Raw genomic sequence first — 144,179 nt, 5'->3', positions numbered from 1 at the left:
CATTAAGGTCAGGATATACTTCTGAGGACCAGGTGGATGCCCAAAGGCCTTAAAAGCTGTCAAAACAATATTGAAAATAATGATAGAGTAAAATCCTACAATCATGTGAATTAGGACATTGTGCAGTTGGGGACTGGCTTTCATTCTCTGCCCAGCTTGCATTCTCAAATTGGGATAGAAAAAGCAGACAACTCAATCTTAGTAAATGACAGAAAAAAAGAAGAGCCCCATAACTCCAATTTCTTTCTTGTGTCATCTTCCAAATCATATAAATGAATGGGGCATCAGCCATTGGGGAAATTCTTGGAGTGATGCTTGAGTCCTCAAAGTCCCAGGCAGCCCAAGGAGCAACACTGTTTTCATCGATATTTAAGCCGGAAGTGGCACAAAAGCATAGCTGGAACCAGAATATTGTTGATTCATGTAGCCAGAGCCCCACGACTCGAATGGGCTATGTGGGCAGGTTTGCCCTTGGAATAAAGCAACTCTGCATTTTACTAAATGTGAACTTTTGGATTCTTCTTGTCATTTGATGTTTAGCAAAACTCATCCATTTATTAAAAGCCTTGAATAGATATTTACAGTATTAATCACTTTATCAAATGAGTGTTTGGAAATACCTCACGTGAATCATTTAGCTGCTAACTTTCTATTTTGAAACAGAAACCAATTATGCAGCTCAGGGATGTGAATACCTGTATGTGCACAGCTCTTTTCTTTAAATATCAACATGCATATTGCACTCAAAATTAGAAAGACTGACATAGGATTTTTTTCCCCAAGGAAAATGAAATGCAAATAAATGGTCTATTAGCACGCAGATTAGTGCTTCTGATTCATGCAGTGTTCCCACCTGTTTAGATATTGTGCTCTCTGACATGAATCATCCAGAGACTTGGTAGATTTCCTTCCCCTCCCCCAACTCATCAGGATATTTGGACATAACATGGACCTTGGCTTAAAGGGAGATGTTTGACTTGGAACTTAATTTTCAAGGAACAAATTAGCCAAATTATATGTTGTTAAAATAACACAAATTAAGAGTGACTTAGATTTTCGCTCAAGTGGCAGAATTAGAGGAGGAATAAATAAGTGACCAGGCTATTCTAGTTCTATGAAGCAGCAACCATAAATTATTAGAGGAAGACTATCTAAACAGTAAAGAGGTCTCTAGTCTCCCTCCTAATGATCTTGGATTCTTTTTTATTTTTTAGAGTTATGGCAAATAAAGGCACACAGCAAATATTTAGGAGTTCTAATTTTAGGGATTGGTATTAGAATCCTGAAGACTGAGAGTCTGTGCTCAAATGGTTGACAAATTGAAAGGGTCAGTAAAATAAATCACTAACAACTGAAAACATGTGTAAGTGAGGGCCTGGAAACTCATTGACAGTGTTCCTCATAGAAGACTCAATGTGTTGAACTTCACACTATTGGATTCTACTAACATATCAAGTGGTGTGCAAATTACATTTCACAGTAATACCAAGGGCTTGATCCTTCCCTTTGATATGCTATGAGCAAAAGCACATTCTCCAAGATTCACTGAAACATAAATGAGAGAGGGCAAGGCTTAGCCCTGGTGGGTCTGTTACTTCCAGAGTGCCAGATGTGGAGGATTATTTTGTGTCTTGATACTTCACTGGACTTTTCATGCATTACTGGAATGAGTCTGCATTAGGGCAAGACAATGATACATTCTTTTAACAGGAAATACATCTACACATGCATAGTTCCAAGAGCACATGTGGTTCTTGACAAAGCCCAGAGCCTAAGATGTTCCGGTTGACATGGTCTTTACACAAAGGGGACACCTGGTCATCTCTACATAATGTGGGCAATATCTTAGCTCAGATATTCTAAAATTCCATGGTCTGAAGAAAGCAAGTGATGTTTGAACCATGTGAACTTGCTGGTTTCAAGTGTGTTTGGCTTAAAAAATGGTAATATGTATGATTCAACCTAATATTGTTCAAAGTTTGGGAGAAGCAAGGGAGAGAGGGGAGTTCATTTGCTTCTTTTTTTTTTTTCCCCCTTAGTCTTTGAGACCATGTTAACAAATTGAATGAAATGTTCAGTTTGGTTCAGAATCACACTATTCATTCTAAACATGAAGATATTTACTCTTTCTACCTCAATTAAAATTTCTGACAAACAGGGGCATCTGGCTGACTTAGTCGGTGGAGCATGTGACTCGATGTCGGGGTCATGAGTTCAAGCCCCACGTTGGGAGAAGAGATCATTACTTTAAAAAAATTCTTTTTTCTTACAAACCTTATTCTGTTTTGGGTGTATTTCTAATTCCTACCTAAAAAAACAAACCATAAAGCTGCTTTATAATACTTGTATTTTCAATCTTAGAATTGGTCATCTTTGTTTGACAGACTCTAAATCCACTAAACAAAGGAATACCAATATGTCTGAAAACAAATAAATACTTCACTTTCATATGCATAATAAAACTGTTAACCCAATCATAGATTAAAAAGATAAAAAAACAAGATAAGTGTGTTTTCTTTCCTCTCTGTACAGAATAGAATATTTTGCCACTACAGAATATAGAAATTTCTCTCTCATCTCTTTTAACTCAGCAAATGCCCTGTGGACCAGCTCTGGAAAAAAAAAGTCAGGCTTCTCTGAGTGTCACCTTGTTAAAAAAAATTGCAGAGTTCTTTGAGGAGATGACATGCATTGGGTCCCTTCACACTTACATTAATAATAAAACATGGTATCTGCTATGTTAAGGACTCCTGTTAAGGACACATTTCTGGATTAAAAATTAAATTCCATCTAATCTTTTAGGTAGCTCCATTCTCCCCAGAGACTGTCTCCAATAAAAAGTATTTGATTTGCTAAAGCCATGGATCTTTTTTGCTGCCAGCTAAAATTAGGATTTTCTGAGGGGAGTGAGGGCAAGCAAACATGAGAGAAAAAGAAGATAAAATTTCAGATACCCTTTTGGAAGGTGTTCCAATTGGTGGTAATCTATCAAATTTTTTTCTTTTACCTTTTCTTTCTTTAAAAAAATCAACTGGACTCAGAATTGGCAATTTTTATATATTGTTGCTTTAAACTAACTTTCATTCATCTCTTCTTGCCAAAATGGTGGCCCTGTTTATGGGAATGGTAACTTTGGGATATGCAATTGGAGCTCTAGAAAAAACAAAACCAAAAGTTTAACCGGTTTGAGACATTTATCTTCTATGTAATTTTAAAAAATTTGACTCATGTTTTTTATTGCTTACTTCATGACTTTTTCTTTTCAATGTGTACCCTAATGACCATCCTTTATAGCACATTATGGTACTGAGTATGATTTAGACATGTGAAGGACACTAGACATTAGTTATAGTAGTAACCATTTTCTACTTATACAGTATTAGTTCAAGGATCTTAAAGCACATTCTAGTTATTTTGTTTTCAAGTTTGCCTTTATTTTAATGATGACAGAAAAGCCACAGATAAGCTAGGCATTTTTCCTAGGGTTTCAAATAGAATCACTGATAGTCACAGAAATGGAATTTGGAAGCCAAGTTATTCTAAAAGACTGTTAGTCATCAAATACACTCAGAATAGTAGGGTTCAATGGCTCTTAAATGTTGTATGGTTAAAAGCCCAGCCTGAATCAGCATTTAATATTTTCCATAATGTCTTGGTCTAGTATTTGTTTGGCCTCTCTTAAGACATTTGCTTCTGGAGTAGCCCGTTCTATACAGTGAATCACAAAAATCAAACATCAAAGCATTGCAGTCACATGCCCATGAGCACAAGCACCAGCACAAGTGGCTGCAAAAGCCAGTTTGTGGTACATAGTCTACACGGAGAGCTGGATTGGAGGTTCCCAAACTGAAGGTGGATTTACTTTTTTAAAAAACTTTGTCAAAATGAACGCACCATAAAATTTACCATTTTCGCCATTTTTAAGTGTCCAGTTCAGTGGTATTCATTACATTCACATTGTTATGCAAGCCTTTCCACCATCCATCTCCATCCACACCATGGATGTTTATTTTCTGTCTTTGTTTTTTAATGAGAGCTTTTCTACTGGGTGTGAAGTGGCATATTATTGTGTCCTTGGACTCATTTTGTTTGGCTATGTGGGTAGGCCTTCACAGCGCTTTATAAAAGTTTGATTTAATTGGCAACATTGGAAATCAGCAGCATGGAGATAAAATTTCAAGTATCTGCCTTGTCCTCAAAAATCAGATGACCTAGTAGCATTGGGTTCTAATTCTTGCATACTGATCAGCCACTAGAGTTGAAGGCTGTGGCTGCCTGTGGATATGGTAGGACATGTGCTCCCAGATTTTCCACAACCCCCCAACTCCCTTTATACCCCACATGCTAATTTATTTAACTGTCTAAACTTATAAAGGCACTTAAGGTTGCAACCACTTATGAACTGAAGAGTATTAATAATAAGATAGTATCTTGAAATGTGAACTATAGAACATTGAGTAGGAGGCTTTTATTCTGGATTACTTTCCCCAAGAATGAAGAACAGAGTCTATTCGAAAGGAATAGGTTAGGAGACTACAGCGATATGAAAAGATACATATGATATGTTCAACATTAAATCCACAAAAGAATTTCTGTGCACCTATAATGTATCAAGTATTTTTTTAAGCACTTGAAAAATACCAGTGAAAAAACAAGCATCCTTCCCCTGCCCCTCTTGTAACACTCATATTCTAGTAGGAGTAGATATAAATAATAATTATAATTAAATAAGTGAATAGGTAAATTATGAATAAAAGAAAATGCAGGATATAATATTGTGAGATTTAGTTATATCAGGTAAAAACCAGGCCTATTTCAGAAAAAGGAAACAGGAAAAAAAATCTTAATTTATTAGGGTTTAAGATTTTATATTTTTTAATATATTCTAAAATTTCATTGACACTATTTTAATTTGGTAATATAAAATTAAATTTAGATTTTTGAAAAGACTAAAGAAAAGTAGTCCATTCAGTTGTTGGGCACCAATTTTTTGATGAGAGACTGAAAATAAATAAGAAGCTGTTGTCTGACCATCTGGTGCCCTAAATTCAAGGGTTGAAATTATGTTTCCGGGCCCAAATTTGTGAATATTTATTTTTTCTCTACTCAAAACAATTCAAGAGTCAATATAGAACTTGAGTCTTAGGAAGTCCCTCCAGAGATAGGGACTCTCAGGGTTTAGAGCAAGTCTATTTTTATTCTTTCAGGAGCAAAGCACATGATCTGAAGTCTTCATATATTTGGCTTGGATGTTTTTACTATTGATAAAAATGCTGAGTCTAGTAGAGCCATTCTTGGCATATATGTTTTCCCTTATTTTTAAATTAAGCTTTTTAGTATTTGTACTTTAAAATCTTGCTGAAAAACATTTTAATTGAAGGATAGTATATCCTTATAAAGGTGCACATCTATATGTATATACAAGTATGTGTATATATATATATATGTATATATATGCTAGGCTTCATCAAGCCATATATACGCTTGTGAGAATTGATGAATTCTCACAGACTGAATGCTTTTCCTTTTGACATTCTCACTCCTCTTCTTTCTCATCATTGGCATCCTGAGCTAAATGTCATATCCTCAGAGAGACCTCCTCTAACCTCCAAGGCAAAGTATCAAGTCATTTTCCAACAGAAAAGTATGGTCTGGGGATTCCAAAGGTCCTCGAGATTGTTGTAAGGGGTCAGCCAGGCCACACTGTTTTTAAGTAATACTGTCGTTCTTTGTCTTTTTATTCCCATTTCCTTATGAGCGCTTGGTGGAGTTTGCCAGAAGCTCCATGGTAGGTGATTATATCTCTCTGATGGCTATTAAAGGGATATGTGCTTGAGTGTTCTTGTGGGGTTAAGGATTTTTCAGTTTTTATTTCTCATACACTACATAACAATAGATATAACTCACATTGGAGTCCTCAGTAATTAAAAAAATGTAAAGGATTCCTGAGACCAAAACTTTTAAGAACTAGGCTCCATTTCTTTACCATATTATCCCTTTTAGATAAGTAGTTTGTATTGTCTTTTACAATCAGATTAAAACAAAAATTTTTAACCCATTTACTATATGACTTTCCCTAGCCTGTTAGCACGGTGGGATCAGAGACTTTGCCTTTCTGGTTCACTGCCATATTTTAAAGTTTCAAATAGAGATTGGCACATAATAGTTGTTCAATAAGTATTTGTTAAATAAACAAACAGGTGAATGATAAGGAACAGGAAAAGAAAAATAATTTTTTTAAGATAAAAACAACTTCAGAGGTGTATAACAATGTTAAATATTGTTTGTGGCTAAGAAAATCAAAATAAAGTTATTAAAAAGATTTAAATTATTAATAAAGATTTGAAAGCGATAATAATAGTACTGTGGAGAATATGAGGAAGCAGGAATTCTCATTTCCTACTGATCAGACTGTCTATTGTTTCACTGTTTTTCAAAAGTATTAAGAGCCATAAAAATGTGCCTACCCCTATGAAGCAATAATTACACTTCTGGTAATATATTTAAAAGAAATAACTAGAAATGCCAAATATATTATTTATAGTAGTGGGAAAATGAGAAAAAAAATAAATGTTCAAGATGCTTGAATGGTTATATCAATTATAATATATCCATATAATGAAATACTTTTCAGCCATTGAAAATAACATTTGTAAATCATGTTTAATTGCATGGAGACAGGGTTATACTGACAATTTAAACGAAAAAAGCATAGTTAAAGTGTATAGATACCGATCTGAACTATAAAAAATATGTACCAAAAACTACTAGCATGAAATACATCAAAACTGTAATAATATTTATCTCCAGGTGGTACGATTATGGATTATTTTAATTTTCTTTTTTATTTCTCAACTTTCTTGCAATAAGACTCCATTATTATAGCTAGAAAGTTATTTTCAATCACAGTACAAATGTAAACAGTTTGATAAATAACATGTTTAAAATTATATCTCAAGTTTTAAACCATCATAGAGAGAAAACTGGAAAGACAAAACGGTATTAAGATCAGTATGAGAGCATCAGGGAGACTGATCGTAAGCTAGGTGATTTGCTAGCAAGTCATTTAAGTCCCAAATCTCAGTGTCTTTACTTTTAAGATGAGATGATAACAGAACCTACTTCCGAGGGTGGTGGTCAGGATTAAATTTAAGATATATTTACGTATCTTAACCCATGGCTTGGTACCTGGTAACACTCAATAACATTATTTAACTATGTCTTCTTCATCTAGAAATGCACCTACAAGATCATAGAGGTTTCTCTTAGCTCCAGAGTCTCCACGTGCTTTGAGAAAATAAACCAAAGATAAAAGGGGTAATCAGAACACAAGCCTATGTGGAAATTGGTAAAAGCTGATAAACAGACACCAGTGAGGTGTTACTGGCCTCTAAACTTTAAGGCTGAAAGGTGGCTGTCAAAGGCAGGCTCAGTGACAGAAAGCTCTGGCTGCCATGGACTCCAGCCACACTTGGGGCGGTTAGCAACTAAGAGAGAGTTTTTGCACCGCCCCACCTGGGACACAGCGACAGCTCTCTCTCTGTGTTCTGTCTGTGACTACTGTTTTCTCCAGTGCCAAGTGCTGGGCAAGCCCAAGCCAGCAACTTAGGTGCCGTCTTTGACCCCTCTCTTTCCCTCTTTTAGTGTTCGATTTTTCTCTAAATTGTGCTGTTTTGACTCCCTTAAAACATCTTTGTCCACTTCTTTCTGTGCTTATTGTCACTAACCTAAAAACTAATACTTTCCTTGACTAATTGCCTTCTCTCTTGCCTCTCCCCAGTCTATTCTTCCAAGCACAAAGTCCTTTAAAAATTCATCTCCCATTCCTTCTGAGGTGAAAGTCTTTCAATGGTTTCTCAATACTATTGCTCTTTAGATGAACTCTAAACTCCAGCCTACCTTGGTACCCTGCCTCTCTCTAGCAGCCAAACACCCTAACTATTGAATTATGTTCAGATCCTTGAAAGGAGCAGCCTGTCAGTTCTACAATGACTTCCTTAAGTACTTTCCATGTGTCCCCCTAAATTCACATGCTGAAGCTCAACCTGCAATGAGACTGTATTTACAGATGGGACTTTTAGAAGGTAATTAAGATTAAATGAGGTCATTAGAGGGGGCTCTCGTCAGATAGGATTAGTGTCTTTATAAGAAGAGACACCAGAGGGTGCTCTCTCTTTCCACTCACCAAAGCACCACGTGAGGACACGAGAAGTCAGCCGTCTACAAGCTGGGAGGAGAGCTCTCAGCCCGAACCAGACTGGCTGCTACCTTGATGGTGGACTTCCCAGCATCCAGAATGTCTGGTGCTTAAACCCTTCAGGCTGTGGGACTTCGTTATGTTTTCTCAAGCAGACTGATACACCATATCCTCAACTCTGCCAGCTCTCCTCTCATCTTTTGAATGATCTCTACTGAGACAATTTTTCCAGCCTTCTGGAAATGGTCCCTTTGGGTGTGGGACCTACCCTTCACACTCTCCGAGCATCATGTATTACCACCATCCTATCTCCCATCACGGTATTGGCACTTCACGCTTCACATTTGGAGGAAGTGTGGACTAACGAAAGGCGAAGCCAAAGAACGCTGTAGCCTGAGGATCTCGCACTGAGTCTGATATAGTGATGCCTCTATGAATATTTTGTTGAATTGATTTGACTGTTTGAAAGGGCGGGCTATCTCTACTCATTCTCTCTCTTTCCTAACAATGAAAAGTTTGTATGGAAATTTTTGAAAAATATATTGAAGAAAGGACCAAAGAAATAATAGCCTCAAGGGCAGTAATTTGATTTATAAGAGAACAGTCTTTTAGACATGATTTATAAATATCCATGAGGCTAAAACCAAATAGAGAAAGCAATTGTAGGAGTCCTTCACAAGTATTTTATAAATCCTCTGTGAGTCATATTACATGGTGGCTAAGGGTCAGGGTTTTGGAGTCAGGCCGCCTCCAGGGAGACCCCAGCTTGCCACTTACCAAGTATGTGACCTTAAGAAACTTACCTAATTTCTTTGACACCCATTTCCTCAGCTGTACTTTGGGGATAAAGAATAGTACATGCAACTTAGAATTGTTAGGGAAATTATCTGAGAAAACACAGGTAAAAGTTCTTACATTAATATTCAGAACATACTAAGGATGTGATAAATGTTAGCTACTTTAATTTTCTAACTTAGTAAACCAGGTTCAAGAAAAGGCTAACCGTAGGTTTTGTGCCCACTGAGCCCCAGATGAAGGCTGGGACTGAACTGCTGCAGGCCGTGTTAAGAATTATTGATTTCTATGGACTCTTTTTCTGAAGTTACCATGTCCAACACACAGTATTTTATTTTATTTATACCCTGCTGTGTTCCAAAAAGGATTTCAGGAAGCTTGCAGATGAACATAAAATACAACAAGTAACATGAGTTAAAGGCAGAATGAAAGAAGAGAGAAAAAACAAGAGTGAGAACAAAGTTGGGCTAGGAATAAATAATATATTACTAGAAATTACGAGCATGTTAAAGCTTGAGACAAAGCACTAAATCAAGAGAAGGTAGGGTAGGAATGTTATTTTAATTTCTCTTTCATCGCCTCCCTCCTTTTCTTCAAGATGATTTAAATGCTATTTTAATTTTAAAAAACCCAAACTATTTAAGTGACTATCAGTATCCAATAATTCTGCATTTGTGGATGAAGACTGATTTTCTGTATTTTGGTTCATGAATCTATATTTAAACTTATAAATAGATGTACATATAGACTAATGGGGATGAGGAGGGTTAATATTAATTAAGCACTTATGATCTGCTGGATACCAGTCCAAGCTTTCACCCAAGTAGTTCTTTCTTGATACCACAATCCTAGGAAGTAATCAAATATCCATTTTATACATGAGACACAGAGAAGTAAAATGATTAATTCAATGTACCATAATTATAAGTATGTAACTCAAACCTACATCTGTCTCTGATGCTTGAACTGCTTCCACCATATCAGGGGCAGATCTTCAAGAGAAAACCCACACATTTGCCCAAACACATCAGGCAAACAAACATTTAGTTTCATTTTCCTATTGAGAGATTTTTCTGGTAAGTGGTATATACCATTACTTGGCTTTGTTTATATAACTTGCCATAATGGTGGCAAGTTATTTCTGAGTGGTTGGAAAAACAGTCTTAGCAGGGATAGGCAGGCTTACATGATCGCTCAGAAGTTCCAGATCATCTTGCTCGTGTGTAAAAAAAGACTCTTACAAACGGATGTCAGAGAAACTTATGGATGTTAAGTTTCAGGAGTAACTATGGTGGAATTAAAGAAGATCGTTAGAAACCAAGTGAGAAATGAAGATGTTAAAGTTCTTACATTCATTTTATTCACATCTAAATGCTAGGGAATGACTATAAATGGAAATATGAACACTTCTTCCTCTCATAGGTAACTTAGACTCAAAAAGTACAATGAGAAAAATTAAAATGAGATATCGCTAGTCATTCCTTCTCATGACCTCCAAACCCCCTCAGTAAGACAGAAGACTGTCATTAATGTATTATTACACAGGAGCAGTTTGACTTAGCTTGTGAAATACCAGGTTTAATCATATTAACTATGGTTAATTCAGTTCTCTGAATAGTTCATGAATGGTTAGTTTTTTTCATAGCTGTAACTTTGCACATGACTTTTAATCTATTTTGATCATACCGTTCCTCCCTTGGCCCACTATCCTGAAAAATTCTTTCTTTCTTTTATTTATTTTTCAGAGAGAGAGAAGGTACAAGTGAACAAGGGGCAGACAGAGAGACAGAATCCCAGGAGGGGCAGAGAGAGAGAGAGAGAGAGAGAGAGAGAGAGAAGCAGGGCTCATCTGAAGTGGGGTTCATTTTCACCCCAAGCAGGACTTGAACTCACCTGTTGTGGGCCACGAACTCATCAACTGTGAGATCATGACCTGAGCTGAAATAAGACACTTAACTACTGAGCCACCCAGGCACCGTTTCTTGAAAAAGTCTTAGGCATCTTAGAACTCTTAGCTAATGAGAAAAAAAAATTGGCCAGGAACCACACTTTTTATTACACATCTCTGGGGTTTGGGGTTAAGGCAAGCGTTGGCGAACTATGGCCACATCCAGCTGGCTGCCTATCTCGGTAAATAAAAATTCACTGAGCCACAGCCAGTCATTTGTTTGTGTATTGTCTGTGGTTGCTGTCATGCAACACCGGCCTTGCTGAGTGGCCGTGACAGGGGCTGTCTGGACCACAAAGCATAAAATATTTATGATCTTGCCTTTAACTGATATCTGCCAATTTTAGAGGTAAGAAGGGGGGAGATTTTTCGTATTTTCACATGTTCAAGGATAAAACTAAACTAAACTAGATGATGGAGGTGCTGTTTTCTTTCTGGTGTGATTTTCTGTGTTCCATGACTTTCTCTAAAAAAATTATAGACTTTTTATTAAAAATTGTTTTTAACCTTTATTTATTTTTGAGAGACAGATAGACACAGAGCACAAGGAAGGGGAAAGGCAGAGAGAGAAGGAAACACAGAATCTGAAGGAGTCTCCAGACTCAGAACTCCAAGCAGGGCTCAAACCAATGAACTGTGAGATCATGACCTGAGCTGAAGTGGGACGCTTAACCAACTGAGCCACCCAGGCGCCCCTCTAAAAATATATTTTTAAAGATCTGACTCAAATGGCATTTCATCCGCGAAGCCTTCTGTTATGGTCTGCTTCCTGTATGTTTCCACGGAAATGTTAGACTTTTCTGTATCAGTAGTTATCAAACCGCATAGCAATCATTGTTTCCATATCTGTCTTTCAGACAAGCCCATGATAACATCATAATGGAGACATCGGGCTGACTGTATTTTTAGGTGAGGGTCTAACCCAGAACATGATGATTTTGTAGCATGTTGAGAGAAAATTCTTCTTTACCTTTTTAGTTTACAGAGTAATTTTGTAATGATTATTTAATTATCTTACTACTTTTCTTCAAATGTCATCTAATTAGAGGCTTCCCTGAACATCCATAAAAAATAGCAACTCACTACACTCAACCTGCTTTATTCAATTTAATTATTTCTGTAACACTTGACATCGTAATTGTTAACATAATTGTGTAGGAGCCTTCTCTCCCCATGTCCCTAGAATGCAGGCTTCCCGAGGGCAAGTACTTGGCCTCTACAGTTCACTGCTGTATTCTCAGTGCTTAGAACAGTGCCTGCAACAGAAACTTGTTAGAGTTGAGTTATTATTCTTTTACAGGTACTAAGGAAACCAAGGGAAGTTTTTAAGTAGAAAGGATTTTATTTGAATTACATATAATTGTCTCATTTCTTATTCCTTGGAAAATAAAGTCTAGCTTACAAATTTAAAATTTCCTGTATAAATATACAAATATTTTTGAGAAAGATAATTTTTGAGCTATGGCTTCTCTGAAAACATCTTTTTTGTCCATTTAATTATTATCTCTGTTTTTATTTATTTATTTATTCTGTGGTTTTAAGCAAATGTTTTTCAGCTTTATTGAGGTCTAATTGACAAAACTGTAAGATACGGAAAATGTAAAGACATGATGATACGTATATGTACGTGCATATTGTACAAAGATGACTCCATCATCTCACAAGTTTATCTATTTTGAAGAAGTTTGAATTGATTGCTTATAGTCACAGTGACTGTAATTCATAATAAATCGGGGGAAAAAAGAGAAAAGAAATGGCGGAGGAGGCAAAGGCAGAAGAAATAAATTGTACTTGAGGACTAAATGTGTCAGGATGAGTTTGGCCAAAAGGACCAGATGTGCAAACCATCTATGGCTCAATAGTAAGAATAGTGATAATAGTACCAACAACACTGTTATTCATAGAGGATAAGTAGCTATTGAGTATAAGACGATTATTTTATGTACCACTAAAGAAAGAAAAATATTTCCAACTGAGCTAGGATATGCCATGGATTAGTAGATGCATCCTAATCGCAGAGTTGCCAAAATGGGAAAAAAAAAAAACCTGTGCGTTAGGATCAGTATAACAAAGCTAAGTCCTACATTCCCCACGCTTTGCCACACCCACAGCAACTATCATTTCTCAGTGATCTACCAGCTTTCGCAACTGCCCTGCCAATTTTCAGTCCCGCTAACAATTACTGCTTTACTGAAGAGGAAACTAAGTCTTGTAGCAGTTAAGTCATTTCCTTGAGAAAACAGCACTAACCTGGGAGTTAGAGTCCACAACCATGTGACAGAAATCCAGTAACGGGATTACCTTAGCAATATGTGCTTGCAACTAAATTTTTAAAAATGTATTCATAAATATTGAATGATCGTCTTTGTACAACTTGTTTTAAAAAAATTATTACAGTATTGTTATACCCAAAATTAAATTTTATGTTAAAATTTCTAATTAAAAAAATGTAAAAAATATATTACTATATCAAGATGAATAGTCCCTTTATATCTGATTTTCAGTCAGATTTCAAGTCTTTGATGTAAATGTTTAAAAAATAACTTTGAGATATAATTCATAGGTCATAAAAGTCATCCTTTTAAAGTGTACAGTCCAATGATATTTTAGTATATTGACAAAGCTGTACCTGCATCATGACTGTCTAATTTCAGTACATTTTTATCATCCATAAAAGAAACACCCCATAACCGTTAGCAGTTACTCCTCATGTACCCACAGACCCCCAGTCCTAGGAAGCCATTTATCTTTATTTGTTTCTATGGATTTACATATTCTGGACATTTTGCATAAAAGGAAACAAGCAATATCTAGACTTTTATATCTGCCTCCTTTCACTTAGCACGTTTTCTCCTTTTTTTAAAAAAACTTGAATATAACTTATTTTGCATAAATGAAGAAATATCAATATGCCCATGTGAAACAGTATCTGAGTGTTACAATATTTTGCCAGCCAAAGCTGCAAATTTCTGGCCTTTTTTTCGGTGTCATAAATGATATTTGTAATTCAAATATGTAACATGCATATGTGAATTTGGATTCCCAGAATTTCTTTGGATACACAAAATATTTTGTTGGATGGGTTAGCAAATGCCACTCTAGTTTACTTTAATATAATATATATTTTTCCTTTAAATTTATATATTTTTCTTTTTTAAATTAGACAATAATGATTCATTATTTTCATTTTATGCAAAAAATAATAGAGAAAAATTTTATATTTATTTTTTAATAATATATTTATTTATTTATTTTTAAATTTACAGCCAAGTCAGCATATAGTGCAATAATGGTTTCAGGAGTAGAATTCAGTGATTCATCCCCTACATATAACACCCAGTGCTCATCCCTAAGCATGTTTTCTTTTTAATATTTATTTTTGAGAGAGAGAGAGAGAGAGAGAGAGCAAGCAAGCACAAGTGGGGTAAGGGCAGAAAGGGAGACACAGAATCTGAAGCAGGCCCCAGGCTCTAAGTTGGCAGCACAGAGCCTGACACAGGGCTCGAACCCACAAACCATGACATCATGACCTGAGTTGAACGCAGATGCTTCACCAACTGAACCACCCAGGCGCCCCTCACTTGGCATGTTTTCAAGACTCATCCATGTCATAACATGTATCAGTACTTCATTCCTTTCTGTGGCTGAATGTTCATCTATTGTAGGGATTTACTGCATTATTTTTAACCATTTATTCATCAGTTGATGGACATTTGGGGTTGTTTTGACTTTTTGGCTATTATAAATAATACTGCTATGAATATTTGTTTATGATTTGTGTGGACATATGTTCTCAATTCTTTTGTGTATCTGTATAGACATGGAATTTATGGGTCATATGGTAACTCTATGCTTAACTTACTGAAGAACTGCCAAACTGTTTTCTTTTTAAAATTTTTAATGTTTTCTATTTATTTTTGAGAGACAGAGAGAGAGAACATGAGCAGGGTAGGGTCAGAGAGAGAGGAAGATACAGAATCCGAAGCACCCAGCTGTCAGCACAGAGCCCGATGCAGGACTCGAACCCATGAACTATGAGATCATGACCTGAGCTGAAGTTGGACGCTTAACCTACTGAGCCACCCAAGTGCCCCTCCAAACTGTTTTCTATAGTGACTGTACCATTTTTTTCTCAACTGCAACCTATGAGGATTCCAATTTCTCTACATCCTTTCCAACACTGGTTATTGTTTCTCTTTTTTATTATAACCATCCAAGTGAGTGTGAAGCAATCTCATGGTTGTTCCATTAATTTTTTAAGTATCAGTTTCTATGTCTGAAAAAAATATGTCACTGATTATCATGACTGTGATCTCTGAAAATTTGACCAATGGCTTTAAAGCCCCATGTGTACACATCACTTCTCTTAAATTCCCTGGGTTTAATCTGATGGATATTAACTACATTCCTGTGGAGTAAGCTGGTAGGAAAAGCATCATCACCAAGAGATATGAGCTTAGAAAAGCCACCAGCCAAACATAACTCATCCTATTTACTCTTCAGTGCTTCATGGTTTCTGGGTCACTCTGCCCATGGACAAGGAATGGAAAAAATAGGAGATGCAGAAAAAACTCACTGAATTGCAATCTCCATTAGAAAATCTAAATTTAACACAGAATCTGCACCTACAATATGTCTTTTTATGATTTGTCCCTTTCACTTTTAAAGCCAGGACAGTGACAATAAAGAGACTCTGTATCAGGTAAAATGACAAGTTTTATTTTTCATATTTGTTCCCCAAAGAGGAAGCATTGCAAAGAAATAGCATCTTGCTGAAAGCCAAAGTACTTCCATCATTTATGAACTCTTCATGGCACTGGCAGAAAGGCAAATATTTCAGTTCTTAGAAATCAAGACACATTTAACTTTTAACACAGAGTCTTGTTATATATTGTGTATGTGCATGTGTATAGAGATCCATTTTATATCAGATACCTCAGCCATAAGAAATCATGGTGTACTGCTGTTTGTCAATCAAGATAAGACTGTGAAGTTTATATAAGAAATTCCTTTTTTTTTTTTTTTTTTTTAGAGAGAGCAAATGAGAGAGCATACACAAGTTTGGGAGGGGAGCAGCAGGGGATAGAGAGAGAATCCTAAGCAGGATCTACACTCAGGGCAGAACCCAAGATTCCAGAGCTCATGACCTTGGGATCACTACAAAATCAAGATCTTGTCAGATGCTCAACTGACTGAGCCACCCAGGTGCCCTGAAGAAATTCCTTTTTGGAAGAAACAATGATAAAAGCAAACGGCAACAAAATATTAGCTCCTACAAAAATCCAAACCCGTTGAACCAACCCCCCCCCATTCTTTCAAATCTCCATTTCAAATACTCCATTTATGAGTAATCTCTTTGATACTTACCTACACTTGAGGGAAAAAAGGGGGATCTTTTAAGTTAAGTTGCAACCCTTAAATGTGTCTTTTATCAGTAGGTATTACTAAGTATTTTCCCCCAAATCAATCTACTGTCATGCGTATATATTGATTGAACTTCTAGAACAGAGTGATTACTTGATACTTTTCTGAATATAAATTGTATTCATTCACTGCATATATACTGAGTACCTACTATGTGTAAGACACCAGACAAGGCTAGTCTTCACTTGTTGGTCTAGCAATGAGAACTACGTTAGCAATGAGAACTTCCTTGCTTTCTAGACTGTTCCGATCAGGTAATTGTTTTGCTCAAGCCTTCATGCACTGTAAATAGTTTTTCAAAGGCCACTTCATAGATGAAGAATGCCCTATCTAAAATTGAAAACTTCCGTCCCATTTTTCCAGCTTAAACCATTCTCCTCTTATTTTTCTTCAAAATATTCATTACCTTCTAATTTCACTTAATTTAGTTGTTCATCTTATTATTTGTTTTCCCCACTACAGTGTAAGCTTAAGGGGGGGAGTAGAGATGTTTGTCTCTTTTCTTCTCTCCTCCCCATTATTTTATTTCTAGGGTCTGAATAATCCTAGGCACTTAGAGCTCAATAAATAGTTCTTGAATAAACAAATGAATGAAAATGGCCACTATTTATTTGGTTTTTGACAAAGATGTCTTTTTTTTTATATCACACAGATATTAGCCTTTTCTTAACTTTGATTTTGATTTTGGATAAACTCATAATTTTTCATTTTTCCAGTTGCTTACTTGAGTTTTGTTTTAGAGCCCTTCTCTTCTCATTCTGTATGTTCTCCTTTGTTATCTAAGGTGCTGGTTCAGAACTAAACCCTCTCCATTACATCCCATACTCCACTGCCTAGAAGTCTTTTCTACCTTGAGCACCTCAAATTGAGTATGTCCCAAACAGAAATTATCACCTCCCCTGAACGCCTGCTGTGGATTCATAAGCTCCATCTTCATTGATAACATCATTAATACTCAGTCTCCTAAGCTAGCAACGTCTGAATCCTCGGTTCCTCTTTCACATGATCTGATGAATGTGACCTCTCCAACCACCTTGACCCCAATTTCCCCATATTCACACTGACCTCTCCAACCTCCTTGACCCCAATTTCCCCATATTCATACTGTCGCTAGCTTAGCCCAGGCCCTTACCCTCCTGCTCTGAGGCAAATGCAAACTTCTCTAAGAGAGGAAATCCCAGGGACTTACCACACCTACAGCTTCATTTGGAGAAGAGAAGAGTAGGTCTTTCCAGGGCAAGTTACAAAGCCTTGTGCAGATGGTGGGGCGGGGTGGGGGTGGGGCAGAAGCTATATCACTACATGATCCTATGATCAGAAAAAGCTGGACAGAATCACATGTGGGCTGGACATAGACGGGTGGGGTGTGGTATTCTCTGAGATGGCTGGTGAAAACAGGAGTAGCAAGCTCTGACTTGGGGACCTGGCCAGCTGGGTCTCTGTGTGGTTAGCAGCTGACCTGGCATTTAGAGCTGGGCCACAGTGATCTCAGAATCTCCCAGAATTATAATAGCTGGCAGGTTCACTCTTTGATTGTGATTAAGTGACACCAACCACCCGCCCTCCCACACACAACTCAAAAAACAAAAACTAACTTCGTAATCTTATCTAAGTTCAGAGGAAAACAAGGTCACTATGTAAACCACAAAAAGTCACATGTCCCCTTTCGAGTTCATATGAGCTACCCCTGCTTCCATACCAGTTACAGCTTTAGCCTCATTCTAGTCATCCCTTATGCTAGATATGATTTAAGGCACCCAATCATAGAAGTACCTCCTCTTCCAGAGAGTATCCAACCTGGAGCAAAGCCTTGCTTTCTTGAGCCCTCTCACAAATCACCCAGCACCAGCCCAAATCACATCAAAAGTCCTCTCCAACGTGGTCTTACTGAGATGGCTCAAGGAACAGCTGCCCAGCTCTAGTTTGTTCTTCATGGTCTCTGCAGGGCATGGACTCTGGTATGGGAATTCCACGCCGTATTTAACCGAACCAATCAAGCCATTTCTTTTAGGCAACCTTAGAGGCTGAGTAGGCAAAGAAAAGATGGGTGACTCCGTGTTGGAAGCCTAAGAAATACACAGTACACAATAAAGACCTCTTTTCCTGGGGGAATAAATATGAAGTTATGTTTAAAGTCAATGAAACTACATGCTAGGAATAAAACTGATTTACATCACAGTTTAAGGTATGAATACTTCATTTGTATAATATTTTCCATTGAAATATTTTGAATTACAGACCAGGAAAACTCCCCCTTTTAGTCTTACATTCTGTACTTTCTCCAGGAGATGGACACTGATATTGTTGGCCTCACTTAAGAGACTGGCACTCTCATAGCAGTTTATGAATCTTTCCCAGCCTTGCTGAGGATAATGAGCAAACAGAAATATAGAATTTTAAGGCAGTTGACTTACTTATGGGGCCAATAGCCCTTATGTTTGTTCTACTTAAATCTCCATGTCTGCTTTACCAGAATGTACTACCTGAGACTCCTCCATGCAAAGGATTTGGATACTGTCATATATTCAGTATGTATACAGGAGTGCCACCAATAATTTGTGGGAAAACTTATATTTTACTTTACTGATAGTCAGAAAGAAACAACAGCAGTGCTTAAATAATAATAGTGTACCAAATTATGAAATTTATTTCTCTTTGTCAAATCTCTGTGTGTCTGGTGGTGGGCTAGCCATAGATATGGTCTGGGGTCTCCCTCATGAGGTCAAGCTCAGTCAAGTCCAGTTATTCTAGAAAAACAGCATGATGAATCCCTCAGTGGAGGAACAAAAACCCATGAATACCAGTTGAAACATTATTTTGTCTAAGTATGCAGCTTCCTCGAGGTGTACATGGTAATATGTACCATTAGACCTGACAATATAGAGGTTGTGGGACGAAAATCTGAGAAGACAGGTCTTAATGCTGCCGACACCCTGAGAAGATAAATGATAGTTTTGTAGGAAGAGGTAAGAAATAAACTCCCAGAAACAAACAGTGACGATGACTATGTCTTCACAGCATCATTCATGGATTCACTAGCAAAATTGCAGGGTTCTGGCAATTTCTGAATGGAAACATTACCTGAGCAGAGAAGACTGCTGCTATAATCAGAGAAACACCTTAGGACAAGGGTTTCTTACCCTGGTTGAGTATCAGATTCCCTGAGGAGCTTTAAGATCAATCAATTAATTTAACAAATACATTGTGGCAGATTGAATTATGGCCCCCAAAAGACGTCCACTTCCTAATCTCCAAACATGTGATTATGTTACTTCAGGGACGTTGCAGATGTGATTTAATTAAGGATCTTGAGATGGGGAGATTATCCTGGATTACCTGATGGCCTCAATGTAATTGCAAAATCTTTATCAGAGTGAGGCAGGAAGGTCAGAGTCAGCAAAGGAGACATAACTGAAGCAGAGGTCCGAGTGATGTGGGGTCATGAGCTGAGCAATGTGGATAGCTTCTAGAAGCTGGAAAAGGCAAGCAAATGTGTTCCTCCCTAGGACTTCCAGAAAGAACATAGTCCTACCTACTCATTTAGACTTCTGATGTCCGGAACTGGTAAGAGAATAACTTTGTTTTGCTCTATGTCACTAAATTTGTGATTTATTACAGAAGCACTAGAGAATTAATAAATACACTTAACTAGATTCCATGTCATAAGTCACAAAGGTAACAGTGTTTATCACCACAAATATATAAAATTAAGATAAAAAAGAAAAAAATTTCCTTCCTCCTCTATTTGGCACCTCCCCAAAACTTACCCCCTGAGGTGCCTGAGTTTTTCTATAAACACCCAGTGCCCAGTGCTGGTATTTCTAGCTCTTTGGTTAACTATTTTTTAATTTACAGCAGTTAAGTATTAGGTACTAAGGTTTTTTCATTTGCTTACATTCCCCTACTGCCTTGTTCTGTCACTGAAAATGGCAGATTGCACAAATGGCCACAAATCATTGCCTCCCTCTGTTCAGGCCCCTTTGAAGAGTGATTTGCAATAGTTCCCATTAGGAGCTGGATTTTACTTCCCAAATGAACGTTGGGCTTGGCCAGGTGACTTGGTGTGGCCAATGGGACAACAGCAAATACAGCTCAAGCAGAGACTATTGGGAATTCTACCATGATTGAGAGCTAGGCCAAACCATGCCAACCCTAACTGGAAGAAACTGCCACCCTCCTCACAGAGTCATGATAAATAATAATAGGAGGTTGAAGCCACTAAGTTTCCAGATAACTTATTATAAAATAAAAAGTAAACATCCATTAACTAAGACTTTCAACACCTTTTCAGGTGCCAACAGAATTTGACTTCTCTCTCTGGGTCTGAATTTTTGAATGGAATGATGTACAGATAAAATCTATATCAGGCTGAGGCACTCTATGGTTCAGTCTTCATAAGCAGTCACGTTCAAAGATACAACAGTAAAAGAAACAAGCAAATAAATAGGTTGATTAAGTTAAAAGCAACTAAAATAATTTCTGAAGGTCCTTGAGAGAATACCAAAGGGGAACTACATTCATAATACACTGCAAAACTTCTTTTTTTAAAATGTTTTTTTAAAAATTTTTTTTGTATTTATGAGAGACAGAGACAGCGTGAGCAGGGTAGGGTAGAGAGGGAGGTACAGAATCCGAAGCAGGCTCCAGGCTCTGAGCTGTCAGCATAGAGCCCGACATGGGGCTCAAACCCACAAACTGTGAGGTCATGACCTGAGCCGAAGTCAGACACTGAACTGACTTAGCCACCCATGCGCTCCAACACTGGAAAGCTTCTTAAAATCTTTTGTGACAGGTTTTTTTCTTCCTCCGTATTTCCATATATGTCAACTGTCCCCAAATCCAAAGCTCCCTCTTCTCTAAGGTGTCCAGAATCTTTGCACCATGTCCACGCACTTCATTGATTGAGTCTACTTCTTTGGCCCCTTCTTTCTAGAGTAATTCCCTGCCTTTGCCAATAAAGATTTGCAAGCTGGCAAGCACTCATCTGTTTTTGAACTTATCCATTACTTCATGCCAACTGACATCAGGAATGAAGTTGGAAAGATGGAACAATCTGTAGAAACTGGTTATGGCAGTGGGGGTGGGGTGGGCAGAAGTCATGGAGATATCTGTGAAGATGTATGATGTAATACTATTTCTGCCTCTGTCTCACAAGAACCTATGGTAAATAAAGACACTGGTAAAATTTACAGCTCAGTTTGAATAAAGTGGCTGAGAAGATTATGGCAAATTAATTAAAAAGCTTTCTGAAAAAAGAAACCCTAATAATATAGAATGAACATTTCACAAGATCTCAGCTGAACATGGAAAGTGCTGGTGATCATGGGTGACAGATTAAAATGAGGCATAAATCTTGACATTGATAGACAAACATGTTTATTATTATCAAACATGTTTTGTTATAAATTTTAAGGAACTTTGGGGTAACTGGGTGGCTCAGTCAGTTGAGCACTCCACTTTGGCTCATGGCATGATCTCATGGTTTGTGAGTTTGAGCCCTGCATTGGGCCTTGTGCTCACAGTGTGGAGTTTGCTTGGGGTTCTCTCTCTCTCTCTCTCTCTCTCTCTCTCTCTCTCTCTCTCTGTCACTTCCTCACTTGCACTCTGTCTCTCACAATAAATAAACTTTAAAAATTTTAATAAAAAAAGAAAATTTAAGAAACTGTGCTAGAAGAACAGAGTAATAGATATAATTTCTAAGTCACTGGAGTAGAATGAAATTTAAGACAATTCAACCAGTTCAGTTCAAGACAAGAACTATTTCAATTAAAACAATGTTAATCTTATAAACCAATTTGGGATGAATTGATATCTTCCTAGTTTTCAGGCTTTCATGCAAGCAAATCTTTCAATATCTCCCCAAAATGGCTTCTCGTTTCTTCTTTGTAATTGTTGAATGTTTTCTTTTACATTTATTCTAGGTGCATAACTGCTATACATTGCCATAAATGAGAACATAACCATAGCTTTTGATATTTTTAGTATTTTTATATTTATTTAAAATCATAAGTTTCCACATTTTACCAACACTTTAGTGAAATTCTTAATGATTCTAAGAGATTTTCACTGGCTAAGTATATAATTTTATTGATTAAAAATAATCATTTCTCTCCTCCTTCCACTAGTTATATCTCTTATTTCTGTTTCATATCTTATGAATTTGCCAGACTATTCGGAACAATGTTATATAATATTTGAGATGAGACATCCTTTACTTTTCTTGTTTGAAAATTGTAATGGAAATGCCCTTGGCATTTCACCATGAAACATGATGTTGGTTCTTAGCTAAAGAGAAGAACTACTTATTCTAATTGAGGAATTACCTTTGGTCAAAATTTAAAATAATTTTTAGAAAATTAATAAATACTGAAAAAAATTAATGAGTATGGAGTGTTGAACTTACAGCTATTCTTTAAAGCAACTAGAAGAGACTGGAACATATTTTTAATATAACTTGAGTGTGTCCAATTAGATTAAAATCTTTCATCAGTAGTACACCACAGGCAGGAAATTTCTCCACCACATGTAGGACATTTATAATGAATAGGAGTGTGAACGTACAACAGGAATTTTGTGCTCTCGCTCTGTTTCTCTTCATTTATGCATAATAACTCAAGTGCATGCTTTTGAATATTATGCTTATTCAATTATTTTTGAGTTTCTGTCACAAATATTTTTTCCTCTGTAGGTTGTAATACATCAAATTTGATTAATGCCGAAAGCTCTGACAGATATGTTAGTGAGTTAATTTGTACCTCTTAAATGTTTGAAATTTATATAGTTAGTTGACACTCTGGCTATGGCAATAAAATACTGAGAAATAAAAATACAAGCTTGTTCTTAGTCAACGTATGTTTTTTTGTGTCGGCACCATAAAATTCCACACTTGTGAATTTTGTTCTAACTCTGTAATCTTATTGGTAGTAACAAATACAGATTTCTCTGAGTTCAAAAGTAACAACCTAAAGACCTAGTTTTGTTTGGTTTGCTTGGCTTTTCCGGTTTCACTTCTAGAAAAAAATTTATTTATTAAAATAAGTCTGTTTCCGTATCTCCATTTGAGGATTTGCCTTTAATAAGTTTTGTGGAAAATGTGTAGATTCTCTCTGCTCTCTAGTTCATGGATTCACAGCCCTTATTGAATACCTACTATGTGCTCTACATGCTTGAGATAATTCATGAATAAAACAGAGATCCGTATCCTAGAGAAGGGTACATGCCTGCAGACAATAAACAGGAAGTATACACATGAATTATGTGGAGTGTTAGATGATAAGGGGTAGGGGGCAGAGAGGAAGTGTAGAGTGCAGGATAAACAAAGTCCTCAGTATAGCCCTCTCTGGGTGGGGTTTGAGGAAGGACTTGAAAATGGTAGGGAGTTAGCCAAGTAGATGTTAGAGGGAAAACGAGTTCCAGACAGAGGGAAGAAGTAAAGCCAATATCCTAAGGCAGAATTATGCTGGATTGTTGGAGAAACAGCAAAGAGACCACTGTGGCTGAAACAGAGTGAGTGAAGGGAAGACTAGAAGAATCCAGAAAGGTATTGGTGGGTGAATTACAATCACTGTAAGGATTCTGGCTTTCATGGAGGCCATTGGAGGGCTTTGAGCAAAAGCTTAACACCATCTAACTTAGATTTATCAAGGATTCTATTTGCAGGGCTGAGCGGCCTGTAAGGGCAAGGGTAGATGCAGTGAGATCTTTTAAAAGTTATTTTAGAATTAGAAAACAAAAGTTATTTTAGTATCTAGTCCACAAGTGATGGTGCTTCTGACCTGGGCAGCAGGGCAAGTGGGGAAAAGTGGTCAGATTCTGGGTTTATTTTGAATGTAGAGCCAGCAGGGTTTCCTAATCTATTAGATGAGGGTTTTCAGAGGGAAGAGTCCAAGATTCCAAGGGCTTTGCCTGAGCAGATGGAAGGATGGAGGTGGCACTCACCAAAGTGGGGAAGGCTGCCCGTGGAGCAGGTGTGTGCAGAGGAGGGGAAATCAGGAGCCCAGAGTGGGACTTGTTGAGCTCAAAATTTCTAATAGACCTTGAAGTAGAGATGCCAAGTAAAGGGTTGGATATATGTGCAGCTAGAGGTAGACTTGTAAATTTGTAGTCACCAGCATTTAGAAGATATTCAAAACCGTGTTTCAAATCTTAATTCTATATCCTGGACAATGCACAGAAGAACATTCACTTAACAGATGCAGTAGCTGTGGCACAAAGCAAAAAGTCTAAAAATGCCTAAGCTCTATAGATCTGGATTCTTCTCAGGCAGGACAGAGCACACACTCACTGGTCTGTGTTGTGTATGTGGGCCATGCATCACCTTACAGTCTAACGTTAAAGCAAACATTATAATCCAACATTACAATCAATACAAATTCATTAAAATAAAACTCTATGCACAATCCCACCCAAAAATCTCCACTGTCTCTGTTTTTCATGTTGGCCTTTAGATCTTGTCCCTTTATTTATTTTCATAAGAAAGTTGCAATTTTAAACCAATGTGCTCATGTAACACTGTATAATGTTTTCTATATTATCTTTTAATTTCCTAGTTGTTACTTTGATTGTTTTGTATGCTGTTGAGTTGATATACCATCGTTTCCTTACCTCCCAGCAATATGCAAACTTGACCAAAGAGTGTTCTTACAATTATACAAAAATGATAAATCAGGCTTATGGGGGAAAGACTGAAAGGAAATGTACAAAAGGGATTAGTTTTCCTTGCTGTCAGCCCAGATTCAACATCCTTCAGAAAGTTTTCCTTGGCGCTTTAACTGGGTTGAGTGCCCTCCTAATAGTGTCCAGCACCTCCTACTTCCGGCCACATGGTAGCTGTGACCTGTGGGGCTGTCGCCCTTGCACACCACCAGCTCTTTGAGTGAAAAGACAGCTGTGTGCTTGCTCACCATTCTTGCTGCTCAGTAAATCTCTATACAATCAAATATGGATAAAAGAATGAACACTGAACGCTGTGCTATGAATGGGTGGGAGAACAATTAGCATCTCAAAATTCATGCTCCAGGATCCCAAATCTCCTTTACCATAAACATTTTATATTTAAAATGGCTCATATGTGAGTAGAAACATGCAAAAGACAAGTCAAAAGAACTGAAAATCTTAAAGAGTTACTCCCCTCCTTTCTAAAAGCACAAGTAGTGTCTAAGTAGCACCAGCAGGGAGTATGGTATACTAGTTCTAGCTTGCTGCTCTGCTGGGACATTACTTCCTGGCCCTCTTGTGATGGGGTAGCATAACGCCATGTCCAGAATGTTCTAGATATTGGCTTTTCTATCATCCAGGTCCCAGAGTGAGAACCACATGAAGCAAACGTCCCAGTCTACTGGAAATGGACGTGTTCTACAAGTAAGCAATGAACCTTTGCTGTGAGACAAACTTGGCTTCATCAGACCTTAAGAAGAGACAGCCATTGAGCTCTAAACTTGAACACAGCACAGGGAAATTAACTACCTCTCTAAAGACAGAACAGAACTTAAATGCTGAATGATTATAAGAGGAAGCCCTTCCACTTAGCCACCACAGTACCTACTCACCCTTCCAGATGGCTGGAAACCTGACAGCCATCTCTCCTGTGGCCTTTACTCAGACCTGGTTAGACCAACAGTTTTGCTTAATAGGTTAGTAATGGGAGGCAGTTCTTGAATGTAACACTGGGGCCTTCTGGACTTTTCCTATGTAAGTCCAGAGGTTGTGGTATTGACAGAAATAGGACATGGCCCATCAGATTACCTCAGCATCTTTGTCAGCCCTAAATGCCAGTAGCTAGATTGATACTTATCACTTTCTGAAGTACAGGCAGTAAAAATAAGAGTTATAAATGTCAGTTTTGATGGGCGTTTTAATACCTCTGATGGTTCCCAGTGGAGGAAACCAGGAGGCTCTTAACATGGCAGTTCCTTGCCTTACCTGAGACCCGATAAGGACCTGCAGTAACTGGAAGCTTGTGGAGAATTTTTAGGGGAAAGCAGCTCCAGGATCCTTGGGAAGTGCCAAGCTTAGTGTCAAAAGGGCTGGGTCTGAGCATCAGCTCTGTCACTCTGACTTAAGACACCAGAGGAACCGATTTGGAGAACTTTGGCAAATATCTGAACCAGTACTGCCTCATTGATAAAATGTCAGATTATGAGGATTTGTGTGAAAAGTTCATGAGATAAGGCCTATGAGAACTCAGAGCTATCCAGGCTCAGAGAGATTAACTTCTTCACTCCTCAGGTTCATTCTATTGATCTTGTCCCTGACTGAGATGGGTAGCTGTCAGAGATGCTTTCAGAGACAGCTCAAGGCTAAATTCATTTTTTAAAATCCCAAAGGATGAGTATCAAGCAGCGGCCATTTTGGGTGTTGGCTCAGGGGTCTTTCCTATAAATAAATGTAAACAGTCTATCACATAATTGGCCATTGGTATTCATGGTCTAGCCTCAGGCCATGAACTCTGGTGACTTCTGTCATTCTGTGCAATTTGGGCACATTCTCATCAGGACCTTTGGTCTCTGAGAGGCAGTGGCCCACAGCCTTCCTGGTCTTACTGCTTGGCTCCTGCAAATAATGGAGAGGTCTTCTCCTAACAGAGCGTTTCTGCAGCATGAATGCGCAGAAGCACGATGCTAATGTTTTAGCTGAAACTCCCGGCTCTACCTGACAACCGGGTGCCTGGGGATCATTGGTCAGCTCTCGTCTAAGTTCTGACATTCACTGAGCTAGGCCAACTTGTGGTGGAGCCTTACATTTGAAGCAGAAATCACTTCAAAGAACTGACTTAGAATTAACCTGTGGGTGCTGGCTCCAATCAAGCAGTTCCCAAAGCACAGGTGATGGAGCATCGGTCTTGAGTATGTACCTCAAATCTTCCTAACTTAGTATTTATGGATCCTCTAAGAGATTATCTAAAGAGATTTGTGGTTTACTTTGCCCTCCTCCATAACTCTTGTCCCTAGACCTTATTGATTCAATGGCAAAAACATCTCTCCAAGAAATTTTTGTTTAACCTTGTTTTACATTTGCTTCACCTAAAAAATTTCTACTCAAATATATTAAAGAAGAGAATTTATTTCCATTTTCCTTCATGTGTGTGGGTCAAGGTAAGGAAAATATAATTTGGAATTCTCAAAGTCCTTAGATACAAAAGTCAAGCACTTAAAAGAGAGTTTTCCTTTTCTGACAATGGAGGATACACTATTTACTCTCCCTTGGGCTTTGAGATCCCCAGTCAATTAAGGGGCCATTTCCTTCCCACATTTACCGAACACTTACTACTTGTCAAGCATCTTGCATACGCCATCATGTTAAAGACTCCCTAACAGCTCTGTGAGGTAGGTACTTTACCCTTGTTCTGCTGACAAAAACATAGACCAGGGAGATTAATGCGTAGAGTCACTTAGTTGGTAAATAGCATAGTCTGGGTTTGAACTCTGGGCATCTCACTCCAGAGGTGGCGCTACGGTCTCTCACTGGCAGCGATAAAAGATTGATTCCAAAATCTTGACAAATGGATTTGAGCCATTTTCCCAGGAATGAACAGAGAGGAGAAAGGGGGTTCTAGGAAGGCAGGGGAATAAGAAAACTTGAGAATGGTTTGAGGTATCCCTGTACATATCAGAGGACACAAGGAACTGATCCGGACGCTGGAATTACCCTTCATGGAAGTTATTCTTTCCAGAAACGTGGAACTGCCTCCCAGTGGGGAATGGTTAAATGAAGGATGGTTTATTCATACAGCAGAATCCTTTAGAGCCCTTAACAAGCCCAACGGTCAATACAGCATGTCTCTGTGTCGTCTAGTAGTTAGTCTCTTTCCTCTCTTAGCAAATGGGGAAAAATAATAGTACCTAAGTATTAGGGATATTGTGAGAATTAATATAGCAACCATGTGAAATGTTTCAAAGTGTGCCCAGAACATGGTATGCATCCAGTAGCAGTTAGCTTTTAGTATATATATGACATTACATGACATGAAAAGATGTCCATGATATTTGACCTAAAAGAGGAGAGACTAGGGGCGCCAGGGTGCCTCAGTCAGCTGGGCCTCCGACTTCAGCTCAGGTCATGATCTCACAGTTTGTGAGTTTAGGCCCGGCACTGGGCTCTGTGCTGACAGCTCAGAGCCCAGAACCTGCTTCAGATCCTGTGTCTCCCTCTATCTCTTCCTGGCTCACACTCTGTTTCTTTCTCTCTAATAAATAAATAAACTTCAAAAAAATTTAAAAAAGAAGAGGGGAGGCTATGAAACAGGGTGTCCAATATGATTCTATTTTTGTAAATATGGACCTGTGATATGAAATATGTGGAAGTATACACATTATAATACCAAGAGTGTTAATCTCTGTGATTGTGAGATTATTTTTCTTATATAGTATATAAGTATATATACATAAGTATATACATAAATATATAAATATATATAGTGACCCCCCTTTATCTATTTCACCCTTCCCCCACCCTAGGTAATTTTTATAATTAAAAAAAAAAGTTGGTTTCCATTTTGGTAAAAAAATAAAACAAAAATAAATAACCTCTGGGAGAAAAAACCAATACCCTACAGCTCCAGTTTCACCTCTGGTTTCTGAGTTCAAAGTCAAGTTAGTGAAGACACAGACAAAACGTGTCTCAGTTCTGTGTTCTTAGCCAAGTCATTTAACCTGGGTCTCAATTCCTTGTAGGATTATTGCAGAAAATGAAACGAGAAAATACCTGAATGCACCTGAGCTCTCTTCGGGGGCTATTACTCATCGTCTCTTTTGCAGGCTTTGGAAGGAGCATTTTGTTTGCAGGACTTAGAACCGTGATGACCAGAATTTTGCAAATAACAACAATAATGACAAAATCCTGTCCAAACCTCAATAGCGCTCTTCATTATGTTAAACAAACTGCGTGTGCAAGAATCCCAGTATTTAAAAAGTCCTCTAAATGAATATTATCTCCATCTACTGAGATGACGATAGGCATTTAGTGCCCGCACCCACGGCATCTTCATGAGGAAATGAACCGTGGACTCTCCAAACCCCACTCACATGTTCCAAACTTTCCCCTGTATCATTTACAGTATGTATTATTCAGCAGACTGTGTACCGTTAAAACCACAGGAGACTCATTTAGAATAGGAATATAGGACAGAAGAAGGCAAGAAAACGGTCTCTTTCTTCCTGTTTCTCTCTCTGTGTAAGAGCTTGTCCCAAAGTCTCTTTTGATGATAAGATATTAATGCCCCAAGACATCTCAAAAAAATAAATCTTCCTTTATAGCCAAACATAAATATCACAATGGAAGAATTGGGTGTGCAAGTGTACAAACGGGCAAAAGTTCAAATCGTTAGTCCTTCGGTGGTTTTAACTCAAAATGATTAAAGCCTTAGACTTCTCAATCATGAGTCATGACTTTTATTTTGGTCAACTTCCAGATGCAAAAAGTGATATAGTTTAGATAGATATTTTATTTAAAATTCAACGATAGCAATAAATTTATCTATTTCAAATCTGCTAGACTAAAAGCTGACTGCCCTCTGGTGGGCTGTTACTAAAATATTTAGCACCTCTTCAGCTGAATTACTTTATAAAATACTGCACAGTACCACAGGACAGTTTTACCATCCCATTCATGTAAGCAACAAAATTAGTTGGGCACATGAGAAAACATTAAAAAGTTAAATATTCTTTATTAATATGAAAGCACATTATAACTTGAGTTTTCCTAATTTCTATTTTTAAAATCTGTTTTAAGTGTAAATTTATTTTAGTTTCAGACGTTAGTGAAAGTGGTGGAAGTAAAGCATACAATTTTTGGAATTCCGTTTCCATTTGTGGCATATCTGCGTTTGATATGTGTATTGTTTGTCAGTTGTTAAGCGATGGAAAAAGTAAAGTGTTTGCCACACTTGCGTTCTGTTTCCTGTGGCTGCTCAAGTGTAATTTTACTGTTCGAAAGAAAGAAGGGATAGAAATGAAATAATTATATTCTTGACAAAAAAAAGATTATATTGGTTCAGGGGGAAAAAAGCGTTAAAAATACTGCATCAGTGTAGAAGAGGGGGATGGTTATAAAGAGAAAAGCATATTTAGGGAGTACTGATAAGACACTTTGGAATTTAAAACAACTGCAATGCTTTCAATCTTGTCACACCACAGGATCTCATTCTCCTCTGTTTGCAGTTCCCCCCAAAACATAAACTCCAGTAAGCTGACCTGTCAGGCGTGCAAACTAACTGAATTTTTTAGTCTTCATCTAGCTGTTTGGATTGTATACATTAACAACCTCTGAGGCATCTCTAGCCTCATTTTGTAAGACATGATCGCGAGCTGAGAATTCCAACTCACATTTTAAATGATTTCCTCAGCACATATCTCATACTTATGCAAACAAATCACGTGAGTAATATTTGAACTCACATTAACAGAGTAATTTAAAAAAGATAAAGACTGGGCATATAAAAGTCAGGAATCAGCAAACTACTTTAAAAAACTCTTAAGCGTTTCTGTAAGGAAAATGAAAAAGAGCACTGAGCAATTAATCTGGTCAATTTCATCAGTATCTATAAATATCTGAAAAATTCAATTTAACATCCCCCCCTTCTTGGTAACATTGTTTCTTGCCCATGGTATAAAGATTAATTTATTAACTCTGAATTTCACTTCACATTTGCAAATGGAATCTTAAAGAAGACAGAAAACTCTCCCTTTGAAGCAACGGAATTGAAGATTGCAATCAAATTAGTACGTTAGCATAATTTTGTGATTGCAAATACTGAGGTTTAAGAGAAACCAGAGGAATATTTAAGTACATGCAGATCCCCCAAATTCAGCCTGTCAGAAAGAACGTGCAGTAGAAACTAGAGTGTATTTCTTCAAAATAGTCAAGAAAACCACACAATGTAGCACGCTACCTGCAACTATTTTGGTGTACGTTAACACATTTTATGTTTGCTCTTAAACTAATTAAAGTATGAAATGGATTCAAGATGCCACTTTGGTGAGATTTGCCACTCCCATCCAATACATAGGAAATGGAAATATACAAGTGGTGAATGCCCATCAGTGAATTATTGCTTTAAAATTAGAGTAAAATTTGCTGTTTTATGAAGGTTTAGTTTAAAAGTGGTAACGGCAAACCAGGCTATCCATTTTCTCCGCACCCTGCAGGGACAGCACTGGAGTTAAGGCTGCTTTCAGAGGTTTTGCTTTCTGTCCCCCTCTCCTTTGACACCCCATACCCCACCTCTTCAGCCTGAGGGAATTAGAAATCTCCATGTTCGGTTGAGTTGTTGGTACAGTTTTGCATTTAAAAATTATTTAAATTATAGATCCTGGGCATTGAGATTGTTCATGCCAAGTTTTCAAGTGGGTTTCAGAAACATTGGAATGGAAATATATGCGTGTGTAGGTGAATCTCTGTCTACACAGAGTAAAAAAAAAAAAAAGTCATTTTACCTAGCATTTCTAGGTACACAGAAACCAAATAATTCATGCATTTGTGTAAATATATATAATCGTACAACTGCCTCTGAACTCGCAATAGTCTACACCCATTAAATCAATATTTTTCTAGTTTAAAATGTGATTTTTACATTTTGAATGCGTATCGGCTAATTGGAGTTTTGCGACTTGTGATCTGAAAGCTGGATTTATCCTCCACTGCACATTCCTCTTTCCGGCAACAGAGGGCACTCTGTCGTTTGCCAAGGAGCTCAGCTATGCAAGGGGCCTTGGGCTGGGAGAGCAGCATCTGATAGATGAGGTTTGCACAGAGTTTGTCCCAATAACAGGCAGAAGCTCTTCCAACTGGTCAGTATGTAATTTATTAGAAATGCTACTGATCATTGAAACAACATACCTGAATGAAAGAGAACCTCGTGATTTACAAAAGTCGGCTGCAAGTGACTTTTAAGTCAGTGGTGTGTTATTATTTGAGCATCACCCAAATGGTTAGTATTAGAAATCATCATATGCATAAACCCAGATGCATGCTCAAATTCAAGCTCACCTTGTGGAGAGAGTGATAGCTTTATTTATGCTGCCCCCCCTTGCACCGGATGCGGGAGTATCTTCAGTGTGCCTGCTTCAGTACAACTTAAATATCTTATAGCTGTTTTAGATTTGATGCAAGAAAAATGAAAGAATTCCTTGTATGGTAATCCATCTGGGTCATAATTGACATATTAGAGAGGGTCTAGCTTTTCTCTCTGCCACAGGTTATAGAGAAAATTTCAGGCGCTGGTGCTATTAATTTTTCACCAGTCAAAGGCACTAAATTTAAACTGAAAACTTGAAAGAATGAAAAAAGATGCACTTCAAGAAAATTAGATTTTCTTGGGCTATTTGTCCAAGATCTACATTTACTGATATGTAATTTATTAGACACTTCAACACAGCGAAGTAATCATAACCAGGCAGTACAAGGGTTGCGTTTTACTGTCTGTGGCAGACAAGTTTTTACAAATGTCTTAAAGCCTTTGGGGAAGCAACAGTGAGAAATCCTAATCGACACCAAAATCAACATATTTGACAGAACCGTGTACATTATTATGGCCCATTATTTTAAATGAGAGTATTCCATCTCAAGAACTGGAATGATACCACAAATAATAGATTAATGGGAATGTACAAGCCAAACAGCACGACAGAAACTGCTCAGACTTAGAAAAAAAAGAGAGCTTTTGGGGATACAGATGTGTTCTAAAAATCCTCTTAGGAGAAAATGTGCGTCATTATCACAGAAGGAAAGAGATGCAACCTTTTCTTGTGTCATATGTATGTTTATGTAATATTAAGGAAGATGAAGCAAATATTTAACAGCTAGGATACTGCATACGGCTGACAATAATTCCTTTATCGTCTACCCGACCAGAAGATAAGTGCCATTTTCCTTCTTTTGCAAATATATTTGCCAGCAGCTGTTTCAACATTTATAAAGACCATTTCCACTGATTGCCAAATAACCATAAATTCATTTACGCATATTTTTGCGTTGGAGGCATAAAAATAATTACATGTCTGATTAAATCCACTTATGCCTTCATGTCTTACTAAATCTATAATAGATATGAATTGTTACAATGCATTACATCAAAGTGCATAAATAATACAATGCAGATGTAGAGTCCAGCTCTCCCGCAACAGAACAATAATTCACACAAACACAGTTGGGACACATTATTAAAAATAATTTATTGTAGAAATTGTTCTGGAATGTCTGACACATAAAAGTGGGATTTCAGCTACACGGCCGGAGAGACTGTCTTTGCTTCCCATTGCGTCACCATCCTGAAATACATGCTAAATAATTATTTGGTGAGCTTGTCGCTAGAATAATTAAACTGAAAACTCCATTTCTTAATATGCAAACAATGGGATGTCATATATATGTGTGTGTTAGTGTGTGTATATGTATATATATACACACGCACACACTTCTGACTTTGCTGTATTCTTGAGGTATGTAAGTTGCTCCTCCCCCCCCACCTCCTCCCCCCACCCCATCACTCCATCCGCCCCCACCCACCTCCTCTGCCACTTGGAACCAAGGTAATTTAAATGATTACAGTATTTGGGGAAAGGCTCTAAGGGACTCATCAAAGTTAAGAGTCGCAATGCTTAGAAACAACAGTTTGGTTCCACTCTTCACTCCCTGAAATAGAGCTGGCATTTTGCTTTCTTTTGATTGAGACTCAGCTTATAATAACTTTAATCACATAATATTTAACCATATTTGTTATACCACAACACTTGGTAACACTTCATTTTGAGTGTCCCAGCATTATTAATTCATTTGGTATTCATTGTAATAACACAGATCATAATGAACTCATTTGGTATTCATGTGGATGTCATAAGTACTTCCATAGGAATTCTATTGCATTGCAGCATTAATTAAACACACTCTAATTTCCTCAGGAAAACAGGAATATACTGTATTTCTTAAGTACCCGGTCTTTCCACAGCACATACACCAGGGTGTTTTATCAAGTCCTACGTAGCATCATCTGTGTATGCCTTTATGAACACACCAAAATCAGAGTCTGGATTTTTGCAGATCATGATAGATTTCCTTAATATCAGCATTTCATGAATGCAGAGAGAAGTAGTACCTATAATCGCATTTCTTGTGCAAAGAAGAAAACAACCCTACATTAATTTTCAGAATCTCAAGGACAGATAACATCTTTCTTTAAAAACACACACACAAGTAACAAATACCCAGAGAACGAAAGCCATCGAACAGAGGCAGCTTTGCTCATGTGCCCCCCTCCACCCGCTTTCCCAGATCCCAGAGATTCCCGTTGCTTTGAGGACTTGCTCCTTATATCCGCTATTGTGTATGCCACTGTGTGATGTCATTGACTCAGCAAGGGAAAATCACCAGCCCTCATCAGCACCCTGAGATGGCAAATGAAGTGCCTTATCGAAGAATAGTATGAAGCCATCTTAAAGAGAGATCTTCTAAGATTTTCTAACCTTCCATCGCATCAAGTTTTCTAAAGCAATACAGGCTTTTAATGTGTTCATAAGAGGAGCTGATCCCCAATCCCTTTCCTGCCAGCAGAGACCAGTCACAGTTCTCAGTCCGTCTTACCCCTTATGTTAAAGAAAAATGATACCAGGTTTGAAAGAATGCAAGATTCTGTCATGAGTTGCAGCTTGAAGCCCCGGCAGTTCCTATGTTAACATGAGGGACTTCTTGTGTATTTGATTTTTGCTTGTTTCTGGCATACCACTTTATCTGGGAACTGAAATCAGGTAGCAGCATTAGGAAGTAAACCCTTACAGGGAACTACATTTCTCCCGACTTGATGGTGCGTTTCAAGGTGGAGTAGGAAGGGTGGTAAGAATTATTTAACTCTTGAGGCATCTGACTGTACCTCAAAATGGGACTCTCTAAATACCACTTAAACCTCAGCATTATTCGTTATTATTTCTCAGTTACGACATGGACAGACAAACATAGCTTGAAGTAGGACAGCTTTCCCAGGGAAATAGTCTCTCAATGCTGTGAAAGACTTGCAACAGTTCTAACACTTCCTATAAGAATTATAACTTTAAAAATAACGCTGGTATTGCACTCTTCCGAAACAGAAAAGGAGCCTGCAGTTAACGAAGACATCGATTTTTTTTCCAGTACCTTTAGACATAAAGCAGTTATTTTCAATGAATCCCCATGCAGTGAGAAGAGAGAACTCCTTTCACAATTCTAATGCAGTAGAGGAGACAGATCTGGATTTTTCCTCTGATGGTTTGTAACTCGTGTTATCTTTAATAGGAACCATGCATCAAGGTGGGGGAGAGGACGCCATTCCCGGTCTGAGGATGGCAGAATTTCCGGCTGTTCAGAATCTCCCTGACACCTGGGTACAATGGGACAAGTTAAAAATGGTGCCTCCTATGAATTCTAGGCTTTTGTTCATTTCAATATTCAAGGCAGACCTTTCATACATGAAAAGTACTTCAAAGGTATGCATTTATTTTTGTTTGTTTTCGGCTTTCTTTTGCTTTTCCCGGGTTCCCGGTTCTTTCCCTGAGAATAGTTGGTATTAATCTTTGCACTGAAATATTTTTAGTATGCCCGTGCCACTTACCTCGATGCTCCCTGTTTAATAGTGGCAGATTCTGTTTTGCCACTGGTGGCAAACAATTTAATTAGGAACACAAATTGCTGCCTGCTTTATTTCCTCCCCTCCCCCCTGCAAGTGTCTGCTTTTTGTCTAAGAATAAGAAACTACCACTATAAAAATCTCTTTCTTTGAGCTGTCTCTAATGAAACTTCCTGATTCCACTTGTTTCACTGAGCTTTCTCTGCAACAATTTATTCTTTCTTCCTAAACAGATCTTTAGGTATGCGAGGCCGTTTGTAAATTATATGGTGCTGGCAATATCATGAAATATCATGACTGCAGTTTATAGGCAGATGAAGGGGGATGAGTTGTAACAAGAATAAATTACACAAAATACATTGGGGGAGGAATGGGAGAGCACTGGTGCCAGCAAAATTATTAAACTTTAGAGCGGCACTTAATGAGGACACTAAATTAAGTGACCTTACGAATGGACAGACATAGCAAATGGGATTCTACAGGGAATTATCTTCCATTATCTTACAACGAAATGAGGGGACGCAGTATCACAGGCCAAGATCAGAAAAGTACAGGTGAACTGAATATTAGCAAATAAAGCAGTTCACCGAGAACAACTATCCCCTTAGGATCATCCCGAATGTACTACATAAATTCACGTGCTGGTGAAAAGAATGTAATTTATGGTTTGGGGCCATACATTTTACACCCAGTTTTGCCTTTTGACAGATATGTCTGGCCACAAGCATAAAAGCGTGCATTATCTCTGTAATTAGTATAAAGTTATGAAGACTCTTGGGAAGTAGGATATCAGTTGTGTGCTAGAGTCCCCTCTCTACTGATTTGCTCTGCTGGTGAAATGGGATGCTCTTTCTGACTGACCTATGGAGACTAAGTGAAGAATCACTAATACATGGCTGAATATAAATTAGAAAATACAGTCCTAATGTGTAGGAATATGTGTATGTGTATGCATTTTGCTCACAGGTACCTTTTTTATTGAGGTAGAATTAACAAGCTGTAAAGAGCACAAATCTTACATGTTCAGCTCAATGAATTTTGGCATATATATACTACCTTGTAATCACTACCCAGACCGATATTTTCATTACCCTAGAAAGTTCTCTCCTGTTCCTATCCATACTCCTCCAGAGCTAAGCACTCTTCTGACTTCTGTCACCACAGATTGGTTTAGAACATTCTTGAACATATATATGTACACATACACACACACACACATATATGAAATCATAGATACGTACTCTTTTGTGCTTGGGGTCTTTCACACTTAATAAAATTTTTTGCTTTGTCACTATCCTCCATAATTAAGGATTGAGAGGGTTGGGAAAAACATGAAAAGTAACCCGGGAAGTATCCAACAGCTTCCTCCCCTCCGCCCCTTTTTTCCCAATTCTGTTCTGTTCTACATCACTAGAGCTCAGAGGTTAGGAGTGTGGGCTCTGCCTTGTTTCCAGGTTGGAATTTTAGCTCCTTCACTAACACTTGTGTGAACTTGGGGAACTTAAAACCTCAAGTCTTTGTTTTTTAATTAGGAAAATGAGATTGTGGTAGTTGTGAGGAAAAAAATAATCCACATCAAGTGCTCACTACAGTTTCTGTCCATGCAACGATAATATTAAGATCAGTCTAGAATATTCTTTATTTTTAATATTTATTTTTGCATGTGTGCACATGCACGTGCATGAGAGAGAGACAGAGAGTGAGCAGGGGAGGGCAGAGAGAGAGAGAGAGAGACAGACAGACAGACAGACAGACACAGAATCTGAAGCAGGCTCCAGGCTCCAAGCTGTCAGCACAGAGCCCGATGTGGGGCTAGAACTCACAAACTGCAAGATCATGACCTGAGCCAAAGTTGGATGCATAACTGACTGAGCCACCCAGGCACCCCAAGTCAAGAATATTCTAAGTAAAAAAAAAAAAAGGGCTCTTTGCTCTTTGTTAGGCTGCTCACAGACAACATGTAGAAGAATCAAGACTCAGAGGTTATAACAACAATGGTTCTCACTGGGTGTTATATGGAAACCAAATTGACAATATATTATATTTAAAAAAATAAGTGCTAAGTTGTTAAAAAAATAAAATGTACAGTAAAAAAAAAGAAAACAATGGTTCTATTAAAAAAGTCAGCACAAAAACTGCTTTACCACATCCCAATAGGGCAAATAAAGTTGCTGATATGAGTGATTTCCTTGGTACATCTGTGTCATTACTGGTAATTTTTGAATACAGGAAACACTTTTGGTAAAAACACTTGGTAAAAATAGATATATATATTGCGGCTTTCACAATTACCAATGCATATCTGAGACAACTGCTAGTAAGAATGGATAGATTTTAGAATTAGAAGGAAACTTAAAAAGCATTCCATTTATTCTCATTTATAGATGAGGAACCTGAGGGAAGTCAGGGGACTTGCTTAGGGTCAATGAAATAGTCAAGATTTCTGCCTCATAGCCCTGGGTAATGGTTTTCAAAGTTCCCAAAGCATCAGCTACAGCACCACCTAATGCTGATGTAACATGCTAGGGATGCCATTTTCAGGCCACACCCACGACCTGCTAAATCAGAAACTCTGGGGGTAGCCCCGCCCCCTCCCCTACAATCTGTGCTCTAGCTTCCCTTCCAGGTGGCTTTTCCCTACTGACATTGGAACCCCACACTAGGGCCTTGTATTATCTATGGACAAGCAGAATCTCCCTCACCTGGAAGTTGGTTAGAAATGTAGACTCTCAGACCTAAGATCTCCTAAATAATACACTTTAATAAGATGCCCAAGTGTTATGTATGCATATTAAAGCTAGGTAGCATTGATCTAGATTAGCAGCCAAAGTCAGAATCATCTGAGCTTAAATTGTCTACCAGGATCTATGCTGTTTAATACCATCAGAGCCCAATGACCTTAGTCTCTTTCAGAGGATCAGTCAAAACAACTAAAATGAACACTAAAAATTAATGAGTTCTTCCCATGTGCCAGATCCGGGGCTCAGCAACCTTTGTGGATATATTTATACTTCTAAATCCTTTAATATAGAAATAAGCATCTTCTTACTAAAAGGAAAATAGTCTTTAAAAATAATTTTTTTAATGTTTATTTATTTTTGAGAGAACGAGAGATAGAGCGTGAGCAGGGGAGGGGCAGAGAGGGAAGGAGACAGGGTCCAAAGCAGGCTCAAGGCTCTGAGCTGTCAACCCAGAACCTGATGGGGGCTTGAACCATGAAGTGTGAGATCATGACCTGAGCTGAAGTAGATGCTTAACCTACTGAGCCACCCAGATGCCCTAAGGGAAAATAAACTTAAACTTAGAGTTCTTCCTCACCCGAGGTCATGCCATTAGTAGATGAAGGAACTGAGGTAAAACCTTGGCTCTTTTGAACCATTTCCATGACTCTGGTCTCCTGGGACTAAGCACTATAGTAATCACCTAAACTGGGAGCTATTGATATGCTTTTTCTGTTTTTTGAGAGACAGAGCTGGAGGAGAAGGGGGAGGGGGAGGGGGAGAGAGAAAGAGGAGAGGGAGTGGGAGCAAGAGCGAGAGAGAGAATCCCAAGCAGGCTCCATGCTCAGCTCAGAATCTGAAGCAGGGCTGGATCATGATCCTGAGATCATGAACTCAGCTGAAATCAACAGTTGGGATGCTCAATCCATCCAACCACCCCTGTTTGTCTGTTCCTCAACCAGTTTTAACTTACATAAATCATAAAAAGTCAAACGGTGTCCATGGATATGATTCCTTGAGTATTACCATTGATAATTTTTTAAAAATTTTTATTTAAGTAATCTCTAAACCCAATGTGAGGCTCAAACTCACAACCCCAAGATCAAGAGTCATAGGCTCCTCCAATTGACCCAATCAGGTGTCCTCCCATTGATAATTTTTTTTAAGTTTACTTATTTATTTTGAGAGAGAGTGTGAGTGGGGAGGAACAGGGAGAGGAAAGACAGAGAATCCCAATCTCTATGCCACCAGCCCAGAGCCTGATGTTGGGCTGCATCCCGTGAACTGGGAGATCATGACCTAAGCAGAAACTGAGATCTGGACATCACCCAGGTGCCCCACCATTTATAATTTTTAGAGATTAATGACAGCACTAGGGCAATAAGCCAGGTCCATGTTTTTTGAAGTATTATGAAGACCTATTTACCCCACCCTCCACTGCAATCTGTCATATACCAATATTTTTGTAACACACAATAAAACGAATAGAAAAATGAGTTTAAGAGACACAAAAAGTGCAAACCAACTTTTTAAAAGATTCAACAGATGTAACATTATACTGTTAAGTTGCCAAAAAATTTCTACATGCTTATTCTCAATATCTGTACTTGTATTGTTGTAGATCAGTAACACACAGTTTGCAGACTGGTATTGCTCTGGAAGTATACTTTGAGTAGCAAGAAAGTAGGCAATCTACAAGTTAAAATTAAGCTGTAGTTCAGGCCAGTTTTAAATAGCACAAAATAGGTTAAGTGGATTCTATGACTCCATTATTTCCACTCCTAAAAAGGTGTGGAAGGTCATTAGTACTTTCTCCCAAGCCAGCTTAGGAAAATTATTAATGTTTCCTTCTTTGGAGCTTTCATCTCGTCATCCAACCAATACTTGGTGATAATTGCTTATGTGCCAGATTCTTGGATTAAAAAACTGATTAAGACCTAGTCCCTACTTTTCAGCACTCACATGCTAGTGGTAATAGTAATTTCCTGTCTGTAGAATGAGTTTTTATCTCTCTGTCCATACATATATACCCTTCCTCTTAAAAAAAAAAATTTTTGAAGTGATTTACTTTACCATATAATCAGATAAAGAAAAAAAACCAATAAAAGTTTTATATTGTATAGCGTCTTATTAGTATCTCATTCTAATCTTGCCTTCTCATACTTGTGGTGATCTGACTTTGTCCATTTTATTTTTTAAAGTTTATTTGTTTATTTTGAAAGAGAGAGAGAGAGAATGAGCATGAGAGCTTAGGAGGGGCAGAGAAAGAGGGAAAAAGAGAGAATCCTAAGGAGGCTTTGCACTGTCAGTGTGGAGACCAATGTGGGGCTCGAACCCATGAGTCATGAGATCATGACCAGAGTCAAAATGAAGAGTCCAATGCTTAACCAACTGAGTTAAGCACCCCTGATTGTGTCCATTTTTATGGTAAGAAAGAAGGAACTGCCTTTTGTGCTCAAAACCACACAGCTTATGCAAAGCAAGCAGGAAATGGAATTTAGGCCCAGTGCTCTGTAGACTGTGCCCTAGCAATGGGGTCTTTTTCTCCTCCTTCCTCCATTGTCATTGGTGGCTCTTTTTTGAATACCTGTCCATCCTTAAGCATCATGACCTCATGGCCCTCCTGGAAGTGACAGGCTTTTACCTGTGCTTCATCTACATTTCTGTAGACCTGAGGGTCTTTTCTTTTTTTCAAATTTCTACTTAACTGCTCTATATCCCAGTCATTCCTGAGCTCACTGTATGCTGGATGACAGCTCTATTTATTGATATCCCAAGACCAGTTCTTGTTTTCTTTCTATCTGGGGGAAGACCTAGTTAAGATGGTGAGACAGGGTAAGTCTTCATTACTTGTCTCCTAACTCTCAAATCAGTGGCCTATGCATGAATACTTTTGTCTTCATTCCTTTAGTAAAATAGTCTCTCAGAGTATTCATGCATGGAAAGGTGTAACGGCAGCTAGGAACACAGAGCATCGACCACCCAGAGGCGTGTCTGCATTTGTTTTCTTCACTATTGTATGGCCATAGCTCAACATCGTGTCTCTCGGGTGGTAAGTGCTCGGTAAGTATTTATTGAATGAATGTTAAATGAATTTGTAATCTGGCAGAATGAGACCTTTTTTTCCCTCCTAAAGGATGGACAGAAACCAATATATGAGCTTCTATCATTTGCTGCACCATGTTCCGTGCTCTCATGCCTTTTATTTAACTCATGCCCACCTCGTGTATCTCCTTGTCTCTGGTCTGCCAACCTGCCTCTTCTCATCTGTCTGAACGATGGCTCTATAATTCATATCTGATTATGCCCCTTCTTTGCCTTAAATGCTTTCTGTATGTTTCTATTGCCTTCAGTTTATAATAAAAAAAAAACTTTATCAGGTGATATTCAAGGCAGTGGCAGTAGAAACAGAAAGAAGTGACCAAATACAGGGTTATTTAGAAGATGCAATTAATAGGAATTGGAACCCAAGTGGATGAGGGGTGCTGAGGTTCAAGGTCAAGCTGGTGAGGAAGGTACTAGAACAAGCCACACTGAGAAAAATCCACTTATATCTCTGGTCTTGTTTTCCTACTCTCCTCTGCCTTCTCTCAAAACCCACAAAGTCCAGGGAAACTCCTTTAGAGTTATCTTTGTGCATAATAAGGAAGTCAGAGATGATAAAACATAATTTTAAGACCTTAGTTTTATATGAATATATTTTGAAGGTTGCTACCTTTCCCATGTTAGTTTAAAATATCTGGGTTTCCCATTGTAAGAGCAACGAAACGCTTAAAACTACATGCACTACCTACTTACTTTCTTTGTAGGAAGAGGAATGCATGGAGAGCAGAGTTATTCAGATGATGTCTCACTTCTTTGTGAAAGTTGGAAGTGGATAAAACCTTAGAACAAAACGGGTGGTGGAAGCTATCAAGAATAGAGGGAAAGTCTTGAAGGACTGTCTGGGGCCAAGGAAAAGGCATAGAGAACAGAAACTGTGGAGATTAATGGCCTAAGATCTGGCACCTGAACCAGCTAGGTCCTCTCTACCACTTATTTGATTAGCTGGGTGATCTTGAAGAAGTTGCTTAACCTCTTTGTTACAGTTATAAAATGAGAATTATAATAGCACCTACCTCATAAACATATAAGTTAAACAAGGTTTTTCTCAACACAATGCTCAGCCTCCCCAAATGCCCAATAAGTATTAACTATTATGATGATGTTTACATGGCTTAACAGTAGAAAACCCACAGCTGTCTCTCTGAGACCATATGAACATATGAGCAGGGTTACTTAAACTTCCAAAATGCTCTGCCATCTAGAAACACCCATCTTCCAAGGCGTCCGCATGGAATTTGTGTCCACTACGGTCTTTGCCTCAAACTGATATAACAAAGAGAAAATAGAAATAGCTAATATACTTTTCAAATAGCAGCAAGAGCCTTTTCACCCCCATTCGAATAATCAATTGAAAGACAAACAGATTTCAGGAATAGTGAGGAACCAGAATTAATTTATGAACTGTGCTGTTGAAAGCTTTGTCACAGAATGGGGAGCGTGCTTCTGTTTCTGTCCTCCTGCCCCACATAGGAAGCCACCAGGTCATGGAAGCTGAGAAGGCTGATATGAGGCATTCCGATTCTGCTCTGTGCTCTCTGAAACTCTGAGACAATGGCTTCAGTCTGCAGGGCAGCGGGGTCCAGATGAGCTTGCATCAGAGTCCCCGGAGGGCTTGTAAATTGCACATTTCTGGGCCTCAACCCAGATTCATTGGTCTGGGGCGCGACCATTTTGCATTTTTAGCAAGTTTCCAGAAGGGATGCCAATGATGCGTCCTGGGACCACCTTTAAAGAACCACCACTGTAGAATTGAGAGGTCATTCCCTAGCTAAAAAAGAGTTCCAAAGTATAGGCTCTTTTGGATGAGCTGCTGGCATTATTTTTAAAATGTCCTTTTCTTCTAAGAACACCCTCTGTTTATGGGCTCTGACATTTCAACCCACATCATCAACATGCTCCTTTGCCCATTTTCCTTCTTGGCAGTTTAGTTGCCTCCATTTCTGTTGCATCCCCACTCTCCTTACAGAAATCCTGCCAGCACATTATTTGGTTACTGCTTTGGATGTTTCGTATTGCACTTTTCCTGCTCTATCTGTATTGGAAGTTTTGCTTGCTTTATAACTGAAATCTTCCTTCTACTGAGAGTTTCCCCAGAAGTCCTTGCCGGCTTTCTTATACACAGAGCAGAAATATACCTAACAGCTAACTGTGCTAGTGTATTTCATCAGAAAAGACTTACCACCTAGCACACATGTATTTTAAATCAAAAGCAAAATAAACTACCAACACTTGCAACTGGTAATTTAGGTTATGTGTAATGAAATGACTTCTTCAGCAACAGTAATGAAGATTTTGCCAGTTACATTACTTCTATCAAGGGATATTTGGGCTAAAAACCTACTGAAACTTTTGTGGCCTTTTGGTAGCTTTAAATTAATTTTATGTTTTGGTTTTAGTATAAACCTTAACTTAGACTCTGCTGTGACCAAGTTAATATTTAAATATCAATTTGCAACACTGTCTCCAGTGGATCCCCCACGGTGTCTAATTTTGTACTTTCATTTTTGGAATGGCCAACTACAGTTTTCAAAATGTTGCTCAAATAGAAATACATGGCCAAGAAGAAGGACCCAAGCGAAGTTTTTGCTTCAACTTAATTTTGCTCTCTCTTTTCAATCAAGATGGCAAAATGAGTACTTTCATTTTACTTATTACAACTGTCTGCGTTCTTTACAGCTGTGAAAAAGTAAACAGCTTGCCACGTTCATCAGAGAAATCATGGTGGCTATGTATGTGTGTGTGTGTATTTGTGGTTCGTGTGTGTCTTTAAAAAATGCCGCACCTGTGTTATGTGGTACTTAGCCCCAATGACAGTGGCTGGCCTATAATAAACGATTACATTAATTCGTGCTCTGCTTCAGAAAAGTAAGCATTTAAGTGAGCTCTACAGATTCAGGGAATAGGTCTCTTTCCGAAGCAACCAAAGAAGGGAATAAATAAAAACTCCAAAGGAGAATTCATATAAAGTACGACCCAATAAACTAGTTAAAAGAAAAACATAAAGGTTCTATCTCTTATGAGTTGAATTTCCAAAAACACTCAGTCTTACCCGGTCACTATTCTTTGAGCAATCACACTCGAGAAACAAGAAGATGCTAGATGTGCAACTGACTTCATTAAATTGGGAAAAGGGTGGGGGCGGGGGAACGCTGAGCGAAGATAAGGCAGGGTAGACAGGATTTGGCTAGGGAAAAAAGGAAGGGGAGAAAGGCTTCAAATTCCCCTTCCCTCTTTTTGGCTTACACTTCAGATCCCTCACGAAGGGGTTCTCCACATGTAAAATTTGAAAATGTCTTTTTTTGATGGGTGTTAAACCATTTCAGAGTATCTCAGGCATCAAACTGAGCTCGTGTTCTAAATAAGATCATTTTCACATTTACAAAAGCTTTTCAAATGGCTGTCCTGAAAAAGCAAAAGAATTCCCCTATGCTTTATAGTATCCGGAAACATATTTTAACCTGAGGGTCTGGCCAAGATCAAGTGTGGTGATAAACTGTGGAATGAGAACCACGAGGACCTCAGCATATTTCTTCGGGTGGTGGGACAAACTGGTGTAACATCTATAGAAAGGGGTTTACAGTATCTATTAGGATCTAAAAATGAAAGATAACTTGTGATCTAGCCATTCCTCTTTATGCGTTTAAGCTACACAAACAACTTCACATGTGTGCAAAGATGTATGTTCCAATGATATTCGCTGAAATGTCATTTGTAACATTTGTTTATCGGTATGCTCCTGATTATAAATTTTGCTTTATCCATCTGATGGAATACTATGCAGCTGTAAAAACAATCTCAGTATGTATTGATATGGAGTGATGCCAAAGAGATATTAAGTAAAAAAACCTCTCACGTCTAAATTGCTTTGTATGTAACACCTCTGAAATGATACAGAAGAAGCTGACATATGTGGTCAGGTAAGGGAGGGTGTTACTTAAGGCAGGGAGCCTGAGGTGGGAGGGGACTGAAATCACATTCACTCTGAGGTCTTTTGAATTTAATATTCTAAGCATCTATTTCCTATTCAGAATGAATTAAAAATGCTAAAAGCCCATGGACCCTCAAGTCACAAATAAACCTGAAACTGGGTTAATTCCACTTGTTTCAGTAACCCCAGAGGTGAACGTCTAAATCACTTACTTCTAGATGTAACTAATTTATTATACAGAGAATGCAAAAGTCTTGTTCAAGGCCATACAACGTCAGGGCCAGAAAAGCATTTCTTTTTAACAACACAGTTCACAAATACACACTTGTAGAACTAAAACAGACCCAGTGTTGGCTTTTCCCAACATGTTTAGTAAGTTTGAAGCCTGTCTGTGTAAAGCAAAATAAAAGAAGCTTTGTGGCCATCACTAAATGTCTTCACTCTAAGATTTATGGCCATAATTGTGACAGAGCAAATGATTTTTCCCCCACTGGCAGCAAGAATAGTCTTAAAAAGAAACTCGGCATTGTTTTTTCTTTTTCAAGCAAAGTATAGATGCCCCCCAAATTACATGGTGTCACAGAGCATGCCATACTTAGAAAAAATGATGTACGGCCTCTCCAATCTTATTAAGAAAATTACATAATTAATCCTTTGTATCTCTGAAGGATGTTTCTGACTGATGAACTTTGTTATAGAACAACATTCAGCTGGAAATTGTGTATTAAAACGAACTCAGTTTGGAGTTAGAATAGATTCTGAAATAAAATAGGAATGTCCTATCAGGGGATATAGTATATCCTGTAACTGTGGCTGAACTTCTCAAGATTTTTATGTCATTATCAGTGGAGGGAACAGTGAGAAACACAAAGCCTCTATACTCTACCAAATGATTGACATGTGGGTTATTGATGAACCAAGGGCAAGGATCCTGCCATTTTCTGCACCACTATCTGCACAGACTAATATCATGGGGTCAATGCTACTCACTCACTCACTCACGACTTCACCTTCCTTATTTGATCCATCAGTCACCTGCCCCTGGTGCCATTGCTAGGTACTGGGAGATCCAAAAGTAAACAGGGTAGTTTCTATCCCCCAAGCAGTTACAGATTCATGAGAAGGAAGCGGTGGGGGGGGGGGAATGAACACAGAAAGAGAAAAATGTTATGCCATGTAATAAGTGTGATAAGAGAAAAATGCTTAGGAGACTGAAAGAAATCCTCTTGAAGTGTGCATAGATTTGTGTGTCAGGGGAGGTAAAGAGATTATCGGGAGGGTATGATATTGGGAGAGAGGTTCAATAATATGTGGAGGTTCCAGGTGTGTGCGTGTGTGTGTGTGTGTGTGTGTGTGTGTGTGTGTGCGCGCGCGTGTGTGTGTGTGCGCGGGTGCGTGTGTGTGTGTATGTGAGACCAGGGGAAAAAAGGCAGTTAAAACTATTACGTCTTCATGAGCAGAATGAGGCCACTTCTTAGAAAATAATTTACATCTACTGTAATGCATGGACAAAGGGGACTGGAAGCCTCAAGGTTCTGCTTCTAGACCTGAGCTACAACAATTTTAGCATGAACATCTTTAAGGCAGGTGTATTCAAATACTGTAGCCATAATGCCAGTTTAGTATTCAGAATGCATTGCTTTGAATGATACTACTTCCTGATGTACTTTTTTCTTTTTAGATGTTTTAACATTTGCTTATTTGAGAGAGAGAGAGAGAGAGAGAGAGAGAGAGAGAGAGAGAGAGAGAGAGAGGCAGAAAAAGAGGGAGAGAGAGAATCCCAAGCAGGCTCCTTGCTCTCAGCTCAGAGCCTGATACAGGGCTTGAACTCACAAACCATGAGATCATGACCTGAGCCTAAATGAAGTTGGCTGCTTGACCCACTGAGCCACCCAGGTACCCTTCCTGATGTGTTCTTTTTACAAAAAAAAATGTTATCTAAATAAATACATAGCAATGACATGATTTGATTATTAAATATAAATGAAAACTTGGAGAGGATTATAAAAATACTTGAGTATTTTTAGTTGTCTACTTTATTTGGCTTTAAACTAATTGAGAGCCACTTGGAGAAATGATCAGATGGGAAAGCCAGGTGTCCATTAGGAATACACATGACATCATATCTTTTATATGTCTGAAAACTCTCATTTTTTTTTTCTGGAGGACATTCTTCTCAAACATATTTGATAGCAGCTGAAATGGCCTCTCCTAAGTCTTTGAAGATTTCTTTTTCCTCTTTAACCTAGGGTTTTTCTGTACACAACATGAGTAATATCACAAAAACCCACCAGTTAGATCATTAGCCTCTAAGCATCTATATACTTTCTGGTTTTGTGTTCTTGGGTATATTTTCTTCAGATAGACTTCAAGATCATTTATAAAAAAAAAAAAAAGGTTTTTTTCCAAATCTGCCTGGAAATGCCTCTTTGTCAACAAGCAGAACTGTCGCTCCTAGAGATTCGAGGCCAGGATAATCCTGCCTGGAAGAAGCGAGTGGGAAAATAATCCTGTGTACTCTGCCCACAGCCAAAAGACAGATAGATAGAGATAGATAGAGAAATTGAGGCAGGGAGGGAGAGAGAGGGAGAATAGTGGAGAAAGGATAAAGTGAGTTTCATTGTGCTTGAAGGTAAAAAGGAATCTTAAAGGACCCTGTGCAGCTCAAGGGAGCAGTGGCCACGGGGTTAGGCTGAGGGAGTGAGTACCAGACTCCGGCACTGGCAGCTTCACTGAGTCTCTATAGAGCTAACAGCAAAGGGGTGGTTTCCGCAAGAGGGAAGCCTAAACTATTTCCCTCTACGGGGCTCTCAGTTGGCACCTTCAGGAAATCCTTGACTACATATTATCACAGTGATTCCACTACAGCTAACCTCATAATAAATAAAAAGACTATTTGTTTTGCCCATCAGAATGGTGTGTGTGTGTGTGTGTGTGTGTGTGTGTGTGTGTGTGTGTCTTAAAGAATAAAATAAAATCAGTAAATTTTTCATGCCTTTTCAAGTGTCAATGCGAAATATGGTAAAAGGCATCCAAATGCAATCCAATTATTCCTTTCCCTCTCCAATGAAAAGACTGTTCTGGTGTGACCTGACCCTTGCAACAAATCCGAATGGAATGGTGCACTTTAAGGAGGCTCTTCCCGGCTGGGAACATATAAGGCCACGGGTGCTTGGAGGGGCTGATGAGGAATACAGCCCCAAGACTGCTCCCACATCCAGAGACGCTGCCGCTATGGGTGTATTTCAACACTGTGGACGTCGCTCCTATTATGTGACAAGATGACAAATACTACCCAATGAACCACAGCACATAAAAGGGAAAAATAACATTTTCTCACCTTGGGAGGGCTTGAAGGGTCCATCTAGCTGCAGATACCAGCTTACATTATTTTGCCAAGAAGGTTTCAACCTAGAGTTGGGTTCAAAGAGCAGAATTTCAAGTAAGAAGGAGGTTGAAATACTTTTCTCAAGAAGCCTGGGCAACACGAGATGGGCTTTGATGAAATATTCAAAATCTAGCTTTCTGAAGGGGGCTTAGCGTCTCGCTTCCTTAAGTCTATATTTCCATAGGTGAACAGGTGAAAAGGTTTTCTACAGTCAAAGTGGAAGCTTTCAAAATCAGAGAAAGTCAAAGACTGCTCTAATAAACAGGCCTCCGTACATCTGCTTCTCCGTCCCAACCTTACCTGGGTATCACTTACAAGCAGATAATTTTTTTTATTGTTTCTCCAGGCTGCTACTAGATAAAAACTTATCATCTATATGATCAATAGTCATTTTGTGAGTCAGCTCCACTTACGGACGCAGGCTTACACAGCGAGCCTGCTGTCAGTCAATTGAGCCATCCCCTTAAACGTGCAGGCTAGACTGAGTGATTTAGCTTTTCACAGCCTGATCCAACGAATATCATCTCGAATAGCTATTTCCTCCCACTCTGGGTTGTTTGTGTAAGTTCAACAAGTGTCAGGGGAATTTAATGGACCATGTGGTAGCAAAATCGGCAAAGTGAGGGATTCTTTCTTAGATGTCCCTGTTCTTACAAGGAGCTAATATGGAATTTGGAGACTTCAGGATAAATTTAGTGGGACAGGGCTTGATCAAATTGTCTTCTGGCAAAAACTTAGTATATTTAGCAGCTGTGATTTAAAGATGTGCTACTTCAGTTCCTGAGCAAGCTCCGGCTCTGAAGGTAATTTACAACAGAACAATAATCATATGAGCAGAATGATCAGATCTTGGAGGCTTGGCGGGACAAGGGCTGACACTGAGCTCTGGCTGTCCCACTGAGTGATTCTCTGTGTAAGAAGAAGTTCAAACGAGAGTGAGCATATTCATATTTCAGAGCAATGGGTTTTGCCTATACAATTATAAAAAATTTACCTGCTTTCAGACATGCCTCTCTATACAGGTTTTACATTGGTGGCTCTGTATTACCTCTTTGTGATAGGTTATTAAAACCTACAGAATAGTTTGCAATTCCAAGGCTATAAATAAAAGGTACAGAGAAGTACTGATTTAGTGCACAGGCTCTAGACCACACTGCCAAGTTCAGATCCTGCATCTGACCTGGGATGAGTTACTCAACCTCTCTGAACCTCAGTGTTTGCAGCTCTCAAAGGGAATAACAACAGCAGTACCACGGAGGCACGGTGCGAGGGTTAAATGAACCGATGCGCGCACAGCTACCACGTCAAGATCATTCAATAAACGATAATCGCTTTGAGAAGAGACAAAAGTATCCTTTAGGAATATAGTGCTTGCTTAAGAGGTGCTTTATCCAGGTGAAATAAGTAAAAACAACTTGATTAAAGGTCTGACTACCCAATTCCACATTTTCCCCTTGCTTGCCTTTCCTTCCGTTGCCCTCATTCATCACTGCATAAATCTCAACCCAACCCAGTCAGGACAATTCTACTAGAGGAGAACAGAACAATAGTGAGGTCTTGTGCAGATTGGTAGAGTGAATAAATGAATCAAAAGAAACTTGTTTTCTGGCTCAGTGTAGACTTGCTCAGTAGGGGAAATGGTATATGCTGTGTGCTGAAATACATTTTTATATTATGTGAGACACCAGTGATTATTTTCTTGGCTACAGTTAGTATGGAGCATGAGGGGGTAAAGATAGGCATGTGTTTGCATAGGCCTTACTCCCCCACGTGGACACACGAGTGTTCGTGCGTGTGTGTGTGCAGAATTTCCCTCTGACGTTAGCGCCCTTACATTTGCAATAAAGCCTGCCTTCGATTCCACACGACACTGCTGGCAGAGGCCACGGTTGCTAGGTAAGTGTAGGAGGCACTGATGGTAGCCCCCGCCTCAAACACTGATGTGCTGGAGCTCTGCGTCTTCTATAAGGTAGAGATCATGTCCTCTGCTTCAACGATGGAGAAATCTTCTAAGAAGGGGTTGGTTAAAAATGAGCATTTTAGTAAAAAATACTTGCTATTCCTCTGTCACTACTCAGGCTAGGAAGATGTGGAGTCAATTTAGCGAGCTTCAATTGCAGCTGACTTTGGAAGGAATAATATACTCATGTCTCTCTGGATGCATATCGAATAGGGAGCGCTCTCAAGGGCTGCGGTTTTGCAGATTGCAACCTGATCAGACTTCTAAACGCAGACTATCCCCTTAAAACAGCACGAGGCAAATCCCTAGATTTTTGGAAGGCCAGTGATTTAAGGGCTTCTCACTACATCTCTAAGACATTTGTGGGCGTTTCTCCATTTTTATAATTTTCCTGTCAAGCTCAACACCAGGAAGAGGGAAAGGCCAAGTGTTGAGAGCACCTTTCCATTTGTTAGATGGGTTGCTTCCCATTTCATGAATCACTCAGTAAAGCCAATTAGATCCTTAAAACAATTAGAAATAAAAAAAAAAGTTAAAAAAAAAAAGAGGGGCACCTGGATGGCTAAGTTGGTCGAAGGTCTGACTCTTGATTTCAGCTCAGGTCATGATCCCAGGGTTGTGGGACTGAACCCCACATTGGGCTCTGTGTTGAGCATGGAGCCTGCTTGAGATTTTCTCTCTCTCCCTCTGCCCCTCTTCCACCAGTGTGCTCTCTAAATACATACATACATACATACATACATAAAGGTGAATTTTAAAGAAAAGGTTCCAACCATTATAAGTGAGCAAAGCATTTAGAGAGATTCCAAAGGCAAAGAAGGGCCCCTGCGTCTTACATCCCACATACCACACAGGATGCCTGAAGTGCCACCATGAAGCCTTCATTCTAATATTAATTCCTCAGAAGTCAAGCGTTTGGTAAAGAGGAATTAAGTGGCTGAGGTGGAGAGTAGCCGGGCAAGGGGCCGTGCAGACACAGGTTTTCCTCCACCCAGTTTTGGGCGCTGCTGGCTGGGAGGTGGCTGCGTGAGGGGCCTCAGAGAACCAGACCACCTGCCCCCCTGAGTGTGTCTAATTAAAATGAGCACACAACTGAAAAGGAGCAATGTTGCTGAGAGCAGTGAGTTGGCTCTATTTTATGGGAGACCTTTGCAGAAAGAGCTCTCCAGTGACTCAGGCCCTGACACTAGTGTACGATGACTCTTCCTTCTCAGAGAAAGTACGTAGAGCAAAGACTGTGACTGGCTCAAGCAGAGCATCCCAAGGCCTCTTTTAGGAAATGACTTGTCAGTTTGCAAGAAGAGAGAATGTAACGTCATTACACAGCCTGGCAAAAGCCCCTCTTTTCCTTGAAATCACACAGCTTTCTTTTTATATTTCTACAAAAGAAGAGGCAGACATTTGCCCATCTGTGTTCCAACTGAGGCACAACTGAGCCTGTCAGCATGACCTTTATTCCTGCCTTGAGGAAAACAAAAAGAGAGGTGAGAAAAATTTCACCTCTTTTGGAGTAATTACCTGGCGGTGACCGCAGGGGCGTGGCTAGAGGTCTTGAGCAAAGTCTTTGGGAGTCGAGGAGCCTGCGTGGCTCAGTTGGTTGAATGACTCACTCTGTTTCGGCTCAGGTCACCATCTCACCGTCTGTGAAATCAAGACCCAGGTTAGGCTCTGTGCTAACATGCGGAGCCTGCTTGAGATTCTTTCTCTCTCTCTCTCTCTCTCTCTCTCTGCCCCTTCCCTACCTGTATGCACTTTCTCTCCCCTCGCCCCTCCAATAAATAAATAAACATTAAAAAAAAAATTTAAACCTCTGAGACTCAACAACATGGTCAAGGGTCGTATGTGAGCCTTGATGTTCATGACTGTTGGGGCAGTTGAAGAATCCCAATTCCAGGCAGAGGAGAGGAAAAATTTCAGGAATACTTGGCTTTGCAATTGATAAGGAGTGAAGAGAGAATACAACCCTGCAACTGGTCTCAGTTTCTTGGCCTCATTCCATCTGCTGGAAAGCAATCAAAACTTCATGCAAAGTTTTACTGAGTGGCAGGGCTGAGTCTAGAAATCCCATATGCTAGGTGAGTCTGGAAAGACACCATCTTGGGAGACTTAGGATATCAGAGAATAGTTGGTAGGTAAAAAAAAAAACAAAAACGCATATAGCTCAGGAACGGAGGAATCTACCCTCTTATGAATATATGCTGATTGCAACTCTACAATCAGTGTAAGAAATCATGCACAATAAAGAAGAAAGTGTAGACATTTCTTGCTGGGAACTGGATACCTGAGAGAACAGTTAGTAGGCTACCTCGGAAGGAAAGATGGCCCTCACCACGGTCAAGCATTGGTTTACGGATGACCGCAGAACTCACTGCATTCAAAGCTCTCCCTCCATCTGGGTGTCAGTGAGCGCGCTGTTTCATGTGTCCCAGACTCAGAAGGAGAGATTCCTGAGAACTGAGGGCATGAAAGAACTTTTGGACATTGTATTTCCAATTCATTCATCCATATATCAGTTCAGTATTTTTTTAAGTTTATTTACTTACTTTGAGAGACAGAAAGCATGAGTGGAGGAGGGATAAGGAGGGAAAGAGAGAATCCTGAGCAGGCTCCACACTATCAGAGAGGCTTGAACTCACGAACCACGAGATCATGACCTGAGCCCGAGTTGGATGCCTGACCAACTGAGCCACCCATGTGCCCCTGTTATTTATTTAGAGCCTAACCATGTGCCAGGCACTGTCCAAGTGCTAGGGACTCCGTGGCAAACAAACAAAACAAAATAAAAAAACCCGCTTCATCTCTGCCCTATTAGAACTTACATTCTGGAGGATGTGAGAGGCACTAATAAAACAATCACACAATTACATTGAAAATTCCATCCTTGGCTAGTGCTAGGAAGGAGAGAAATATTATGTTGTGAGTGGTTGACAGTCTGGGAGGCGGAAGGGAGGAAGAAACAAAAACCCAAATGAAATATGAGGTACGGGTTGGACTATTTAGGTAAAGAGGTGGTGAGGAAGAGAATTCCAGGCAGAGGGCGCAATATATGGGCATGGTTTGCGGCACGAAAGGTCACAGCACATTCAACGGTGGGTTGTGACGAGTCGGGGAGCGGGGAGAGGCCTGGAGTGCGGAGAGGAAAGGAGTGTGGCTGGCAGGTAGGTCGGGATCATACAGGGCCCTGTAGGGTATTTTAATTTAATTGTTTGCCCTTAAATTAGTGAGACGCCTAGAAATATTACCGGCTTTTAAAAACTGGTGATGCCATGAAACAGACAGGGCTTTCTTAAATTTTTTAATATTGAAGACTCCATAAAATTCTGAGTGTTTCCGGAAAATAGGGTCATTCTCAAGGCTGTCACATGTGGGCCCTTGGTTGTATGCCGCATAGTCACATGTTACTCTACTGTGACCAAAAAGGCTTCCAGGAGTTGTGGGGAGGGGGCTGCCTTGGTTAGATGTTCTCTGATCAGCAGACAGGGTTGTTTTCTCTAAGTGGAGAATCAAAGGACACATTTGAAATTGAAAGTGGTGTGAAAGGAATCTAAATTGGTTAAATGTCAAATACATCCATGATTTATGTCTCCTTTACATCTCATTGCTGATAAAGCTAACACTCCTCTATTACTTGTGTGTGTGCATGTGTGTGCATGCACGTGCATGTATGTATGTAGGAAAAAAATTTCAAGGCAGGGAGACTAGAGGTCCATTCCCTTACTTCTCTGGGCACAAGGTCAGAGAAACACGTGACCTAAGAAAAATGCAAATTTCATGCCATGAACTAAACAAACTCCTTATTAAGTTTCCTTTTTTTTTAATGTTTTATTTATTTTTGATACAGAGAGAGAGCATAAGAGGGGCAGGGGCAGAGAGAGAGAAGGAGAGAACTGGAAGCAGGCTCCAGGCTCTGAGCTGTCAGCACACAGCCTGACGCGGGGCTCGAACCCACAAACATGAGATCTGACCTGAGCCGAAGTCGGAGGCTTAACCGACTGAGCCACCCAGGCACCCCAAGTTTTCAAAATTATATATACAATTCATACGCATCGTAGAAAAAGTAGGTTTATACACCCAAAAAGTAGAAAACTGAAAACTCCCAATTCTATTAACATTTTTGGTATATATATGACCAGATATTTTTCCTGTGAGTTTAACATATCTGATACGTGCATATTACTCCATGAGTGAAAAACCAATTCCCATTCACTTAAGTCTCTGTCTCCATCGTTACATGGTCTTCCTCCCTGGGTGTGTTCTGGGGCTCCATATCCAAATCTGCCTCTGTTTTCTCTTGGAAAAACACCAGTCACTGGGGTCAGGGCTTACCCCAATCCAGGAGGACTTTATCTTAAAAGGATTATATCTGTAAAAACCGTCTTTATAACTAAGGTCACATTCACAGATGCATGGGATTAGGATTTTCCCTTTTGGAGGAAAGGGGGACACAATTCAACCCATTACACTTGATTGTATAACCCAGTGTAAAATAATACATTTCAATCATTACTAGCAGCATATGGGAAAACTAAACAAAATTGCAAAGCAATTTTATTTACATCAGTGATACAAGGACTCTACTTGAAACTCTCTACCCTGTATCAAAAATATTGAACACTCGAGACAAAACAAAATAAATCTTTTCCTGTAGCATACTGTGGGGAGACCCTAGGCCAACATCAGATAGAATCAGGAAGATGGAAAGGGCAGAGAACACGTTCATGAGTCTTAAGAATATTACCTTCATGTATGAACTTAAGTATGAATCAATGTATTAATTTAGGAATTAAAAATTCAGATAAGAAAATCCTGTAGTGAATGAACTTTCATTCTTAGCTTTAAAAAATATTGCTATGCATGTAAAAATAAAGGAAAACAGATGAGTTACTCTATAATTTTAATAGAATTGGGATGGAGTCTATTTGAAAACTAGGGTATGAAAAGACTCATCATTTTGGTTGGAATGTTTAATTAATTAATGTATTGTTAAGTGTTTAATTTATTATTTTTGAGAGAGAGAGGGAGACAGAGAATTCAAAGCAGGTTCCAGGCTCAGCTGTCAGCACAGAGCCTGACACGGGGCTTGAACTCACAAACTGGGATCATCACCAGGGCTAAAATCACACACTTAACTGACTGAACCACCCACGCACCCCTATTTATTTTTTTAAAATTTAGATGTTTATTTTGAGAAAGAGAGCACACAAGGGGGTAGGGGCAGAGAGAGAGGGGAAAGAGAGAATTCCAACAGGTTCTACGCTGTCAGCACAGAGTCTGATACGGGCTCGATCATGACCTGAGCCAAAATCAAGAGTCAGATGCTTAACTGACTGAGCCACCCAGGCACCCCTGGGTGTGACGTTGTCATAAAAGGTCTGATTTTTCTGAGACTTTGAAATTTAGTATAATTGTTGAAAACACAGATTTGAGAAATTATAGTGACATTTATCTTAAGCCATACTGAATTTCCTATGTATAATGAATTTTTCTGTAATTTTTACAACAAAATGTTTTTAGAAATTAAAAGTTTTCTGTAAAACAGAGTTCTGCAGATTGAACCACATGTGTCCCCCGATTTATACTGTTTGAGATGAAGTACTGTAATGTGACAGCTGTCACCATGAGGGGGTGTGACGCAAGAGGAGGGAGGACCTGGGCGCTCCCGGTAAGTCTCCTTAATAACGGCTTTGCTTTTCTAGTCTCAATCCTGGGATGTGTCACACACGCCCCACTCTTTTCTACCCAGTCGAGCCCCACGTCCACTGCAGCAGACGTCATTCTGTTGAATGATTTCTGCGAAAACATAAACAGCTTTTTGAACCTGGCCTCCTAATTTTGGGGGATGCTGGGGGAAATAAGTCCCCCAACTATGGGGATGGATGGTTCAACAAGTTCACGGTCTCCTCTCTCATCTGGGATTTCAGGATTGACCTGGGACGTCTCTGAGGGGCGCTAGCCAGGATGCGCGCTGACTCTACTCCTGCCCAGAATGGTGGAGGAATCCGTTTTCCGGAACACAGTTCCGACTGCAGATTCACCCCAAGGTTCACAGGTTCTCTTCTCTAATTCAGGTGATATTAAATAGGATGAAATGTCTTTAGAACCTTCATTCAGTGATTTTAATAATTATAAAATATTCCATTTGGGGGGAGCACTGGTAACAATAGCAGGGGAAAATAGCTGGCAAATTCTGTCATCAATATACTACGGTATATTGACAATTTCCTTTGATTTTTTAAACATGTTTATCTATTTTTGAGAAACAGAGAGAGCGTGAGCAGGGCAGGAACAGAGACCGAAGGAGAAACAGAATCAAATCAGGCTGACGGCTCTGAGCTGTCAGCACAGAGCCCAAAGCAGGGACTCGAACTGCAAACTGCGAGATCATGAGCCTGAGCTGAAGTTGGACACTTAGCTGACTGAGCCACCCAGGGGCCCCATTGACAATTTCCTTTGACGTGCTGTCACAAACATGTTAAATGAACCTCAGTGGAAAAAGATTCAAGTGCCAAGCCGCAGTTTAAAAGTATCTGTTTACTGATGTTTAAAGACGGCCTGGCTTGCTTTGGCTGCAGATACACGGAAACTGGAAAGATACAGAGAAGATTAGCGTGGCCCCTGTACAAATTCATGAAACATTCTATCTTTTTTTTTTTTTTAATGGTTTATTTATTGAGAGAGAGAGAGAAAGAAAGGCAGAGAGAGAGAGGGAGAGGATCCCAAGCAGGCTCCGCACTGTCAGCGCAGAGCCGGAAGTGACTCTGGAACTATCGAACCATGAGATCATGACCTGAGCTGAAATCAATAGTTAGAGGTTTAACCAACTGAGCCGCCCAGGTGCCTCATCCACATTTTTAAACTGGAATTTAAATAAAAACTTAAAAAAAAATAAAAGAATAAATTCCAACGAGATAAGAGGAAAAGCTAAATTAATAAACAAACATGGTCTGTGCTTTAGACTTCCGGCTTGTTTGGGGCCCTCTTGTCTTTGTAAACAGTGACGTGTGAAAGAGTAAATGTCAGGGAGCTGTTTAAACACTGTGTGGGGGCGGCCTGGGTGGCCCAGTTGGTTGTTCGTCCCACTTTGACTCAGGTCATGATCTCGCGGTTCCTGGGCTCGAGCCCCGCTTGGGGCTCTGTGCTGACAACTCAGAGCCTGGAGCCTGCTTCCGATTCTGTGTCTCCCCCTCTCTGTCTGCCCCTCCCCTGTTCTCTCTCTCTCTCAAAAATAAATAAATGTAAAAAAAAATAAACAAATACGCTGCCTGGGTTTCTTTTCCTTTCTGATGGGCAACAGAGAAAATTACTTCCTATTGCTAGCAGTTGAGATTTCCCGGTTGCCCCTCCTCCCATAAACCATTAATAATTTGTTTGTTAGATTGCATAATTTATAGCATCCGTTTTGAATGCATAATGTAATACTGTATACTGAAGGATAGTCCTTCTTCAAATAGGTTACTGAAAATGAAATAAATATCTAGATTAAATTTCCATACTAGGGAGAGGGAAATGAAATAATTTGCTGAGTTGCAAAAATACGTAATAGACATTGTGGAGATAATCTCAATTCTAAAAAATTACCTCATTGTTCTAGTCATGTCAGATGGTTTCATTCTAAAAGCAATTCCTAAGAAAAATGTTGCTATAATTGTTGAACAAAAGTATTTTTAAATGAGTTGAAAAATAATATCTACCTAATATTAATAAAATGAGGCCAAATTGGTTTATAACTTGCAGTGTAATATTAAAAATGTGACCGTATTTATTTTAGTGTCTGTTTTTGTGAGTGAAGGGGCCGCAGAAGCTTTAAAATACAATGTAAGAGCTGGAAAAATTGCACTTTAGATTTAACCCTAAATTTTACTATAAAAAATTACTATAGGATTACTTATATTTCTAGAAATTTGTTGGTATTTCTAGAGCTTTATTAGAAGATTTTCTGTGGTTGTAAAAAAGAGAGTTCATATTAAGGGTCATCTGTTAAGATGACTACATATTTTTTTCCAAATGGCCATCGGCTCCTTTCTCGTGTCTACTACAAATCAATAACATTATTTAGTATTTCTTCTTTTGCTATTAGTATCATATTTTTCATGGATCCAAACCCCTTATTTAACTAAGCTTTTTATCTTCCAAAGAAACTCTCAAACTTCAACTGTGGGACTGGTCCTGGATCCCACAGGGATCCCAAATAGAATTTTAAGTTTCTCTGGGTATTGGGCACCATTTGTTCTTTATTCCTCTGAAATGGTTTTATTTTCATTACAATAGTAGGATTATGCTCATCAAGACATATGGTATCTTCTTTAGTGGGACCTTACTTTTTCCCCATTAGAAAGAGAGGAAGACAGGAGTGAAAAAAGACATGGAAAGATGAATTCAAGCATAGACAGTCGTAAAATTAAAGGATGGGATATTGACTTTGATGCTTTTAAATTTTTTAAGTTTATTTATTTATTTTGAGAGAGAGAGAGAGAGAGAGAGAAACAGAGAGAGAGAGAGAGAGAGGAATAACACAAATGGGATGGGCAGAGAGAGGAGACCAAGAATCCCAAGTAGGCTCCATGCTGTCAGCGCAGAGCCCGACGCAGGGCTTGATCTCACCAACTGTAAGATCATCATGACCTGAGCTGAAACCAGGTGTTGGATGCTTAACGGACTGAGCCACCCAGGCGCCCGATGACTTTGGTGCTTTTAAAATAAGCATACATCAAAATCAGTAGGGAAATCTGGTTTGTAAAAGTAACAAGTTTTGATGATGTATATAAATGAACTGCTCCATAAAATTCTTCTTTTTAGAGCCACTTATGATCTTTTGAGGCTGTTTTTGATACACATATATTTCTACTTCTAAAATGTACTTTCCACATAATAAATACCTCCATTTGGTTAGGAGATGCTCTAAAACGTACAGAACAATTTTGCCTAGATTGTTTATTTAATGTGACTTGTAAAAACTGTAAATCAAAAATTATTTGGTAGTTTAACATTTCCCCCTATTTTGAAGTACTAGTAAATAACACTAACATCCTCATAATAATAATTAATACCCTTTAAGATGGAACTCTAGGGAAAAAAATTAAATGTTGAATTTATCTAACTTTTTTACTCTCTTCCTGAATGTCAGGTTGATTTACAAAAGCTTAGTAATTTTGCTGATGTTTGTCCATGTCTATAAATTCACTACATTTCTAAATTTAGAGATTCTTTGCTAACGTGATTAAAGTATTTCCTAATTTGTTCTCCTCATCTTCTTTGGGTCGTGCACAAAATAAAAAGACTACAAACTTAAGCCACAGAAATCATACGTCTAACCGTGATAGGCTTCGTAATGCTAATGTTGTTTTGATAGAGAAAACCACAAGTAATGCAAATAGCAGCCTCCACTCTCCAGGACAGGTGCGTAATAAGCGCATATAATTAAGCCAAAGATACATAATGGTTTGTTGTTGGATACGCATTTACAACAGCTGACTACGCTCTTAATGTGTGGTTCATGAGTTAGGTAATTTTCTTATGTCTCCACTCCTTGAACAGAATATTCCTCATGGACTCATATACAAAATGATTCTGCGTCTTTTACACAGTAGATCCCCACTGCTGCCTGTAATTTAGCGTCTTTGCCATATCAGCATTACAGAAAGATGATTAAAAAGAGCATGTAAATTCACAAACAAGTCATTTTATTCTTCAACTTAAGTAATTTAGAAATGCCCCCCAAAAGGAAAGTTATCAAAATGTAAGCCTTTCGACATGGTTTCCATCTTTAGTGAAATATATCAACCGTGCATTTAATCACTGTTATGCATAAAATATGGTTTATGGCTCTGCTCTATATATCACATAAACTTCTTTGTATATTGTGAGTCTGAGTCCTTTAGAGGGCATAAAGCAAATATGAGACACTAGTAAGAGTTTTTAAAAACCAGTACAGACACAGGCGACAGTGCATAAACTAACTCCTTGAGGTTATTTCCAATTCCATACTTCCACTGAGTTATTTTATACTCAAAAAAGAAACGCACATATATTTATAGTCTTTGGGTTTTGAATTGGGCAAACTAAAAATAAGAATGATGATCCTACACTGATAGTGCGTGAATTTCTGGATTTTAAACACTCTTAATCCTTTTTCTCCTTTCCATTATGATACTGTAAAACATACTGTTAAAAAAAAACAAAACACCTTAGCATACATGCACAACCAAGATGAGGCCTAGTGCTTTGTACCAGAGAGGGTCAAAAGAGTCTATCTACTAAGATTGATAATGTGGAAAAAATAGATAATGTAAATTTGTTTTTTATTTTAAAAAAGGTGATATCTTACACACATATTGAACTATAGTGTGTGGTAAAAATGGTCAGGATAATATCTGAGTTCAATAGCATTTTCCCATAAATTACTGTGTAGGTACCATTAATCATTGTATTCAAGGGCTATGCTTTGCCTGCTTAATTCAGCTGGTTCTGATTTGCACATCATTTCAAAGAATGCAAAAGAAAAACAAAACCCCAGAAAAGTTTTACTTTCCACATTAGCTATCCAGCTCATCCTCTGCTAGCCATAGTGCAGGACAGGAAGTAAATGATTAACCTGATTCCTTTGTTGACTTATTTTCCCTCCACCTTTGGGTGACTTTTAAAGCCTGGTTTGCAATTAATTTTAGGCAAAAACTTTAACTGAGTCTTTAGCATGAACTTCAAAGAATGGAATTCAGTTCCAACACATAGTTATTTCTCCTGCCATTGTTATTTTGATGCCTCATGAAACAAACTAGTCATTTCCTCCTCTTCTTGAGTATATGTGAGTGTGTGTGTGTGTGTGTGTGTGTGTGTGTGTGTGTGTGTGTGTGAAGGGTGCAGTATGTCCTCAGCATATATATTTGGTTAAAGGCAAGGGTGTTAAGTTTCTTTTTTCAAAAACGGAAATTGCTAAAAGGGAACTCCCTTACTTTTCCATCAACACATAAAACTCACCTGTTTCTAAGCTCCCCCCACTGCCTTTGAAGACCATAGAGCTCAGATGGGTTCTGGTTCTCCTTTTCCCTATTCTCTCAGAGGCTGGTGACGGTTACTGTCAGAATCTCACTCTCTCTCTCTCTCTCCTGAAACTGCGTTTTTAATCTTAGTAAGGACTTTGCATCAACACTGTAGCATATTTTTTTTACGTCTTCACTGTCAGTAACTTAACAGCTAACTCTGATCTTCTTTCAACCCCTACCTTCCACCAATTGCTCTTATAAATGGCTTCCTTACTCTACCAAGTCTACTTTGGGAGCAATTTTCTTTATTCATGTGGAAAATTCCAACAATGACTGAGCAATGGATCTGATGCTGGAATATTTAAACTCTGACTTTATTCTGCATAACCTAGGCAAAGAAATGACCTCTGACAGAGAAAGACAAATACAGTATCATTTCACTCATATGTGGACTTTAAGAAACAAAACAAATGAGCAAAGGCAGGGAGGGAAAGAGACACACAAATCAAGGAACAGACTCTTAACTACAGAAAACAAACTGATGGTTACCAGGGGGGAGGTGGGGTGTGGGATGGGTTAAACACGTGTTAGAGATTAAGGAGTGCCCTGTGATGAGCACCAGTTACATGGAAGGGTTGAGTCACTATTTTGTACACCTGAAACTAATTACATTGTATGCAAACCAACTGGAATTTACATAAAAACTTAAAAAAAAGAAATGGGCACTGGAAGTTAGGGTGATAGATGTTCTTTGCTGCCAAGCAACGAAAAGTTCATAGACACAAAGTTCTGTCCTTGGCAGAGTCCCATTCATTTTGTAATTCTTGAAGGAGAGAGTGGGAGCTTTTGGAAAATTTCTAACAGATGCCAAGAATGTCAATTTCATTTCAGATTAAAATCAATAAACATAAATACTGATAGAGGATGAAGATTGATACCAAAATAAAAATATTTCTATTACAAGCTCATTGTATAAAGACCAGAAAATATAGATTAAGGAAAAAAAGTTAACATGATCTTTCAGCAATTCATCACTATGGTTCACTATGTTTAATTTTGAAAACTATGGTTATAAGTTTTAGTTATGCGCAAGTGCAAATAGAAAAAAAGTTTAATGGCATTGTATGTTGCAAATGTTTTAGGCCTTGCTTATTGAGTGGATAGCTAATATATTTGAAATATTTTTCCATATTAAACATCCATTCTTTCTTTTTTATGACTTATGTTGCTAATACATTTTAATGTGGAATAATATTGTCAGTAGAAAAACATACATTATCCAGTTTTAACAAGTGTTACTTTGTTTTATTAGCTTTAGATTGCTTTAGAAAGACATGTTACAGATATGATTAAAGCACTTATTTCATTTTTCCTGATTTTTTTAACTTCCCTTCCTTGATGTGTAGATTTTCTATTTATACTTTTATTTTTTCACTACAGGTGTCCATAAAATATAAAGTGTAGCTTTGTGCATTTCTTAAATGTATAGAATTGACTCTGGATGTATGTATCTTTTTATACCTCTTGCTTTTCTTGTTAATGATGCTTTGATATCTGTATTAACATATGTGGATCTCATCCATTTTACATGATTTGGAGTTTTTAACTATGTGAATTATGCATAGGTTTCTGCAACATCATTTTAATTGGCAGCAGAGTATAATCTATTTTAGCATATTACTTACTTAAACCATTCCACTATTGCTGAACATTTAGATTGTATACAAATTTGTGTAGTACTACTATATAACTCTTCTAAGAATATTCTTATAGTTGTACCTTTCATTACATCTTCCAAAATAGTTATTGTTGGGCTAAAAGATATGCATATCTTAAATTTCTCTCTTTGGAGAGAGAGAAATATATAAATTTATATCTTCATTTTTATGCTTTTACAACAATGAATAAGAATGCATTGTCTTTTCCAGTTTGATGTATGAAAAATACAATTCAATTTTCATTTATTGAAATATAACTTGGAACTTTGTTATTAATCACTTGGTTTGTTGTTGTTGTTGGTTTTTGTTTGTGGTAACTTCTTGGTGTATGTCCTTTGTCCATTTTGCTACGGTGTGCTGATCTGTTTTTTCTCCCCATATATTAAGATAATATTTTTAATTCAACTCTTTGGATTTCTAACTGTTTATCATGAAGAGTTTAGAAGTTCTATGAAGTAAAATATGGTTTTTTCCTCTGTTGTCTGCCCTTGATACACTATTTTAAAAACTATTTCCCCACACCTTAAAAAGTCCAATTTTTACGCAAAATGTTCATATCTTACCATAATGTCAATGTTTGATGGCTTCCAATTCATGATACTTGAGGCCCAATATAAACACACTATTTCCTCAGCTTTGTACTCGGTTGGGAAATATAGATAGAACCCAGGTCAAGGCTAGCTGTTGAAGAAGGTAGGAGTTCCTTCATATTTCTGTCACAGTTTACTATTATTTGTGAAGATTCTGGAGATATGAACCTAGTATTTAACCTTCTACCAGGGGAGCAACTGTTGAGAGCCAAGGGAACTTCAGCTACCATGAGGTCTTGAGCACATTTCTTCTTGACCCCTTTGTTCTCATTCTCTACATGCCTTTGCACTGAGAAACATAATGAATAATCATTTTAATAATGTAATATTTTGATGTAGATAGCTTTCATGTTAAAGAAACAATTTCATGGCATTTTTCCCTGTCTTCCTGTGAGAGGGATTCAGACATAAAGAAACATTTCACTTCTCTCTCAGCCCAATTACTGCCTCATAGTTTTTCAGACCAATCTGTCTGTACTTGTGCATAAATCTATCCATTGCTAAGGATTTTCAGTGTTTATAAAAAGAAGGGAATTTTCAGAGGTTAAAAGTGTCCCTTTGAACAGCAATGGCCTTGCTACTTGTTTGAAAAAAAAAAACACAGAAAATGGTGGGGTTAGCATTTTAGTTGATCTTAAAGCTTAATTGGCTATAGAGAAGCCTGGGAAGGTGTGGAATAAGAGGACCGTAGGCTCACCTTGTTCCACAGATAGAACTAGATAACTCTTACATCAGTGTAAATAATCTAGAAAACACCTTGAAGAAATAAACGATGTAGAAACTAAAAAACAATAGAACAGATCAATGAAATCAGGAGCCGGTTCTTTAAAAAAACTAATAAAATTGATAAACCCGTAGCCAGATTCATAAAAAAGAGAGAGAACTCAAATAGACAAAATCAGAAGTGAATGAAAAAAAATAACAACTGACACCAGAGAAGTACAAATGATTAGAAGAGAATATTATGAAAAATTATATGCCAACAAGTTGTACAACCTAGAACAAATGGGTAAATTCTGAGAAACACCTAACCTACCAAAACTAAAGCAGGAATAAATAGAGTTTTTGAACAGACCAATTATCAGCAATGAAGTTGAATCAATAATAAAAAAAAGTCCTGACAAACTCAATTCTAGGACCGGATGGCTTTAAAGGCAAATGCTACAAAACATTTAAGGAAGACTTAAAACCTATTCTTCTGACACTTTTTCCAAAAAAATGAAACAGAAAGGAAAACTTCCAAATTCATTCTATGAGGACATCACTCTGACACCTAAACCAGAAAAAGACATCATAAAAAAAGAGAACTACAGGCTGAGATCTCTGAGGGACAAAGATTTAAAAAAAATCTTCAACAAAATAGTAGTAAAATGAATCCAACAATACATTAACAAAATCATTCACCATGATCAAGTGGGCTTTGTTCCCAGGATGCAAGCGTGACTCAATATCTGCAGATCAATCAACATAATAAGTTGCATCAGTAGAGAAAAGATAAAAACCATATGATCATTTCAAGAGATGCAGAAGAAGTATTTGACAAAGTACAACATCCATTTGTGATAAAAACTCTCTGCGAAGCAAGCAGAGAGGGAACATACCTCAACATAATAAAGGCCTTCTATGAAAAACCCACAGCAAACATAATCCTCCATGGGGAAAGACTGAGAGCTTTTCCCTAGAGATCAGGAACAGGACAAGGATGTCCACTTTCATTCACCACTTTTATTCAACATAATACTAGAACCCTAGTTTCTTTTTTTAAAAATTTTTAAATGTTTTATTTATTTTTGATACTGAGAGAGACAGAGCATGAGAGGGGGAGGGACAGAGAGAAGGAGACACAGAACAGGAAGCAGGCTCCAGGCTCTGAGCTAGCTGTCAGCACAGAGCCTGACGTGAGGCTCGAACCCAAGAACGTGAGATCTGACCTGAGCCGAAGTCGGAGGCTTAACCGACTGAGCCACCCAGACGCCCCTAGAACCCTAGTTTCAACAATCAGACAATGAGAAGAAATCAAATGTATCCACATCAATAAGGAAGATGTAAAACTTTTACTATTTGCCGGTGACATGGTACTAAATGTAGAAAACTTAAAAGTCTCCATCAAAAAACCCACTAGAACTGATAAATGAATTCAGTAAGATAGCAGGATACAAAATCAATACACAGACATCCATCGCATTTCTTTACACGAATAATGAAGTAGTAGAAAGAGAAATTAAGAAGACAGGGGTTGGCTCCCATGCAAAGGTGAAGGCTTCAACAAAGCAAATGAATGACTTTGCTATATTTGTTATTACATATCTTGTACACAAACACACTGAAGCATGCAATGGTACTCACATTTGCCCATGTATATCTTAAATTCATATTTAGTTAGATATGTCTTATACCTACCAGCAAAAATAGTTAAGAGCAGTCACAATGGTACATTTAAGAAACCTGGGCTTGAGATGCAAAGTCAGAATGCTATCAGTACGAAAGAATCTTAATATGTCATCTGGTCCACTTGTCAGTATCAGGATATGCAAATCATTAAATCATTCAAGAGAGTTCATTTTGTTTTGTTTTGTTTTGTTCCTATAGACCTTTAGAGATGGAGGTGTCATGGACGCCTTTGGTAGACTAATATGATACCTCTTCCTCTCCCCATATGCTTGGGAAGAGAAACCTTGGAAACATGACAGGTTTCTTCAAATACAGCTCTTTTCCTTTTAAGTGAATTTGAAATAGCTCTTTTTATTCTCTAAAGGTAACTCTCCATAATTAAAAATTAACCATGATTGTGTAAGTTCAAAGCTAGAAGGTTAGTGAATTGTCCTTCCCTTATTGCTATGTGGAAACACTGATGTAGCCAGTAAAGAAGAATCATCACCATCTTTGATCAGAATCAGTCTTGGTTTTCATGAATATTGAATATGGAAGGTCCTCAGGAATGCATTCCTCACAAAAACCCAGAACTCTCCTTGGTCTGAAATGTTGTCGTGGAGGAACTTTAGATTTCCAGGGCATTGCTCCAGCAACCAAACTACGAGCAGTGGGATGAAGTCATAAGAAGGCATATTTTCATAGGAGATAACAGACGTACTATCAGCTGACTTACACAGGCTGTCTAAAAATCTAGTGGATTCTCAGTCTCTGGAATTGTCCAAGCAAAGACAGAATAATCATGCACTGAGGGTGTCATGAGAACACTCTGCTTAAAAAGTAGAGTGAGACAGCACAATTACCTTCCGCTTTATGGTTTTATGACTGAATGGCTCTATTACTTTAAACTTTTCTGACCAGGGCTATCTATCTTGTATTTCTTCAATAATCTTGGCTTTCATTTATGAATTTTTCCAAACTATTTACATATATCATATGAATTTTAAATATATACATATCAATGATGAGTACCATGTACCATACACTATATACTTTATTTTATTTTAAAGTTTGTTTGTTTATTTATTGAGAGAGAGAGGGAGAATATCCCAAGCAGGCTCTGCACTATGAGCACGGAGCCTGATGTGGGGCTAGATCTCATGAACCATGAGATCATGACCTGTGATGAAATCAAGAGTCAGATGCTTAACTGATTGAGCCACCCAGGAACCCCTATACACTATATATTTTAAATCAGGTTTAAAATATTTTATAAAGGAGCCAAGAATATTCAATGGAGAAAAGATAGTCCCTTAAATGGTGCTAGGAAAATTGGATACTCACATGTAAGAGAATGAAACTAGACCCTATCTTACACTACTCATGAATATTAATTCAGAATGGATTAAAGACTGAAATGTAAGACTGGAAATCATAAAACTCAGAGAACAAAGAGGAAAAGCTTCTTGATTTTTTGGATATGACACCTAAACCACAAACAACAAATGCAAAAACAAACAAGTAGGATGACATCAAATCAAAAAGCTTCTGCAAAAGAAATGATCAGCAAAACGAAAGGACAAACTAGGAAATGGGGAAATATTTGCAAATTACAGAGCTGATAAGGGGTTAATATCCAAAAATATAGAGAACTCCTACAACTCACAGCAAAAAAAAAAAAGTAATGATTGAAAAATGGAACCTGAACAGACATTTTTAAAGGAAGACATATAAATGGTCAACAGGCACATGAAAAGGTGCTCAACATCACTAATCACTAGGGAAATGCAAACTGCAACCAAAATGAGATGATCACTTTATGCCTATTAGAGCGGCCATCAATATTAAAAATGTTTTTAATATTTATTTTTGAGACAGAGTGTGCAAATGGGGAAGGGGCAGAGGGAGGTGGGTACAGAGGGTCCTAAACTGGCTCTGTGCTCACAGCAGAGAGCCCAGTGTAGGACTCAAACTCATGAGCCGTGAGAAACAAAGTCTGACGCTTAACTGACTGAGCCACCCAGGCATCCCCAGAAGGGCCATCATTAAAAAGACAAGAGATAACAAAGGCTGGAGAGAATGGGGAGAAAAGGGAGCTCCTTGTTACTGTTAATGGGATTGTGAATTGGTACAGTCACTGTAAAAACCTGTATGGAGGTTCCTCCAAAAACTAAACACAGAACTACAGTATGGTCCAGCAATTCCATTTTTGAGACTGTATCCAAAGGAAACAGAAACACCCCTTCAGAGAATTATCTGCACTCCCATGTTTACGTCCACATTATTTACAATAGCCAAGAAATGGAAATCTAAGCACCCATCAGTGGATGAGTGGATAAAGAAGCAGGAGACACACACACACACACACACACACACACACACACACACACACACACAGAGGAATATTAGTCAGCCATAAAAAGGAGATCCTGCTATTTGTGACAATGTGTATGGACCTTAAAGGCATTCTGCTAAGTAAACAAGTCAGACAGAGAATGAGAAATACTGTATGAACTCACTTATATGTGGGAACTGAAAAAACAAAACAAAACTTAGAAAAAGAGATCAAACGGTAGTTATCAGAGGTGGGGGACTCAGAGGTAGAGAAGTGGAGGAAGGTAGTAAAATGTACAAACTTCCAGCTATACACAGGTACTAGGGATGGAATGTACCACATGATGACTATCACTAATACTACTGTATATTTGAAAGTTGTTAAGAGAATAAACTTTAGAAACTCTCATCCCAAAACTTTTTGAATCTATAGTTAACTACTGTGGGAATCATTTTACAGTACGTGTAAGTCAAGTCATGATGCGGTACACTTTAGACTTACACAGTGCTGTATGTCAGTTTCAGTTCAATAAAACTGGAAAAGAAAATTAACTACAGGCCATGGGGAAAATATCTATCATTATTGAATGCAATGTGGGTCTGTCCACAGAGCACCAAAAGTCTGCCCCAAAAGTTAAAAACTCAGCCAAACAACTGGTGATTTTCTCTGTACAAAGGTAAATAATGAATTATTTTTTCATTATTTTCCAGTTTCCCAGGAACCCACATTATAAATGTTGACATCACTTACGATTTCCCTTTTCTTCCCATCCACATCTGTTTGTGACATCCACTGTTTACCATTTTGAGCTCCCTTTTCAGTACATCTGTTTTCCATTTGCCCTGCTGCCTCCCCAATTCCTCTCTTCGTGTTGCTCACCCTCGACATGACAATCACTCCCTGTCTGTTTGCTCACATTTGTTCATTCAACAAATGTGCAATGAGTGCTCACTATGTTCCACGTGGGGCTATGGCAGCCAAAAGAAGCAAGACCCCGTCCTCTGAGCCCATCCTTGTACAGAGAAACAAGGGGACCAAACAGTCCCTTCTCACCCAACCTGACCCACCTACAAGAATCATTTTCCTGAAAATCATGATGGCGATTATGCCACCATTTAAAAACCTTTGGGGAGTTTGGACTCTGAAATTCCGATGTTTCATGGACTTCACCTAAAATCTCTTTCTAGGTCAATAGTACCCAACCATCTCCATTTTTTTTCATTTGGTTGAGAAAACTCTGACACAACATGAGTCACAAACATCCCTTGGGCCTCCTGCCCCACTCCTTTCCTCAAAAGCTGTCCTTTTTACAGTGCAATGCCAGATGGTCCCCAGAGTTCTTACCTTCTGGTATATATGCCTTATGTATCCCCCTCCCACCTCTCAGAATATCTGTGAATATTGATGGAATGCCATTCCTGTGGTTAGGCAACTAATCAGCTGACTTTGAGTTAATCAAAAGGGAGATTATCTCAGTAGGCTGACCTAATCAGGTAAGTACTTAAGAGCGACTGGACCTTTCTTTAAATCAGAAGGATCCATTTTGCTGATCTCGAAGGGGCGAACTTACATTGTGGGGGGAGCCATGTGGCAGGAAATGGCAGGTGGCCTCTAGTTGCTGTGAACGACTCCCAGTTGGCAGCTTCACTGAGTGCGGAATTAGTACTATAACCCCAAGGAACTGAATCCTCAACAGGCTCATGAGCTTCGATGAGGAAACCAAACCTCCGGGAATGAGCCCAATGAGATCCTCAGCAAAGGACGCAGCTAACGCAGTCCCTGACCCACAGAAACTGTGAACTAATAAGTCGGCGATGTAAGCAGCTCAGTAAATGGCAATTTATTAGGCAGCTCTAGAGAACTAATACAGCCAGTCTCCAACGTCACCTGGAATTTTCCTACCATCCACCAGGATCCGGTTTAAATGCTTACCTCTTTCACATTTGCCCTGGTTTCCTCACCCAAAAGTACTTTCTCTAAACTTCTATAGGACGTCTCCCCCGCGTTGTGTCTCTCCTTACTTTTCATAGCCACTTGCAGAGTTCTTATTTCTCCTCCCCAGCTGTGCATTCCTGGAGAACACAGGTGGCCTGGCAGTCACAACTGTACGTGTGCAAATGTATTGTGCAATCATTGAAACAAGTGTTCTCGTGTGCTGTCGGACAAGTATTTCTCAGGGATCTAAGGGTCAAAGCTGCAGTCTTTGGCTTCACTCTCATTTTCCTGTGCTAGGAGCAGCTTCATGTGACTTAGCACAAGTACAGGATTTGGTGACCTGACCCTCCCTAAAACTGTCGTCCAAAAGGCTAATTTTTTCGTCAAAGGGTAAACAACATGTAAGTTTGACATATTTAAAATCCAAAGTTGAAGGGGACGAAAAACAGATTTCTGAGTTAGGAAATGTGCAAATAAGCAAGGTGGCATTTGGAGCCGCCCAGGACACCACGGTGCTTGCGGCACCGACGCCGGCATTTTGGCAGCGGTTGCGATCGGCACGTGTCACTTGCTTTTTACTAAAGCCGCAGTTGCTCACACCTGTGTGTGCTCACGTGGATTTAAATAAGAACTAGCCAGGAACCCAGGCTGGAAAAATAGCTCCCCCCCGGCCCCCGGCACTGGAAGCATTACGGCCAGAGTTGGTTAATTGAAATCATGCATCGAACTAAGTTGCCACTCTGATGTGATCTGACAAAAATGATCATAGGATAAAATTGCCTCTTGCTGATCCCCACCTATCTTACATTTCAACTTGCAGCCAGATTGAAGCAAACTGCTCCAATTTACTGCTCCCGACCTGCTGATAATGGACACTTTGCCGTGCACTCTCCCGTCATTACTGCTCAGGTCAGGGCTGTTAACAGGGACTCTTGCCACTTTTGACAGATAGTCACTACCAAGATGAATGGCGGTAGCCACATGACCACTTAGGACCAGGCCTTCCCTCTCCAGCACCTTCAAAATGCCTTTAAAAAAAAATAAAAATAAAAGACCACACTTCACTGTTTAACTCTTTATTAACTAGGAGAATCAATAGAAACCAGGCAACTGTGACCTCGTGATTCCTTTACTGTGGATGTAGAGCTGCAAATATTTCAAGGCAATCATTTAACACCTTTTAAAAAAGAAACTTCTGGAGCAGCTGCCTCTTCATTTTTGTCCCTTTGGGCATGGAAACTGGGCTGTAAATGGAGCTCTTGGTGGACAAGGGAGGGAGGCATTAGCCCAAAGTCTCAAGAGCGCTAAATCTTCGAAAGAAGGAGCTACTTTTCTGAGTTAAAATGGGCTCGTTTACTCATGATAAAAATTATTTATTAGGGAAAATAGGTCGTTTTGAATACCACAAATATGAACGGAACCCAAGAGGCTGGCGCTCCATCATTTCAGTTGTTCATAAACAACCCTTTATGAAGACTTTTTAGTGGAACATTTCAAAGGTATTCGACTTCTGTTTAGAGAGGAAAATGAGAAGAGAGGAATGCAAGGATTGGTGTCATCTGTGCTATTTTGTTTAATAGGTACACCAGTTTAGATACTGTTTAATGACTAGCTTCTAAGAGCAAGCTAATGGGGAACGCAGTGCATAGGATTTCTGTTCCTGAAGGCACCTAGCTTAATTCTGTATATTAACTACAGATGCAGTTTGCATAGAATGCTCTCGTTGATATCTAATTCCTGGTCTGCTCATCATTTTTGCATTTGACAAACGGTCAAACGGAGTACTCACGACTCTTATTAGATTTACACTGCATTGTCTAATTCACTCTGCCTCATGAAAGTAGATGAACTATTAAATACCATAGTCTGTTATCCACCATTAAAATTAATTGATTTTTATGTCACTTTAGAACTAATGAATTAGAGATAGTCTCATAAACTACAAAGCATAGTGGGAAAGCTCTTTTATTCCCTATCATTTCTAGTAAGGTTGAACAATCCTATGCCTTTGCTAGTTTTTTCTCACAGCGGAAACCTCAAAAACATGGCTGTTTTCAATAAGTATAAGTCGTGGAGAAGAGCCACATTTATGAAAAAGAATTTGAAGATGTGGATGACGCTTAACAGTGCTCTGGGAGAAGTTTGTCATGCGGACAGGTAACTTTAGAAATAGTCTGGTGTTGCCATCGGCATAAAAGGATTGAATGGACATGCTATTTAACGGAAGTAAAATCCCAGCAAATAGTAATAGTCATAAAAATGAATATATGGGTGGTATCTTATGGTGCTGCCTGAAAAAAATCTTAGTTGATATTTTGGTTCAAAGATTGCATAGTTACATTATGATAAGATTAAGGCATAGGCGGGGCACCTGGGTGGCTCAGTTGGTTAAGTGTCGGACTTCAGCTCAGGTCATGAGCTCACAGTTCTTGAGTTCGAGCCCTGCGTCGGGCTCTGTGCTGACAGCTCAGAGCCTGGAGCCTGCGATTCTATGTCTCCCTCTCTTTCTACCCCTCTCCACTTGTGCTCCGTCTCAAAAATAAATAGACAAAAGAAAAAGTAAAAAAAAAAAAAAAGTCTGTTTAAAAAAAAAAAGAGTAAGGCATGGTTATTGGAAACTTATTATGGTGCCAGGCACGTGCCGAGCAATTTCAACCTGCATGGTTTCATGTAATCCTCAAACATTCCCACGATACAGAGGCTTTATTTTTATCCTATTCTCATAGGTAGGGAAACTGAGGCTAGAGAGACTAAGCCACTTGTCCAAGTTCACATAACTAATAACAAAGGAGTTGGGATGTGAACCAAAGCAGTCTTACTCCAACGTCAGACTCCTCATTCTTACACTCTGCTGCCTCTTTCTTCTTAATGCCACTTTATCACTTGGCGTGGATGGTGAGAGGGGCCATTGATCACAATTTTTATCCATCTCATGTTTATTAAGACATGATCCTTTCACTTGCAAATTAGTTCATTCAGTGAAAAAAAGTTCTTGCCTTCTAACATTATCTTCCAGTATTAATAAAATTGCTTCATGTCAATTCTAGCAAATGAACAAAGCTCTGTGTTTAATGGCACTCTTTCCTCCCCCATTGGAACATTAACAGTGGGCAGGAGGTAATGGAATATCCACATGTACCAAAGAAACCCAGAGAAGCATGTTGAAAGGGGGACCCAACATATTCAGAAGGGCACTTGTGGGGCGCCTGGGTGGCTCAGTCAGTTGAGTGTCCGGCTTCGGCTCTGGTCATGATCTTATGGTTCATGAGTTCAAGCCCCCCAAAATGTGGGTGCCCCCAATTCAATCAGCTGAAATACCTATGCTGACAGCTAGCTCAGAGCCTGGTGCCCACTTCAGATTCTGCATCTCTTTCTCTTTCTGCCCCTCCCCTGTTCATGCTCTGTCTCTCTCTCTCAAAAATAAATAAATGTAAAAAAAAAAAAATAAAAAAAAATAAGGGCACTTGTTGTGATGAGCACTGGGTGTTGTATGCAAGTGATGAATCACTAAATTCAACACCTGAAGCTAATATTGTGCTGTAGCTTAACGAGCTGGAATTTAAATAAAAACTTGAAGGAAAGAATAAAAAAGAAGGACCCAGAGCATTTCAGACTGTGTGAGGGGACCACGTATCTTGGTTGTTTGGGGACTGTCCTGGGTTTTGCCAGTGGTCCTGACATAGTTGTTAAAAGGATCCTCTTTTTATTCTCAATGGTGTCTCGGTTTGAACAATAAGCTAGAGGGCTACCTCAATTTACGGGAAAGGTTATTCCGTTTATCAGTCATCTTGGCGGTAGACCACCTCTACCAATCCCACAGAGCTGACCAGGCTACTACGTCAGTGAGCTTTAAACATTTCAGCTATGCATGCCGGAGCTTCAGGAGGCAGACCTGCTGCACCTGACTCCTGACCCTTTTCTCTTCTGTCCTCTTTTCAGTTGGTCGCCGGGATGGTCTTTTTGCCTTGCCAACTTGCCTAGGGTATAGCTCCCAGGGACCCAATCAGACCTGCATAGAGGTGCTGCTGGGGAGGTGCTTTGTAGAGATGGCTCAAGTCCGTGACCACTTGACTGTAAGTAAGGGAGGCGAGCCCCCCAAAATGTGGGTGCCCCCAATTCAATCAGCTGAAATACCTTAAGGAACAGAGAGATCTGAGGCTTCCTGAAAGAAATTCTACTGAGGACCTGAGCGTCACAAGTGCCTAGGATTGCAGCCTGACCATGATCTCTGTGGATTTCAGGCTTCTCTACCCTCCCCCCCAGTCACTTAAGCCAATTCCTGGCTCCAAATCTCTTAATATAGATCACCTGTTAGTTCTGCTGCTCTCGTTGAACCCTGATACAGCCTGATACCCTAATCCCTGTTGACTCTTCCTTCAAATCCTTTGCATACTCCTCCCGACTCTTAACTTCATGCCTTGATAATGCCTGTGGCTCATTGTCTCCTCTCTCCTTTTAGCCTGCATCCAAACCCAGATAAATGCTCCTAGACCCCTAATCTCATAATTTAGCAGCTAATCCTTATAGGAGCTAATATACCCCCATGCACTCTGCTAGACACTGAGGATACAAAGATAAACAAAGTATAGTTTCTGTTTTCTAGGGTCTCACCACTATGTCACTCCCCAGCATAAAACATGCAAAGCTCCCTCCAATGCATGAAGGGCAGGGCAAACTACTCAGCCCGGCACAGCAGACCCTGATTATTGTAAATGTTTATTTTTTTTAGAGAGAGAGAGAGAACGTGGAGGAGGGACAGAGAAAGAGCTAGAATATCCCACGCAGCACAGAGTCTGACAGGGGGCTCAATCCCACAAGCCCAGGATAATGACTTGAGTGGAAATCGGGAGTCTGACACTCAACCGACTGAGCCATCCCAGGCGGCCAGACCCCACTGATTTTAATTTGCCTCCCAGGACTCTAATCCCACAAGTGCCTAATGCATGAGCTTACCTGCTCTCTGCATGGCCTCAACATGGCAAGTTTATGCCTGTCTTTCCCGTGTCTTTGTCTTAATTTTTAAAAATTTATTTAAGCAATCTCTACACCCCACGTAGGATTCAAACTCGGGACTCAGATCAAGACTCCCATGCTCTTCCGACTGAAACAGCCAGACGCCCCTCCTGTGTCTTTGTTTGAAAGTCAGCGTTGTGCTGTGGGGAGCAACACCCGCGTATGCAAAGCAGATTGGGATTCAGAGAATTTGTTACTTAAAACACTGCTGGAACATCTGGCGCAAGGAGTCCACCCCTGGTCTTTCAAGAACCGCCCTCAGAGTCACACCTCCAAACTGGCCCGCCACGGAAAACGGCCTGCTCTGGGGGACGGGAACTTTTATCTCAGGAAACTACGACGACTCCCACACCTGCTTCCCAGCTCCCATGAAACTAGTGGCTGGCCTCTTGAGAAACTGCACATAAAAACCGACATCTCCATGATGACACTTACCGCCAGAAAACTGGTGAAACAGCAGGAAGATCGCTTCTCCTCCACCTTCCATGTCGGCCGTGTGTGCAACTAACAGGCATTCAGAGCTCCAGCTGCATGGGATTCTGGGAAAACAAGGCCGTTTGCGGCCCAGCTGCTTGTAGCACAAGAAGCCTCAGCAGAAGGAGGTTAACAAGGGTTCTGAGTCAACCTCACGTTTTCCTTAATGGTTGTTGTTAGCCAACCTAGGAAGTTTGTATGCCCATCCTACTCAAATAAGAATTATTTGCTTTAATATAAAGTCTTAGTATCCTTAAGACTTAGTGTAATTTCTAGCACCTCGGCGTGTGTCAGATATATACGTGTTCAATAAATGAATGAAACACAATTATGATTTATTCATTTACTGGCACAATCACAATTATAAATTATAATTTGTTACATGTAATATTTTTCCAACAAAGTATAGGAACCATATCCCACAGTGCCCAATATAGTACTTACATGTGGAAGGCTCTCAATAAATATTTCTTGAATGGACGGATACAGTGTTATCAAAGAATAGGGTCTGATATGCATACCTCAAGCAGACTTGCATAACCAACGTCAGTGTTTCTCTAGGGCACCAAGTCATTGGACTGTAAGGTAATATTTAATTTTGCATATTAGAAGCCCATGATATAATTATTGTCTGTATGTTTATATGTTTGATCTCCTAGAAATTATTAGTTTTTAAAGATTTTTATTTTTAAGTAAGCTCTACACCCAACGTGGGGCTTGAACTCATGACTCCGAGATCTGACTATCGAGTCGTATGTTATAATGATTGAGCCAGCCTGGTGCCCCCTAGGAATTATTTTGATTGGGTGTCTCTTTCTTCTACAACTGCAGCCTACTGAGAACTAATTTTATAAAAGCATGATAAAAATTTCTGAATAATACACTTTATTGTAAAAGATTAATGGTAAGGAGGATTTATATAATAATCATGCTCCTGATCATTTATGTGTGCAGTGAGGAGAAAGGTGGATAAAACCTAAGTGAGAGAAGTTGGGGCATCATTTGATGGGATCATGGTGAGATGGTCTATATGTTTATGTGCTCTTAAAACTCACATGTTGAAATCCTGATGCCCAATGTGATGGTCTTAGGAAGTGGGGGCCTTTGGGAGGTGACTAGGCCATGATGGTGGAGCCCTCATGAATAAGATCAGGGCTTTTTTTAAAATAAAGCTTTTTTTTTTTTTTTTTCAATTTTAAAGAGACAGAGCATGCCCAAGCAAGGGAGAGGGAGGCAGAGGGAATAGAGAGAGAGAGAAAATCTCAGCGTGGAGCATGCCATGGGGCTCGATCCCATGACCTGAGCATAAGTCAAGAGTAGGAAGCTCAACTGACTGAGCCCCCCTGGGACTCCCAAGATCAGTGCACTTATAAAAGAGACCCTACAGGGGTCAGCCCCTTCTGCTATGGGAGGACATAGTGAGCAGTCTGGTACTCAGAAGAGGGCCCTCACCCTGAGCTTGGACTTCCAGCCTTCAGAACGGTGAGAAACAAATTTCTGTTGTTTATAAGCCGTCCAGTCTGTGGTATTTTGTTAGAGCAAACTGAATGGACTAAGACATAGCTCAAATACATGAAAACTGCCAGAAAGAATAGAGAGATGGCCTTGGCAAGAATGGGATAAAGTTCTACAAGAGAGGCTTGTCCTCAGAATGCATTTCATCCCCCTGGAATCTGTCCCCTCACATGTGGGAGTGATTGTCACGCGCTCCATGCCTCTGAAGAGTTTTCAACAGACTGAAAGAATGATGCTCGTGAATTGGATGATTTAACCTCCGTACTGCAGATGCTGTAATAAGTCATGTGATGTGCTGGCCACAGGAGAGCAGACGGGGCTTCATATTCACGGTCTAACATTAAAAAAAAAAAAAGGCCTCAGATATCCATCTATGGGCCACTGGGTTATTCCTGGAAAGGCAAGTTTACTGTGTTATTCTGAATATCAAATTAGGGATATCACTATGCTTTCACGAAGTCTTCCTGCCATTTCCTTAGAAGCCCTTCATTAACTAGAATTATGTAAATTTAATTAAAAATTATCTATTTCTTTTCTAGGAAACTGAAACTGCTATAATATTATACACATTTCCCACATTTAATAATCTAGCTCAGGGTTTCTCAACCTTGGCATTAAAAGCATTCTGGACCAGGGGGCACCTGGGTAGACAGGCGGTTGAGCATCCAACTTCGGCTCAGGTCATGATCTCACTGCTCATGGGTTTGAATCCCACACTGGGGTCTGTGCTGACAGCTTAGGGCCCGCAGCCTGTTTCAGATTCTGTGTCTCCCTCTCTCTCTGCCCCTTCCCTGCTCTCCCTCTCACTCTGTCTCTCCCTCAAAACTAAATAAACATTAAAAAAAAAAAAAAGAGCATTCTGGACCAGATAATTCCTTGCTGTGGGGGGTCATTCTTTAACTTCTAGGATGTCTAACAGCAACCTTGACCTCTACCCACTAGTTGCCAGTTGCAAACTCCTTCTCCCTCTTCTTCCCCTCACTCAGTTTGTGATAATTAGAACTATTTCTATTCTTGCCAAATGTCCCTTGGTTGAGAATTGCTGCTTTATCTCCTCAAGGTCAAAGTTTTTGGTGCTCAAATAGCATTTGCTAGCAATCCCAACAACCAAGGCTGTATCTTCATAGAATCAGAGGAAATCGTGCTTTCTTTTTGTGTGTGTGTGAGATGTAAGACACAACATGGCTATTTAAATCAGTTTAAAGTGACTCAAAACATTTTTCTATTATTTTAGCAAGAGAGATCTGAGATGGCTGGGTCCCATCCCCAAACCCCGTTTTCCTGCACGAGGTTACTATATAACCATAGAGATCGGAATCTTTGGAATTTACATTTCAAGAACCAGCTTTCATTTCAATATCAAAGTTTTCTTAAACTTGCTTCATTTGGACTCCGTTAAGACTAAGCTAACTCAGGGTACTGAGTGTGAGTTCATCATTCCGGCTTTCTAATAAGTGTGCAGGAGGCCTGACCCTATTTTATAACAGAAAAGAGGTGTATTTATTCTGCATTTTCTTTGCCCTTGCTTCTCTAGCCCCTGAAATAAAGACTCGAGTTGGGGGTCTGTCATACAGCGTGAACAAATCTACCACGAGCCAGATCATTTGACTGATCTTTAAAGGAACTGGGCTGTTCAACTGAAGTCTTCCCTAACGGTGGTTGGGCAAATTCCATGTAGCTCCTGGTTACATGACAGTGTTCTTGGTAGGTCTGGTCAACACTTTCCAACTTGCCATCTTCTACCTTTTGCTTAAACCCAATCTCTTTGTATTTTAGGTTACAAAGAAAACCTCACAGAGTGAATCTCTTCTGTCCGCACAGAGCCTGAGGTGGGGCTGAAACTCACGAGTGGTGAGATCATGACCCGAGCCAAAGTTAAATGCTTAACCGACTGAACCACCCAGGCGCCCCTATATCTTCCTTTTGAAACATATTCCTCTCTGTTGTTTAAAGGAGGGCCTTAAGTTTTTTTAATCCATTCACAATTATATGTATTTCCTTACATCACACGAGTACAAGACACCTGTATTTTTTCAAACCTTCCTAAGTTAAGTTGGGGCTGAGCAACACAAACCTTCCATAATTGCTGCCTGAGAACAGTAATGAGAAGGTGAGGACAGTCCACCAGAGATTGCCGATGTTTCCTTTGTTTGTGTTAAAAAAGCACGCCATAACCCACTGGCCACCAGGAACACACTTTAATGACCCAACTGCTTCCTTTCAGCACCTACAGAAGCAAGAAGTTCTTTGCTGTTATTGCGCCAAGCTGAAGCAGTCCGTGACTTCCTGGCTTCCCCAGGGCTTCCAGGTAGTGGTTAACATTCCAGCAAGTTCTTGATCTCTGCAATAACTCCCACAGTCTCCAGGTCTGGCCTGGGCGGGCAGTGGTCTGTCTCATGACATGAACACAGCCAACCCACTGTATCCAACACTGCTTAACACAAAACCCAGGAGGTTCCTAAAGGAATCGGGCATCACAGTAAGCCCTTCTGCCCTCCTGCATGATCCGCAAAGCCACTGTGGGTGTCTCTTGGATCCCACAGTGTGGACAGTCTTCGTGGAGAACGCCAGGGATCAAGTTTATCTTTAACTCTCCTAGTTATCTGAAATAACCCTGAAGCTATAGATGAATAAAATTACACACACATCTGCCACCTATCGCTTTGTCCTGTCAGGGCCTCAGCTAAAATGGATTCAGAAAGAGTCTCATGTTAACATACTGCTACATTTATACCATAAAGAACTGGTTGGGGTAAAAATGTCTTTTCAAACTCCTCCATTCAAAGTTAAGGGACCTGTGATCTCTGATTGCATTTGGACACAAAATAGTTTTATGCTTAGAATGGCCACAGTGCTTCCGAAGAAACGGGGGGAATAACTCTTTACAGCCTCCTGTGCTATAACAGGCTTCAAAGTGAGCCTCCCAGCAGAGAGGAGTCAGCAGAAATGACCTCTGTGGGTGATGAGCAGTTAACCAGTAGGAGATAGGCTGAGGGGGGTGTGCTAATTTTTTGGTTTTTCTCTAGTGGTGAAAGCAGAAAAAAAAAAAGTGTATTTATGTGAGTTTTCGAATTACATGAATTGCTTTCTGGACAGGTCTGAAAGTTACTGTCCCACGAGCAATATTTGGAGGTGAAACTTTCCCAACTCCTTTCAACTAAATCCTTGGATGGGTGGCTAACAGGGCCCAGGGACCTACAGAGGCCTGTGTACTTGATATTTAGGAGAACTTCTCTTCCTGATTCCTTTCTTTTCTTTTATTTAAAAATTTTTTTACGTCTTTATTTTATTTTGAGAGAGAAAGACAGAGAGTGAGCAGGGGGAGGGGCAGAGAGAGAGAGGGAGGCACAGAATGTGAAGCAGGCTCTAGGTTCTGGGCTGTCAGTGCAGAGCCCGATGTGGGACTCGGACCCACAAACCATAAGATCATGACCTGAGCCGAAGTCGGATGCTTAACCAGCTGAGCCACCCACGCACCCCTTCATGATTCCTTTAGAGGAACAAGTTCTTAGGTTAACTTAATGGGGAATTCCTTCAGCAAGTGTTTATTGGCACCTTCTAAGTCCTGGGTGTTAGAGGCATAGCGGCAAACAAAACAGGCCAAATCCACCCTTAAGGAGCTTACATTCTAAGTCGAGGGCTAATAAGATCCAATGTAATAAGACCTCACTATGGGTCAGATATGATTTTAAGCACTTTATAATCCACACCACAACCCTATACTGTAAATACTATTATTATTCCCATTTTGCAGGTGTAGACATTGAGACACAAGTTGAATCACTTACCCACACACCGTGGCTATAAAGCCAGCCATCTCAACCACTTTCTGATCTTTCAGGTCAGAGGACGGCCTAAACTGCAGGAAGGATGATTATGGCAAGGCTGAGTTGTCCTTTATGAGTTTGGAAACGGGTGCCAATGTTTTAATGCCTAAATGCAGTCCTTCTGCGCAGCAGTAAAGATGGGAAAGTCTCGTGCAGGCTGCACCTGTGTCCATGAGAATGCCATGGAGAACAAACTCCCTTGTTCTACCTTGATCCAGGCCAGACTGTACTCGCTCTGCTTATGTAAGTTAGTTGCGGTGAAACTCTTTACCAGGGAATCTAATCCGTTTATTCTGTGCTCAGGGAGTCAAGCTTTTGTTCTGAGCCCAGCCTCACTCAAGGCTCCTCCACCAGAGAACCTGTTTATCAGGAAGAAGCCGCATGGCAGCTCATAAAGTTTTAGGTCACACAGCTCTCAGTGGAAAGAGTCCAGGGGCAAACACTCTCCAGCTAAGATTTGCAGCGACAAGGTGATGAAAAGAGAATGGCATGTGCATAAACGAAGCCATCCAAACGTCCACACACACGCTTAACCCATTTCCTATCCAACAACAACAAAAACAACAAAACTGGCCACACACAGCCAGATGCATAAGTTTGCAGTGAGAACAAAGGCAGCCATAAATATTCCAAGAAGCCAATAAAAAGAAGAAGATGAAGAAGAGGAAGAGGAAGAAGAAGAAGAAGAAGAAGAAGAAAACACCCAGGAGTGGTTAGCTCTCCAGAGTAATGGGCTCCATAAAAGCTTTTATTGTTAAGAGAGTTACTTTACTATGAGCTCTGTGAAAAAAGTTGAATGAATGTGAAAAATTGCATGCAATGGCCTGAGCTGAAAGATGATTATCAACCTCTGGGTCTTGTATTTTGGAGCAACTCAGTGCTGCTATTAGAAGATTGCCATTGTAGTTAAAGAAAAGCTCGCTTTGTACTTTTCTCCCCCTTCTGGGTAAACAGAGAGTCAATACCGACTTCGCCTCTGTGCTGGCCCACTTATTTGAACAATTATTTTAAAGACGTAATCCAATCTTTCCATCTTTCCAAAAGTACAACTCCGGTGAAATTTGCCGGCAGAGTTCTGCACGCACAACTTACTAACCCGCGAATTGAGTTATTTCCAGCACGTATTCCTTCCCTCCCATCTGCCCTCCACCCCACCCCATTCTTTAGCCATCTGTTTGTTTTGTCATTGGCTATTGACAGGACAGTGGGTGACATTTAAGGGAGTGGACCCATCTGCACTTCAACCATTCAAAGGCTAGCCAACTAGAATGGTAAAAACTATTTTTTTTAACATTTTTTTCTTAGGCTATTAGTGTGATTTTCCTGCTCTCAGTATGAAAGACCCTCTCTACCCTTTCATGGATAGATGGAGGCAGTACCACTTTCCAATATTTTGGTGTAGGGGGAAACGCTGGTTATTTGTTTAGGAGGTAATATTTTTGTGCAGATGTTAATGGTCAATGCCTCTGAAGTTCTATTTGATGTCATTAGAATATTCTGGAATAATAACTGTTTCATTATTCCTTTGAGTTTACCCTGCTGGAGAGTTATCAAAGTTCTAGTTACATATGTAGGACATGTACCAATATGGTGTAGATGCTTTGGAATTTCCAGATAAAATTAGGACTGAACTTATTTGGTCAAATATCAGGAAGACAGCTTGAGTGCCTTCAAACAACTCTCCTAAATATTTTTAAGGCATTTATTTTTTTAAATGTTTATTTGAGAGAGAGAGAGAGCATGCATGCACAGTGGGGAAGGGGCAGAGAGAGAGAGGGGAAACAGAGGCCCAGAAACAGGCCCCACTCTGGCAGAGCCCAGGATGGGGCTTGAACTCATGAACCGTGAGATCATCACCCAAGCCAAAGTCAGACCCTTAACCTACTGGGCCTTCTAGGCATTGCTTTACAGCATTTGGAGAGAACATGTAGCAACTTTCTTTTTACAGGTTACTTAATCAGCAAATTGAATTTCAACAAGTGGCCCCTTGACTTACGTAGGAAACTCTAACTTGGCTTTTCCTTCCTGTCTGGAACACATCGGGGCTCCCAGCGGTTCTCAGTACCCATGTGACCCAGGGCAAGTGAGGCTCATGTGAAGTGAAGCTTAGGGTTCATTAGCTCCATAGGAAATCCACCATTGACTTGTTGCTTCAGGTTACATGAACTAGAATAATGTAAAAAGCAGAATTCATATACACCTTCCATGTGGTGCAAGTATGTGGAAGGGAGAGACACTGATAATGATTATCCATCCTGCTGATTTCTTTCTACAAGAAGCATGTAAGAGGGCATGTGAGTGGAGTCTGACATCAAGTGAAGCACATGAGACTCTTGCTTACCAAATGCTAAGTCAGTCTACTGGACAACAGGTAAAGAGAGGGAGGGGAGGGGCACCTGGGTGGCTCAGTCAGCTTAGTGTCCGACTTTAGCTCAAGTCATGATCTCATGGTTTGTGAGTTCAAGTCCCATATCAGGCTCTGAGCTGTAAGCAAGCCGGAGCTTGCTTCAGATTCTGTGTTTCTCTCTCTCTCTGTCTTCCCCTCCCTGCTCTGTCTCTCTCTATCTCTCAAGAATAGGGGCGCCTGGGTGGCTCAGTCAGTTAAGCATCCGGCTTCAGCTCAGGTCATGATCTCACGGTTCATGGGTTCAAGCCCCGCATCGGGCTCTGTGCGGGCTCTGTGCTGACAGCTCAGAGCCTGGAGCCTGCTTCAGATTCTGTATCTCCCTCTCTCTCTGACCCTCCCCTCCTCACGCTGCCTCTCTCTATCTCTCAAAAATAAATAAATAAACATTTAAAAAATTCAAAAATAAGTAAATGTTAAAAAATTAAAAAAAAAAAAAAAGAAAGGGAGGGGATCAGTAAGCAATTCTGACTAGATCATTGAGATCTAGCCAGGAACACAACTCCTCTGTTCCTTCTTCTTGAATCTATCCATGCATCCTGGGAAAGTACCAGAGTATGTATTCTGAGTACCCTGGATAGATATATAAAGGGAAAACCAGTAGGATTTACTAATGGTTTGAATATGTGAGAGGAGAGAAAGAGAGGAGTCAAGATAACACACGTTTTCTACCTGAGCAGCTAGAAAGATAAAGTTGCTATTTCCTGGGAGTGGAAAGCTGGGGTGAAGGACGGGGTCGGGAGAGAGGGGTTCCAGTTTAGACATGTTTGATCTTCAAAGGGAGATACCAAGTTGGCAGTTAGACACACAAACCAGAGTTCAGTGGGAAAGTTCAGGAAAAATGGAAATGCTTCACAACTAGTGCTCTGGGGGGAAAGAAAAAGAGGCACAACATGTAGTGTTTGTCAATTTCTTTGGAGTAACGACTTCACCATGGCTGATTTCTAGTTACCAACATAATGCCACTGCCATTAGATACGGATTTGGGAAGAAATGTGCTCTCGTGAGCCCAGGCCAGCTGGCTCTGGTATGCCACTGGGAATAGAGACATAAATTTGGGAGTCATCAAGATACAAAAGAGCCTTCTGACTGAACCATAGCACTTAGGGAGTGAGTAAAGATGGAAGATATTTAATATTCCTTTAATGTTTCTTTATTATTGACAGAGAGAGACAGAGCCAGGGCAGAGAGAGGGGAAGACACAATCCAAAGCAGGCTCCAGGCTCTGAGCTGTCAGCGCAGAGCCTGATGTGGGGCCTGAACCCACAAACCATGAGACCTTGACCTGAACCGAAGCTGGACGCTTAACCGACTGAGTCACCCAGGTGCCCCAAGAGAAGATCTTTGAAAACTGAGCTGTAGGCACTCCACTGTGAAGCATTTGGAAGATGACAAGAAAGCAAAAAACAGGAGACCAAGAAGGAAACTAAGAAATGTCTCAAGAGGGAGGGGAGGGGACATCTGTCAAAAATTACTGATGGGGCAAGTGAGATGAGACCCGGAAAGAGGACACTGGGATTGGCTCTGTCACTTAAAAGCAGTGGCTTCAGGGGATGGAGGGAACAAAAGCCTAAGATGCCCACCCTCACCTGCTCCTCAAAATAGCAACAACTGGAGGCAGGGTGGCTTTGGAAGCCGAACCCTGTATCAAAATCTTTAAAATGCACTTCGGGCCTTAGCATTAGGGTAGATTTCAAAAGCACATGATGTCAGGACTGGAAAAAAATCTGATAGGTCCTTTGGCTCAAAGCAGCTCAAAGCCCAAAGAGTTTTTTGTTGAGCGGTCAGCACAGAGCCCGACACGGGGCTCGAACTCAGGAAACGTGAGATCATGACCTGAGCCGAAGTTGGATGCTTAATCAACTGAGCCACCAAGCCACTGAGGCACCCAAAAAAGTATTTTAAAATCTATACAAACCCATAGTCATTTTAATGGCCTATGGTTGCATGGGATCCTGTGAATAAAAATCAGATGTTTCATTCAGGTTCACTGGCCAAAAACCCCATTTAACACTGCAGAGACTATACAAGCTTGGGAGGGCATTTTTTTCTCAGTCTGTGCAGGTGTTTCCACTGTGTTTGCCTCTCATTGTGTTCTCAGTTACCTCTCATTCCTGCACACTGCTTAGTACACCTGCGACACGGGGTATCTGGGACACATTTATTCACAGGTAAATAGTATCAGGGTTTCTCTTGTTTTTGGCCATCCACCTCTAGGTAAATCTAGTATTTATGCATCTTGTTTCAGGGGTAGAATAATTTTCATTGGCAAAGCTCTTTGCTGGTCCTCACTTGATCATTCATTCATTCAAAAACACAGTGGTGGGGAGGAGGCTGGAGAAGAAAAATTCTCCAGAGGAAAAAACGGCAGGTGCAAAGACAAGGAGGCATCAGAGAACATGTCATGTTCTAGAAACGAAATCATTCATGAGCACCTGGGGGGCTCAGCTGGCTGAGCATCAGACTTCCGCTCAGATCATGATCTCATGGTTCATGAGTTCAAGCCCCGGTGCCGGGCTCTGTGCTGACAGTGCAGAGCCTGTTTCCGATCCTCTGTCTCTGTCTCTCTCGGCCCCTACCCCACTCGCGTATGCCCTCTCTCTCTCAAATATAAATAATAAAAATAAAAAACATTCGAAATGAAATCATTAAGTAAGTCTGGATCATATAGGTGTGGGATTGGTGGGCTGTGAGAATAAAAAGTAGCCTAGGCCTAAATTCTAAGGACATTTTAAGTGATGATGAAGCGTGGGATTTTTTTAACCTTTTTATTTTTAAATTTTTTTAATGGAGAAGTGATTTCAGAAAAAGTGAGATCCAGGACCCTTACTAGTTGAAAGTCTGGGAACCATGAATCCTATTATCCATATTTAGCTGCATCTTCAAATTCCTTCATATAGTTTGATTTTAATTTTTCTTGAAAACCACCTCCCCTGTTGCCCTTCTCTCCAGAAGAAGAGACGTCCTCAGTCCCTCAGGAGCTTCTGCCAAAGAAGCAAATTACAGCGGACGGCACACACCGGAGTGGCTCGCGGATCTCCGAAATCCTGTATTCTCAGGTTTTGCTGGATTTTTAAAGTAATTGCCAAAAAAGGGAACCTTTGGTGTTTCACAGTCTCCTGGGTCAGGAAATGACATTTCGGTCCCACATTTTCAGACTCTAGGCTTCATCGAGTTACAGGCGAATACACTTATTATTATTTTTTTTTTTTACAAAGGTCTCTGCAGACATAGTTTTGTTGCTAAAGGGCTGAGGATCATCTGAAACAGGCATCAGGGTAAAATTAATATATGGACAGATAGATGAAAAGAAAAGTCTTTGAGCTTAGCAAGTATTCACATACTATTACTGACTGATGGATGGATTGGAAGAGGTCGAAATTTGCATGTTTTCACCAAAAGCACAATATGTATAAGTTATGGAAAGTCATAATTGAGTTTCCATCTATGCTTATGCAGGAATATGTTGTACATGAGTACATATTTTCAGGCCATCAGGCCACACAAATATTTAAGTGCACGGTGCAACAAATAGGAGAGAGCAATGAAAAACACAGAAATCCTCATCCTTATGAACCTTCTCTTCCAATGGGGATTAGAAGACAATAAGCCAAGTAAGTTACGACCCATGTTAGAAAAAGAAGGAAAATTAGGCAGGGAAAGAAGAGGACAGGAAACTGAGGGACATACGGTGCTGTTTTAATTTTTGCACACTTGCACATTTTATTATTTTTTAAAAAATAAAGCTAGTGTGATGTAGCAGTTTGGATTTTTTAAATTTTGTTTTCTTTTTTTTTTATTTATTTTTGAGAGACAGCATGAGCAGAGGAGGGTCAGAGAGAGAGAGGGAGACACAGAATCCAAAAAAGGCTCCAGGCTCTGAGCTAGCTGTCAGCACAGAGCCCGACACAGGCCTCGAACTCATGAACCGTGAGATCATGACCAGAGCCGAAGTCGGATGCCCAACCAACTGAGCCATCAGACATCCCTGGATTTTTTTTTTTTTTTTAATTAGGTCTAAAAGAATGTCATGTTTGGGCACTGTGGTCGGGAATCTTGAATGTTCCCGAAGGTAACTGCCGTGGCCAAGCGGAGAACTGTAGGGAGGAGAAGGCACTCCCTTGGCCCATCACAATGACCTGTGAGGAGCAGGGCTCACGGGGGTGCTGGGCTTGCTGGGGGGCCCAGCCTTCATTCTCTGGACCACCTATGTTCTCAGGAACTACGAGCAAAGAAAGTGGGCATGAAAAAACCAGTCTGCTAGAAGCAAAATCACCTCCTTTCTCTACCTTCTCTCTGTACCAGACTCAGGAAGGAACCTAGGTGGTAATGTCTATCTTTTGGGAGAGAATTTAGGATTAAATAATCATTTTATGATAAGTGTTCCTTTCTTTAGAAAATGGGATCCACCAAAACAGTGGCTCTGGTTTAAACAGCTTACAAAGTGCCTGGGGATCCCGTTACCAAGGCAGATTCCTGGCAACGCCTCCAAAGGTTTTCAAGTCTGGGGGTCATTTTTCCTGCCTCCCCAATGTGATCCTGACACACGGATACTTTTCAAAGTGGATTTTTCAACCACACTGTCTTAGGGAGGAGAGAATAGCTCTAACTCTAAGTCACTTTCTCCTTGATTAGATGAGTATCAAACTCCAGGTTTCCTAAGCTGCTCAGTCCTTGCTTGGGGGCGGGGGGAGAGTGTTGGGGGGAGGGTGAAGGGTGACGGCAGGGAAGAAAAAAAGAGAGAAAACAGAATCTGAATCTAGACTCCATCTAAAAGGAGGAGGGAAAAGAATGTTGCCCACTGGCACCGCCCTGCCTTGGGAGACCCGGCATCCAACAACAGCAGAGACGGGATTTCAGAGATCAGCAGCTTCCCTGAGGTTTCTGTTGATTGATATACTTCATTGTATTCTAAAGATTAGAGAAATAAGAGAAATACAACTTGATAATTAACGAACAGTCAGGAAACCTTGAAAACACATGACAGGTAAGTAGATTTATTAAAAGCAGTCCTGACATGCCCATTTTTCAGAGTTCAGTGTTTCACCAGCAGAATGTAAAATAGAGAAAAAGTAATCCAAGATTTATTTTTATATTTCACATGATTGGTTTAAATGAGAATACTTCATAACTGAGCCGTATCCCCTTGGCCATGGGAACCTGTTCCCTGTAACAGCTATAAGATACCAGAACACATTTCATTTCCCTCCACCTATCATTTCTCAGTTTACAGTCAACATAGAAGAACATGGTAATGCACTGAAGCAAGAGATTCAAAGGAGCAACAATCCCAGGTAAAACATAAGAATAGACTTGTCTTCTAATCTTCCTAATTTTTTTAAACTTTCTCTTCCCATCTTCATCAGAAACTCTCTCCTTTTGCCTTCTTTTTATGAGAGGAATGCGCGCATGCACGCACACACACACACACACACACATACACAGAGTTATACTCAAGTGTAAATGACTGATAATGCCTCATTTATTCTGTCTCCTGCAGGAGTTCAGTTTTGGACAGAGTTCAAGAAGACTTGAATTAAATGGAAAAAAGATGCTAAGCGTCACATTGAAAAGTCACTGATCTGATGCAGGCAGTATTTTCTTGGGCCCTAAAATCACCTCCCTCTCTTCTTTTTAATGATTTCAGTTCTCTGCTCACTGACTCCCCCTTTCAACTCATTTATAAAACACCACATCCCCGTAAGAGAAACTCTGAACTGCTTCCAGGGGACAGGTTTTCTTTACCACGGTTGTAGGAAAATGACAGTTGCACAAAATGAAACAAAGAGACCAGTAAGGAAAGAAACATGACCAAGAAACTAAAGCTTGAATAGAGCTGCTCACTAATACCGAAAGGGAAAACTTTATGGGCACCCAAAGCCGTAATTGGGCAGGAAGGTGGAAGCCTTCATCATGTTAGACTACACAGGGTCACTTGTTGAGCCACAGTAGAATATTTTGTTCATAATGAGACCTTATTGGGTTTGGTTGCTGTAAGCTTTTCAGCTTCTAATTATGGTGTTTAAAAGACAATGGAGACAGCTTCAAATAATAAAGAAAGCTGCTAAAACTAGTAAGGCTGCAGTGGTGTCACAAAGACGAGTGTTGGCTCTCTGTGTATAGTATACATTTAACCTGTCAGCAAACACAGAGCATTTTACAGGTAAAATGCAAAGGGATGTATTTAAGGAGCCATTGCATGAATGATGAGGTTTTGCGTTTTGCTTTCAAAACGAGCTGCTTAAGTTCTAATACTAGTTTAATATAAATTAGAGTTTATCCTTTTGAAACCACTTGCAATTTGCTTCTGTTAGGCCCCAGGTCATTATGATGCAAAGTTAAAGGTTCCCGGAACATAATGTGATTCAGGCCCCCGTTCTTGTTGCCATGTCCAATTCAGCTGAAAACGAGAATTATAGTGAGAGCATTTCCTGGTCTTTGACCCTTCCTGTGAGCTTCTTAAAAGCAGGGTTTATACAGAACACTAACCTCATTCTCAGACATTCAGTGCCAACTAATATTAGCTGTGTTAAAACTCTTAAGTAAATTGAAAACTGTTTAAAAATACCTCATTCCAAGTTTAAAAACAGTGGGCACTTACCTTCCGATTTCCTTCCTTAATATACAAAAAGATTTGCCTGCGAAACAGAATATATTTAAATGTTAAAAAGGGTCTCTCCTCTCCCGGCTGCAAATGTAGTCAGGCCACACAAAGAACAGTTGTTTTAAAATCTCCAGCTATAACTCACTAGGGAGAGGTAATAACGATAGGAAAATAATCTAGAACGTGTATGTCTTATATACGAACTTGTGTTGCAAGACCTCAAAATAAACTAATTTACATAATCTTAATGATAGCCCTGCCCTTGGGACTCCCCCTCACTCCCCATTTTGTACATAAGGAAACCCAGGAACAGAGAGGGTGAGTAACTTGCCCAAGGTCACACAGGCCAGCAACTAGCAGAGGGAGATCCACCTCCAGGAAAGCTGGTTCCTGAGTCCACACTTTTTTTCTTTTAATGTTATTTATTTTTGAGACAGAGAGAGAGAGAGAGAGAGAGAGAGAGAGAGAGAGAGAGCACGCGCTCAAGAGAGGAGGGGCAGAGAAAAAGGGAGACACAGAACCGGAAGTGGACTCCAGGCTCTGAGCTGTCAGCAGAGCCCAATTCAGGGCTCAAACTCAAAAGACCACGAGATCAAGACCTGAGCCGGAGTTGGACGCTTAACTGAATGAGCCACCCAGGTGCCCCCTGAGTCTGCACTTCTGACCTCGGCCTCTCAGGACAACACCTGGACCCCTGGGAGTTGGTATGACATAGAAAAGGCACTTGGAAAACAAATTCCATGATCCATGGGTTTGGGGAAAGCCCCCCACAATATAAGCAACCAATTCATAAACAAGCAATAAGTCTAAGCCTTTTCTTTCTTATTTTTTTAAAGAACTTTTTTAAGTTTTTATTTTTGAGAGACAGACACAGCATGAGCAGGGGAGGGGCAGAGAGAGAGGGAGACACAGAATCAGAAGCAGGCTCCAGGCTCTGAGCTGTCAGCACAGAGCCTGATGCGGGGCTCGAACTCACAAACCACAAGATCACAACCTGAGCTGAAGTCAGCCGCTTAACCAACTGATCCATCCAGACGCCCCTTTTCATTCTTATTTTTAACCGTCATCTAGAGCTGAGCTCAGAGTACACAAGATTTGATTCAAATCTGTACACCTGGCCCGACTAGGACTTTTTCTCAAGACCATCACATTACCTTGAGGCCCTGAAGAAGCCAAAGGACCACCATGTGAGTGCTGGCCCCGTGGGTCTCAGGGACAAAGGTGAAGAGTAATAAGGAGCGGTACAGCCACTGACACTAGGCTCATCTGCCCTTCCCATGCTTTGCCAAGCTGCATGCACGTTCTGGAGTCACATCTTTTGCAGCAGGTCAGACACTGGTTGAAATCATCAGGAGATGATAGATCTGAATAGATTCAACCCATGTTCTAAAATATTGTCCAAAAAAAAAAAGGTCAGAAAATAGAGAAACCAGAAACCAAAACCAAAATGCGGCTGCACAGCTGCCCTGAGGCTATGCTAGGAAGCTAATTGGTGTGAGTAATGCTTGACAGTCAACCAGTGCAGAGGATTTGCAAAGCAAGGTGAAAATCCCCTGAGGCTTTGGAAGCTCCAGAACATCAAGGCAAAGAACAGGTCCCCAGAGGCTTTTCTTTGAGGAGTGTCAAGAAGAACATATTCTCTAGCGGTGCTAGGCTGAACCAAATAACTCACAGGACAGCATCCCCAGGGTTTACCACAGGTGCTGTGAGCCTAAACAACAGACCCAAGAACATTATAAGCCTCACACAGAACCACTAACTGTGTGGATTGCACCTCTGCATCAAGAGTGATGAGCACGATCACTCTTGCTCTCTGCAAACAAGAAGACTGGAACACAGCGCTGGTGAAATTCTACTTTAGCACCAGGTGTGGGAAGCATGAGAACCAAGTGTTTAGAACAGAGGTCAGCGATGCATCACCACCAGACACATCCCTCCATCACCACTTCCTTTTGGGGCTGCTCTGCAGAAAATCAGAACTGGGCGCAGAGAGGTCTGGGAGGCAGAGTATCACTGTCCCGAGAGCCTGTGCACCTCCCACCACCTCCCGCGGCGAAAGCCTTGCAGAGGCAGGTAGTGGGCTGGGGGGAGCCGGTGTGGGAGGGGAAGGGAGGCAATTAAGGAAACAGGAATGAAGGGTGGAAAGTCAACTCATAAAGAGTAAATAATCTCAGGAGAGACATTTTTAGGAATAGCTCTATGCACTCACCTTTCTAACTCACGTATGCTCCCATGCTAGCCCTGGGCCAAGAGTCTGTCCCCGGTCCAGTACCTCGACCCGTGACCCTGAAAAGTCACTTCACTTTTCTGAGCCTCTGTTTGTGGTGAACACCACGACAATAAATGTAGCAGCATTTTTAAGTGAGGACATATTTTACAAACCGAAGTGTCTGAGGTCAGGTTCTGGGAGATAGAGTTTGAATGGAAGGTTATGAGCAGCAAGTGTATTGGAGAGTGTTCGATCAATACCTTTGGGGACGTGAACACGACAGGATGGTGCGGTGGACATGAACTGCAGTGCAGGTGTGAGTTAGCCCCTTGTGCTCTGGGGCCAGGACCCTCAGCAGCAAGGGCCTTGTTGGAAGGGTGAGGAAGCTAGGTAATTTGGGGAGACAGGACGGCTGTGACATTAAGAGCTGAACCTAATCCTAACCCTTGACCTTCAAGGCTACAGCCCACCCTCCTCCAACTCTCCTCCTAGTTCAAGTCCCCTGGGTCTGCCCATATTCAAACCTGACTCCTTCCCTTCACGGCTGTCACTGCCCCTCCCTCACCCAGGTTTTATTCCCTCCCTCACCCCCCCCATCCCACACCTCCTCCCTGCCCCAGGGTGTACAAATAGGAAAAAAGGAAATAGAACCACACCATTTTCATTAAAAAAAGAGCCACCTCCAAGGGAAGGGAATAGCAGTTTTTATACTCCCCAAATGGCCCAGACTTTTGGATGCAGGCTGTCCACAGGGAGGGAGCCTAACCTTGACAGACATCTTTCTCTTAGGCTGCGAACAGAAATTATTAGACAGGGACTCAGCTGATGGCTGTCAGCAGGCAATGCTTGGATGAAGAGGGTCTGGGTCATGAGAGAGGCGGGGGGGTCTTGATGAGCATCACTTCCTCTACAAACAGTTCATCCTGGGGACGACTACAGCATGCCATCCACCTAGTGCCCATGAAGAAACGGCTTTCGAATCTCCTACCTTCATTACGACCTTACTTACCCTCCAAGGCCTTAGCTTCTCGGCTGTAGAAGTTGCTGCAAGTCACCAAGTGCCTTTCTCAGTCTTGTGAGCAGTCCACGTTCTACACAATGCCTCAGAAAGATATCTACCCCAAAGACCTCTCCTAGGGGAAAGTAAGAGCTTTTCTCTCTCTCCACTTTAAGGTGGTGCATATGCGTGTCCTTGGGAAGTCTGAGAGCAATGACAGCAAAAGGAAGGCTTACGATTATTTAAAGGAATGTGGCTGGGAGAGTCATGGTAAGAATGTCAGAGTTTAGGAATGCTGAGCTTGTGTTGGCAGCCATTTTGCTCCAGAATTTTTTTTTAAATATGTCAAATTTTCAGTAATCTTTAAGAACCGGGGCTTTTTATTTCGAACATTTCAAAACCATAGGAAGACAAACAAGCCCATGATAACAAACCTGATTTCCATTCCTTTCAACTGGTAGTCAAATTCTCCAAATTTGAGTCTGTGGCTATCTGAACATCCTTGTCCTGGCCTTCTGGGTGAAACGGATGCCCCAGAAACTTCTCCCTTTGGGGGAAGCAATTTCAGAAAGTACCATCATAGCACCTTAGCAATACCATGCTTAGTATCTTACAATTGAACTTGGGTCACCAGCCAGTGGGGGTGTCTTTCAAGTTCTCAGTCAGAAACTCACTTCACGTGAGCTTGTATAGACATAGCCTAGTGGCAGGGAGGTAGTGGGGGGAGTGGGGGGGGACATTTAGTAAGAGGGATACTTCAGAGACAGGGGGTCGGGGGGGGGGGAAGAGGAAGGGGCCATGGTCTGAGGTGATCATAAAGCAGAGCCCTGAGAGACAATGACCCCACTTTAACCAGCTTCTCCTCTCCTGCAGCTCATTTTAGAGTAAGAGCAAGAGGCTGGCAGCACAACCCGGGGAGGTGTCGCCCCCCCCATTCTGGAAACTCCATACAGGCAGAAGCCGGCACCACCAGGACTGGACTGAGCAAAAAGCAGGATACAAAATAAGAGGTGAGAAATGAGAAAAATAAAAATCCGAGCTCCTAGGGATACAGCCAGATAGGCTGATCTCCTGGTGATGAGAGAGAGCTCATCCAGACCCAGTGGCAGGGGACAGGAGCGTCCTGAGAACAAGCCCCAGTCCCACGTGAGGGGTCTATCCACGGTTGCCAGAGCAGGCTTTTCCGCTGACAGCAACGGACATCTGAACACCGCCCGATGCCTGCTTTACAGACGGACTCTTCAATTCTGATGGGGCCTGGTAATCTGTGAGAAATGAACTTCAATTGCTTTTTCTGCGAGGGCTAAAAAGTTACTTTTACATCACTGGAGGGCCCTGGCAAAGCACATGTCAAGGACCTGTGGGTCAGTGGGACTGAAATAGCGGCTATGAAATGAACACTTGATACTGTATATAAATTGAATGATCAGCTGGGTGATTTTAGAACTACCTGGGTGGAATTTATGTGTCTTCTGGAGGAGATGATGGTTCTAGGCCAGTGGGAGTACCTCTGACACACAGTACAGTAATCAGCGCAAGGTGGGAGGAGAGCGGGGCGGGAAGAGGTGGGTGAGTGGCTTGACCTTGACCTTGTTCTTTTTCGCCCCACTCTTCTGACTGGTCTTTCATGGTAACGCTGAAACTGCCAGAACACTTGCTTCCTTGCTGTGCGCCAGCTCAGGAGATGGCTCAGCATTTGCTGTCTGTGATGGTCAAGTACTTCTTGACATTTAGGTCCCCGACAGACTGGGTGATTCTCAGAGCGAGTTTGTCAAATCACAGATTTTACTTGGAAAAGCAAATCACTCCAGGGGATGATTAAGAAGAAAGTTCCTAATCCATTCACATATACAAGTCTCATCGTTTAATTGATATCCTCAGTTTTCAGACAGAGATGGAGGAAAAGAGCCAAGAGACATGGGTGTGCAAGCGCACTGGGAGGGATGGAGATGAACACACACCCAGAAGAGGGGAGAGAGATGAGGGAGAGAGGGAGGGAAAGTATCCGGGAAGGAGGGAAAGAAGAAGAGACAATGAAAGTATCAAGGGGGGAGGGAAGAAGAGAGGGAGAAATGGGGAGACACAGATAAGGGAGACAGAGGAGGAGGAGGGAAGGAAAGCTAGGTGAGCAAGAAGAAAAATAGACAAAGAGGGGCTTAAGAGGCTGAAATTCATGTGTTATTTAAACCTTTCTGTTAAAACACTAACTTCCTTTCCTTCCTAATTATCTTTTCTTACTCTTTTCTAATCAGTGTTCATTTGTCTTTTGGTGGGAATAACAATTCATGGTTTTTAAGTTATGAACATCAATTTACAACACACAATTGAAATCACAGTAAGACTGAAAAAAAGTTTTGTTTTGTTTTTCTAGTAGCATTGCGGGGGGCGGGGCAGGGGCGGAAAAGGAAAGAGAAGAGAAAATGGAGACAGGAAATCTTACCGGGCTAGTCCTCACACCTTTGAGATGGCCCGAGATGATGAACTGGACTTCTCCCAGAAGGTCGAGGTGTTTATAAATAATCTCAGCATTCAAACTTATGCTCTGCAAACACCTTCACTTCCCTTGACAATAACCTGGTCCTGGGTCAAGAGTGGAAATGGGGGGGGGGAAGCTTATTAGGGGGGGAAGAAGGAGGAGGAGGAGGAGCCAAAATTAACTACAACTATGCAGATTCAAAGTATCCACAGCCCAGAGTGGGAAAGAGTTTTTATCAAGAATCTACTCTTTCCTGAGTCAGTTGTTTGTGTTTCACCTACATTCTGTCACTTTAATCCCTACATTCCCACGTGGTCCTGGTATCCCGTTAGCTCTTTAGTAAAGGTTAACACACAGGGATGCGTATCCTGACCTGTTCTTTATCCGATTCTACCATGCAGAGTGGGCTCCAAGCTCACGTTCAAGCAACGTAACAAAAAGAACCTATGAACAAAGCAGATGTGATCTTTACTTTAGCCTCAGTTAATTCCATGCATCAGAGAATAAATTACTGAAGCATATTAATAAAATTGCTAATTTCCAAGTAGAGGCAAGAGATAAAATGTCAAGTTCAAAAGCGGTCTACTCTACTTTGGTGGGGGAGAGTCTCAGTCATATCTCAAAAGATGACTCCAAAAAGGACTCCAAAAGCTAAATTTGAAAAAAGCTTCAGACTGGTGGGAGACATGTTTGCTGCCTCAAATGGGCACAAACAGGCATTTGCTGACATAAAGCTGGTCCCCATGCTAATCATTACTTGATCTGCATGAAACAGAAATATTTCACTGCACTGTCCTCCTACCAGTCACAGGCAAAACTTGTGGATCTTGGAGGCTTAGGCTCGTAAACACTGAACTCAAAGTTAGCTCTTTCTTTTTTGCACAAACAACAAATTCGAATCTTCTGGATGATCTAGGTAGTAGATACATTCCCCAGGTCTTCCCGCCCCCCTCCGCCAAGGAAGAATACATATCAAGACACTGGGTAGCATGGACAGGCTGCTGTGATTCACTTTGCTAGAATCTGCATTAGAGAGGAAATTAGTTCATTGGTTAATTTTTCATATTCTATTGAATCACACTCCCTTAGGTTTGGTATCAAATACATCAACAGCAATAGCAATGTGTAGGCGGCATTCTTCCTGTTGGGCATTCACTTTAGGTGACTATCTCAATTTCTTAACAGCGAAAAATAAAATGATTTTCACAAGGGGCTGTGGCAGTAAGCAAATTGTCTCTCTTTCACCTGAAAGAGCAAGATTATGAATACATTTTTAATGTTTTTCTTTTAAGAGAGACAGACTGTGACTGGAGGAGGGACAGAGAGGGAAAGGGGGGGGAGCAGAGAGAGAGAGAGTCGAGGAGGAGGACGGGCATAAAGAGGGACACACAGAATCCGAAGCAGGTTCCAGGCTCTGAACTGTCATTAGAGAGCCCTATGCGGGGCTCAAACTCATTGACTGTGAGATCATGACCTGAGCCAAAGTCAGACACTCAAAAGGAATGAGCCACCCAGTCGCCCCAAGATTATGAAGAAATTTAAACCTGAAGCGCTAGGTCTCTGGACGTCCAACAGATAGAATCCAACACTGAAGAGAGTTCTTCCAAATGCCATATAAGTGGAACTGATATGTAAGAAAATACAGAGACCTTAGTTATAAATATGTCACATTGGGGCTGGCCTGCGTTTCAAAGTTTTCTAGTGGAGAAAGCCCTATTTTGGCCCAAGGTAACCATCCCAATAACCTCCTCGCGGCTCCTTGAAGTCCCGTGTGCCAAATGAAAGGGGACAAAACGTGGCATACTTTCCAATTTTTATCTGGCTCTGATTCCAACTCAGAAACCTGCACCGGGGATGCCCCCTGCTCCTGTGTGCCTTCCAGTACAGCGGCTCCACGGTTGAAAAAAAAGGGGTGGGGCGTGGGAGAGGGAGGGAAAAAAAAAAAAGAAATCATTGACTGTAGAAACAAAACCAAATCAATTCCCACCGAAGCTGAAACGCAAGCAAGAGGGAGAAGGCTCAGCGCAGTATTTTGCTCTCCCGCAGGAGAGGCCCGCGTCTGATCATTTTCTCTGATGAGTCTTGCAAATCCGATCGTGGTCAGCAGGGCTGCGCCCCCTCCCCCCGCCCCCCAGCCCGCACGTAATGAACACACAACACGGACAAATCTCAGCGCTGTACATACCTTTCTCCGAGCACTTTTAACTTTTCCCATGTCCATTAGGCCTTACAGCCTAATCTTGCTCTGCCAATCGCTCCCATGGTGAGATCATTAAGTAAATTATTTTAAGATCAAACACCCTGCAGTGACAATAGCGTCCCAAGTAAGGTAAATGCTTCAAAGGCCCCCCTTTCAAATTACAGCTCTCGGGAGTTATTCATCACCTCTCCGTAGGGCTCGCCCCGCCATTACTTGGCTTTTTGCCGCAGGCGAAGGTAGCACTGCTAATTGGCCTCTGTAACAAAACTGACCTGTGGACAGGATAAAACTTGTTTGGAGCTTAGAGACAAAAATTATTCAAGGTTAAAAACACATGAATGCCCCAGCTACGTCACCAAAAAAAAGGAGTGAATGAATGTCTTCCCCTGCGGTTCTTAATGTGAAAGAATGTGCTCCCGGCGCGCCTGGGTCACACAAAAAGCTCCTTCAGGTAGCTGGGCCGGGCCCGGGGCCTGGGGATCCTTTTCTCCCGGGTTTTCACCGGCGCCCCCAGCCCCCACTCTCCTCCGGCTCGTTCTCTGCTTGTTAAAGTCCGAGACAAGGAGCTGCGTCCTTCGCTTTGGTCCTTCGGAACCCCTCCCGGGGAGGGCCTTTGATCTCCGGGCATAATGGCAGATGGAACAGTTTAACTACCTCGTACAGGTGCAGAGAGTCTCCTTGACAGGTTGGGGCTTTCATTTCTAGCACATTAGCTGGGCTCATACAAACGGGTTTTTGACAGACTCAAGCAGGTAAAATAGCACCGAGGCTCCGCCAAAAGCGCGGTCACACCTGCCGGGAGGGCACGACTGGGAAATGCTGCATAAATTAAAGACAGGTAAAACCTCGGAGTTCCCTGCTGAGTGTTTGGCTTTTTTTTTTTTTTCTTTTTTCTTTTTAACAACTTGCGATGGCGGTATGTGGCGGGGTGAATCTCAAATGAGTCAACAACAAATGAACTCCTTGATCTCCCCACGCTCAAAAGAAGCAGGGCTCGGGCAGGGTGATTTCAAACCAGCACTGCCGCGCCGGAGGCCGGTGACACTCCATTGATCTTCACTGGCCGCCAGAGAAGTGGAAAATAAATAAAGGCCCTTGCAATATTTCCCCTTTTGCCTCCTCCAAGGTTTCCTGTCCTCCTTGCCACTCGCTTATTCCCCATTCTTCCTCCCCAGGTGAAAGGCTTGATGAACAAATCGTACCTACCCCATCAGGAGATACCTTTTCCATTGAAAAAACGTTTCTAAATATCACATTCTAGGGATGGCCACTGTAGCTACTTACGACACTTGCTGCAGCTATTTTCAACATTTTTGTTTCTGTGAGAAAAAAATTGTTTTGGTGATGTGCAAGTCCCTCCTTGTGCGGTTAGTCCCGTTTTCCTAAGAAAATATGTCAGGGAGGACTTTTGGGTGTTACTCTTCCCACTTGAGTGTGCAAATAATTTTCTTATGACAAAAATTTTTGTCCTGTCCTAGGACAATCCTTTTGTGAAATGGCATGTTGAGGAAATGAAAAAGTTGCATCAAGGGATGTTACTTGTTTAGTGAGAGCTTTTCCTTTATTTTCTTATTATCCATGTTTGTGATAATATTATCTGTTATCAAATCAGATTATAAACCAATAATTTGGCATTAAAGCTTTCCTTTCATCTTCTCTATTCTCGATTAACAGTGTTAAGGGCTTTCTCATTCTCAATAATCTTACTGGGCAGTGCAGTCAAATTTACAGTTTCTTGGGAAAGGGAGGGGATCCTTTCTTCACTGTGCTTCCAGCCCCAGTAAGATTAAACCTTTCTTGTCTTTCCTTTGTTCCTCACTAATGAACTTTTCTTTCCGCATTTCCACATTTCCTCATAACAACACTAATGTTTAGAGACAGTATTTACAAAAGGGGACAGATCTCGTCCAATCTGTAAAAACCACAGCCTCCCATCAGAGTAAGTCACAGTCTTTGCTCCATCTTCTTTGAGCGGACTTTGTACCTAGAATTTGCCGGCCTTCCTTCTCCTGAGATCACCATCGTTGTCCAATATTATCTAGAATCATAAGATTTCAGAGAACACTGGAGCCGTTCCCCAGGTTTTACAGAGAAAACGTGAGATGAGTAGCTGAGGGTCAGAGATATCCAGTGAGTTACCTTTCGCAAGATAGATTACATTCGTTCGTCCATTTACATAAATTCCTACAATATTGTTGAGTGCCACTATGTAGAAAGCGGTAGGGGGCATGCAAGTGTGAGTTAGGCAGTCAAAATGAGATCCAAAAAGCCCCCTCCCTAATAGAGGCGTGTGTGGGAATTTTCACACACATGCATGTGCACATGTGGGGATTATGGGTAAACGGATAATTAGCATATGGTATATTAAGCACTAAAAATGTGCTGTACCTAGAGTGCTACAGGAACACAGGGGGGAGTAAGTGGCTCTAATAGGGAGGTTAATGATCAGTTCACAGGAGGTGATTTTGAATAAGGAAAGACTCAAAGACACAATAGAGTTCAAACTGTTTTGAGAACAGTGTGAAGATGTGTGTTGGTAGGTCATAGGATATCTTGGAGGAAGTCACAAGAATGAGCCTGAGGACAAAGCTCCCCCGGTATATGACAGTCAATGCATGTTGTAGGTCAGGTCAAGTTCAGCATACCCATTGTCACAAATGGCCAGGTAACACTAGTCTAAAAATTGTTATCAAGTATGATCATAAAATAAAGGTCATTCATTGTTTGAGCAAGCATACTGCAGCTTATTGATCCACACAAATGTCTTTTCTTTGAACACTTGAGATTGTTTTCAGAGAGCCAACATATTTTAAGAAACTCCTCACTTATGGCCCATCTATATTTTTGAAAATGATTTTAGTTTTAGAAAATAGTTAAAACTTGGCCATCTGAGTGGCTCAGTTGGTTAAGTGATTGCCTCTTAATGTTGATTCAGGTCATGATTTACAGTTTGTGAGTTTAAGCCCCACATTGGGCTCTGGGCTGATGGTGAAGAGCCTGCTTGCGATTCTCTCTCTCCCTCTCTCTGCCCTTTCTCTGCCATCTGGCCAATAGAAGATGCGTGGAAGTGATGTGTGTAATCTCCAGGTTGTGCTCTCTTTCTCTCCTTCCCTCAAAATAAATCAACTTAAAAAAAATAAAAAATAAAAATTACTAAGTTAAAAGAAAATAGTGAAAACTAATATGGAATTCAGCCTGAGGAATAAGGGAAGTTTTATGACTTTGTTGGGTGGCATAGTTTTTTGAGAAAAATTGAGCTGTAACTGAAAAGCAGTAAGTCACATAGATATTCTTATGTGGGACATGAACTGTTTCTAACAGGCAATGACAAAACAGAAGATCCAGAAATATTTGGAACAATAATAATTTTCATAGAGTAAAGGTGCCCAAAGTTAATGAGTTTGAAAGTAAACGCATTTGTATGTGGAAAAAGTCTATTGTATTTCTTTAAATGCGTTTGTTTGACTTTGTAGTTATACCTTGGTATGTCCGTGGGACATAGGTTATGTCTCTAAATGGGCTGCACCATCATAGTTATGGCTGAACTGAGTGGTTCCCATATTCTATCTTCTCTTCTTTGATATATTAAAATAGTAGGTGCCGATGGTTATGATTTTGTGACTACATTCTGGCCAATAGAAGTTGAGTGGAAGTGATGTGTGTAATCTCCAGGTTGAGCCCATAAAGGGACAAAGTCTTTCATCCCCTTCCTTTGTCCCTTTCCTACTAACAGGAAAGCCCACACAATGTGACTGAGTCATCTTGCATTGGGCAGATGGGGCCAAAAATCCAAGGGTGACAGAGAGGAAGTGTAGGTCCAAAACTGTTGAACTCCCATATTGGTCCTAGAATCTTAATTCAGAGATTGTTTCCTAAAGGAGAAATCAACTTCTGTATTGTTTATGTCCATGCATTTTGGCAATGTGAATCTACATCTCAAGCAAAAAATAGCGGTGGAATGCGCACTGGTGTATGGAATGCGCAGAACAGCTATTCCCAATACCAGATATGGAATGAAACATTCTACTCTAGCGAGGGTGGGTTTGGTGGCATCTACATAAGAGAGTAAACTATTGGAACCACCTGTGCTTCTCTTGTCATACAGGAGACTGTGAGATTGCCATGAGCCTTTTATTCAAACTGAACTTTTCTTGTTCTCATATTTCAAAATATACCTGAGGTGCCACATTTTCTTCTCATGAAAACAAGTTGTTATGTGTTGGGATCGTGATTTTCGAAATGAGGAAGGTGTGCTGTGAGAGAGGGCTCTTAGGCAGAGCATCACAGCCGTCAACCCAAACTGTCGCAATACATTAAGCCTTTATTGTGGGGAAGGGAGGGGGGAGAGATGGGTTAGTAAACCATACTAGAAACTTGGTGAGCTCCAAAGGACCATCACAGCAGGGGCTCCAACTCTGTGTTCGACACGAAGAGGCTAAAGCTCAGAGAACCAAATAGCTTCAGCGAGCGCAATGATTTGAAACCATTTGTCCAAGATCAGCTGTCCAGCCAGTGGTCAGACTGGAATTCAGACCTACTCTGCTGTAGACTCCAAGTTCATAGGTTGAAATCCTAACGCTGTATGTGATGGTAGTGGGCAGTAAGACCTTTGGGAAGGGTTGAGGTCTTGAGGGTGGAAGTCTCATAAATAGAATTATTCCCCATATAAGAGAGACCACAGCAGGCTCACTTACAGAGCAAGAAGAGAGTCATCTATGAGCCAGGAAGAGGGCCATCACCAGAGCTCAGCCACGCCAGCACCCTGATCTCGGACTTCTCCACAACTGTGAGAAGGAAATTTCTGTCATTCATAAGCCACTCAGTTTATGATACTTCTGTTTCAGCAGCCTGGACAGACTGAGACGTGATGGAACTCTGTCACTAAAACACCATCTTCTCGTGGTAAATGCTTTGATCAAGTAGATTATCTAATCACATGTTTGTGATGCTTGTTCACCCCAAACTGATGTGTCCCTTAGTCATTCACAATTCCATCACTTGATCGCATGAGGTGTCCTTGGTTTCTCATTCATTGTCTCTCTACCACTGGAGTGTAAGCTCTGCATACAATTCCCCGCTACTGTACCCTCGGTGCCCAGACCATGGCCTGGCATGCCGTAGCCCCTCAGTCGTTATTTGTTAAATAAGTGAAGGATCAAATGAACGCCAGAAACTGCAATGGGTGTTTCAGAGCTGCCATGACAGTCACCACCTCTGTGTGTTAGCTGTCACAGGGAGGCCCATGACATGGGGTGGGGGGGCAGTACAGGGCGCTGTGTGCAGGCCTGTATTTCAGAGTGCACTATGAATTTTTTCTACTAGTTTGATTTTAACACCATTTACTTCCCACCAACGCCGTTGCAAATTACTTTGCCTCAATCTATCAAATTGCGCTGAACAAGAATTTCCAGATCATGGCCCATTATGTCCCTGAACTCCAGGGATGTGCCTTGTTCACTTAACATGAAGAGCCTGCCTGGTTCCAGGTGACTGATATGGGTGTGTTCCTAAATTCTACAGGGGATGGTGACTCTGAGGAAGCATATCCATTCTCGTCCTCGCTCAGGAGGAGAGGATTCTGACAGATAGAGGGCAACTTCTCACGAAGAAGGACCTTCACTTGGTGCAAGGGCTTCAGAGCAGTTAATTCAGCCTCCAAGGGGAGTTACATCCAATGTAGTAAGAGTCTTTAGCCATTTGGGGCTGAGAAATTGTGTTTGATGAAGGTGAATTAAAGCAGTATGGTAAGAAATTGCAAGGAAATTGTTCTTTTCATTAGAATACTTTAGAAATGTAATAAAATGGTCAAGATTTTTACAGTGAGTAAAGATCACTTAATTAAAGTCGACAAGCCTTTACCTCCTTTCCTGTTCATGTTTGCAAATACCATTACATATTTAAGCATCTCTAGGTCAGTTTCTCTCAAGAGTTCCCTCTCATATATCAACGATCTACTTGGTGTATCTACCTAGATGTCTCACAGGTACTTCAACTTCCAAACCTTCAAAATGGAAACTTAGAATCTTCCCCTCACTCCCAAATCATACAAAACTGGAAAAATACAGAACATACAAGAATATTTGAGTGCTTAGAGGCACATAACAAGCTCCCGGATAAATATCAACCTTGTAAAGTTGTCAATCCTCCCTAAATTTACACATGTATTCCCATCAAATCAATGGATGTTTTTGGGGAAAAATCCTCTAGAATTTAACTGGAAGAGCTGAATAGGCAAGAATAGCCAATAAAATATTTTCAAGGAGGAATATGGTGGAAGACCTTGCATAGTCAGATACTAAGATGTAGTCCGTTACCAAATACAAGCATATCCTGGAGGTACTGTAGTTTTGGTTCCAGACGATCACAATAAAGTGAACATCACTACAAAGCAAGCCAAATAAATTATTTTATTTCCCACTGCATATAAAAATTATGTTTACACCATCCTGTAATCTGTTAAGTGTGCTATGGCATTATGTCTAAAACAATGTACGTGCATTAATTGAATACTTTATTCCTAAAAATACTAATCATCACCTGAGCTTTCAGAGTCATAATCTTTTTGCTGGTGGAGGGTGTGGTCTTTATGTTGGTGGCTGCTGACTGATCAGGGTTAGTGGCTGAAGTCTGGGGTGCAGTGGCTGTGGCAATTTCTTAAAATAAGACAACACTGAAGTCAGCCCCATTGACAGACTCTTCATTTCACAGATGGACTTCTCTGCAGCATGCAGCATTTGGTAGCCTTTTACCTACAGGAGAACTTCTTGCAAAATTGGAGTCTGTCCTCTCAAGCCCGACCATTACTTTATCATCTAAGCTTATGTAATATTTTATTTTATTTAAGTCTTATATAGGCAGTTCAACAACCTTCACAGCAGGAGAAGCTTCACCAGGAGTAGATTCCATATCAAATAACCACTGTCTTTGCTCTTCCATAAGCAACGACTCCCCTTCTGCCCAAGTTTTCTCACGAGATTGCAGCAGTTCTGTCACACGGTCAGGCTCCCCTACTAGCTAATTCCAGTTCTCTGTTACTTTCACCACGTTTACAGTTACTTCCTCCACTGACGTCCTGAACCCCTCCAAGGCATCCACAAAGGTTGGAATCAACTTCTTCCAAACCCTGGTTAATGTTGATAGTTTTACCTCTTCCCATGAATCCCAAATGTCCTTAATGGCATCTAGGATGCTAACTCTTTCCCAGAAGGTTTTCTATTTACTTTGCCTAAATCCATCCGAGGAACTGTGATCTACGGCAGCTGTAGCCTAACAAAATGTAGTTCTTAAATAATGAGACTTGAAGGTCAAAGTTACTCCTTGATCTCTAGGCTGAAGAATGGGTGTTCATAGGCATAAAACCATTAATCCTGTTGTACATCTCCTTCAGAGCTCTTTGGTGACCAGGTGTGCTGCCAGAGAGAGCACTAGTATTTTGAAAGCAATCTCTTTTTCCTGAGCAGTAGGTCTCAACAGTCGGCTTCTTCAGTGCACCATGTTTGTAAACAGTTGTGCTGTCAGCCAGGCTTTGTTGTTCCATTTATAGAGCACTGGCAGAGAGTAGATTGAACATAATTCATAAAAGTCCTAAGATAGTAAATTAGTATTGGCTTCAATTTAAAGTTACCAGCTGCATTAGCCCCTAACTGGAGATTCAGCCTGTCCTATCTATGAAGCTTTGAAGCCAGGTATTGACTTCTCTCTAACTGTGAAAGACCTAGATGGCATCTTCTTCCAATATAAGGCTGTTTCTTCTACATTGAAAATTTGCCGATGAGTGCTGCCACCTTCACGAATGAACTGAGCTCCATCTCCTGGATAACTTGCTGCAGCTTCGCCATCAGCACTTGCTACTTCACCTTGCACTTTGATGTTATGGAAATGGCTTCTCTCTTTAAACCTCATGAACCGATCTCTGCTAGCTTCAAACTTTTCTTCCAGAACTTCCACACCTCTCAGCCTTCACAGAATCGAGGGGAGTTAGAGCTTTGCTCTGGATTAGGCTTTGGCTCAAGGGGATGTTGTGGTTGGTTTGCTCTTCTATCCAGATCACTGAAACTTTCTCCGTATTGGCAAGAGGCTGTTTTACTTTTATATCATTTGTGTGGTTACTGGAATAGCACTTTTATTTTTCTTCAAGAACTTTTCCTTTACATTCCCAACTTGGTTAACTGTTTGGTGCAACAGGCCTAGTTTTTGTCCTGTCTTGGCTTTTGACATGCTTTCCTCACTAACCCTAATCATTTCTAGCTTTTGCTTTAAAGTGAGACACATATGACTCTTCCTTTCACTTGAACACTTTCAGCATTGTAGGTTATTAATTTGCCTAATTTCAACATTGTTGTGTCTCAGGGAATAGGGAGGCCCAAGGAGAGGGAGAGTGGTGGGGGAAGGGCCAATTGAGGAGGCAGACAGAACACACACAAAATGTATTGATTAAATCTGCTGTCTTATAAGGGTGCTGCTTGTGATGCCCCAAAACAATTACAGTGTAATCTGAAAGATCATTGATCACAGATCACCATCACAGATATAATGATGAAAAATACGAAATATTGCGAGAATTACCGAAATGTAACAGATATAAGAAATGAGCAAATGCTGTTGGAAAAATGGAGCTAGTAGACTTGATGGACACAGGGTTGCCAAAACCTTAAATTTTTAAAAAACACAATTTCTGCAATAACGTGAAGCACAGTGAAATGAGGTATGCTCGTGTTTAAGTTGGTGAAACCCTATGAGAACCGACAGAACAAAAGAGCACAAAAGAAGCCCTGTAACAGAGCTGCATATATATGGGATCTTACAGCAGGTTTATGATGACACTTCACATCAGTGAGGGAACTCATTCTCTTTTTTAAATAAATGCTATTGGGTAATTTTTTAATTGCTTGGAATCATTAATATAAGACCCTTATTTCATTCTATACCAGATTTATTAATTATGAATTAAAGATGAATTTTGGTTCCAAAGTGAGAAATTATTCAAGAAAATATGGACATGTATGCCCACCCAAAGATTTAATCTTCTATCAAAACCCACCGTAAACAAATTTCAACGTCAAATAATAAACTGGAAAAATGCTTGAAACATATAATAAATTGAGCAAGATGTTCTTAATGAACAATTTACAAAAGAAGAAATGCAAATGGTCATAAACAATATATTTAATTTCACTGGTGATCAAATAAATACAAATTAAAACATATAGCTTTTTGCCTAACAAATTTATGAGGATTAACTAAAATTTTGACAGACTTATGAAATGGAAACTATGTGCTGCTTGCTTCTAAGAGCTATCCCCTGTCTAGCATAAGCTGGCATATATTAGGTATTCAATAAACATTAAAAAATTTTTTTTAGATGTTACTTCATTTTTGAAGGAGAGAGAGAGACAAAGCACAAGCCAGGGCTGGGGGGAGGCAGAGAGAGAGGGAGATAAAGAATCCAAAGCAGGCTTCAGGTTCTGAGCTGTTAGCACAGAACCTGACACCGGGCTCGAACTCACAACCCATGAAATCATGACCTGAGCTAAAGTCAGACGCTTAACTGACTGAACCACCCAGGTGCTCCTCAATAACTATTTTTTAAGTGAGTGAATACTTTTCAATATCTTTGTGGGTTTCAGGATATAGATAGTTTCAGGATATAGATACTCACAGAACTCTTGATGTGATTAACATGGTGTTTTTGAATGACATTTAGGTAATAACTACCATATGTCTTAAAAGTTTGCATATATTTTGAATAGTGTGACCATATATGACCCAATTTGCCAGACATGCCTGGCTTATGCACCCGATGTCCTAATGCACTGAATAATGGCACCCCATTTGCTATCAGAAGTCCTGGTTGGGCTGATAAAGTATATGGTCATCATACTCAGACCTCAATTATAATTACAGAGGTTTGTTACAAAATCCTTCAAAAGTTAATTTTTATTCAGAATTATATATAATTATTTTTTTAAAACCTGGGAAGCTTTAAAAACCTACTAATAAGCAATCCCTCTCCAGATTGATGGAATCAAATCTCAAGGGTCAGCTGGATGGCTGAGTTGGTTGAGCATCTGACTATTGGTTTTGGGTCAGGTCATGATTCCTGGGTCACAGGATTGAGACCGTGTTGACCCTATGTCAGGCTCCAAGTGGAGTGTGGAACCTTCCTGGGATTCTCTTTCTCTCTTTCTGCCTCTCTCTCTCTCTCAAAATGAATGAATGAGTGAATAAATGAATGAATAAATAAATAAATAAAATCTCATGAAGTAAGTCTTGGTCATCCGTATTTTGTAAGCTTTCCAAGTGATTATAATGTGCAGCTAGAGTGAGACGACTGACTTAAATAATCTAAAGCTCCTATCCACAAAGTGAGATATTTTGTAGCCATTAAAGATCACGTTCTTGAATGGTATTGATTAGCATGGAGAGGTATTTGTAATATATTAGGTTAAAAAACAAGCAACTAAGTAGCATGTTCTTCAGATTCTAATTTTATTTTAAAAAATATTTTTCTTGTGGTAAAATATATGTAAAATTTTCCATTTTAACCATTTTTAAGTGTTACAGTTCAGAGGCATTAGTACATTTATACTGTTATGTAACTATTGCCACTATCTGAAACCATGGTTGTAATTAAATTGAAGCAAATTTCATTATACTCAATATATAATATACATAATTATATATAATTGATTATTTTCAGAAGTGTAAATCTCAAAGGATACCCACCAAAGGTTACATGTGACTATGTTTACATTTCTTCTTTTTGTTTGTTTGAATATTCTACTTTTTTATAGATGATGCATTGCTTTCATATCAAAAACTGTTTTAAAATCCCGGAAAAATGTTCTCCTCAATAGACTTTAACATACACTTTAGCCTTGCTTACCCAGAATTTAGCTTAATATAGAACATATTTGGTTGGGCCCAGTCCACTCATTTATTATTTATTTATTTATGTATTTATTTATATTAAAAAATTTTAAATGTTTATTCATCTTTGAGAGAGAGCAAGAGAGAGAGAGAGAGAGAGAGAGAGAGACAGAGTTTGAGCAGGTAAAGGGGCAAAGAGAAAGGGCGACACAGAATCTAAGGCAGGTTCCAGGCTCTGAGCTGTCAGCACGGAGCCCAATGCGGGGCTTGAACCCACAACCCGCGAGGTCATGACCTGAGCCAAAGTCTGATGCTTAACTGACTGAGCCACCCAGGCTCCGCACCACCAGTTTCAGTTATGAGAAGAATAAGAACTTCAAAGTCTCACCTTTAACGTGGTCCTCATGGAGGAGTCGTAGGAGAGTTGTGCCAAAGACTGGGTTAGAGAGGTGACCACCATCAAGTTCACGGTTGGGAAAACAAACGAGGAGCTGCTTTGGTGAATTTACCATGTGTGCTGAAATTTGTAGTGCTGCTGATGGGCACCAGTCCTGTAAATCATAACCAGATATTAGGTTATCTCTCCCAAGCATTAGAGATGGAGTGTGAACTGTAGGTCTGTAAAAATACATCCCTAAGTTTGAATGCAGGGACTATTTAAGAATGTGTTGAAGTTCCTATTCATTAGGCTTGCATGCTGAGAAATAAAATATGCCTCACGCAGCCGTATTTCTGTTAAAGCTACTACAGGTTTATGGCAGTGCTAAAATGGTGCAGCAAACATGGAAATTAGTGTCACCGTCTCAGATTCTTTATATATCGCTCTTATTTTCGGGAAACATATGATGGTTATTTGGCACTTTCGGGTAAGTAGGTTTGTTTTTCAGAATTTGAATTCCTGTCAAATCCACGGCCAATCTATCAGTCTGCTTTTCCACAGCTGCTTTCATAGACAAACACCGCTAAGCACTTCAGAAATATCAGATTAACATTAATACCCAATGGATTAGAAACCAGACAAAAGTGGGCTTAGGAAAACACTGCAAGTGAGTTGGAAGGTAGAGGGACACCCTATCAGTTTCCTACAGGCTCGGCTCTCAGAAATTTGAGGGGCAAGTGGCCCGCTTGAAAATATTAGCCATTTTGGTGAGCCTTGGGGTGCAGAAAGCATGGAAGGAAAAATGAAATAGTGTGCCCAAGACAGCTGAAGCAGCTCTTCTCTGAGAGGGGGCTCAGGTCCAGCACTCCAAATGGGAAATTTCCTCTTTTCTTCCTTTGTCCCCCTCAACCCAACTTCCTCTCCTTCTCCCCTCCCCGTGCCTCCAATCTGATTATGGATAGGGCTGCTGCTCCATAATGCAATGGAAAAATCTGCTGGCTCTTGCTCCAAAAATACTGAAGTCATTATACACTGACAGGACAATGACTTTGGCTTATAAGTGTAAGAAGAAAAGAGCCCATCATGTTGGCTGTTTAACACACAAATGGATACAAGGTGAAAAGGCATCCAATCCATGTGCCTGTGGCAGGTGCCATTCGGTGTGTGTTTATGACTTCCAAATAATAGAACTGTAACCATGAAGATGGCTGAATGCTATTTCCTCGTGGATAAAAATTCCTCTAAGGAGTGTTCATCTGCCTTTTTTGCAAGTGTCTCTGCCTAGCCTCCTCTGAGCTATAAGGGACTCAATTCTGAGCATCTATGATAGTCTCTGTGCTATAGAATCTAAATTTGCCCACGGTACATCTCATCTTCCCAAGCACTTTTTATAATATTAGGTCATCTTCTTCTTCTTCTTCTTCTTTAAAGCTCACAAGGACTCTCACTGGAGTTTAGATAATTAAAAACCCCTCAGATCATTATTCCTATATTCTAAAAGGCTGCTCAAATCAATGGCACATTATTTTCATTTCCAATAGATGAGAGTCTATGGGCTTTCAGAGATAGAAAGTGTCATCACTCATGATTCTGAGGTAGAAATTAATGATTTGGTTGTTTATTGCCCTAAACACTGATACGTGAGCTGTTGTTATATTTTAGATAAGACATATCTCTAATTCACCACTACTGGAGGCATTACATTGCCAATTTTGTAACTGTGAAAATGTTCAAGGGAGATGTTGTGTAATCGGTCACTCCTTTTTTCCCCTTGCTAGAAGGAATGAAAAGAGACTGTCAAATCTCTCAGCAACATCACGTTACAAAGTATGGTTTTATGGTTTTCTTACCTTGTTTTCCTCCATTATTTTAGTGACCTCACTAGTGATTTACTATGAGAAGATAAGATACTTCAATGGCAGAATCAGGAGAGAAGTCAGGATGCCAGATGCAACTTGATTCACTGTGGAATGGAGCAATCCTTTCATTGCTCTGGCCAGCAATTCCCTTCCAGAAGCTGTAAGTCTGGTTGTGCAACACTCATTTCTGCTCATTTACTCAACCAGCTGCTCCCCGGAGCACAGCTGAGAGGGAGACGTCCACTTGCTCACTCAGAGTCCGAAACAGGGTTTGCAGAATCCATACACTGAATTGTGTTTTGTTTGTTTGTTTGTTTTTCAATGAATGATTCCTCCTTCAAATGTGTTTTCTTTCTTTTTAAACACTACTCTTTGGGGTGCCTGGGTGGCTTAGTCAGCTCAGAGTCCAACTTCAGCTCAGACCATGATCTCACAATTCAGGAGTTCCAGCCCTGTGTCAGGCTCCATGCTGACTGACAGCTCAGAATCTGAAGCAGGCTCCAGGCTCTGTCTCCCTCCTTTTCTGGCTTCCCCACTCCAGTTCTGTCTCTCTTCTCTCTCTCTGTCTCCCTCAAACATAAATAAACATAAAAAAATTTTAGGGGCGCCCAGGTGGCTCAGTTGGTTGGATGTCCGGCTTCGGCTCAGGTCATGATCTCACGGTTCATGGGTTTGAGCCCCACGTTGGGCTCTGTGCTGACAGCTAGCTCAGAGCCTGGAGCCTGCTTCAGATTCTGTGTCTCCCTCTCTCTCTGACCATCCCTGCGCGCACTGTCTTTCTCTGTCTCTCAAAAATAAATAAAAGACATAAAAAATTTAAAAAAATTTAGAGAAGAGTTGGACGCTCAACCAACTGAACCATCCAGGGGTCCCATGAACACTACTCTTTTAAAACACTACTCTAACAAACTAGTATATCAGCTTTTCAGGCCTATAGCAAATTCAAAGCCACACAACAGGTGCTCAATAAATAGTTGCTGTTTAAATAAACTGAATCAAGGAGAGAGGATAGACAGCTGCTGGGTATAGCAACAGCAGTAGTAACGAACAAGTGAGTGGAGAGAGAAAACTGTTAAAGAAGGTATAATGGAAAAAAAGTACAGCTTTCTGTCCAAATTCATGGAATGAAGAGTTCTAAACATTGTTTTAACTCTTAAGAGGTCAATGTTTTATAGAATATATAATGATCTGAACATCACAATGAACTGCATCCACTTTCTACTATAAAGATTTTCTTCAATAAGGGTTTGTTTGTTTTAAGTAGGCTCCATGCCCAACATGAGGCTTGAACTTGCAACCCTGAGATCAGGGATTGTGCACTCTACCAGTTGAGCCAGCTAGGCACCCCTCTTCAATGAGGGTTTAACACGAAAGGATTTGTGGTCTCTAGTTACGTGGAAAATTAAATTAATGATAATCATTATTTTAAATAGATTCCTGTGAGACATAAAAATGCTTATGACAAATATCTATCAAACTCTGAAATCTAACCATAAATGAAGGGAGCAGTTGGATAGGATCCGTTATGCTCTGATGATCTCAGATTCTGTCCTCTTCATTTATTCAGTTCATTCATTTGCTCAAACACATTGATTCAATGAGTCACACTGCATTCACTTATTGAAATACAGTATGAACAATGTCATGTGCTATCTACTGTGCAGGTTGAAAGGTTCAGAAAAAAACCTCCTCTGCCCTCAGGAAAATTACTGTCTAGTAGAGATGAGGCACATATAAAGCCCTGGCTGAGACGGGCGGCAGTAAGAGTAGTTCAAGCCCAAGGCTATAAATATTTGGAACCACAAGAGATTGTCCTCTGAGGCTGAGGCAATAAGAGAAGGCTGCCTGACAGAGGCAGCATTTAACTGTGTCCTTACAGGATATACAGGATTTCTAGAAACTCTGAAGGGACGGCTCTTTATTAGTCAACATTTACTGAGGGCCAAAAATACAAGGACCCAATGGGGGACGCGCTGATAAAAAAGACAAAGAAACCCCTGACCCCTGACCTCGCAGGTTGATCACAGATGTAGAAATGAAACTCATTAACTCACCAGGAGGGCAGAACGACATAAGCAACCGGCAAAAGAGCAAACAAATGTCGTTCCCGGAAGAAGGCGCAGCTGGAGTAAAAGTTTGCAGGTGAGAAAGGCAAAGGCAGTTGGAGCCAGGAGTGGACCCTGGGTGCCTCGCTGCTGGATCCAGTGGCTGGTAGACTGTCTTCTGGTAGAGTTAAGAACAGGGGAGGTAGGACCCACATCAAGTGAGGACGTAGCGCAGAGGAAAGGAAGAAGGGGGACTAGAAAGGGCAGGATCCTGGTCTACAGCCCTGCTGGAGAGTCTCGGTGCTGGAATTCTGAGGCAGTGCAGTAGAATAGCCTAATTACATGTCTGTCTCTTTCATGGGGCTGTTCGTCCTATGCCCCAAGGTTGCAGCTCTGTGCCCAGCACATGGTATAAGCTGACCAAACATTTTCTGAATAAATAAAAGAATGAATGAGATGGAGCTAGCATATATTAGACTCCCAGGGAATTTAGAGGATTTGGGAAGAGGCTTGACTTTTCCAAAATACCTCCTGACAGACTGCAGTATGTTTTACTTTACTCCCTCAGACTACTTAAAAGTGGACTTAGGTTCACAAGTGTTCCCTTCTAGATGCAAATCTTTCTAGAAAGCACTCTCATTTTGAAATTCATCTTTTAGTTGGATAACATCTCTCTTATCTTTTGGGGGAGATCAACGACTACTGATGGAACCAGGTTTGGATGGGTAATAGATGGGAAATAAAAGGCAATTTTGGATCTCCCTTTCCCAACGAGAGGGCAAAGCCTGGGGGTGGGCCTCAAGAGGAGGACAACTCCTGGCCTGAAAGGGCTTGGCCTGACTGACTACTGGGGCAAATGGACTTCCTCTCCAGGTTGTGGGATTTCAGAGAACTCATAAATTTGAAAGTTGTGAGCTAGAATCCAGTTTGTAAAACACTGTGCTTCACTGACATGTTTTGTTGCACCTGTGTTGTATGTAAAATATGTTTAATTTGTTGCCAAGTGGGAGAGGGGAGCCTGGGTGGCTCAGTCAGTTGAATGTCTGACTCTTGGTTTTGGCTCAGGTCATGATCTCACAGTTCGTGAGATGAAGGCCCACATGGGGCTCTGCACGGACAGCGTGGAGCCTGCTTGGGATTCTCTCTCGTACTCCCTGTCCCTCCCCAACTGGCACTTGGTCTCTCTATCTCTCTCAAAATAAAGAAATATACTTAAAAAAATAACTTGGGAGGCCCCTGGGTGGCTCAGTTGGTTAAGCATCTGACTTCAGCTCGGGTCATGATCTCATGGTTCACAAGTTCGAGCCCCTCATCAAGCTTTGTGCTGAGAGCTCAGAGCCTGGAGCCTGCCTCAGCTTCTGTCTCCTTCTCTCTCTCTTTGCCCCTCCTCCACTTGCCTTCACTCTCTCTCAAAACTGAATAAAAATTCAAAAAATGACTTGGGAATGTCATAGAAGAGTCAGGATTTCTACATTCTCCTGAACAATCTGACTTCACTGGGGACTGCAATGTCATAGGGCTGGGGGTAAGTGGGTGGCTCTCGCCCTCAGCGGTGCATGCGCTGTGCAGTTCACCGCAGGTTCCATCTGTCCTGCTGCATCACTCTATACCTGGTTTACTCAGTTTATTTAACTCCCTGGTTCCTGTAGGCAACTGAGTTTGTGGATCACTGACCTTACCATCCTTTCACCAGTCTCCGGGTAACCAGATTCCTCGTCTTGGTATTACTGGCATTACTGTTGTCTCCCCAGGGCACCCAGGAATGGATCGAGACACCATGGAGCTGACGCTTACACAAGAGGGCACCTTCTTTAAGTCGACATTTCGTGGCATGAAGCATCTGTGTTCTTGATATGATATACTGTCTAACACTGAATTCGGTTCATATATTCAAAATTCCAACTTTAATCGATACCAAAACAGTTATTTTATGTTCCTGTTCTCTCTTTTGTTTTCAGGGCAAACATGTGGCAAACATAGAACCTTCCTGTAGGCTCCAGGGCAGCTGGACACAGTATCTGCTGCAAGTCCTCCTTCAGGTAAATGAATTATACAGCCTTGGTAAAGGGAATTCCCTGAGAGTTATAGAGAATGACAATCTGGTCCCTGTGTTTTTAGATTTTTCTTCTACAGCTGGTAAAACTCCTGCCCTGATTTATTTTGGGACATAAGCTGAGATCCTGGCTCATAATGTTTTGTAGCCTTGTGGAAAGGATCATACACAAAATAAAAGACAATGGTTGTAACCACTGAGCATGTGTGAGATATCCAAAGAGCACTTGCTAATCCTGTCCAGCCTGGTAAGAAATTCATGGCTCAGTGATGTGATGACTCAGACTTCACACTTTGGCCGTCAAAGCAAGGAAACCAAGATGTCCTAGACTTGATATAGGACAAGTACATGTCCATCTCAGCCCCAGGTGCCAACTGAGACTGGAAGTGCTAGGAAGAGTGAATCTACAATAAATTCTACGTCCAGAAAACACTAATTGTTTCTTAGAGTCTTTTGCACCAGAACCTGGTGGAGATGTGCTAGAGAATAGGAAATACGCACGAGACCTCTTTCTTTGAAATTAATTATGGGGACCTGTGATGACTCAAAGGTGGACCCTGCTCATAAGTTGAGCCTCACAATGTGGAGTCCACAATTCATCTCCCTTTACTTTCCAGAACCTTCCATCTTTCTGTTTCCAAGAGGCTTTGATTCCCTCCTGTTATCATATTACAGTCTACATATATATATATATATATTTAAATCAATTTTCCTTGAATTTGTAGTTTACCAAATCTGCATATTTTTGCCTTTATTTTTCCCTGTCAATTGGCTCTTGCTCATAATCAGCTGCTACCACTCTGATGTTTTCTGCTCAAAGGGTACCAATGACATCAGTCAGGCCTTTGTGCTTCAGAGCTCCTCCTCGTCATGATTTTCTTTCCTCAGCACCACACATCTTTTGAAAACTGGCTTCTTTTTTGGCTTGCAGAACCCCACACCACTCTGGTTTCCCTCACTCTGAGCATTCTCTATTTATTTCCTTTCATGGCTTCTCCTTCTTCTCCTGACCCTTTAACAATAGGCATCATATTCCAAAATTCAGTTTCAGGCTTTCTGTTATTCTTGCTTTTGCATTCTCTCTAGCAAACTCATTCTTTCATCATTTCATAGCAGGAAACTCCTAAATCTGTATTCCTTCATCATTCCTTTTATCTAATTACAGTCCTGGATTTTCATCTGGGGTATTTCAACCTCAGTACCTTACAGTCAGCTCAAACTCAAGATTTTCAGAATCGAACAAGCTCTTCTTTCCGACATGTGTATTTTGTCAAAGGGCTCCTTTTTTTTACTTCACCAAGTTCAAAATCCCTAAGTCACTTTTATGACTCAATGCACTATTTAGTTTTCAAATCTTGTCAAGCCTTCCTTTGAAATGCCTTCCATGTCTCTTTGTCCCTTGCCTTCTCTCTACCTTCATCCGAGCCCCAGCCCTTATTAGATGCTCATTCCTGGATTATGGAAGCAGCCACCTATCTGGCCTCCCTGACCCCAAGCTTTCTCCTCTCCAAACTCACCTCCGTGCCACTGCCAGACTAATCTTCTTTAAATGCCACTTTCATGTTGTCACTGTCGGCTCAGAAGCCTTCAATAGCCCTTTAATCACACAAGTGTGAGCTGAAGGAGACCTTGGAGTTCATCTCACCTGACCCCTCTCTTTACAGAGAAGTAAACTGAGGCTCAGAGAGAGTAAGTGGTTACGCAAGGTCACCATTAACAAGCCACAGAAAAAGGACTTAAAGCCAGGTTTTTACCTTGAGGAGCACTGCTTTCTCTGTTTCAGCAGTGTTTCCCAAACTTCAGGATTTTCCTCACATCTGGATGCTGTTTACGGCCCGTGTATGCCGTACGTTGTAGTTAATTGTTCTGCTCTTTAAATGTTATGTCACAGTTGTAAAAAGAAAACCATTATCACTTAATGGATTTAGAAGATAACCTTAACATTAATACAATGGAGATACAACAACATTATCGATTTGCAGGTGGATAATTTGCCAGCCAAAGGTTCTGTTCCCAGGCCTGTTTTCTCTTTCTCTACACAGGGAGGTTAACAAGCAATAGAGACAGGAGAAAGTCATCAGGATAATTAAAGGGGTTGAAAGGGTTATAACTTTCTTATAAAATGATTCAATATTCCTTAATACCTGGTGACTACGTAGCCTCAAATTATGTTTCATACCACGTGGTACAAGCTTCCCACCCTTACAGAAACACAGCACTCCAAAATGTTTTCTCTTGGCTACCGAATAACACACACTGCTTGGTTTCTAAGGCTCATATATCCGGCCTCACCTAGACCAGGAGAGTCACTGGCGTATGCGTCCAGGCCATGCATTCCCCTTTCCGCCTGTTCAGTCTCATACTGACTCTGTGGTCGAAAGATCCTCCCCCTCTCCTCCCGTCTGGTCAAACATCGTATCGTTTTCAAAACCTAGTCCACATCCCAATTATGAACTCTGTAATCACTTATGACTCATCCAATCTGCGTTGAGGTTAGCCTTTTCTAAATTCTACCACGTATTCTTCAAACTGTATTTCGGAGGCATGCTTGGGTGGCTCAGTGGGTTAAGCGTCCATCCAACTTTGGTTCGAGTTATGAGCTCATGGTTTGCGAAGTTTGACACACACACTGGGCTCCTGGATGACAGTGTGGAGCCTGTTCTGGATTCTCTCTCTCTCTGTCCCTCCCTGCCTGCACTTTCTCTCTCTCTCCCTCTGTCTGCACCCATGCTCTCAAAATAAATGAATAAACTTAAAAAACAAACTACATTTTGAAGTAAATTATCTACTTTTATATGATTATTTTGTGTGTTGATTTCACTTCCCTAACAACACTGTGCTTATTGAGGGCAGGTACATTTTCTTATATGACTTCCACAGCCATGGTAAACCTGGTTTTGTGCCAGGAACACACAAAGTGTAATGCCAGTTGACTGATGACCATCAAGTCTCTTAAGATGCTCACCATGTGGTTAGCGCTTAATACTGGGCTCACTAACACTTTACATAGTTAAAGGTTATCAAGGGCTTCTGAATGAGAAACCTACCTGTTATGTTTTCTGCAATTAAAATAATCATCATTTGCCTCAGGAAAGCTTGGTAAAGGAAAAACTATTTACACTGACATAACCCATAGTTAAGAAGCATTGATAGTAATTTATAATGTGTAAAAGCATGATGACATTAAAATCATTTAGTTCAGATTCAGATTTTTACAGCTAGAAGAAATCTTCAAGATGATTATCTCATTTTGCAGGTGAAGAAGAAGAGACTCAAAACTAGGAGGAGGTGAGTTACTTGAAGTCTTAAAGCAATTTAGTGGCAGAGGTGACAGTCACTCTCCTTAATGCCTCAGTGAGCCGGTGCCCTAATTTGCCTGGGATGGCCCTGTCCCAGCCCCTGTCCCGGCCTCTCATCACGAGTGCCTCTCACCCAACTTAAACATGCTCACATCCCTAACTGCTCAGCCCTACATTCTTTCTCCTACATTAAAATAAAGAACACATTCATTTCTTTTTGCGCTTTTTAATATATAAATGTTCCTCTTAAAGATTTTTAACTTTGCCTCTAAACCCCAAGTGATCAGTCAACATTGGGGGAAACGAACACTATTTTCTCCAATTATAAAGAGATTTTCTGTGTGTGCTGGTCTTCTGAGCAACTAAATTTACATGGGCAACAAATGAATTTTCGACAACCCCATTTGGTTACTTTAATAGAAATGAAGGTCTAGTGTGTTATTACTGTTACTATAGAAGGTGAATGACCTATTACAATTAGCAAGAGGACTGTTCACCAGAATTTATGGATTTTGTTCTTTTTAACCTAATGAGCACTGCAGCATATTATCACATATACCTCTCTAGATTGCCCAATCACCCTGCATAATATTACTTCAATCCATTTTGAAATAGGCCTAAATTGTCATTTTTTTTTTGTTGGAGTAATGATCAAGTATTGATGTTTCTTGAGCTCATACAAATGGCTACAACCTCCTTGCACGCAGCCTGGTCAATAGAGTCTGATGTTCACATTAGGGATTTGGAAATCAATGTAGTTTTCCTGTTATTCTTTTATGATTAAATCAATTGAAGTTATTTACTCATAGCAGAAAATATGGGTGATTGCCAACCCTATGGCTTAGTGAATTGCTTTCTCACCACTGCTGCCCTGTAATGAGAAGGTACATATTCGCTTCAAGGGTTGACTAAAACCTGTTCATGTATAGCAGCAATTTGAGATGCAGAAAGTGTTTATTATTAAAGGCTAAGAGTGTTGAATGCCAAAGGGCATCTTTATCACTTGGCATTGCATTAACATTGACAAAGGAGGAAAACACACCCAGAAAACCCCTCGGCATTGGTCAAATGGCACTCAATTATAGATGCGAAGCCGGGCAGCGGCCAATGGCTGCTCTTGCCACACGCTTCCCAGTGGACACTGTGCGGCAGAGACCCCCGTTAGAGACAATGGAAATGTCAATTAAGCTGAATGGACAGGGCCTATTTGTTGATGGGTTTTCTCTCTTTAGCGTGTGGTGGGTGACCTACAGTGTTTCGATGCAAGAATAAATAATGGCTTGTATAACATGGGTTGCATTTAATGTGCTAGAATGCAAAATAGTATAAGGGTAAAAGCAAATGGAGACCGCAGCGTGAAGGGCTGCGGAGGTGGGAGGAAGCGATGCGGGGAAGCCGCATAGAAGCAAAATCACTTACCGGCCTAGAGGGATGCCATTTGCTCTTGTATTCTCTATCTGAAGTGAGTAATAAGCGAACAATAGAAGAATCATTTCATTTTTAGGCCAGTTCTGTGCAACCGGCTGCACCGGACAATGCCGATGCCAAGTCCTCTATAGCTGCTTGATTTTTTCATCATGTTTGATATGAATAGTGCAAAGGTGGGAAATCGGCATTGCTCTGGCCAACGTCTCCTAAACATTCTGGATTGTTCTTAATCTCTTTAACTTCCTTCCTCAGTAAAAGCTGCTCGGAGAAGAAGAAAAAGGATCACTCTGACAAATCCGTATCTGAAATTTGACTCTAAAGACGTGCCCCCTGCTCTAGAGAAACAGTAATGAAATAGTCTGTATTTTGATGGGGGAGGTCCTGGCTGGCTGGGGTGGAAGTCATTTTCCTCCCTCCACCTATATGCACCCACTAGTTTGCCAAGAGAACAGCGGCCTCTCTGAACAGTCCTCAAGCCATGTCTGTGTTTGAAGTTCTAGAACATAGGCATGTCCTATGACGATGGGGTGGAGGGCAGGGAAGAGAAACGTAAGCAAAGGACTCTGAGGCGCTTAAAAAAAAACAAAGGAGAAAGGGGACAGGCATGAAGACTGGGACCTGACCTCCCTTTGTACTCCTCAGAGGAGAACGAGTTCTGGAAGGGAGTGTAACCTTTTTCATTGAAACCTTCAATGCTTCTCCTGGTTGACGCAGGCCTATGTGAAGCAGAATGGCATGGCGGTTAATTCTGTAGCCCGGCTGCCTGGCTTCCAAAAGTAGCCTTCCCCCTTGCCAACCTCCAGCAATTCACTAGTCTATGCCTCAGTTTTCTCATCTGCTACATGGGGTTGCTAATAATAGAAGCTACCCCAGAGACTTTGTGACGATGAAATGCATGAATACGTGTAAAGTGCTTAGAGCAATGTGTGGTAAGCTCTCAAAACACGCTAGCTATTTTTATTAGGACTCTGGAGTTACTACTGTTGCAAGTTATAGGTAAATATGGAGATGCCTGTGCACACTCCCAAACATTTCAGGGTGCTGGGCCACTCTGCCGTGGGGTCCTCAGAGCAGAGCAGAACACACAAAGGGAAACAGTGAGCCCCCTCTTACCGTGCCGTTGAGGCAAGGCTGCCTTCAGGACTCTACCCTCGAGACTAAAGTAATAGTACCAGGGGCTGTGGAGGGGGAGAGCTGTCCTGAAATCACATAGTAGAGGGTACCTTGGGTGGGCTTCTGATAGCAGTGGCACTGACAGTGATAATACTGAGGTGTGGCCCATCTGTGACTGAGCGATGGCTCCAGCAGGGATGGCTTGAGGTCCCTTGGTGTTGGGGGGATAAGATGACAGTGGGATCATGAATGCAAAATTTTCTTCAGAATTTCCAAAATAATAATAATAATAATAATGATAATGATAATAATAATAATAATAATAATAAAACATGCAAGGAAGAGGAAGAGACTTACAGGTGGGTTGGTCAAGGTTTTAAAATAACCTAGGAGGCGCAGGGGTGGCTCAGTTGGTTAAGTATCGACTCAGTTTTGACTCAGATCATGATCTCACACTTTCCTTTGTTCAAGCCCAGTGTTGGGCTCTGCCCTGGCAGCACAGAGCCTGCTTGGGATTCTCTCTCCCTCTCTTCCCCCCTCCCCAACTTGAACTGTCTCTGTCTTTCTCAAATAAATAAAATAAAACTTCAAAATAATTTTAAAGGGGCTCCTGGGTGGTTCAGTCAGTTAAGTGTCTGACTTCAGCTCAGGTCATGATCGTGACGTTGATGAGTGCGAGCCCCATGTGGAGCTCTGCGCTGACAGCTCAGAGCCTGGAACCTGCTTCAGATTCTGTGTCTCCCTCTCTCTCTCTGTCCCTTCCCCACTTTCTCTCTCTCTCTCTAAAAATAAATAAACATTGAATTAAATGTTTACCTAGATATTTAATGCTTATTTAATTTTTTTTGAGAGAGAGGGAGAGCAAGCAAGCAAGAAAGTACAAGCAGGGGAGGGCCAGAGACAGAGAGAGGGGAAGAGAATCCCAAGCAGGCTCAGCACTGTCAGCATGGAGCCCGAAGCAGGGCTCAAACTCACGAACCATGAGCTCATGACCTGAGCCAAAAGCAAGAGTCGGAAATTTAACCGACTGAGCCACCCAGGTGTCCCTAAATTTAAAAAATTTAAGTTACCTAGATGTAAACTATGGATCTAGGGAGACCTGTGATTCAGCCACAGTGACATCACACTGGATTTGTGTGTTAAAACTCCTCCTCAAGCATAGACAGTGCTCGTCACAATGTTCAGGAGAGAAGAAAATATGAATGTAGTCTTCCAGAGCTTGCTGAGAATGTCAGTTTTCTTTCAACCCTTAGGAAGATACAAGGAAAGGGGAGAGATCCCTAGAAAGTGGTTGTTCATTCCTCTGTGTCAGTTAGAAAACTTCTCAAAGAGTGAAGCTTTTCCTGGGGACAGGCGAAGTGGCTGGTGACAGGTTTGGCTAGGATCCTCGTGTGTAATAACAGCTCCCCTCTATCTTTTTTTTCCTTTTCAAATTTTTTTAATTTTTTTCTTTAAGTTTTTTAATGTTTTATTTATTTTTGAGAGAGAGAGAGAGAGAGAGAGAGAGAGAGAGCGAGCGAGCAGGGGAGGGTCAGAGACAGAGGGAGACACAGAATTCGAAGCAGACTCCAGGCTCTGAGCTGTCAGCACAGAGCCCAACGCGGGGCTTGAACCCACGAACAGTGATATCATGACCTGGGTCGAAGTTGGACGTTTAACTGACTGAGCCATCCAGGTGCCCCATAGCCCCCCTCTATCATAAGCTTGAGCATATTCTAGTCCCCCAGTGTGCCCACTCACAGGGTGAGACAGTGAGGAACCCTGGTCAGCGAACAGAAAACGGAAAGCCCTGGAAAGGCTGGCTGGCACAGGTCACACGGAGCGGTCTGGCTTTGAGGGGGCCAAGGGAAGGTGGTAGGAGAAAACCCTGATGCCTGTGCAGGTGTCCTGAGAGACGGGCCAGGTGTTCAGAAGTGCCACTAGCCTCGCCAGTGCTGTCCTGACACCAGAGCAGGCAGGCGGGTGAGTTTCCCGGGGACGGTGGTTGGAGACCTATTTCAGAAAGGGCCCTGAAATAAGACAGAGCGCAGAGTTTGCCAGCCGTAACTAAGTCCCGCTGCAATCCTTGGTCATCTGTTTTGAGGCAGGATTCCAGTCTCCCTGGGGAGCTGGAGGCCACCTTCAGTGACTCCAGAGAGACCTACCAGCTGTTTGAAAGAGGCTCACAGTTTCCTGCCAGTCTTTCAGCGGTTAGAGCCACCAGTGATTCATGCAATTAGAGGCCAGTGTCCTTAGAGGAAGCGCCACCCCCAGTCCCCAAAGGTAAAATGCGAAGACTCAGTGAAATAGGCCTGCTACTATTTTGTTTTTGTGGAGAGTATTTTCCTCGTGGGCAACAGCATTGTCAAAAATTGCTGAGAGAGAGAGAGAGAGAGAGAGAGCACATGCAGGAGAAGAGGGGCAGAGAGAGAGGGAGACAAAGAATCCAAAGCAGGCTCTAGGCTCTGATCTGTATCAGCACAGAGCCTGACATGGGGCTCTAACTCCCAAACTTCTAGATCATGACTGAGCCGGTCAGTTGCTTAACCGGCTGAGCCACCCAGGTGCCCCTAGGAAAAATTCTTGAAGGAGAAACTGAAAACTCCGGGCTGACCATCAAACAAAAGGAGACGGGAAGAGCATGAGGCAAGCTATACCTTTGCTAGACCACCACCACAACTTATCACTTTAAATGAAACTTGGGTTGAATTTTGCCGTCAACACTCTGCCTTCTAGAAAAAGGAAGAGTGGGAAGGGAGTGTCTAAACGAGGGCAGGGCTTCTGGCTATGTGGAATCAGGAGACTGAGTGAAGTCCATTGAAAGATGATGCAGACATCACTAGAAAGAAGGGCTGTGGAATCAGCTCGCCCTTCTTGCCAAACCTCAATCTCTGATCTACTTTGTCAAAACCAGTTGCTGGCCTCAGGTTACCTGGAGGAGGAAAGAACTCTATGGAAACAGTAGAAACTTTGCCCAGGACAGTGACCACCTCAGAGCATGAGACAGCGACCAGGGAGGGGCTGAGGGTCCAGGCAGCCCTTGAGACCTGCCCTCCCGAGGGTCCAAATTCCCAAAGAGATGGTGCCTCAGCTCAGTCTGAGTCACAAGCACTTATAAGATAGCCCCAGAGGTTCTTGGGTAGTGATAGCCCCCTACCTTCCCCAGAGACCCAGAGCCCAAGTTCTATAGTCACCAGGTGGGAGGTAACAAGCTTGAAATTCAGTCTTTCAGGTGATTACATTAAATAACAATTACTCACAGACGCAGTGTGGGAGTGTGGCAAACTGACCTCGTGGTCTCTACTAGCTTCGTCCAACGGGGACCAACCTCTTTGGAGAGATGCTTCTGAACTCGTGGGATGGGGAAGCCCACCACACGCATCCATCAGAATGATTGGTGACACCAGAAAGTCAGCACTGTTCAAGCTTCTCCTTTAGCCTCATCTGGCATGCCTGGTGCCAACCTCCTGGTGACCTATGAAGCCAGAAACAGAAAGGCCAGGAGTGCTGGCGCTTACAGCCAAAATGTCAAGTGTATTCCCTATTTCATATGGCTTTTACTGGGGAAATATGTAAGGTAACTGGGAAGGGCTGGCTTACTTTCCCTCTTCTTCCTTCCCCCTTCTCTCTCTTTCCCAGTAAATGTTGTTGTGCAATGACTAGGTACCAAATCGTACTCAGATTCTAATGCCCCCCATCTAGGGATAGAGATTAGACACATGTATAAATAACTCTCCTACAAGGCCAAAAGGGGGCTAGGAACCATACATAATGGATAAAAGTGCCAAGCGTTTTCAAATACAGGGTCCCCATATAAATTCAGATCAATTTTCAGCTCTTTTTCAGCTACCTAGGGATCCATTTAGTGTAAACCCAGATAAAAATAATCTAATGGCCTATTATAGCTTGAAAGAGTTGTTCAGTCCCATTCAGTCACTTACAGAGTTTAAAAATGCACAATAAAGCTATAAAACTGGCAGATCTCCTTTTTAAACGTATGGTGTGTTTTGTTTTATTTTTGTTTTTCTGTGTATGGAGGGGGAGGTGTTCTTCCATGGTTATCTGACTACCTGCACAGATTCCGTTATCTGGATCTTTTTCACTGTGTGTGGCTCAGGATGCAGGCTTTAGGGATGGGCATGCAGGATCATTGTTCCAGCCTTCCAGAAGTTCTGGAACAATCTGGGGGGAAACGGTGCTGACGTGAATGCTTCCTTTCTTCACCTGGACACAAGGGTTCAGCCTATATAGGGACATAATTTACTACCACCTGTTTGATGTCATTGCCAGGGTAATATGCAAAGATAGGGAAGTGGTTTGGGGGGCCTAAGACACATGAGGGTAACTGGGAAATTCATCACTTTTATAATCTGGTCATCTCTGTAGCTGAACACCTAGTCCTTTATTTGTTAACATTATTCAATAAAAAAAGAAAACATGCCAACATCTTATACCCAGGACAGCCTGTGCACTAGGGTCTTGTCAGAAGCTGGTGCATCCATTTCTGTCTCTCCTTCTCTCACACAAGTAAGGCAGTTACAGGGTTTGGGCTTCTAGGTCCAATATGGTCCCCATAGGAAGGCAGTGTTGAATAAAACTGATTTAGCCACACACGCATTACCAGAAGCACCTTACTTCAAAGCTGGGTGAGAGCTCAAATCGTGGTTCTGCATGAATGTGAAGCCCAAACCTTCCCACTGATTACTTTAAAACGTGCTCCATATATTCTCCCAACCAATAAAGGCGTCTGCATTTAGCAATAAGTCAACCTGAACATTCTAGCAACATGGTGTGCAAACCAGCATCTATGACTCTGGGGGAGACCCCGGGTGTTTAATAGAGCTGTGTTATCCTATCCCTGAACCAGGGCAATTCAGTTTACCAGCAATGATAATGGAGTTTCTAAATGTTAATTGTTGAGTAATAAAAATAATTCAAAACTTTAAATAAAATAGTTTTCCCCTAAACATTTCCTTGTATGTCTCTGAAAGACACTAGCAGCTCTTAGCATTTTTTTTAAATGTTGGATTTAATCTGTGCCCCTGTTCTCTGCCTTTTAACTTCCTAAAGTATCTGTGTAAGTTTCCCATTGCTGCTGTAACAAATTACCACTTAGCGGTGTAAAGCAACATGAATGTCTCGCCTTATAATTTTGAGAAGGGAGGTGTTAACATCAAAGTGTCTGCAGAGCTCTTTCCTTTCAGGACATTCTAAGGGGGAGTCTGTTTGCTTGCCTTTTCCAGCTTTCAGAAGCTGTCCACATCTCTTGTCTCACGGCCCCACATCACTCAGATCTTTGCTTCAGTCAGATCTATACCTTCATGCCTTGCTCTGATAAGGAGCTTTCTAATTACATTGGGTCCATCACATAATCCAGAGTAATCTCCCCATTATAAGACCCTTAATTTAATCACACCTGCAAAGTCTCTTTAGTTGTATAAGGTGACATGTCCACAGGTTCCAGCGATTAGGACATGGACGTCATTGGGAAACTATCATTCAGTCTGCCACAGTAGCACTTTATCATTTCTCTTTATATATGGGGCTCCTTGTGGCTTTTCTTCACATTCAGGCTGTGTTATAGTTACCCATCTGTAAATTCAGTTGCAAAAGGGACATGTTCATATTCTGTCTCTCTCTCTGTCCCTTTCTCTCTCTCTCCATAGACATTATTGCCCCAGATCTATTGTATTATATGATTCTTTAGGCTGTTTATATACAATTACATGAACACATAATTTATAGCATTTAATGTAATCATTACTGCTAATTCTTGAAGATATAGCATCAGGTTTATAAATCAGTCATGTTATGAGATTTCTTATGCCCTATAGCATGCTTCTGTTCCAGTCTATCATATCTATGTTTTAAATTTTAAAAAACAAGTGAAAACTATGTTGAGATGGAGAAGTAGTGCCTTTGTTCTCTGGAACACAAAGGTATTATGAGGAAGCTAGTATTTGGGAAACATAATATAATTTTATGCTTTTTATGAAAAGTGTGATTAGGCATTAGATTCAAACATGCCAAGTTTCAGTCAAAAGTAAATTTTATGGCTGTGTGTTCGGGCCCTTAAAAGAGGGGTGTGTAATGGAAATCGTGACAGGCACTTAATTATAATGATGCTACTCAGGGTGGATATAATGTGCCGAGTTAGTTCATAAAACACCCTAACGCAACTTGAAAACCGGTGAGCAACATGAAGAGTCACCAAATGGCCATGTCTTTTGAATTCACTTGAAAAGCAAGTGAGAACGGAGAATGTCTCACAGATTCCACTCAGTGCTGCTCCTTGACTCACAGCTCCCCAACATGGCGCCCTACATCCCAACAGAACAGCAACAAGACATCATCTCTCAGTGGCATGGAGCCTTCACTGTATCTTCCACGGGTTCGAAATAAAAGCCAGTATCTTCAGAAGAGGCTGCTGTGAGGGAGCATTTGAGCAGGTGATGCTGTCTGACTGGCAACAGCCATGTGTGAACACCGTAAAACCTACTGACAGAAGTTTGCAGAAGGAATCAGGGGATTTGTAGTAATTCTGTTAGCAGGCAATAAAAGTATAAGAACGTGTCAAAATATCTGAAGGTAAAAGACAGAGAGGGGATCTCCAAAAATGTCAGTCAGGTCCTCAAGAAATGGGATAAATTGGGGTGCCTGGGTGGCTCAGTTGGAGGTTAAGCATCCAATTCTTGGTCATGATCTCACTGTTCGTGAGTTTGAGCTCTGTATTGGGCTCCATACTGCCTTTGGGGAACCTGCTTGGGATTCTCTTTCTCTGCCTCTCTCTCTCTCTCTCAAAATAAACTTTAAAAAAGAAGGAAATGAGTTAGATAGACTTTTACCATTGGAGACATGTGTGTCACATTATGGGTGAAAGATACAACAGTTAGTCAAGTTCAGAACTCGAAGGCTGCAAAAATCAATAGAGGTCACATTCATTTAATGGAAATGACTTAACTTCCCCAGTTGATAATAGAGCAGAAGATACTGGGTGGCAAATAAATAACCCTGGATGCATTCTGCAGAGCTCTCTACTGGACGAATCAGAGTGCTGAGATAGCAGGAGAAGGCATGGATGGGATCACAGAACAATGCGCTGGAAGGGATTAGAGAGACCATTTAGATGCGTGCTACTCCAACTTCAGGGTGCACTTGAATCACAGAGACTCTTGTAAAAATGCAGGTTCTGATTCAGTGGGTCTGGGGTGGGGCCTGAGCTCCTGCATTTCTAACAAGCTCCCAGCTGATACTGATGCTGCCAGACTGTAGGCCACACTTTGAAGTGCAAGGATTCAGAGAATTCCAAGCATAGGATTCATGGCTCTTGGGTCTTTTTGAAGGTAAAAATGGAAGTAAGTCAAGTTGGTTTCAAAAAGCTTAAGTGACATTGGGTATTTGGGTATTTATTTTATTCAGAACAAGATGGCAAGTACATGAAAATGCAGAATGCCTTTGTATCTGGTTGGTAACTCACTGGGATCTGTCCTCAGACTGTCCATCTTTACTACATTCTAAGTATGTGCCATCAGTAAGTTTCAGAATTCTCTGACTCAGTCGCATCATCTGTAAAAAGAAACTCACAATAAAACCAACTGGCGGGATTGTGGGAGGATTTAGTGAGTTAATACATATAACGTGCTTACAAAGTTACCTGTGGCTCAGCACAAATGTGTACTCTGAATTGGTCAGTATCATTGTCAGATGTGCAGGTCTGTAGTGCTATGGCTTTGGTTTTTAAGAAAAACAAAGGAATTTTTTTCCAACTTGTTCAGAATGGTAAACCAAATCTTCATAGCTGGGGCACAACTTTCATGTTAAGGGGTGGGAACCTTTCTGAAGAAGGAATGGGAACCCAGTAGGAATAAGTTTCTTGACCAGCGCATACAGCTATGTTCAAAAACAGGGCTAGAACCCAAGTTTCAATCTCCAGCTGGAAAACCTTTTCTTATCTTTTAACTCTTAAAATACTTTCCAAAGCGTTCCAAGGACTTAATTATAAAAGTGGGTGGGATATGATTTACAGTCAAGAATTTCAAGCAAGTGATACTATTTCTGCTTTCTGACCGTTCGCTTTCTTCCTAAATTCTTACAATCTGGCCCCATCGTGGCTAAAGCCAATATCAACCTTGGTTCCTTCAGCCAGCCCCGTAGTCTGCGTCTTCCAAAAGTGCTCCTTTCATGACCTTAGGAAGCAGCATTACCCTGACCCTCTTTCCGCGTCTCTGATGGGAACCTTTCTGTGCCTTTGCTCTCTCTTCACTTTTTCTCATAATTGTAGATCTTCCTTACCTCTACCTAATCTGTTATTTATACTCTATGCTTGTTCTGTTACTCTTCCTTGATCTTTCCTCAGAGCCAAAACTAGAAGTCATGTCTTCCAAGACAGGAGGCATGGAATTGTGTGGAAAGAGCATGGTGTCTGGAGTCAGGTCTTCGTGTCTGCCCTTTGACCCTGTCCCTTATTATTTGCTTGTGAAACTGAGCAAGCTATGGGTGCCTGGGTGGCTTAGTCGGTTAAGTGTCTGACTTCGGCTCAGGTCATGATCTCGTGGTTCGTGGTTTTGAGCCCCACAGCTGGCTCTGTGCTGACATCTCAGAGCCTGGAACCTGTTTCAGATTGTGTGTCTCCCTCTCTTTCTGTCCCTTCCCTGCTTGCACTGTCTCTCTCTCTCTCTCTCTCTCAAAATAAGTAAGCATTAAAAAAATTTAAAAAACTGAGCAAGTGAATTAACCTTTCTGCGTCTCAGTTTCCATCTCCATAAATGAGGACATTGCCATCTAATGCACAGGGTTGTGTTATGGTCTGGGAAGTTTCTCACGAGGTGTGGTGGAGGGCATTCAATAATACTCTTCCCTCTCCTCTTGTTCATATCCCATTTCCTACTCCTTAGGATATGACTCTGGATAATTGTCTCAAGTCCTGATCTTTTGTTGAGCACCAACTGCCTGATGAGTATCTTCCTTTACATAATTCGCCATCTTCTCAAATTCAATGTTTTGAACTGAATTCACATTCTAACAAATTGTTAATATTATCATTTTGTATAATAGTTCTAGTGTTCAAGGTTCTCATGCAGGATCTTTAAATGACCTCTAATTCCTGACTCCTCCTCCTCAATCCTCGCCCCCAGTCGGCCAGCCACCAGCACTCCCAGTTCTTCACCAAGTCCCTTCTATCCTTTGCATGTCCTCTTCCTCGCCCTCCTTTTGGGTTTATAATCTCATTCTTCAAGTAATGAGATGTAGTGATAGTGGGCTCCTGCCTTCACCTTCAAGCTTCCAAAGCCAACCTTCCAGAAGTCTGTCAGTCCAAACTTCCAGAAACCCAGTTCTGACAACATCCTTCCCATGCTCAAAATCCTTTGGTGATTCTTCATCAACAACTCCTCGGTATCCATGAAGACTTTCTGTGATCCCATCTGTGAACGTTTCTTTCTAAATTGGCCCTCAATGTATCTGTTACATAAGCTTATCCTTCAGTAAAATCTATTATTCATTATTTCTCTCAATTATCCTTTTCTAACATTGAACGTTAATAAAAAATTGTGCTGAAATACACATAGCATAAAATTTGCCATCTTCATCATTTTAAAAATCTGGTTCAGCGGCATGAAGTACATTCACATTGTTGGGCAACCATCACCACCATTCATTTCTAGAACCCTTTTCATCTTGCAAAACTGCCATTAAGTAACAACTGCCTATCCCCTCTTCCCCCAGCTCCCGATGACCTCTATTCTACTTTTCCACCTCTAAGAATTCGTCTCTAGGTACTTCATATAAACGGAATTGTACAGTATTTTGTCCTCTTATGACTGGCTTATTGGCATGATGTCATCAAGTTTCATCCATATTGTAGCATGTGCCAGAATTGCCTTTCTGTTTAAAGCGGAATGATATTCCATTGTAAGCCTATGACACATTTTGTTTATTAATTCATCTGTCAATGGATACTCAGGCTGTTTCCACATTTTGGCTGTTGTGGATCAAACTGCTGTGAAAGTGGGTGCAGCATCTTACCTCTGAAGCTCTGCTCATACTGTGTCCTCCCCTGAGGAGATATCCTTTCTCTTCCTTCCACTGAGCAGAATTCTGCCAAAACTTTAAGGACCGGGTTGAAGTAACATGGCCGGAAGCTGTCCCAGCCATCTGTGATAGCAGGTATTTTGGGGAATGCTCACTAGCACTTAGCATATAGACCCCTGTGTTCCATTTTTGTTTTATGTGAGTGTGTCACAAGCTTTTTAAGGAAAGATGTAATGGGAGGATTTCCCACTGTTTGGTTAAGGTTACTACAGGACTTGGTGTAGAGACTTAAAAGTAGGAATGTAATTAATAAATTTTATGAAGATTATCACAGGGAGGAGGTTATGAAGAAAGTGGAGAAGCTGCAGAGACTGTTTTCCCACTGGTTACAAGTGAGTATGGTTCTTAAAGACTCCAGAGTAACAGAAATACACTCAATCTTTCCTATCTTCCGAATCTTTTTTTTTTTTTTTTTAAGAGAGAGAAAGCACAAAAACAGGCGAGCGGGGCAGAGGGAGAGAGAGAAAATCTTACATAGGCTCTATGCTCAGTGAGGAGCCCTACACGAGGCTTGATCCCACAACACTGGGATCATGACCTGAGTCGAAATCCGGAGTATGATACTCAACCAACTGAGCCACCCGAGAGCACCTCAGATCATTTCTGATGCGCATCGCCACAGCACTGATATTTGCACAAACACATTTTATGTAGGGTAAATATTAAATGGTTATGGGACTTACTTGAAGTTACATAGCTTGTAAGTGTTGAAATCCAGATCGGAACCCAGGTCTGTTTTCTCCCCAGCTGCCAGTTTTTAGAATAGGTGCTGCCTCAGGTTCAGAACCTGAGGAGTATTTATCAATTTGGGGCTTGGACCTTTTGTTTTCATATATATTGTCCTTGTCTTATCCTGTCATGGGCAGAGAAAACATGGAATCTTCAAATCTAACCTGCGGATTTAAAATAGTTTTGACAAGCTTGTAATATGGTTTAGAATAAGCAGATTGAAAATTCAATATGAAGGATCATAGCCCAGCAAATTGCAGAAGTAAGCTCTAGGGAATCGTAGACTATTATGCACAGCAGGAAGATGTTTAAAAGCTAGTTGACCATGGGTTGAATGTGGATTAGTAATGTGGCAACATGATGCGATGATTAACAAATGGATTTTGATAGGATATGATAAAAGAAATATAACATGAATGACCTATATAGTAATTCTTTTTTTTCCCCAAGAAAAGAGAAGTGGGCCATCATCAGAGAACTGGTTTTCTGTAATTGGGGATTTATGATTTGTGGATGTATCTGGAAAACAATGACCATTTACTGAAACGTTTATTAAATACCTATCATGTACTCTGCCAGGGTTGCAAAGTACGGTCCTCATTTAAAAGATACAAATTGTAGCTTTAGAGATGGGCAGATAAAAGGCAATTAAAATTGGAAAGAAATACCCTTGAAATACACTAGATCCTGAAGTAGCAGAGAGCAGAAATGTCTAATCCCAGCGAGGCTGCGGGAGGATTTGGTCAGAGAAGACTTCCTGTCTGCGGTGGGAGTTAGTCAGGAAGAGGAGGCGATGGGGTGTCATGTCCCATAAATAAATCCGCTTGAGCTGTGACATGAAAGCAAGAGAAGATGTGGCCCAGTCTGGCCAGTTAGGAAGTAGCGGCATCACAGATGTGAGCCTAGAGAGTGGTGGGAAACAGGTGAGGAAAAGTATGTCTCGGGCCATAAATGAAGGGCTTGAATTTTAATCTGTAATTTAGCTCTGTATCCCCTGAACAGTATTTGACCCATTGCAACCATTGTGTACTTGTCTGGGAAAATGATAGAAACCGAGATACCTGACCCTGAGAACAGCCAGCCTCCAGACATTATTTTATGAGGGATGCTACGGCTCGCCCCCATCTTCCCTTGTTGACAGCACCAAACACAATAAGGGAAACTAACAGAAAAAGATTTAAGTTCTTTATAGGAAAGAACTTACTGACTGTGACCATGTCACTCAGCAAATAGCTTCACTTTGCCAACTCCAGAAGGTTGGCGATTCTTCCTCAGGGAGCACCCCCTGTATGGCCCGAGCCCACTCTGGGAACAGGGGTGGGTGCAGCCTCACCTCCCTGAGCTGGCAGGGTGGGGTGGGGGGAGCAACCTCATTCTTCCAGTACACCAGCAGCGACTCTGCCTACAAGTTCAGGGTTAACATAACTTATTTCTCCCTGCTGCATCCTGACTGATGTGATTACAGTTTTATTTTGACTGCTTTCAAGGTAACCTTTTCTGCCCTTTATGTGTATTCAAGAGACTTGGCAGGTAGTGGTGCCCATATTGCTTTATAGTCACCTGTGGGAGTTGGGGGGGGGGGAAGGGAATAGAGGACATTTAAAGAAAGAGCAGTTTGCTGTGGTCCCTCCAGAGACCCTCCTGCCGACACCCCTCATTACCTTTCTCAACACTCTGCTCTGGCACTGTAGCTAACCCGCAGCACTGGAAATGGAACAGGACTAGTGCACTCCTAGAAGCCTTCAGAATATCCAGCGGTGCTTTCTGCCCTCCAAACCTCAGCCCAGCGGCTCAGCTCCGGCAAATCTCCCTACTCCCTAAAAGGCTTTGCCCAGTTAGAGCCAACACACAGGAACATACAGTCTGATTTTCATGATAAAAGACCATTTTGCATATGAGAAACACGCATACAACCCTTGCTCAGGTTTAAAGATCTCCAGGGCCATTTTTTTGCTGGCCTGCGGCAGGGCAGCCTCCTCAGGCTGAGCTGCAGCAGAAGTCTGGAAGGGATGCTGCGATGCTGCCTTAGGGCATCCACAGCCAGGATTTGCTAATAGAGACAATACCTTGCCCTGAAGGCAGTTTCCAGCTGCAGCCCTGAAGCATGCACGTTGAGAATGTATCACACAGAACTGTCAGTCAGTACTGGAGCCAGAAAATTGTTGTTTCAAATGTTACAGTACAGGAAAATCGCCTCTCTGCACTTGCTGCCAAAAAAATGACAGCTTAATTTATGCCACACTGAAGCTACATTACAGAGCCATTCAGCTTGGCAGTTAAGTACGCTCCATGCTCACATCTTCCCCCTGTGCAAGTGCACTGGGGAGAAATACACAGGGGCTATAATAAGGACAATTGGCCGCAGGATTTGCCGTGTCAGTGGAACTAAATACAGGCGAAACAGTATCAGCAATAAAATACATCACCCCCACCTCATTTGCAAAACCCACTGCAGCCTGTGTGGCTGCAAATACTCAGGAAGGCTCTGGCAACATTGTTATGCACGGGGTAGATTAGGGAGAGAAGTGCTGGTGTCAACCCCCTGGGTTTTATGTTGAGGGGAGGTGCCGCGGTATTACCCTGTGACTTTGAAAATTATGTCAGTATCCTTGATACAGACCTTCAAAACTTGGCAGTGTTTACCTTTTCCGAAATTAAAAATCTGACAGTATTATACTGTAGCCAAGGATCTGTATTTTCTGTCTGCGTATACATTAAGGATACGCTTAATAGTCGAATTTTTTAAAAAACCCAATCCAAGTCATCATCACCAAGGTTGCATTTCATGCCCATTTCTGTAATTTTCACACACAATGAACCACCGTGTACTTGAATGACAAACAATATGACCTCTTTGGGCAGCAGGAACAGAAAAGTTGGAGATCAGCTAGAGGTGTTCTTTGCTTCATGTTCTCTGCTGTGAATTCTGTAATGTCATCAAAATTCTAATAAATAAATGTCTCATTTATAGCGGCGTTTCAGATGAGGAATCAAAGTCTCCTTGATAGAATCATGTCAGAGTATGCTGCTGCCACTTAACTTAAAGAATGCCAGATTTCAGAGTCTCTTTCATGGATGCCCTCCTTCCCAGAATGGCCCTATGGAATTGGAACATTAATTGGGCTTCAGAATATTTTGCCAGGAAAAGCTTTATAAGTAATTTGCAGAAATATTTGTGAGGCAACCCTTATAAACCATCGCAGCTCTGAGAGAGCAGGTTCTCTGCAATTGGCTTCTCTCTGCTCAGTAAGCCATTCATAATAAAATGAGCCCCCTCAAAAGAGAGCAAATGCATTTGCAATGGCTGTTGATGTGCTATAAATCATTCTCAATAAAACGACTTGCAGAGATAAATGATACATATCTATTTAATAATCCATTATCCAAAATAAATATTCTACCTTAAAATAAAGCAAATGCACTTGCACTGGTTGTTGATGTGTTAGAGCTGTTCAGGCTAATGGTAAAATGATTTGTAAAGTGGAGCTCTGGTGTTGGCCATTGTGTCTTGTGAGCTCAGGGGAGATTAATATCTCATCAATAGAGATGCCTTAAAGTAAAAACATCAGCCAAATATTCCCATATTTCTGTGACCATACTCTCATTTTAGCTTCTTCGCTTTGTTGTCTGAACACGGGCTTTTTTAAGCATGGATTTGCATGGGGGTGAGGTGTTACCAGACTATGACAAAGGACACCAAATAGACAAACCTCTAATCTCTAGGAATTTATCATGTAAGACAGGACATTGTTAAGTACAGCAGAATCAACATGAAGCAATAAGGAAAACATTGACATTTTTAAATAAGCAGGAAGAAAGGAGCTACTCTAAGAAATTAAATTTCCCCGATTTAAAATCCTACTGACCTCAACACGGTGTGCGCAACGGAGACAGCATTTTTCCATCCACATACCGTCCTTACGGCCCCTTCTTCCAGCACCCTTTAGTCCGGGTGGCTCTTGGCTCAGCTGTCAGCACTTCAGGTCACCACCATGGTGACTTGGGACAAGTCAGCTCTCTGGTTTGCTGGCCGCTCTCCAACATGGAGCCTCAACCGTACGCGATCTGCAGATCTTCTACCAGCTTTAAACACCTTTAATTCTTAACATTTTATTTTCTTTTTATGTTTGTATTAGTATTTTCACTCCTTTGCTTGGCATTTTCGGCTCCTCTCTCCTGAACATTTCAATTCTAAAGTGTAAGATCTCTTTCTAAATAAGCGTAACACTGTTACCCACATAGGTTAGAGCCCTAAACAGATGACCGTGGTCATAGTAATGGCGTATGACTGTCATACTCCATTCACTGAGTTTACCATTCAAACCATGTATCTGTTTGTATAAAACATGGCTGCTGCCTCCCTTCACCATCCCGAACCCAGCACGGGAGAACCTGCTTGTTGCTTGTAGCCACGCAGTGTTCTCCATCCTTTTCTGTGTCTACCATTCACAGTCTTGTCTGTGACCTGGCCTACCTGTCACAGAACTCTTGCCCAAAGTTGAATGACAGGTGAAATCTATGATTAACTGACAGTTCTATAAACCCGTCACACACTCCCATGTTGTGCTAGACATTACCAGTTCAGGCACCCAGGTTTCTAATACTCCTTGGTTGGAATGTGTCTGTTGTCTGTTATATCTTTTTTAAAACATTCTGTGAGCAAGGGAGGGGGACAGAGAGAGGGAGACACAGTATCCGAAGCAGGCTCCAGGTTCTAAGCTGTCAGCACAGAGCCCCACATGGGGCTCAAACACACCAACTATGAGATCATGATTGGCACTGAAGTCGGATGCTTAACCAACAGAGCCATGCAGGTGCCCTATTGCCTGTTAAATCTAACGAGTCAGACTGAAAACTTTGAAGGCAATCAGTACCTGATAGATATATCTCCAATGAGTCACAGGCAATTCTTTCACAGTAATTTCTTTCCCTTAGGGTTTTAGTGGTCAACCAACAGGAGGCCAACTTGTAACAATGAACTGTATTATTCAACAGGAATTTATCAAATACTTACTATGGGTCATGTCTTATGCTAGGCATTAAAACATACATCATCGTTTGCCTCAAGGAATATAGGTATAGCTAACTTTTCATTTTTAATAAAAATCTTATGCACTTGGAAGCACTTCTTTGAAAATACTATGTAAGTCTTTTCTTTACAAGCAATGGAACACTTATGTCTTCGGGTTTGTGCCTTTACATGTCTGTGGCTCTTCAGAGAAAGAACCCCAGAAGGCAAAGTAGAGGTATCACTTGGCCTAAGTTTCAGTTGCACATTTCTCACTGAATTATCCTAATATAAAGGATCAACTGTTCCTAAAACTCTGGAAACAACAGGTGTCATTCCTATCAGTTAGCATGGTGGTCGTGTGCCTACCTGCTGACGGTCACCTGCATGATTGCCTGATGCTCCCTCGCTGCTGTCCTCTGCATGGCTTCTCAATTTTACTCTGAAAAAGCACCTTCCATCTTCCCTGCTGGAACCATTTGTCCTTTTTAACTCAGGAAGTTAAGTTTTCTTTATAACCTCTGAAGAGAAAAGTAATCCCTTCCATGAGGGTGTCCTTTCTAAGGCATGTGGTGCTCCATGATAAATCAAGACCATTTACGCCAAATATTGAGAAACCAAAAGAAAAATGACTGTTGACAAATCTAAATAGAAATTTAGCCAAACCAGCCTGACTCATTAGAGATGCATAATTGAAGACCATAGAGGCCCCTGTCCCATAGTTGGAACTTGACTCACAGCCCCATTGGTGGGAAGCTCACTGAGGTCCCCGATAGATGCTTTAAATCGTATGGCTGCATTATGGGCTCCACGATGTGAATACAATGTTTCGTTAATCTCTATAAGCCCTTTGTAAGAAAAATCACTGGTAGCTAGGGCAATTTACAGGCACATTGAAATTTCTGTCCTAGCAGGGCAATGTGACATTCTGATGTAGCTATTTTGACACAAAGTCAAAACTTTAGTGATCAAATGTTCTGTCCCCAGATTGTAATTGTGATTGTTATCCAATAACCCTAAAAACTAATTAAATGTAAAGATAGAGTTATTTATCTTTGCGATCCAGAGTAAGTGTGAAACTATTTTATCTTAGCTTCTTTCAAGCCCATTTCCATTCCATCAAAGGGCCACACTGACAGGAGAGTCAGTCCCACAGTTCTGTCTGGTGTCTGACCCTTGAACCCAGATCAACAGGCCAACACCAGGAAAGGTACATTCGGCCCTGACTTGTTTTAATCAAACAAAGCTGAGTGAGGAATGTTACAGGATTTTAGGACCTGAGGTGAGTGATTTGCAGATGGGATTTGCCAAGTGGGGGCCTGATTGGGACTGAGAATCCATTATGACACAGTAGCTTTGGACTAATGGCCATGGCTAGGAGTCTTGAAGCAAGTTTTGGTTAGCAAGATGCTTTAGATTGCGACCTTATGTTCTACAAGCAGTATTTCCTGGAGCAAGTGGCTAAGGTTTCTTATGTGTGACCCCAATATTGCTAAATTCTGAAATAGAGAGTTATGTTGGTCTCAGTTCCCAATATCTACACTTGCCTAAGTAGTATCAGAGAGAGAGGCACCCCAGAAATTCTCAAATGTACATGCTTAGATTACCATCTGTACAACTGCCCCCTTCCCACCCCCACCAACCAACCAACCAAACAAGCAAACTGCCCCTCTTCATTTATTAGCCCTCTTGACTCTGTCCTGGATTCTGGACCAGTTCCCTCTTTAGGACACCCTTACAATGCCACCCACCCCAAACCCAATGGATCCATTAATCCTGATCTTTCCACCCACACGTCATTATCATGCGCAGGAGGCTTGGTGTTAAGGGTTAATCTTAGTTCTCTAGACAGTCCATTAGAAGCAGACTTAATGTCGACAGGTTTTGAGTACTGCAAATCATATGGTACTTTTTTTGGATGAAAACTACACAAAGAATGAAATCTCGCCATTTGCAATGATATGGTGGATCTAGAGGGTATACTGCTAAGTGAAATAAGTCAGAGAGAGACAAATACCATTATGAATTCACTCATACATGGAATTTAAGAAACAAACTAAACAATCAAAGAAAAAAAAGAGACAAAACAAAAACCTAAACAAAAGCAAAAACAACCAGACACTTAAATGGGGAGAACCAATTGGTGGTTATCAGAGGGAGGGGGGTGGGCAAGGCCTGAAATAGGTGAGGGGGATTAAGAGTATACTTACCAAGATAAGAACTGAGCAATGTAGAGAATTGTTGAATCACTATATTGTACACCTGAAATGAATACAACATTGGATATTAATTATACTGGGATTAAAATTTTTTAAAATTTAAATACAATTAAAACAATCACCACAAAATAGCTTAAAAAAAACTACACAAGAGATGGTTGTTCTCTTCTTGTTTTCTCTTTCTGATCGTAGCTCAATCCTTACCTTTTACAGAGAATTTTCAGTAGCTTCTTTTCTTGGTCTCCCCTTACTTCACGTCTCCTGGTTGGTTTCTCCATTTACTCGTCATTTACTCCATTACTCCTCACCTCTCACTTTCATTGTCTGATAATCACAACTGACAACACATTTGAGTTGGCCTCCACTGCTCTACACTGGTCATGGGTTTTCATTTGTATTCCGGCTGCAAGCTCTTCCAGGGGCGTTGTTTGTGACCCCTTGGTTCCACATGAGGTGTTAAGTCTCCTCCTCATTTCTGACCTGTTCCTCACTTCACCGTGAGACAGAATAGATGGAATGTTTTCCAACACGTAGCCTGAATTGCTAATTTTAAAAATGTGTACCATTTTCTCGGGCATTACCTCTAAAATTTAAAACGTCTAAAAATTTACAAGTACAGCAAAAACTGTAGGTTTTTTGTATTGTCATGGTCCAACACCTGTTTTAAAATGGGGCAGCTGTGGGATAGGATGTAGTTAGCAAGTTAGTGAGAAAAGTTCATCGGCACTTCAAAAATGAATGCAGAATATTGAACCAAGACCAAAGATGGCTGTGGAAATTAGCTGTAGGTACTGGGCACACAATAAGTACATGAATGAAGAGACTTGGGGTACTTGGGTGGCTCAGTTGGTTAAGTGTCTACCTCTTGGTTTCGGCTCAAGTCATGATCTCACCATTCGTGAGTTCGAGCCCCGGGTTGGGCTCTGAGTTGGCAGTGTGGAGCCTGCTTGGGATTCTTTCTTGTCTTTCTCTCTGCCCCTCCCCTGTATTCCACATGCTCTCTCTGCTTCTTACCAGCACTCTCTCTCTTAAAGATAAATAAATAAACATTAAAACAAGAAGAAGAAGACTTACCAGTTACTTCCCGGCCTTAGCTCCCCTTGCAGTTTTAGTTTTCACTTGTGGCAAATGTTGGCACACTATCGTCCTACTGGACTAGGCTTGCGGAAAGCTAATGTGCGTCCTTTTCCCCCCTAGATCCTTCTCTGGTCTGTGGTTTGGCACAGGTGGCCTCCTAAGTTTGTGCCAATGTTTTTAACAGATGTCATTGGAGAGGATGCCGTTTTCTACTTGTTAAAAAAGAGTTTAGTTCAGGAACTGTTAACGTCACTTAGGTGTATTTGGTCACGTAACTGCTAAGAATGATGGATCATTATTCTTCAAAGGAATAAAAGGAGGTGTTGAACGAAGAGCTTCATGGTGCTGCTCTGCTCAGGCGAGCACAAGGTCTCACTAGGCTGTATCTAACATTTTCAGCATGGAGATTGCTAAAAAATCAAGATTCTGAGATGCATATTCCTTCACTTAGACTCTAAAGCCATGTGTCTTAGGTAAACCTAAATCGTCAGGTTTATCAGATATATTAAGTATCCATATCTATATGTAATAGATAGACATCAGATATACACAATAGAAGTAATTAACCTGTGTAAAGCCCCACAAGGCAGGTAGGACTACAGTCACGATTTACAAATGAGAAAACGGTGGCACCGGGAGGTGAAGTCCATTGCCCATGGTTATATCATAAATTGGTTAATAAGCTAGCATTTAAACCCGGGCAGTTTGGCTCCAGAGTTTCTATTAAACACCATACAATGCTGCCTCAACAAGGAAAAAGAAACCATTTTAAGCAGCTTATGCTAAAATACATTTCAGCACGACTCAGAATTCAGGAGAAAGTGAGACCTACCTGGGCACCATCTAGGGATCTGGGATCTTAGAGGGGCTCACCGGTCTCTCAGGCCACCTTGGCCATTTCTGTGCCCCAGCCAAGCACGACGCCTGCAACAGTAGAAGGGAGTATCAGCGTTCTGTGGTACGGAGCCGAGGGTGTGAAAGGGGGGACTGGACCTGTGATCTCTCGGGCCAAGAGTCCCAGCAGAGCTTGTTGGTTAAGAACACGGGGTCCAGGGGAACCTGGGCGGCTCAGTGACTTGAGTGTCCAACTTTGGCTCAGGTCGCGATCTTGTGACCTGTGAGTTCAAGACTTAAATTGGGCTCGTTGCTGTCAGCGCAGAGCCAGCTTCCTATACTCGGTCTCCCTCTCTCTCTGCCCCTCCCCTGCTTGCGCTCCCTATCAAAAACCATAAACAAACATGTGAAACCCACTCAAAATAAATAAATAAATAATAAAATAAAATGGACACGAGGTCCAGAATCAGATTCTCTCGGACTTAAATTCTGACGGTGGGTTATGACGGTAGCCATGGATCCCTGCGGCAGTGGCGATAGCCCTATAAACTCCATCAGCCGCTGATGTGTCAGTGGGAACAGAACACTCGCCCACAAATGCAGCTTTAGGATGACTTTCCTGGCTCCCACATAATCCTCAACACCCCTCCCAACAAAAGTGTCTTGCCAAACCCTCCCCATGTCACTGCTCCACAGCCCCCATTCACCACTGAGGGTGGGCGACTTGCCTGACCTAGGTCACCCTCAATTTCCACATCTGAAAAATGGGAAGTTCAGGAAGGATGAAGTAAAATTATGTAAATCGGTCAGCATGGTAGTGAACTCACAGTAAGCATTTTGTAAGCATGATAACGACCAGGGTTCCTTCTAGAGGCGAATGATCGGGATTCACACACGCTCGTCCGTATTTCAAACAAGTCCCTGGAAATTACACATTTATTTTTGGGAAGGTTGTATTGACTGAAACACTGAGTTTCTCTGCTTTTGGTGGTGTTATAATATAGCGACGTTTGTTACATGTCCCGAACTAAAGACTGGGAAAACAGTGGCTTTAACGTGCAGCTGGTATATAAAACAATTTTCTAAATTTTTCCAATTTACACAGGCTTACATATTCAAGGTTTTTAACAAAAGTAATAAAATTATAGTTCCATAGATTTTTTTTGTTTATTTAATTTTTATTATTAGCTTCAAGGAACATTTATTAGATACCTATTAATTTAATTAAGAATTTAATAAGTACCAGGCACCATCTGGAAAGAAACATATTAATGCAACCTATAGGAACATAAATCTTTTTACTATTTTTTTTCAGTCTCATCAGACTTCAGAATATTTGGAGTTAAAAGCCTATTCGCAAGTTACTCTCGTCTTCTAAGAGGGCAGGCTAATGTATTGAGATACTGATTTATGCTTATTCTGACTCTATTTTTTTTTTACCTTCCTCCCCTCTCAAGCAGGTTGAGCATTCTTCTTTCTGGAGGATGGGAAAAGGACCTATTTCGTGGGAGAGGTGATGTGTAAGGAAAAAACTGCATCTGGCTGGAGTGAACAGCATCTCTGTTCAGTACAAGCCTAAACTCATCGATGACAGCACTAGATGTCTTGGAGTGCAATAAGAGAGAGGAAGGTGTCCCTTCAGTTGCAAAAGTAGAGAGGGGAGAAGACATTTCCTTCAGAATGGGAAGAGGGCAGAGGCCCAGAGGCTGCAGGAATAGTTATGGACACCCGTACGGCTTGGGGTCAGCATCCCGGGGAGGTGGCAAGCTCCCAAGGAAAGGGCTGTGTGTGTAGTTCAGGAAACCAGACCCGGGCACCAGACACTGGCTTCCGTCTTTTGCAAAGATTCCTGCACAAAGTCATGACAATAAAGAGCAACCAGCATGCAAGGATTGCGTTGATTTCGGCTTGATGGCCCTGATAGTCTAGGCTCCATGGAAGCCTTCAGAGCTCCGTGTGATCTCATGAGAGATGGAGGCGGAACCCTACTGCTGGTTCTTTTAGGTAGCGGGCTCAGAGTCAGACTGAAGTTTCTTTAGAGAATATAAAAAAAGAGGTTGGTCTTTTAGATCTTCTAGTTTATAGGTTACCAGCATGATGCTTTAGCACACTACTTTGCACATATTAGGTACTTAGTGAATTTTTTTGAATTAGCGTGGAAGTGTAGGAAATCTATGGTAGTGGCGTTAATTGGGGTTTACACAATAATGTAGACACTTGCCCCAACAGAGATTAGAAACGATCTAGAAAGCCATTACTTCGGTGATTAACAGTGATGTGGCACAAGGCAAGTGTGTATTATAGAATATGTAGAAAAGGGTAAACAAAATAGTGCCAGTTCAGTGTGGCAATCTTTGTGTCACTTGCTGCTGAAAGGGTGAGTTATGCCCTTGTTAATTTGTCAGCGTTTCAATTAAAACATCACTGGTGACCCTTCCTCCTGACACAGAATATTTTGTTCTTGCTACAACTTGGCCATTGGCCACATTTTCTGTTATTG

The 144,179-nt window shown here is 40.9% G+C and overlaps 1 pseudogene; it reads left to right on the top strand.

Moving 5' to 3' along the window:
- Positions 1-57,610: 57,610 nt before the first annotated feature.
- LOC115286153 lies at positions 57,611-57,700 on the top strand (annotated as a pseudogene).
- The last annotated feature ends 86,479 nt before the right edge of the window (positions 57,701-144,179 follow it).

Source organism: Suricata suricatta, chromosome 2, assembly GCF_006229205.1.
Source record: "Suricata suricatta isolate VVHF042 chromosome 2, meerkat_22Aug2017_6uvM2_HiC, whole genome shotgun sequence".
Classification (NCBI taxonomy): domain Eukaryota; kingdom Metazoa; phylum Chordata; class Mammalia; order Carnivora; family Herpestidae; genus Suricata; species Suricata suricatta.
This window is presented reverse-complemented; position numbering and strand designations above follow the sequence as displayed.